Source organism: Diabrotica virgifera, chromosome 4 (genome assembly GCF_917563875.1).
Source record: "Diabrotica virgifera virgifera chromosome 4, PGI_DIABVI_V3a".
Taxonomy (NCBI): domain Eukaryota; kingdom Metazoa; phylum Arthropoda; class Insecta; order Coleoptera; family Chrysomelidae; genus Diabrotica; species Diabrotica virgifera.
In genome coordinates, this window is record NC_065446.1 from 165400334 (window position 1) to 165522229 (window position 121896).

The 121896-nt window shown below is 34.8% G+C and overlaps 1 protein-coding gene across 3 annotated transcripts; it reads right to left on the bottom strand.

Annotated features, from left to right (window-relative positions):
* Positions 1–18424: 18424 nt before the first annotated feature.
* Positions 18425–100127, bottom strand: LOC114332663 (protein amnionless). Of its 3 annotated transcripts, none has more exons than XM_028282490.2 (8): positions 100009–100127; positions 86802–87044; positions 82264–82530; positions 72075–72260; positions 60873–61076; positions 54867–55047; positions 26394–26595; positions 18425–18999 (listed from the first exon to the last, which is right to left on the bottom strand). In XM_028282490.2, exons 1-8 carry the CDS (start codon positions 100055–100057, stop codon positions 18847–18849), a joined length of 1485 nt encoding a protein of 494 aa, XP_028138291.1. In that variant the 5' UTR covers positions 100058–100127; the 3' UTR covers positions 18425–18846. The 3 variants fall into 3 exon arrangements, with proteins under 3 accessions (XP_028138291.1, XP_050505733.1, XP_028138292.1); XM_050649776.1 differs by lacking the exon at positions 100009–100127 and adding an exon at positions 90940–91086; XM_028282491.2 differs by lacking the exon at positions 72075–72260.
* Positions 100128–121896: the final 21769 nt, after the last annotated feature.

Consider the following 121896-nt stretch of genomic DNA (forward strand, 5'->3'; position numbering starts at 1 on the left):
GCCTTCTCAAAGTCAACGTAACAAACATGCACATCCACATTCATGTCCATGCATCTTTGAGCTAACACATTAAAAGCAAATCGAAAAAGTACTAAGAGGCAAAAAAAGTTTTAAAAATAATGTCTTTAACTAATGGTACTACAATATTAATTTAATTGGAACGTACACAAAAGTTTGGGGGGTTTAAGGGAACAAAACCCCCATAAGAATTATTTATGGCCTGCACAAATTTCAGTATAAATTTTTTAAGATATTCTTGCCATAAGAATGCCACATGTCCATTTTCGATAAAAAATCTCTAATAGTTTTCGATATATTGAAAAAAATCGATTTTCATTTTATAGCTTAAAAGGGCTGTAACTTTTTTTATGTGTATATTTGTACTAAGGTGGGTTAGGTCTTAGGTTCAATCGAACTATTTTTGGTCCCAGAATATGTGATTTAATTTATGACCGGCATTTTTGTTACACCCTGTATATTTTTGAAATTATAACAAGAAATGCATAATGATGACAGGGATAACTAAATTTTCTTATAGTTTACCCTAGCTAGATCATGGAGTTCTCTTTTTTTAACTATTTTAGTAATAACTCTAATTTTTCTTACATCTTACATGCCATAAAAAAGTATGTAAATATATTTTACAAAAACAGTTTTATGGTAGTATCAGTGGATAAAAAACCGAATTAAACACCTCTGAAACTCTGGATAATCTTATCAAATGTACAACACGAAGATAGACGTTCCAAACAGATCAGTTAAAGCCGTGTGACATCACAAAATGTAACCAAACATGTACATAACAGAAATTCACAGAAGAAGAGAGACTAGCGTTTCTTGAGTAATACGTTATACTGGGATTTGGGAGACATTTCCAAAAAGCGAAACTAGATAATAGCATTGATGGAACAGGTTACTGTAGCAAAGAGTGGTGGAAGAACCAATAACAATGTAGCCTAAGAGCCGCTATGGGTGAAATTTCTTAATCATTTTAGGCACGATGGGACCCTATAACTTAAATAGTAGAACCTAAAAGAAAACGTTTGAACACTGTGCCGTCACTTTTCAGTGGCACATGCGTCGACAGTGGCGCATCAAACTTTCCACTTATGGACGGGATACATAAATTAAAAGTTACCCTCCCTTACTAACAGAATTAAATTTTTTTTATTTTTTTAAGTGCTATGTGATTGACACATAGGATTCAGCGTAATTTTAACCCACCACCCCCTTCCCCCTGCCCACACCATCAAAAACTTCATTTTTCGTTTTTATTTTTTTTTGGTGGGATACAATCAATTTTAAAATTTCAAAAAATTCACACGCATAGCTGAGGCTTTTATAAAACATGCCTATTTTTTATAGACCCATAAGTAGAGTGTACATAACCTCAAAAAATTAAAAGAATTTTTTTTCAAAAAAGCGTATAACTTTTTTTGACGAATAGCTGCAGGTCTAATTTTTTCTTAATCATGTGTGTTTTATCAAACACTATATTTTTAATTTTTTTCAGATTTTTGCGTAAGGCTTCTCACCTTCAAAAATCCGAAAAACTGTTTTTTGGGGGTTTTGGGGGATTTTTCCTATTTTATAGACTTCATAATATATATCAAATCAATTTTATTTTAATAGGTTATATGTAACTTAAAGTAACTGAGTCCTTTAGAATATTTAAAAATCAGAAAAACACGTTAAAACCCCCCAAAACCTTCTTAAAAAACAGTTTTTTGGATTTTTGAAGGTGACCAGCGTTACAGAAAAATCTGAAAAAAATTAGAAATATAGTGTTTGATAAAATACACAAGACTAAGAAAAAATTAGATCTACAGCTATCCCCAAAAAAAGTTATATACTTTTTTCCAAAATAAAAATTTTAAAAATTTTTTGAGGTTATGTACACTCAACTTACAGGTCTATAAAAAATAGACGTGTTTTATAAAAGCCTTAACTATGCTTGTGAATTTTTTGAAATTTTAAAATTGATTGCATCCCACCAAAAAAAAAAAAATAAAATCGAGAAATAAAGTTTTTGATGGTGGGGGCAGGGAGAAGGGGGTGGTGGGTTAAAATTACGATGAATCTTATGTCTTTATCACATAGAACTTAAAAAAATGAAAAAAATTAAATTCTGTTAATGAGGGAGTGTATTTTTTAATTTATGTATCCCGTCCATAAGTGGAAAGTTTGATGCGCCACTGTAGACGCATGTGCCACTGAAAAGTGGCGGCACAGTGCTCAAACGTTTTCTTTTAGGTTCTACTATTTAAGTTATAGGGTCCCGTCGTGCCTAAAATGATTAAGAAATTTCACCTATAGCGGCTCTTAGTCTAATGCTTTTTATTTTGTTAAACAATGTACAAAAGTAAGAGTATGCAAAGTTTTTTCACTTCAACTTTAGGTATTACTTTAGGTCTTTAGGCAGAACCCTTTAAGTTAAGTGATGTTTCAATACTGAAAGTCGAAAAGGATAATCTATTTTCGTATAAAACTTCCTTTAAAGAATCTTATTATTTTAAAACCGTCAACTTATTCTAAGAAATACGAACCAGAAATCCCAACAAAATATTCTCTTTTAAAGATATTGGAATTAATATCAGCTCCGGATTAACCATTAGGCGGACTAGGCGGCTGCCTAGGGCCCGCGCACTTGATGGGGTCCACGTCCCGTTCAGCTCAAATGCATTAATTAATATTGCATTATTTAAGCAGTGATTAAAAAAAATACAAAATGGTAAATAAATCAAATAGGGCCAAAGAAGACAAAGAAAAAGGAGAACGGTTAATTTATGATTTCCAATCAAACTAGGTTTTTTGTTTTGTCTTCTGTCAAATATGTTGGGAAAAACAACCGACTTCAACGCAAAATTAAGCAGTTATCTCCAACAGAATTTTATATTCCATGTTATAATAATTATTCCCTCAATTTGGTAATCAATATTGCAAGCAAATTTCGCTTAGAAGCTGTTAATTATTTTGGTATGGTCACAGTATAAAGAGGGACAGTAAAACCACTTCCATGTCGGCACTTTGATCTCAAGAAGTAATACCGGCAGTACGCAATTAGTAATTCACCAGTGGTGGATGCGGGTTTTCCCTGTTAAAACCCGTACGTTTCTATGCGACTAGCAATGCGAGAGTGGGGCAAAAGCGACTGAGAACATTGCGCGGTCGCCATGCGCGACTAAAGATTTTACTTCCAATTTTTCGGAGAGTGGTTCTACTGTCCCTGTTTATACTGTGGTATGGTTCAAGAAATATGTTTTGTTTTCAAAATCTACCCAACGATGGCATGGGTGCCCATACTCGTGGGCAGGGGGGGCCTTGGCCCTCCTAGCTTTTCGGGTGCTGTATACTATATATGGTTATGCAAATTATACAAAGTATAATGTGCAACATCTTCACGTCTGCCCCCCCTGAAAATTTTTATATGGGCGCCCATGACCGATGGGCCTTATAGTCCATTCACTCACGGTAAAATATTGCAAAACCTCCGGATTTTAAAGAACTTATGGATTTTAAAGAAGAGCTTGGATTGGGATGAAATTTGGCATACACATAGCTTACATGTCAAAGAAAAAAGTGATGTTGTGCAGATGTGTGCTTTTGTTCTGAGGTTGAGTCCACTCCTTCTCGGGAGTGAAAATATACGGTCAAAATAAGTCCGGAAGTAAATAAACTGACTAATTCTAAGCAACTTTTGTTCAGTAGAGTTTTTTAACTAGATACTTTAATACTTTTCGAATTATTTGTGAGTAAATATATTCATTTTTCAACAAAAAAAAAACACGTTTTAAACGGCTTTACACAAATAACTCAAGAAGTAAGTATTTTATCGAAAAAAATATTGTTAGTAAAATATAGCTTACAAAAAAGTGAATAAATGGTGTACGTGTGAAGTCTGTAGACCCAGTAGAAGCGTAGACTTGTAGCTAATGAAAAGTAGGTTCTTATTCGTCAAATTTTAAATCAAATAATTCAACGTGAAATATCCAAAAACTTTTCAGGGAAAACTCATCATAACTTTTTTAAAGTGTTTAAAATAGCTTTATTTTTGTTTTTTAAGAAGTTTCTAGCATAAAAAGTATAGGGGGTGATTTTTTAGATTTTTTTGCCAAAAAAAGGGACCAACATTGTTTTGAGCTTAACTTACTAATTTTTATGCTAGAAACAAAAAAAAACAAAAACAAAGCTTTTTAACACTTTAAAAAAGTTGTGATGAGTTGTGAAAAGTGCTTTGATTTGGAATTTGTCGAATAAAAATTTACTTTTCATTAGCTCCAACTCAGCTTATACTGTGTCTACATACTTCACACATACGACATACACCATATTTTTTACTTTTGTATACGCTATATTTTTCCTAAGAATATTTTTTTGATAACATACTTAATTTTTGAGTTATTTGCGAAAAACCGTGTAATAACGTGTTTTTTTTTTTAGTTGAAAAATGAACATATTCACTCGCAAATAACTCGAAAAGTATTGACTAGTGAAAAAAACTCTGTAGAACATAAGTTACCTACTTAGAATTTAATCAGTTTATCCATTTCCGCACTTATTTTGAAAGTATGTTTTTTCATCTCAGAAGGGGTGGCACTCATACCTAGAGCAAAATTACACATCGGCACAATATCACTTTTTTTCTTTAGCATGTTAGCTATGGTTATGCCAAATTTATGTTGACTATTGACAAGTTGTTGCGAAATGTCAGTTAGTATACTAGAATACTAGAATTTTCTAGATGGTCAGCTAGATTTGATGCTGGTAAAACAGTTCAAAAGTTACCTATATAGGAAAGTGAATAAATATCAAATAGCTCTTTTAACCATTATGTGGTCCAAAATTTTAGAAAGTTTTAGTGCTGCTAGTAAACATTAAAAAATCCAAGTTTAAATTTATCAGATGCACTTATTTTACTTAAATCTTTAGCAAAGTAACAGAAGTAAAAAAAGAAAAATGATCTTTTTACATTCTCGTAATTTATTTTTGTAGTAACTACTTAGCAAAACAACATAAATAACTGTAAAATTGTTTTAAGTAAATGGTAGCTATAAAGGGGCCTACTTCTTATAGCCGCCTAGGGCCCCATGGTGCCTTAAACCGTCATAGGGTCTATCAGAATAAATTCCAATTGCCAGAAAAAAGTATGAAAATTTAATCTATCTTATTCGATCCAATGCAATTATTAAAAGCCACAGTGAATTTTACATCCACTTACATTCCACGGTTTTATTCTTGTCAGGGCCGTCTTAACCCGGGGGTGCAAGGGGTGCGAGGCACCCGGGCGCCAAGTCCAAGGGGCGCAATCTGAACACTTGCTAGGCTCAAACTTGCGCTTTTTGTCCTTAAAAAAACTACAAATAACAAAAACATACAAATGCACTTAAGTATTTTTTACACAGGCTATTAAGGCTTTTAACTACACCTACGATATAGAAATGAAATATGAAACCCATTTAGATTATTTCGAGAATAATTTCAAAAAGGTGACGATACACTATTTTGATCAATATTGAATGTGAAGTGACAGTGAATCACCATCTTGTAAACATATCAGTGTACTTGAATCGCCGCGATAAATCGCAGCAATTTATTGTGACGATAAATTGCTGCGATTTATTGAATCTTTTAAAGCTGTTTAGACGCTGCGATAAATTGTTGCGATTGATTATAAACTGAAACAACTCGAACGTTACAATAAATTGATGCAATCCGTTTCCAACTCCAATACAATTACAATTCCGAAAAATCGCTGCGATTTGCCGTTTACACACAATGATAAATTGAAGCAACTCGATTGATATTTATAAATTGCTGCGATTTATCGCTGTGTCTAAACGCTGCCTAAACAAAATTTTAAAGTTAACTTCTATTATTATATAGGGTGTCCCAAAAGTAGTGGAACGGTCGAATATTTCGCGAACTAAACATCGTATCGAAAAACTGAAAAATACGTGTTCAATCATTTTCAAAAATCTATCCAATGACACCAAACACCAACCTCCACTACACCCCCTGGAGGTGGGGTGGGGGGTAACTTTAAAATCTTAAATGGAAACCCCTAGTTTTTCTTGCAGATTTGGATTTGTTACGTAAAAGTAAATAACTTTTATTCAAGACATTTTTTCGAACTGTGGATAGATGGCGCTATAATTGGGAAAAACGATTTATCCTGATACCATAGGTAAATTATAGAAACGGTCTAATATCTCGAGAAATACACTTCCAAATGAGAAACCAAAAACAGGTTTTTAATATTTTTCGAAAACCTATCGATAAACACCAAAAATGACCCTCCAACCCACCCCCTGGAGACGGGATGAAGGGTAAATTTAAAATCTTAAATAGCAACCCCCACTTTTTATTGCAGATTCGAATTCGTCATGAAAAATTAAGCAACATTTATTCGAAACATTTTTTAAAATTGCTGATAGATGGCGCTAATAAATCGTATTTTTCCAATTCAAGCGCCATCTATCAACAATTCTAAAAAATGTTTCGAATAAATGTTGCTTAATTTTTCATGACGAATCCGAATCTGTAATAAAAAGTGGGGGTTGCTATTTAAGATTTTAAAGTTACCCCCACCCCACCTCCAGGGGGTGGGTTGGAGGGTCATGTTTAGTGTTATTCGATAGGTTTTCGAAAAGTATTAAAAACCTTTTTTTTTTATTTCTCATTTGGAAGTGTATTTCTCGAGATATTAGACCGTTTCTATAATTTACCTATGGTATCAGGATAAATAGTTTTTCTCAATTATAGCGCCATCTATCCACAGTTCGAAAAAATGTCTTGAATAAAAGTTGCTTCCTTTTACATAACGAATCCAGATCTGCAAGAAAAACTAGGGGTTTCCATTTAAGATTTTAAAGTTACCCTCCACCCCACCTCCAGGGGGTGTAGTGGGGATTGGTGTTTGGTGTCATTGGATAGATTTTTAAAAATGATTGAACACATTTTTCAGTTTTTCGATACGATGTTTAGTTCGCGAAATATTCGACCGTTCCACTACTTTTAGGACACCCTGTATATTGGACATTGCCATTGCAAAATTAAGTGAAAGATTTAAAATGTTGGGGGAACATAATTATAATTTTTCTTTCATGGAAAGTATATTGAGTTGGAGAAACTCCGAACAACACTTAAAAAACAACACAATGTTTAAATTTACAAAAAAAAACTAGCGCTTGCAAATAGATCTGATATAGATTATGAAGATCTACTCCATGAGTTAGAATAATTGTTACCAATATTTTTTAAAAATATAGACACAACTCCACTCGATATTTGAAGCTATATATATTCTAAAATAATTACTCTCCGTTTTCCCAAATATTTCTACATGTCTAAGGATATAATATTTAACATTTCCAGTAACAATAGCTGAAGGGGAAAGGTCTTTTTCTGAACTTAAATTGATCAAAAATAATTGGCTTTAATAAGTAGAGAAAAGCAAGTAAACCTAGATATCACCGCAGCAATACAAACTTTTTCCAACTTAAAAGCTAGAAAAGTTGATTTTGATATATGTACCTACTTTAAAAACTATGGTATAGTTATAGTTTATAAGATCTCTTTTGAACACTGAAACCATTTTTTTTAATATACAAGGTGGGCCAAAGAAAACAGTCCACATCGATATTTGGCAGTAGTTATTAGATTTTAAGATTTTTATTTTTACATTGCATTTTTTTAGCATTATATTTCATACTGGTGACGTCATCCATCTGAGCGTGATAAGGTAATCGATCATTTTTTTAAATGGAAATAGGGGTCGTGCGTAGCTCATTTGAAAGGATGTTCAATTCCCTATTCAGTAATATAAACATTAATATCACTATTTATACAGGGTGGCCAAAAAATAATTTTTGAATTAAATTAATTGACGCAAAAAGAAGAATGTATGTAATATATTTAACTCAAAATACATTGTACTGCTGTCAGAAAATAGAAAAATGTTTATTTCACAAAATAAACATTTCTTTTCGCTTAAATGAAATCACAAACAGCCTCCCACCTACCTCTTAGCAGTTTGAACATTTAATTTAAGCGAAAAGCAATGTTTATTTGCCAAATAAACATATTTTTTATTTTCTGCAGCAATAAAATGTATTTTGAGTTAAATAAATTACATAGACTCTTCTTTTTCTGTCAATTAATTTAATTCAAAAATTAATTTTTGTCCACCCTGTATAAATAATGATATTAATGTTTATATTTCTGAATAGAGAATTGAACATCCTTTCAAATGAGCTACCACACACGACCTCTATTCCCATTTAAAAAAATCATGGATTACGTCATCACGCCCAGATGGATGACGTCACTAGTATGAAATATATATCAAAAAATTGTAATTTAAAAATAAAAATCGACCTGTTTCGGCATTTCCTTAAAATCTAATAACTACTGCCAAATATCGAGGTGGACTGTTTTCTTTGGCCCACCCTGTATAAATAAAGAAAGCCAACATAATTAGTTTTAATTTTAGAGTACCTATAACCTATATAATCTTCTGGCAAAAGGGGGCGCAAAGATGAGTCTTGCACCCCGGCGCCGTGTATGGTTGAGACGGCCCTGATTCTTGTAAAGGTTTTTAAGATTCTTTCTTAGTTATTAGTAAGAAAAATATTGTTGTGCTCATATAGTATATCTTTAATGAGAATAAAAACATGATTAACAAATTAAAAAATTAAAAAATATCATGGTTAAAGAACCTAGAGGGAATGGTTCTCCACAACAACAACTAATCTATTTAAAGCATCAGTTAATAAAATAATTATAGCCAGAATGATCGCCACCTTTGCCAAACATACTATAAAAACTTGAATTCAATACTGGCATATTCATATCAAAGTTCTCGAAATTCATACAATGCAAAAAATGTAATATGTTTGTAATATGTTTGTAAAAATGTAATATTCATTATAAAGTATTTTGTTTCTTTTGTCGAAATCTTATCCATAAATGGTAATTTTCAATGGTATTTTATGATGTCATGAAACTTCATAGTCAATTATCTCATAAGTTCATTTTTGCGGTTATGCCACTGTAGAACTCAGTGAATCTAATTATTATTTTTTTCATTTTGGGCCCTGCGATGCCCCCTTTGGGGCTGAGGCCCCCAGGCAACTGCCTACTTTGCCTATTGGTTAATCCGGCACTGGAGCAAGAATATTATACCTATCGATTAGCTAGGAATTATTATACCCAACCGTCAGCTGGTAGGATATCTACATCTACATCTCAGCTCTAATACAAAATTGAATATTTAAAAATCATTTTTATGCCTCTTTGTTTTGTGAAAACAAACCTATGCCTAGGTTTATGATGTTTATAAATTTTGAATAAAAATCACGGAACACGTTAAAAACGGTAAAATCGGCAACCCCGAGTGTGTCACTTTTCAAACTTTGTTTTAAATACATAAAGATGTAGGTTCTAGGTTCGTTAGGTAGGAGGAGAGAGCGGGCCAGAGTGGTCATTTTTTTGGTTTTTATTTTTTTTATCTGTGAATGTTATCATTAGTATACCTATAGTTTGCAGGATTATAATAAATAGGGTTTTTACTACTTATCAAAAATGTATTTAACCCTCTCATGCACAATTTTAAGGAAATTTTTTTTCTTAGGAAAATTATTTTATTGCGAAATATTAACAATTAACATTGGAAAATAGTATAGTAAGTGTAAAAACATGAAATTTTTTTCTTAAAACCTAAAGAATAGTCCGTACACTCTAGTGGTCACTATGCACTTGCGGAATCGAGGAAACGTTACTGGTATGACAATGTTCAAAGCACGATGGAGCATTTGGGAAAGCAATTAGTTGTGGTCAGTGCCCCCAATAACTTTGTCTAATTTCAGGGTGTGCATGATCATGATGATTCGGTTTCTTCTGCTTCAAAATGGGAGGTGATGTACCAGACGAAGGTCTACCCCGTTTATTTTCTTTCTGCGTTCCCAAATTTATTAATGCTCTAGCAATACTTGCTTTAAATTCAAGCAGATCTTTTTTTGGATTTGCGCTTTTCTTGTACAAAATCCATGTATTTACAACAAGAACATCCACAACAAAAAAATTCATAAAAACTCTTATGTACCAGCGTTTGTTTCTTCTCCTTAGAGGATACAGGACCAACAACTGGTCCATCAGGTCTACTCCTCCCATGTTTTTGTTATAAAACTGAACAGAAAATGGTCTGTTCACTTCTATAGTAGTCTTAGTAGATTTACACCAGCGTTTTGTTTTGTTCTGAGGTTCTATTCCAGCACAATTAGAAACAATATAAATAGTCTTGTTGTCTAGCAATTTAGAAACAATTATATTGCCACCTACACTATTGAAACGGATGAAGTTCCCCTACCCTCTTGTTTCATTTGTTTATCTGTTTTCATACAATCGGAGCGTTCCTGTTGCCAATTTACATGTATAATCTTCGGGCTCAGCTGGTGATCTTTCGCCTTTTAATGAAACACCAAATGCACGTAGATGATATGTTTCGTATGAAAGTTAAATTTATACTACTATGATTATGCTACATGTTGAATGTATGCGGTGACTCGAAGGAATGAAATTTAAAGGCACATCTTGCCTGGTTGAGTTGACTAGTGAAAAAATTCTTAAGGCCGGTTGACCTTACTAGTGAATAACGAACGTGGCTCATGCTTACGTAGTTGGCCCGTGCTACACGACTAATGTAAACAGATGTTCGTGCAGCACGATTGTCTCACGAATGGTCTACGCCACGCCACGATAGAGATTAAACATGTTAAATATTTCACGCTCCAAAGACAGTCGTAGAGAGTTTGAATTTTCTTTGAACCTCAAAAATGAACGTCTCATTAAGAATGAATGAACGGGAGACCATTATATTTGCAGAGTTGTACGAAAGTGAGTCTGTACTCGGGAATGTCAACCCGCCTTAATGCATGCTCTTTCTTAGCTGCAGGATAAATTGGGTCATAGCCCACACGACTTTCTAACAAAGGTTTTTATTTAGTCAGCAAACTTTATGTGGCATTGCCAAAATATTGTTTACGATTTGCAACAATTAAACTAATTAAATAGATAGCCTGCGCATGTTTGCAATATAATAACAAATTGGTTGATGTGATATACGGGGCGATAAATATATACTGTTTAATATCGGATATGAATGATGAATATTTGAGATTGAACATACTGCCCGGCGCAAATAAATCCGAACAAGGCGTCAGTAAAGCAACGATAACAATGATAATAACATATTTATAACTTAATAGTTTAATGTAATGTGTGATGTGAAGACACTAGTCTTTGAACAATTCATCATTCCTCAAACTGCAACACGGTTTGTTTATGTAGTTGGAGCTCTCCTAGTTGCACTTTCTAATTGGCTCCATGGCTCTGTCGTCTGTATGCTGCGTAGCTCTCCTGGTTGTGTATTTCCTAGTTGGATCAGTGGCTCTGTCGTCTGGATGCTGTGTAGCTCTCCTGGTTGTGTAGTTTCTAGTTGGCTCAGTGGCTCTGTCGTCTGGATGCTGTGTAGCTCTCCTGGTTGTGTAGTTTCTAGTTGGCTCAGTGGCTCTGTCGTCTGGATGCTGTATCGCTCTCCTGGTTGTGTAGTTTCTAGTTGGCTCAGTGGCTCTGTTCTAGTTCGTGTCTCCCGGGCCCAGTGTCGTCTAGTTGCTAATGGTGTTGTTAGGTGTGGACTGTAGTTGTAGGTTGATCTGTGATTTGTCTCTTCTTGCTAAAGATGTTTCCACCTTGATGTTCTCTTTTGATCGAATAGGACCATCTATAATTATTATATCTTGAGATTGAATAAGTAGGACATTTCGATAAATATATTTTGACAACTAATAAAATATGAACTGACTTAACTATAAAATATATAACATTACATAACAAATACTATAAATAGAGGAGGATACTATATTCATGCACGCTATTTTGAACTTAAAAAAAATAGAAAAGAATTAAAAACCTAAATCTGAAATCTTGACTTGAAAAGTCGAATCCATTCAGATCTTCTTAACTGTGGAAGATCATTACGTTCTTCAACAGCAGGTTCATTAATGGGTACCGCAGCAGGTTCATTAATGGGTACCAGTTCATTTTCAGGATGATCAGGTTCTATCATTGGATCTACATTTTCGTTGATAGGATTTGGATGTAAATGGACTGGAAGTTGAATAGATGGCAGAAGATGCAGGGGGGGGGGGCTCTTGATACTTTGGCTGATAATTAATTACTTCTGGTTCGTTTACAAAGGTTACATTCTTTTTAGGTACCATGGTTTTACGAATTTGGTCAATGTGACGTTTTAAACAATAGCCATCATCAAGTTGGACTTGGTAATGTAACAATCCATACTTTTTAACAATTGTGTCAAATTTCCAAAGTTCCTGGTTACCTTGGTAATATCGTACTTGTACTCTCTCTTTAATTGACTTGCACCATTGGGTTGACTTTCTGATCTGCTAAGTTTTGGTGGACGTAGTGCATCAAGTTTGATTCTTAAACATCTGTTCAGGTACATTTCAGCTGGTAATTTTCCACAGGAAAGTATTGTCGCTCTATATTTTAAAATAATTTCTTGTACTTTCTTACTCATGGGTAAACGATCAGTAGACATAGCTTTTAGTCTCATTTTTAGGGTTTGAACGTTTCCTTCAGCTAAGCCGTTTGTAGCAGGATGGCCAGGAGCAATAAACTTTTGAAAAATACCATGAGTTTTTGAAATTTTTTTAAATTGATCACTTACATCAATTTACACCATAACTTGAGGATATCCGTGAGTAGAACATATCTCTAACAGAAGATCGATGTTTTTTTCTGATGTTGGCGCATCCCTAAGAACTTTGATTTCAGCCCATCGTGATTTAGCGTCAACCACAACAAAAAAATAAAAACCTTGGAATGGACCCGTATAATCAATATGGGCGCGGTCCCAATTTTCTGTTGGAGTATCTCAGTGGTGTAGTGGAGCTTTTGAAGGTGATTTTCGAATTTCAGCGCAAGGTTGACATGACTTGGCCATAATTTCAATGTCTTTGTCTATGCTTTTCCAATAGCAATACTTTCTTGCAACTTGTTTCATCTTTGTAATGCCTATGTGAGTTCTGTGGAGTTCTGATAGGACCAGTCGTTGGAGTTGAGTTGGAATAACAAGTCTCTGACCTTTAAAAAGGATCTCGTCTTCTAAAGTGAAATCATGTTCATTTTGATTTTGTTATTTTAAATCAGATTTAATTCTTGATAAAATGGGATCTTTGTATGTGGTATCTTTGATATTTTGATAGGTTAGATCGTATGTTGAAATTTCTTTTATCGAGTCATGACAGATACTTAGATTAAATTTCTTCGTTGAGAATTTTTTCTAAAGAAGATGAAGGTTGGTTGATAGAAGCTCTAGAAAAACAGTCGACGTTAACGTGATCAGAAGATTTTCTGTATTCGACTTCGTAATCAAATCCTGATAAAAATGATGCATATCGAAGTAGTCTAGCAGAAGTCATTGAAGGTAATTTTGAATTTTGATGAAAAATTCTCGTTAGAGGGCTGTTATCAGTGATGAGTTTAAACTTACGCCCAAAAAGATACATGAAGAAGTGCTTTACTGAAAACATAATTGCAAGTGTTTCTCTGTCTAACTGACTATAATTTTGTTCACATTTGGTAAGAGATCTTGAAGCAAATGCGATAGGTCTTTAGATTCCATCAATAACATGAGATAGTACCCCTGCAACACCGGTTGGACTTGCGTCACAAGCTAATACTACGGGCAAACTTGGATCATATGTAATTAAAACTTGGTCACTCGCAATTTCCTCTTTTAATTTGTTGAAAGCTGTTTCACATGAATTATTCCAAATAAATTTTGCTCTTTTCTGTAAAAGTTTCCGTAGAGGGTACGTTTTAGTTAAAGCATTAGGAATTAATCGGGTATAATACATTACCATACCAAGGAACCTTCGAACTCCATCCACATCTGTGGGTCGTGGCATGTCGAGAATAGCTTGAATCTTTTTTGGAGACTTTAAAATTTCGTTGTGCTTGATAAGATGACCAAGATATTCTGTACTGGTTTCGAAAAAAACACACTTTTTGCGATTAAGGTGTAGATTGAACATTTTTAGTCGTTGAAGGCATGCGTCAAGATTTTGTCGATATTCTTGTTTACTGGATCCATCAACAATTATGTTATCAAAGTATGAGTGAGTTTTTGATAGACCGGATAGAATTTAATCAATAATTCGATTGAACTCTGAAAGGGCAGTTTTAATTTCAAAAGACAGTCGATGCATTCGATATGTTCCTCGATGTGTTGATATAGTTTGGATAATACTGCTCTCTTCGTCTACTGCTAGATGAAGATATGCTTAGAACAGATCCAATCGGCATAAATATCGTGAATCTTTTAAGCTGTTCAATATATCTTCGATTTTTCTTATTGGATAGTTTGTGGACACAATTCTCTCATTAACACCAATTTTGTAATCTACACAAAGTCTCACACCTCCATCAGCTTTTGGAATAACAAGCAGTGGTGAACCCCAATCACTATGGTTGACTTTCGATATAATTCCTTGAGCTTCTAAGTTGTCAAGTTATTTCTCAACTTTCTCCCCAAGTGCATACGGTACATCTCGTTCTTTAAAATAGACTGGCTTGGCATTTTTACGCAGTTGCAAATTTACTTTAAAATTTGATACAAGTCCAATTGATTCTTCAAATATGTCTGAATATTTTTGAACAAATTCTTCGTCATTAGCCGGTATATTTTTGATTTGTCTGATTCCTGTTGAGCTATTGATGTCTTGAAGGTTAATGTTTAAATGTCTTATCCAAACACGCCCTAATAAGGAGTCTAATTTATCAGGAACTACGTAAAATTCTTCTTTTGAAATTTTATTTTGATATTGTATTGATGTGCTTTCCCCAGGGGATAAAATACGTTTTTTGTATATGATCTAAAGGCAATATGGGATTTTTGAAGTGGTAAATCAAGATCTAGTTCTTTAAATTTTGATACTGAGATGAGTGTAAATCCTGCTCCAGAATCAACTTCAAATACCAAAATCTACAATTTTATTAATGCCAAAAGTATCCTCTGGTTCTGTTTCGCTGGTTGATGGTTGATATTCATTAATTAGATGATGGGTCGAGTTAGTTTTATCTTTGTTTGCTAAAAGCGTTGAAATACAGACTGAAATGACGTGAACATATTTTTTACAACCTTTGCACTGAAGTCGTTAGGCGAATTTACACTTATTCAATTTAGATGTACACTGCGGATGATACATGAATAGTGAAAGTGTAGATTGAAAGGCTAGCAATTTACATTTTCACTGACGGAATTCGTTTCACAGTCCTTTCAAAATGGCGAATACGATTTTAAGTGTCGGTGTGGAGTTAATAAGTAAAGAATTACTAGAAGAATGTCGAAAATTAGAAAAAAATCAGAAACGTCGACGTCGTCGGTGGTGGGTACGGCCGTGGATTAAACGGCGAGAATTACTAGGAGCATCCACTCAGTTGTTAGTTGAACTTACTAACTTGCAGAAGAAGATCAAGAAAGCTATAGAAATCATTTAAAAGCCAATGAACCTCAATTTACTTTTCTTTTGGAAAAAGTTGGTTCTTCTATTCAGAGAAATGACACATTTTTCAGGAGAGCATTGCCGCAAAACTAAAATTGCAAGTTACTCTTCATTATCTTGCTACTGGAACTTGTTTTAAAAGTTTGAGTGCTTTGTATAGAATACCGACTTGTAGTATATCACTTCTTATAATACCAGAAGTTTGCTAAGCAATTTATGAATGTCTAGAAGAATTTATTCTGATAAGTAAATAAAGAACATCTAAAGCAAAAAATATTTATTGTTTTTAATTTATGTTGTTTCCATGTTTAGTCTGGCTATATCACTAAAAGTCTATGCCAAAAACAAAACAAAAAAGAATATGTTGTTTAATTATTAGTAGTCCTCAAATTTATTATTCCACAGACACTCATGATTACGATATACTTCGAGAAATATATGCATTCGTCTTTCCACTGAAAAGCCATTTTACGTATCGTATCAAAATATAAAAATTTATTCGACTGCGTTTTGATGGCATGGAATGTTCAATGATCCGAAAAAAAAAACAAGTTTACACTTTACACTAGGGGTTCACGGTGGATGAATTATCCAGCCAGTTCATCGAAAGTAGGAGACGTTCTATTTTTTTCACTATTTACTTTGGATGTGCATCTTGGATGAAATGTAGATGAAGACTATGTTTGCACCTTTCATTGCGGATGAATCATCTGCAGTGTACATCTAAAGTGAATAAGTGTAAATTCGCCTTAAAGGATTCACTTTAGATGTACACTGCGGATGATTCATCCGCAATGAAAGGTATAAACATACTCTTCATCTACATTTCATCCAAGATGCACATCCAAAGTCAACAGTGAACAAAGTAGAAGGTGTTCCTACTTTCGATGAACCGGTTGTATGATTCATCCACAGTGAACCACTAGTGTAAAATGTAAATTTGTTTTTTTTTATCCTATGAACATTCCATGCCATCAAAATGCAGTTGAAATTTTTTTTTGATACGTAAAATGGCTTTTCAATGGAAAGACGATCATATGCATATATTTCTAGATATATCGTAATCATGAGTATGAGTGCCTGTGGAATAATAAATCTGAGGGCTACCCTAAAATAAACATCCGTGAAAATGCATACCGGTCTGTACTAAAAGAGCTACATTTATCTGGATTAAATATAGGCGACATAAAATCAAAAAATCAAAACTATACAAACTCGCTATTGTTCAGAGTTAGCAAAAATTCGAGAGTGAGAAAAGAGTGAATCAGGAATCGCTGATGTTTATACTCATCGTTTATTTTGATTTAAAGAGGCAGACCCCTTCTGATTTTTTTTTAATTTTCGACATTTATCTAGTAGGTAATGCTTTACTTTTCGCCATTTTGAAAAGACAGTGAAACGAATTCCCTCAGTGAAAATGTAAATTGCTGACCTTTTCAATCTACACTTTCACTATTCATCTATCATCCGCAGTGTATATCTAAAGTGAATAAGTGTAAATTCGCCTTAACATGGTGAATCACAAGATTTTTAGAATGCGGTGAAATGTTTATTCTTATGAAAATAAAAAACCAATTATCAAGGCATTGACTTAATAATATTAAAAATATCATTAAGAAAAAAGTCGATTTTTTCGCGATATCGTGAAAAACGCGATAACGTGCCGCCATATGAACTCAAAAACAAACAGCGAAATAGTTATTTATGAAACAGTTCGTGAAGTATGCTTTTTGCGAACGCACGCGATGTTTAGAGCACGAGCGACAGCGGCACGAGTGCTATACATCGCGTAAGTTCGCAAAAAGTACTTCACGCACAGTTTCATACAATATTTTATCTACGATAAATAAATAAAAAAACTGTAACTCTTCGTCACTGGAATTCATTTCTATTCCACAATTTTTAGAATTTTGACGTTTAAAAATTCTAACTTCTTTCAAACCACAAAACTGTCAAAACATTTGTTGTAATTTATGGCTCATTATGTCATCACCATGACAACGCGAAAGTTAAGGATATTTGATCATATGTACCAAAAACCGTGCGAAAAAGTAAATCCCATTTAAAATACATTGTTACTTCACGCACACTTTAAATCCTTCACGCACTGCTATCTACAATGACAGTTTTCACAAACTAAAAACTTATACATAATATGACATAGAGTAGATTAAAAATATATATAGTTGTGATGCTGATGTATTGTATAAATAGAGCAAATTGCACACATTTCAGCTACATAAAGATTTTCTGAAGGTATTTTGACCGTTTCGACTGCCGCAAAAGGCAGAAATTAATAGCGGCTCTCCATTAATCACGTGAGGCTCGAAAGGGGGAGGATCGATAAAAATCACTCAATTTCACAAGCGGGGTGGGGGTGTAGTACTTTATCACGTTGTATTTATTTTTTGGTGCTTTTCCAATTATTGGTCTTGAAGAAAGTCCTAATCCGTGGTCCGAGGATGAGGATACTGTACCTATATTAAATAACGTTCATGTATTAGTACAAAAAAACAGTTAAAAACAACCTGTAACCTTTCTGTCTCCCTCTATACGTTATTATTGTAGCCTTTAATTTTTTATAATAAAATATATAATACTTATACCTGTATTTTATAAAAATACATATTTAAAAAATTAAGATTAAGTAGACATTAAGATACTAAAAATGCATGTGATATAGGGGAGTAGTCCTAAGCCTCACCATGTTTCACTAAGGGAATGGGGGCTAAAAAATGCAAAAAACATCACGTGATTAATGGACGGCCCCTTAGTAACTACGCAGATACGTCTTGTTGATATCTGAACAGTTACAACGGTAATATTTAAACATAGAAAAATGAAAAGTCTTATATTATTAAAACCTATGAGTGATTGATCAGTTCGCCACATGAAGGTATCATTATAAGCCAAGCCGCACACCAAAGAAACATGAAACGAAAAACATGAAACATGAAACGAAAAACATGTTTCATGAAACTAAAACACTGCTAAACAAATCTCAAAGTCCACCTACCAATGAAACGAGTGTGATTCATGCTCATGACACATTTTTATTTTCGGAGAGTTTCATAAATGGCCGGACGTATATTTATTTAGCACTGTTTTATTTCCATGAAACGTAAATTACGTTTCATGTTTCTTTGATGTGCGGCCTGCCTAAGAGAAAGTATATTTTTATTATTTTATATACTAAATTATAATCACTTAAATTTTAAACATTGTCTTAAGTTACAAAAATGTATGAATTTTAATTAATTTAATTATTTAGTGTACTCAAGTCCACTAATTCCCCCTCCTCAGCTACTGTATTAATTAGTTGGTAATTTTCGAAGTCTTGATTTGCCATTTCTTCTTCTGGATCTACTGGTTCCAGTTTGTCGTTTTGTTCTTCATTCTCCTTAGTCAATTCCTAAAAACACATTTTCATCATACTTACAAAAAAAATGGTTTGTTCTTTATCTTAACAATACTTCATTAATTTCATAGTTTTTGCGATTTGTTCTCTTTGGTTTATCAAAATATTATTATAGATATAATTATTATTATACAGTGAGGACGTTTAGGTTGGAATAAAATCATTTCCCAAAACAGGTCGATTTTCATTTTTAAATTATGATTTTTTGGCATATATGTCATTCTAGTGACGACATCCATCTGAGTGTGATGACGTAATCGATGATTTTTTTAAATGAGAGTATGGATCGTGTGATAGCTCATTTGGAAGTTTATTTAATTCTCTATTCAGTAATAAAAACGTTAACAAAATCATTTATACAGAGTGCCCAAATTTTTTTTAATTAAATTAATTGAGACAAAAAGAAGAATTTATATAATTCAATTAATTCAAAATACATTTTAGTGCTGTCAGAAAACAGAAATATTTATTGAACAAGTAAATATTGTTTTTTGCCTAAATTCAATATTACAGCTGCCATCCACCTGCCTCTTAGCAGTTAAAATATTGAATTAAGCGAAAATCAATGTTTTCTTGAAAAAAAAAAAAACGTTTTTACCTGTTTTTTGACAGCAGTAAAATGCATTTTAAATTAAAAAAATTGCTTACATTCTTCTTTGTGTGTCAATTAATTTAATCAAAAAACATGTTTTTGGACACCGTGTATAAATGTTTATATTACTGAATACTGAATAGAGAATTGAATATCCTTTCAAACGATCTAGCAAACTACTCCTATTCTCATTTAAAAAAGTCATCGATTACGTCATCACGCCCAAATAGATGACGTCACTAGTATGATATATGTACGTGCCAAAAAATCATAATTCAAAAATAAAAATCGATCTGTTTCGGGATTTATCTCGAAATTAAAATCTCGTGATTTAAACGTCCTCACTGTATATAATTCAGTTAAATATTATAATTATTATAGGTAAGCGACTAAGTCACAATTTTGATTGTAATGAAAATCATGCCACAATGTTCGTCATGCTGGAGGCTAAATTAAATACAAAGTAAGTACATTTTCTCACTATTTAGTTGGTGTGTAAATTCAACAATATCTAACTACAAGACAAAAATCAAACCCTGGTAATGCCTGGTATCCATGTGTGACTGGACTATTCATTTATCATTATATCTGTTACCTGCTTTTGTTAGTAATAACATCAAATAGAAACGACTTCATAATAACATGCAAATTCTACAATAATTTGGTGGCAGGTATACGTGGAGGGTTCAAAAGAATGGCCTCCGACGGGGAAGTGTTTTGGCACCAATGTTTTTCAACATATGTATATGTTATAGTCAAAGCTCGAATTTCAGGCACTCCTAGGTTTGACTAGGCAATCCTCAGGTCTGACTGACGGTCTTAGTCAAAGCCCGAAATAAACTACAGTTTCGGCCTTTGACTACTCAAACCTAGGAGAGACTAAGTTGGTCAGGCAAAGGTCGAAATTTAATTTTATGAAATCGGGGTTTGACTAGTCAAATCCAGATCTAGCTTAAAATGTCATAATTTATTAAATTAGGTTTAATAAAACGTAATTTTTTAAGTTTAATGTTTATTATTTTTATATTGTCGTAATTAAAATATAAAAATTTGTGTTTATTCTCACATGTTGAGACATTATGGCATCTAAAGTTGCACAATACGTTACATCTTTACACTTGTATAATTTTGAAGAGCATTTCTTATTGCAGTAGCATTTTATAAAGCCTTGTAATGTAATACAAAGGACAACGCACACATCTTATGGAAAATATATTGTCACTCAAATGAAATAAAATTTACATGAATAGATGCGTCCTGAAATTTCAATAATTTGATACCATTGCGCCAACTCTGTATTTTGATTATCAAGAGCGTAAATTGATAAAAATAAATCTAAAATCAAATAGGAATGTACGTGTGTCAAAGAGAGAAAAAAGATCTTGATATTCGCTTACTCCATAAATCTTTCTCGAGAGATTAAGGCAGAGGCTTACTCTTATATTTTCCTATTATTATTGATAATAAAGTAAGTATAATTTGGTTAGTTGTACCGCCTCTAATCGGCTAAAGCTAGTGGTGAATAGACTGTTTTCAATAGCCGCTAGACTAATATTATTTATGAATGTCAGTTTTATGGACTTCAAAATGCGATTTCGATAAACTTTAATTACAATTAACGCACTAATTAAGCAAAATTCAGAGTTGGAGCAATGGTATCAAATTATTAAAATTTCAGGCCGCATCTATTCATGTAAATTTTATTTCATTTGAGTGACATTATATTTTCCATAAGATGTGTGCGGTGTCCTTTAGAATATTTTGTACTAATTTCTCTTAGAGACAGATTAACGTCTGAAACATCTTCGAAATTAAGAAAATTCTCTTTGCATTCTCTTATTTGATTTCTTGTGGAAAAGTGTGTTTTTTGTTCCGTATTTCGTACCAACTCTATATAAATCGTCAATTGCTTTATCTTGTATGATACCCAAAATATTTTGAGCATCTCCTTTGGCTGTAACAAAGCTAGGAATCGGTATTGTTACAGTTTTTCTGATCGAAATCGGAGGAATTTTTTTTCACTTAATTATTCCATAGCATTAGCCTGGACATAAAGACCTTTAATCGCCTTTCCCTTATTTATTTTAATATTTTCTGTGTGTGCACAACGCAGGTAATGTAACTTTTCTTTCAAAACCTTCATAGTATGCACCAAGTGTGCTCTCAGCGCACACAACATGTACCACCTGATTACAAATTATGCACGTATGTGCGTCAGACCTCTCTTTTTGGCAAATACAAATACAACAAACCACATCTGAAGAAGTAATCTGAATTGTTTGACAATTTTCTTCCTCTCCTAGTGACGACGGTCCAGGGGCTTCGTTAATATTATGGCGATCCTTAGTTTTTTCTCCGATTGCAATATCTTCTTTCACAGTTGACGATAAAACAATTGACGTTTATATAGAGTTGGTACGAAATAAGGAAAAATAAATACACTTTTTTCAAGAAATCTAATAAGAGAATGCAAAGAGAATTTACTTAATTTCGAAGATGTTCCACATGTTAAGCTCTCTCTAAGAGAAATTAGTACCAAAGATTCTAAATTTGGAGGACAAGGCTTTATAAAATGCTACGGCAATAAGAAATGTTCTTCAAAATTATGTAAGGGTAAAAGGTCTAACGTATTGTGCAAATCTAAATGCCATAATGCCTCAACATGTGAGAATAAACACTAATTTTTTATTTAAATTACGACAATATAAAAATAATAAACATTAAAATTAAACAAGCCGAAAATGCGAGCATTATCATAACGAAAACTTTGTTTATTTACGTATTTTAATTCATAATATGGAAAATTGCTATTATGAAAAGTAGTTTAGAATTAATAATTATGTTTTAAAATTATATCATTCTAATTTAAATGTTATGAACTATAAAGGTAGTTTACTCTTGATCGAAATTCATATTTTGTATATACTTCGTATATAATTAATACAATTTTATATATGATGGTTGCATCATAAATCTTAGAACATGAAGAGCTTTTTATGAAGAATAACTTTTCTTCGTCAAATTAAAAATAAAAGAGTTATAAATGAAAATGTTGTTGGTATCCATAATTTGAGAAGTCTTCAAATTTTTTTTCCGTTAGAAGGATGTAATTGCACATATCAGAGCATAATTTTTTATACCAAACAATATTATTTCATATACTGTCGGTTCGCTAAACTCAGACACAACTGGCTAGTGATTTTAGTCAATAATTTTGCCAATTTGGCAAAAAAATGATTACTAATTAGTTAATAATTACTTAGTAATTAGTAATTAGTAATTTTGTCAATTTTGGCAAAATTCGCAAAAAACAAAAAAAATACCTACTAAAATCACTAGCCAGTTGTGTCGAGTTTAGTGAACCGACTATATTTTAATTTCATAGCAAATGGAACAGTCCATTTATCATAAAGGGGAGGCCGTATACTCGTATAAACCTTTTTAAAGCTGTTAATAAATTATTGCTTTTAAAATAATATACTCAAATTGTATTTTTGAACATCTTATTTATTTTATATAATAATTAAATTCACTATCAAATGTCATTGATGTTTTATTACTTAATTTAAAATTTAGTTTGACATTCACGAAGTGTCAAACTCAAATGTAAATAACCTATGCTTTGCTTAACAAATCGAAATTAAAAAACTAGCCTACTTAATAGCAACGATTTCAGCTGGACGTGTAGTGTGTCGGCAGAAAATAAAACGATTGTGACGTCACATTTTAGACTTTGAGATCGATTATCTCGAAAACGGTTAGAAATATCGAAATGCCGTTTTCAGATTTGGATTCAGAAGAAAAAACTACATCGATAAATCTGATCTGTGTATTGCAAAAGCGGCAACGCAATAACACACACACACTTTTGCGAATTTATAAACGAAATGTTTTCGTTGAAAATGACGTTTTATTAAACCTTATAATATATCAAATTACGACGATTTTAATAGCTGATCGGGGTTTGACTTGTCAAATCTCGATTTCATAAAATAAAATTTCGACCTTTGCCTGACCAACTTAGTCTCTCCTAGATTTGACTAGTCAAAGGCCGAAACTGTAATTTATTTCGGGCTTTGACTAAGACCGTCAGTCAGACCTGAGGATTGCCTAGTCAAACCTAGGAGTGCCTGAAATTCGGGCTTTGACTATAACATATACAGTAGAGTCTCGGTTATCCGCCCTTCGGTTATCCGCCATTCCGTTTTATACGCCGTACTATTTATGCAACAAAATATACTTTTGAAAATAGTCCATAAGGTGGAACTGAACTGATTGGAAAGACATGGACATGATATAAGAAATTAATGATGGCCGATACTTAATGCCTACATTGAAAGCGACCAATTTAAAAGATCTCAATTGCATGGGATAAAGTTGGGGCACAAACAGTTGCTAAGTCTTGGGATAAGCTGTAGGGAGGCGAGAATAAAAAAACCGAGGACAAGCACTCCGGGTGAAGTTCAGGAAAATATTTTGTCCTTAGTGAAACTTATCCCTGGATGTGAGGATGCGTCTTTGAGTGATGTTGGAGAGTGGTTTTCAAGGGATGACCAGAAAAAAAAAAGAAGATGTAAAATTTTTTAAAGTTGCGATAAAATACGTCCAGCAACAAGAAGAATCCAGAGTTGTCGATATCATGGTTCTACAGAGATGACGTGACTTGGCAGCAAAAAAACGAGATGCAAAAACTTATGTCTTATTTAACCCTCCCTATTATCCGCCATTTTAGCTTATCCGCCCTTCCGCCGGTCCGTTTATGGCGGATAACCGAGACTCTACTGTATACAAATATCCAACTCACGACTGCAACTAAGAACTTCCTCTATGCCGACGATCTCGCAATATGTGCCCAAAAAACAGTTTGGAAGAGGTGGGAGGAGAAACTGCATTAGAACCAATGACGGCGTACTACGGCAGCGGGAGTTCGTTTCGGACAGATTCCGGCGCCAATTGCATCTTTAACCATGTTTGAACTAGGTTAAAGTACTATCCTAATTACGGTGAACTGCACGTATTATTTTTATTTCACAGAAATGAAAATGTTGTTGGTGCCGAGATTCGAACTCGTGTGCTCTGGATTTTGAAGTCAGTATCTTACCGCTGAGATGCGTCCGTCCACCGTGGAATGGTAATTTATTGGAACACACAGATCAACCTATATATCTTGGACTAACTCTGAACAACGGTACAAGTACGTGGTTTTCAACTGCTGGGTATGCGTGCCAAGTTTGGGGTAGATCTACCCACACCAAACAAGTTGATACTGCGCTAATGAGACATACAGGATAGTAACGGGGTGCATGAAACCGACGCCACTATCAAATATACAGGGTGTTCAGAAATTCTACCGACAAACGAAGACAGGAGATTCCTCAGATAATTTTAAGACATTTTAACCCAATTCATCTAGTCCGAACCAGAACGCTTCTCTTTAGAAAAACAAAAATCGGTACGCATATTTATCTTTCAGTGATAAATCGATTCCATCCATTGCGAATTTCTTGTACCGGTCATAGGCGTCCGTTTGGGGTAGGGCAACGGTTATTCTATGGCATAACTTTTTTGTCTTTAACTTTTAAGCATTTTTGATACTGATTAAATTGTGAGGTATTCTAATACCAAAAGGTACTCTTGATTTAAGTCGGTAAGACACACCGTTTCCTAGAAAAATCGATTTGAAAAGTTTTCGTTTATTTAATTGAAAAAAAAAAAATGAAAAAATTTTCAAAAAATACGGAGAATTTTACAAACTTAAAGCAAGAGTAACTTCTTAAACATTTAAGACAAAAAAGTTATGCGATAAAATAACCATTGACCTACCCAAAACGGACGCATATGACCGGTACTAGAAATTCGTAATTAATGAAATCGATTTAATTCTGGAATATAAATAAACGTACCAGTTTTCGTTTGTCTGAATGGTTTTTTTTTGAATTTTTTTTTTTGGAAATTCGAAAAACGAAAAATTTTCAAATCGATTTTTCTAGAAAACTGTTTGTCCTACTGACTTAAAGAAAGAGTACCTTTTATTGCCAGAATATCTCACAATTTAATAATCCAGTATCAAAAATGCTTCAAAGTTGAAGACATAAAAGTTATGCGATAAAATAACCGTTCCCCTACCCATAACGGACGCCTATGACCGGTACTATAAATTCGCAATAAATGAAATCGATTTATCTCTGGAAGATAAATATGCGTACATTTTTTGTTTTTCTAAATGGAAGCGTTCTTGAGGTATTTAAGAAAAACTAATTACACCACGCTATCGTCAAAAAGCTCTAGCTCCCTTAGGAAGCATTTTCGGACTAGATAAATTGGACTGTCTTAAAATTATCTGAGGAATATCCTGTCTTCGTTTGTTGGTAGAGTTTCTGGATACCCTGTATATAAACAAGCGGTTTCTGCAGAACCCTCAACACACAGAGCACATAGAGAAACTTAAACAGATCGCAGACGAGTGGCAAGCCGCATGCCCTATAAAAAGCTCCATAATCATGAAAGCGAGTAAAATCTAGAAAAATCTTCCTTGGAACAGTGCAGCATGAACCGCCCCAGCATGAACCAGAAAAGTATTTTCCTCTTTCTCAGGTTGAATGGACCGGCCAATCTCTGGACTTGAAAACGTGGAAAACTATGAATAGGATAAGAACGGATCTCGCTCCAATACTCTTCGCCAACTATCTAAGAACTACAATAAATTGCTAGCAAAACAACATTAGATACATTTAAATCTGCTGCACTAACTTCTAGATTTTGCGATTATCCACACTTAGTAAATCATAAAACTTACTTCAGTTGAGCTGGCATTAGAACTGGAAGTTCCAAATGTTCTTTTTATTTCTGAATATACAGGAGTTTCTAAAGAATTTGGTATATTCTGTATTGAGCCTGCCATTGATTGTCCTTCTCCTATTAAACCAGTGCCTTCACTAACACTACTTCTTGAAAAGAATATTGATCTGTAAGTAAGAGGTGCCGAGCTAATACCCAATCTAAAACAAAATAATTATCTTTAGTTTATAGTAATTTAAAAGTGTTGTTGTAAAAGTTACGCCACTCGTACAGTCGGAAAAATGAAAGAATACCCATGGACGAACATATAAAACACGCTGTATTTTCCTGTCACAGTGTCACAAAGAAAATTGCCCAGCGCAATTACATGTAACAATAGTTATTACATGTACTTGCGCTGGCCAATTTTTTGTGTTACACGGTGACAGGAAAATACAGCGTGTTTTATATGTTCGTTCATGGGTATTCTCTCATTTTTCCTACTGTATTAGTCCACGCTGTGGGTGAAAAATAGGTCGATTTCAGGATATATTCAGGAATTTTTGAAACAAATCAGGTATTGTAAAGGACGATGCCAGGAATAACTTATACTAAAATGTAACCAAAAATTTTGTGCGGTTTTTATTTATGACGTTTTTCATTTGTTAAATTTGCAATTTTTAAAGATTTTTATCTTTGCAGCTTAGGATATTTATTTTAGAGAAAAACTTTTAAATAGAAAATTGTAGTAAATTAAAAAAACTACAATTTGAGCTATGCCAAGTTTAATTTCGTTAATACGTTATTGCAAAATAGCCTGCGAAAGGTCAAAAATGATCATTTTTTGCAATTGAATTATTTATTGTAAAAATAATTTTATTTATTTTTTAAGCCTTTAAAAGAAGATCTTCCAATACCAAATATAAAAAAATTGTAGAGCCCAATTGGTGAACTTGTTGCTTAGATATTATAACTTGTTTATCCCAAGGGGGCAAATGTCGAAGGCTATAACTTTTTGAAAAAAAAAATCGTAGAGAGTCAATCCTAGATTCACTCTCCTTCTAAATACTTATATTTTCATATTCTGATGTAAATAAATGCGTAAAACATTTTTCAACCTCTTATTTCGGGTTTGAAAATAAGGAGGCAAATTTCGTTATAAACATTTAGAACTGAAGCCGCCCCTATATATCTTATGAGTTTCTTACTTGCAGATTATTGTTACTGAAACAAAATGAAGATTCAAAACAAAATAAAAATTTTCCACGACCAACTGAAGCCGAGATAATTGTTTTTGTTTTCTTAAATCGTAGTGACTTTATTTATAACAATTAAGAAATTATTTCACAGTCATTGACTTCAGAAAGACTTATATTATTTTGAAATAAAAATTATTTTAAACAAAAATTACATTTTATTAATAAAAAATGATTTTTAAAGTGTAGTGAAGATTTATTTGTCTTTACAAATGCGATTTATTCTGTCGGTTGCCCTTAGCAACGGTTAGCAACTTATAGTACATTGAATCACGGTTTTTGCTCCAAATTTTAACAAAGAATAAAAATGATATTGGGCCTCTGTGTGCTTTTGCCCTGGGGGTGAGTTTCACCCTTATAAGAGGTGGAAAAATATACGTCCAGAATAAGTTCGGAAATGGATAAAATGTCTAATTCTAAGCGCCTTTTGTTCTATAGCATTTTTTCACTAAGTTAATACTTTTCAAGTTATTTGCGAGTAAATACTGTAACAAAAACGAGCGTTCGGGTATTTATTTACGACTTTATTATTTATTTATACAAGTTTACTTTACAAACTTTAGCTTAAGACTAAGCTTTATTTACAAATATGCCCGTATTTATACGCAGTTGTTATTCTGGAACAATCGACGCCCATCTCTAGCTATCAGCTTGTTCCGCCTACGGGACGTACGTTCGAGAAGTCTCTCCTCCTCTCCGCCGAGGCCTAGATCATACGATTACGTTATTCTCGAGGTGTTTACTGTTATACGGCGGTCGACCAAGACTTTTCTTTCGTTACACTGCTGCCCTCTTAAGATCTGAGCGTCCCGATCAGCAACTCTAGATGAAGGCCCAGGATGGCGGAATCTACAGGATTCTCCAGCTCTGCATACACCCCTAGAAAAGAAGTAGCAGTCTACTGTCTTTGAAGGGTATGACATCTTCGGGTTCATGCAACACACAGTAATTCGTACGCCAGTTTCTCTGAAGATCACTTCAAGCATGCTTCTCACAATCTTCCAATCCAGATTTTCTACTGCATGGCCTATTTTTGGTAAAGCCAAATCTTTGATGTCATAATTACACACGATTTTCTTCAAATTAGTTAGAGCACGCCATATGCTCCCTTAGCTTGGCGTGTCCGTATAAGACTTCCGGGTCACCATATACAGCAAAGATCGAGGATCATCTTCCAATCGCAGTACTCTTCCAATTTTAGGGTGCTGATGTCTTAACTCGTCCAGGCGGCCGAACTTTCTATTGAATACGGACGAGATTCCTTTAGTCATCTCGAGGTCTTGGGCAATACAGTGGGCTAGAGAGACGTTTTCTGGAACACCAAACAGATCTTGCTGAACTTCTGTGGTCACGCCGAATCTAGCACTCTTTCTCGCTGCGTAATTTGACATAAATTGATTAAAACTTGGCTGTGCGGCGTCTTTCATCTCCTGTTGGAGGACTCGGGCTTCTTCTGTTTCATTTGAGCCAGCATATGGTGCAAGACGATTTATGTGAATAACTTTTGGTTTTCCGTTTGGCAACTTCTTAATTCTGTATATTACGTCATTTATTTTCTTCTTAACTTCATACGGACCTTCCCATTGTCTTTGCAGTTTAGGAAACAAGCCGCGACGACGTTGTGGATTATAAAGCCAGACAAGATCACCTATTCCGAAGCTTCCATTCTTGCATCGAGAATCATATTGATCTTTCATTCTGTCACTGGCTATCTGGATGTGTTGTCGGGCAAATTCATGAATGTTGTTCATTCGTAACTTCAGGCGGTCGACGTATTCTTCGCCTGAAACATGTTTCTCGGAAGGTCTGCAGCCAAACTCTAGGTCGCAGGGCAAACGAACTTCACGACCCAACATCAGGCAGGTTGGTGTTTGACCTGTAGTTTCATTTACGGCCGAGCGGTAGGCCATCAGGAATAAATGAATGTGTTGGTCCCAATCTCGCTGATTTTCAGATACAACTTTGGACAAGTGTTTACCCATCGTTCGGTTCATCCTCTCGACCATTCCATCTGATTGAGGATGCAGGGGTGTTGTTCTGGTGTTATTGGCACCAATCAATTTACAAACGTTTTGGAAAAGAGCTGACTCAAACTTTCGCCCTTGGTCGGAGTGGATCTCCAAGGGAACACCAAATCGGCTGAAGAATTCTCTAACAAGTACCTCTGCAACGATAGCAGCTTCTTGATTCGGTAATGCATAGGCCTCGGTCCATTTCGTAAAATAATCCATGGCTACCAGGATGTATTTATTTCCAGCATCGGTTTCTGGAAATGGACCTGCAATGTCGATTGCTACTCTTTCCATAGGACTGCCAACATTGTACTGTCTCATGGGTGCTCTCTTTTTACCAACTGGACCATTACCGGATGCACACAGTTCACATTTCCGGCACCATCTTCTTACATCATCTTTACAGTTCACCCAATAGAACCGTTCTCGAACCTTTTGCAGAGTCTTCGTAATACCAAAGTGTCCACCTGATGTACCGTCATGCAACTGACGCAATACTTCTGACACTTTACTTTTAGGTACAATCAACTGAAGCTTCGATTCTGTACCATCATCGTTCTCAAAGGTTCTGTACAGAAGATCATCTTTTAGTACCAGGCAATTCCATTGGCTCCAGTAGGCCTTGACTTCTGGACTACATGCACTAATGTTCTGCCAACTAGGTCCCTCACCTTGCCGCATCCAATCCAATACTCTTTTTATACATGGATCATCCTCCTGGGCGTCTTGTAACTGTTGGGGCTGCCATTGATCATTAATTACGGTGGTTCGTCTCACGGGGCAAAATCGTTCCTCTAATTTGGCACAGTGATTACAATTTGCCCTGCATGGTCGTATCGAGGAAACATCTGTATTTGAACGAACTCTTCCAGCCCTCTTCACGCGTCTCTTCGGCATCGTGTCACGAATCATTTTCCGTACCATTTCCACCAAACGTTCATCTTTTCTCTTATCGCCTTTTTCCACGGCTATTACTCGATTGTTTCGTGAAGCTTGGCTAGCTGCTTCGTGTTCCAAGGCAATAGCAAGTGCTTCATCTAAAACTTTCGGTCTTGCTAGTCGTAAAGCTTTCTGTAGTTCACTATCTTTCAGCCCATTGACAAAGGTATCTACCGCAATTTCTTCTAAAACGCTGTCTGGCACCTCCGGATAAGCCAACCGCACCACACGAGCCACATTTGCTTCAAATTCTTGCAGATTCTCACTTGCTCGTTGACTTCTACTTCGCAGTTGTGCTTTGTATACTTGTTGTAGATGGGCATCTCCATAGCGTTTTTCTAGACGAGTGAACAAGGTCTGGTAACATTTTTCTTGACCCTTAGGAATTGATCTTAATATATCTGCAGCATCACCTCGCAAAGCAGCAGTCAAGGAAACAGCCTTTTCTTGTTCGGTCCAATGATTAGCGGTCGCAATAGCTTCAAATTGTCTAAGATATGTGGACCAAGAGGACTTTCCATCGAATGGTGGTAATTTGAATCTCATATTATGCGACGTTTCGTCTCTCGGTAGTTCATCTTTCACTACAGGATCTAACGCTGCTGCATTAACTGATGGTTGTACTTTTGTATCGGTTATCATGCTCTCTAGTTGTTTGATCTTTTCTTCTACGGTCTCTACACTTTTCTGCATCTTATCGAATGTTCTAGAAACCTCTTCAAATTTCTCGTCGTTCTGTCTACAAACGTCTTTAATTACTTGAGAAACACTTTCAAATTTCTCGTTGCTCTGTCTACAAACTTCTTTAATTACTTGAGAAGTCTCGTCAAATTTTTTAGCAACGTTCTCGAATTTCTCGTCGCTTTTTCTACTAACTTCTTCAAGTTTCTCGTTGTTCTTTCTAGAAGTTTCATCGATCTTTTGAGAAAGACTTAGACTTATCTTAGACGTTTCATCGATCTTTTGAGAAACACTTTCGAATTTCGATAATATCGCTTGTTCTGCTGACTGGAAGTGGAACGTCTTTGGGTCATCTCCATTCTTCTTGAGGACCTCCTCGAGTCGTGCTTTCAGGACTTTCTTGGACCCACTGGCATCTTGCTCGTACTCTTCTAATTGTTCATGGAGCTGTTTTAGCGAAAGTTCTTCTAGCAACATCTTTAGTCGGCACACACGTACTTTTCACAATGTCTTTTAAAAGTCTTTCCGAATACCGAACAATTAACGCACTCCGATTATTCCCGACGAATAAAGTTCAAAAGTCTTTTTTTTTTTTATTTATATCGCACTAAGTTTACCGAACACCGACACCAACTGTAACAAAAACGACCGTTCGATTGATTTACGACTTTATTATTTATTTATACAAGTTTACTTTACAAACTTTAGCTTAAGACTAAACTTTATTTACAAATATGCCCGTATTTATACACAGTTGTTATTCTGGAACAATCGACGCCCATCTCTAGCTATCAGCTCATCAACTCTCTAGACACAGTAGAAAGAAACTTCTGGCTAATGAAAAATAGATTCATATCCGTCAAATTTCAAAATGAATTATTTCAACGTGAAATAACCAAAAAATCATGCACTTTTTGGAGAAAAATAACTTTTTTAAAGTGTTTAAAAAAATATGTGTATCTGTTTTTAAAAAAAGTTTGTAGATTCAAAAGTAAGCAAGTTACGCCCATATAAAGTTGGTCTCTTTTTTTTTTGGTCAAAAAAAACTCGGGAAAGTCACCCTCTAATTAGCATCAAAAATGAAATTAATCCTTTTTACTTCATAAGTTGTTTAACTCGTTTATGTGTCGTTTATGTCTGTAAGATTCATCGGCGGTTCAAAGTACTTATTTTTGAAGGGGCTGTAGTTGAAAAATTGAACTAGTCAATAATCACGAGTGTATGCAAATTTAGAACGGCCATATCTTAACCAATTTTTGCCTTGCAAAAAAAAACAAAAATCCAAAATATTCAGAAAAGCAAAAACTACATTTCTTTACTCTTTATGATGTTTGGTCACACTAATAGTAAATTTTATGTTATTTTGGAAACATTTTTTTTTAAATTAAAAATTAAATCAGATTTACTTTAAAACCATTTTTTTTAATAAGCCGTTTGAACCGATGATACTTACAGATCATATAAATAATACATGAGAAAAGTAACTTGTGAAGCAGTAACGATTAATTTGATTTAAGATGGTAATTTGGGAGTGACTTTCCCGAGTTTTTTTGACAAAAGAAAAAGAGATCAACTTTATTTTGAGCGTAACTTGCTTACTTTTGATACTGGAAACTTTTTTTAAAAAACAAAAAATAATATTTTCTTAAACACTTTAAAAAAGTTGTAATGAGTTTTCTCCAAAAACTGCATCATTTTTTGGTTATTTCTCGTTGAAATTTTCACTTTCAAAATTTGACAGATATGAACCTATTTTTCATTAGCTAGAACTTTGCTTCTGCTGGGTCTAGTGAGTTCATGCATATATATATATTTTTTTAAAATTTTAATGGGCTATATTTTTGCTAAGAATGTTTTTTCAATAAAATACTTACATTTTGAGTTATTTGCCAAAAACCGTGTAAAAACGTCTTTTTTTTTTGTTGAAAAATGAACGTATTTGCTCGCAAATAACTCGAAAAGTATTAACTTAATGAAAAAACGTTATGGAACAAAAGTTGTTTAGAATTAGTCGTTTTATACATTTCCGGACTTATTTCGAACGTATATTTTTCACCTCTTATAAAGGGTGAAACTCACCACCAGGGCAAAAGTACACAGAGGCCCAATATCATTTTTATTTTTTGACATGTTATCTATGTGTTTGCCAAATTTCATGGCAATCCAAGCGGTGCTGTAAAATGGATCAAAAACGGTGATTCGATGTACTATAAGTTGGTGAACGTTTCTAAAGGCAACCGACACAATAAGTCGCATTCGTAAAGGAAAATAAATCTCCACTACACTTTAAAAATTATTTTTAATAATAAAATGTAATTTTCGTTTAAAATAATTTTTATTTTAAAATAATATGTCTTTCTTTAGTCAATGACTGAAATAATTTCTTAATTGTTATAAATAAGTATCTCGGCTTCAGTTGGTCGTAGAAAATTTTTATTTTGTTTTGAATCTTCATTATGTCTTCAGCAACAATAATCTGCGAGTTAGAAACTCATAGGATGTATAGGGGCGGCTTCATTTCTAAATGTTTATAACGAAATTTGCCCCCTCATTTTCAAACCCGAAATAAGAGGTTCAAAAATGTTTTACGCATTTATTTACATCAGAATATGAAAATATAAGTTTTTATATTATTATATTAAACATATCTAGAGTCTCACACATAATCAATGAACGAGTACGAGATATTAAGAATACGAAAACAAACATAGAAGAAATCCTGGAAAAATATCTCTGTTGGTATGACCATGTACAAAAAATGGAGGAACCTCGATTCCCAAAACCGATAATGGAATGGCAACTTCCGGAGAGAAGGAAAAGGGGCAGGCCAAAAACTACCTGGATAAGCGGAATCCAAAAAGTAATGTGGGATAGAGATCTACTACCAAGAGATTGGACAATGGACAAATCGACGCTGTTGGAAAATAGGAACCGGAAAGCTCAGGACGCTACAAGCCAGTGTTATATATAAATATTATTATTTTATGATATTTGATAAAATGTACTCAGTGACGAAATAATAGTTTTTTTTTTAACTAAGTTAATGGCACTGGCGTAGCCAAAAGGCCAGTCATGTACGAAATAATAGGGATGTTTTATTTCAGGCAATAGTGCGCGTACTGTCAGTCCTTTATTTAGCGTAAGATATCCAAATAGACTGCTTAATTCCTCTAAAGTCATTTAACAATACAAGGGATTTTAAAAAAGTTTGAAAATACTGGTATCCTTAATGTTGTTCTGAAGCTATTTTCTTGTGGAATTTTTATAATCAAGTACTTTTAATGGGAAATAAGCCACAATTTTACCAAAAAAATGATTTTATTAACGTTTCGAAGCCCAAATCGGGTTTCGTTGTCAAAATACAAAATACTACTAAAATAAACAAAAATGTTGTTGCTAAGTAAAAAATTATTCTAATAATTTATTTAATCTGACTCATTTATATTGGCAATTCAGACGTATATCATACATTTTAAAGTAGAAGACTTTAAAATGATATCACCAATGTTTATGAGTTGCGTTCCTGGGACGACTTTACTAAAAGATAGTTTATTCGATTACATGAAATCAATCACAACTCAAGAATATCCGTCACAAAAAAAAATCATAGAATGTGATCTGTCTTTAAAAAGACAACCAAATGCAACGATGACAGTAAAATTCTCGCGTTAGAGATTCCATAGTAAATCACGAGGGAAAACCAGAAAAAACCTCGTGATACTATCCCGACATCGTAAGTATTTGGTCTTACATTTAATTTACTTTCAAAAAACTAATACCAAATTCTGACTTTAATATGTTTAAATTATAAATAATATTAATAATACATAGATATACAATAAGTAATACTAAAATATAAAATTTGTACTAACTCGATATGTTATTGACTTACTAATCGTGGTATTTTCTTTTTATTGACTTCCTCTTTCAGTATAGGTAACCACATCTTACTGCATTCTACCGAGGAATTTGCGACAAAATTGGTTTCATTTAGCATAATTAGATCCACTTCTTTGACTTTTCTCTTTTTACTAAATGATTCTTTCAGGACTATATATTATAGGGATCCTATAACATCCACAAGAAATAATACGAGGAAAATATCAATACCATATATAGAAGGACTATCCGAGAAACTTAAAACAATAGGAAATAAATTCAACATTTCAACAACATTCAAAACAACAAACACATTGATATCTATTCTATCTAAAACTAAACCTAACAATGAACAAGAAGAACAAAGAATTGTGTTTATAAAATACCTTGTGAATGCGAACAATTTTATTTAGGTGAAACATCAAGACCATTTAATGTTAGAATAAGTGAACATCAGTCTTATATTAAAAATAGAGAATTTGATAGATCTCAAATATGTCAAAATGCATGGGATAATAAACATAGAGTTCAGTGGAGAGATTCAAGTATAGTCCTGAAAGAATCAGATAGTAAAAAGAGAAAAATCAAAGAAGCGGCTCTAATTATGCTAAATGAAACAAATTGTGTCGCAAATTTCTCGGTAGAATGCAGTACGATGTGGTTACCCATACTGAAAGAGGACGTCAATAGAAAGAAAATACCACGATTAGTAAGTCAATAACATATCGAGTTAGTACAAATTTTATATTTTAGTATTACTTATTGTATATCTATGTATTATTAAACATATTAAAGTCAGAATTTGGTATTAGTTTTTTGAAAGTAAATTAAATGTAAGACCAAATACTTACGATGTCGGGATAGTATCACGAGGTTTTTTCCTGGTTTTCCCTCGTGATTTACTATGGAATCTCTAACGCGAGAATTTTACTGTCATCGTTGCATTTGGTTGTCTTTTTAAAGACAGATCACATGCTATGATTTTTTTTTGTGACGGATAATCTTGAGATGGGATTGATTTCATGTAATCGAATGAACTATCTTTTAGTAAAGTCGTCCCAGGAACGCAACTCATAAATATTGGCGATATCATTTTAAAGTCGTACTTTAAAATGTATAATATACGTCTGAATTGCCAATATAAATGAGTCAGATTAAATAAATTATTAGAAGAATTTTTTTACTTAGCAACAACATTTTTAGTAGTATTTTGTATTTTGACAACGAAACCCGATTTGGGCTTCGAAACGTTAATAAAATAATTTTTTTGGTAAAATTGTGGCTTATTTCCCATTAAAAGTAATTGATTACTGGTATCCTGATTCCCAATATTGTACCTGTACCTACAAACAATATCACTGAGGTAGGTACCAAAATATTTAGAAAATCAAAACGAAAACAATATATTTACAGCAGTAGTTGAAAATCCTACAATGAGTTCTCGAACCATTATTCGTAATTCCACAGCCTTAAGTTTGCTTATTCGTCGTGGACTTCTTCGAGGCGGTCCGTCAATAAAAATACAATATCCCTGAAAAATACCAATCCTGAGAAGAAACAATTCCTTAGAATTGTTTGAACTGTCTTTAGTAAATCGCGTGAAGGATAGCTGTGGATAGGTGTGGTGTGTGGATACCTTTTTTTTTTCATCTTTAAAGAGGGGGGTCTGGAATCTTCAAAAGACATCTCAGTCCAGAACGCCGCCTGACTGACCTTAGTGCAGGGTTCATTCTTCGTAGGTACTTTAAAGTACTCTCTTGTCGTCGAGGCTACGCCGAATGCCTACCTGCTTAACCAGACCCTCCTCTATCATCCAGCGCTCCGAAAGCGGAATGGCCGCTGCAAGGTCGACATGGCTTCCGAAGCACTTTACCTTCATTTATCCACAGATTGTAAGCGAGGATGCCCTTCCTTTTCCCCGTTTCCCCCTTTTGGTCAAAAAATTCGGTTTTTGTTTGTATGTTTTCTTCTTTTTTTTTATCTCAGTCTTTTTTACCACAGTCTGTCACATTCAGTCTAACTCACCTATTCGCCTCTCATCAAAACTTATTCGCTCTACCTTCTACTTACAATATATTTCCCTCTCACCCCTATCGTTGATACAGCTGTTTTTCCTCCTCTTCTTTCTTCTTGATCACTACACGGATATACTTGTGTATACTAGTCCAACCAGATTTATTTTCAGTCATTCTCTCAATCATGTCTCGCACTGTCACAAAATTCACACCTGTCTCTCTTTCCATTCTGTTCCTTTCTATTATCCATCTGTTGTACTCTAGCATCGTATGTGTAACGGTGTCTGGGTGTCCGCAGTATAGACATTCATCAGTGTCAGTCTTTCCAAATCTAGAGAGGTAGGCTCTAAAACACCCGTGTCCTGTGAGCACCTGCGTCAGGAAATAATCCAGTCGTCTGTGACCACAGTCCATCCAATCCTTCAAGTTAGGTAGCAGAATCTTTGTCCACTGTGCCACATGCTCTGTGTTGTTCCATTCTTCCTGCCATCTTTCAATTGACCTTTCCTGTCTTCTCTCGGCCATAGTGAGCTCAACGTCTCTTCTCTCGTATAGTTCTTTTCTTTCTACTACCAACACATGCAGCGGAACACGGGATAAGCCTCCCGACCTCTCAATCATGCCATCGATACGTCCCCGTAGCATTCTTTCATACAGCTTACCGACGCACGGAAGAAGGCAGATGGTCGATACTTTTCCCCAGCTTTGGGAAGCAGTACCAACTTCTATGTCCTCCAAGGCTCAGGAAAGGTCTGTGCTTCCAGCAGTGCATTCATGTGCTCCAGAAGCCACGCGGGCTCCGCCCGTCCCAGACACCTCACCGCCTCAGGTGATATCTGATCCAGACCGGGGGACCTGCGCGTCTTGAGTGAACCCAACGCCTCGATGAGTTAATCCATGGTAAAGGGTACAGCCCGCTCAGCTTCCTCGTCCCTCCGTACTCCATGCCACCTGCCGGCGGGAAAGAGCTCTCGTGTTACCTCGAGCTTCTTATCCATATGTGATGGCGTCCACCCTCCTTTTAATGGCTTCTGGGTTCTCTAGATCCACTTGAACACCCATTGTCGCCGATTTCTTGACTTTCAAGGACTCCATGTTCGTCTGCACACCTCTGGATGTCGTGCAAACAGACTTCCTTGGAACCTCTTCTTTCTCCTTGCTTTCCTCCACTTCCTCGGTATAATCGAACAACCGATTTCTTAGGTTGTCGACCTCCTGCTTTATGACAACCCTTGTATTTGGCACCTCAGCCATGAGTTTCTCAAGGGCCGCTACACTATCCTGGAGGCGTTCCAACTTTGTTCTTGCATTGCAGTTGGGTTTTTGCTCCTCTTCCTCCGATTCATCAGCTGAACTGCTTTCGTTGCCAGAGCTGCTCGATTCCCCTTCTTCATCCTTTACGTATTCTTTCCTTTGACTCTTCGTTTTATTGTTTTCGTCCTTCTGTTTGTTCCCTTCTCCCTTTTTTTCTCTTCCTCCTCTCTTTCTTTCTTCTTTTTTTTTGAAAAATGGCTTTGGCAGAGCCAATTAGCCAGACTTGTTTCTGATTGATTACAGATTCATAGTCATAAATTTCTTATAACATAAGTACATTCTACAATTTTATTTTTATAGATACATTGGTACATTGTGTAGCTTTTTTTTATTTTGTTTTTTTTTTTAAATTATTTTACTGTGTTTTTTTATATATATTTTAATTTGTGCGAAACAATTTTTTTACTTCTTTTTTTATTCTTTTTTATTTTTGTTCCTTTTTTTTTCTTTTTTTTTTGTTTATTATTTTTTTTTGTTATTATTTGATTTTGTGTTTTTTTTAATATTATTTTTTTTTTCAAATTTTTTCAAAAATTTTCTTTCTTCTTCTCTCTTGGTTTGCTGTTTCTCTCTTACTTCCCTTGTTTCCCCCTTATATTCTCTTTCTTTTCCCTTGCTTCTGTTTGCGCTGGTTCTAGATCCGGTATCTTCCGTTTCTTCGACTTCTCTTCTCTATCTTTTCTCCCCTTGAGTTTCGTCCCTTCCTTTTTGCCCGCCTCTTCTGTTTTGTTTTTCGCCACGCTGCTCTCTCTTCCGCCTTTTTTGTTTTTCTTTTTTTGTCCCATCTTTCTTCCCATGAGTTGGGTCGTGCTGATCGGTCCAGTGGGGCAGTGTGCCCTTGCCCCACCAAGGCTGTTTTCCCCTCGGGTTCGCCATCTCCCTTAGGCATTGCCTGTAGCCCACTATGTGACCCCTGGGCCATGCACCCCTTCGGCACGATGGTGTTACACCTTGAGGTTGGGGTGGCGGTATATTAGGATGGTGCATAGCCGCAATCCCTATGCATATCCGTTTGTTTTCAGTGGTTTCCTCCACTGGTTTTTATATTCGTGGAGGTTTTCTCCTCGGGTATAGGTTTGGGTATCAGGACATGTATGTTGGGTAGGGGTGGGTGTCGTATGATAGTTGGGGGGTAATAACTATCACACAGGGACAGGTTAGGAGCTAGGTTGAAGGACAGCGGACAGCTGCTCCAATTTGTCGCCTTTTACGATGAGCAGGAGAAGCTGTGGAGGTATTCTACTTGAGCGGCCCGCCTCCACATGGGGGAGGTGTGTGGATACCTAGACCTAGTAAAGGTATCGTTGTAAAATTAGATGAGCATAAGCACTCGATCATGACCAAGGAACCCCTGACTATCACATCGATAGCGACCAGCGCATTTGGTGGCTGACTTCTCAACATCCTCCCAAAAAACGGGACGTGATCACAAGCGTCACTAGCAATGTGCTTGAAAAAATTTTCTTCAAACATTAACGTTTTTTGACCTTTCACCCTACCTCCTAAATAAAACCCATTTAAGCATTTCACCCTTGGTGCTATCAACTGCCAGGCGCTCTCCAAAAAGGCACCCCTCATCAAACATATCCTGCAAAAGCATAACATCTAGGTTCTCTCATTTACAGATTCCCTCTGTAAGACATATCCTTCAACAACTTGGACGGACGTATTCTTTTTCAAACAATGTTTAAATAATCTTTTGAAAATGGTTTCCGGAGTGGAAATCAAAACGTCAAATTTTTGGTCTTCTTCTTCTTCTTCTTCTTCTTCTTCTTCTTCTTCTTCTTCTTCTTCTTCTTCTTCTTCCTTCTTGTATGTAGGCTTTAAAGCCTGTTTCTTCTTCAATATTAGCCTCCTAAATTTTTGAAGTTATCGCACCATCTTTTTCTTGGTCTGCCAATACTTCTTCGTCCATTTGGTGACTTATCTCGTGCTATTCGTACTATCCTATCGTCTGCCATTCTACTAATGTGTTCATTCCACTCCTGTTTCCGTTTTGTCACCCATCCATTTATGTCTTCTACATTGCATGATCTTATGTTTTCGCTTCTCTCCCTATCCAACAGACTTTTCCCTGATATTCGTCGGAATATTTTCATCTCTGTTGTTTCTAGTAGTCGTCTGCTCGTTTTAGATGTGTCAGGTTTTGTCTCCGCCGTGTATGTCAATATAGGTCTAATTGCTGTTTTATAGATTCTTGCTTTTGTGTCTTGTGTTAGGTGTTTGTTCTTCCAGATTGTTTCATTAAGAGATCCCGCCACTTTGCTTGCTTTTAAGCTTTGTTGTCGTACTTCTTCTTCAACATCTCCTTAACTGGTTATATCTATTCCCAGATATCTAAACCTTGCTTCCTGCTTTATTATTTTCCCATCAATTTTGATTTTACATCGTAGTGGGTATTTAGATGTTGTCATACATTTGGTTTCTTCTGCTGATATTTTCATATTGTATTTCTTGGCTGTTGTATTGAAGATGTGTGTTAGTTAATCTTTGGAGATCGTCTTCTGTCTCGGCGATTAATGCGGCGTCGTCTGCATAACATAATATTTGAATTTCTTTGTTCCCCATTCTGTAACCATGACCTTCAGGTGCTGCTTCTATTATTTTGTCCATTATTATATTAAAGAGCAGTGGGCTTAACGAGTCACCTTGTCTGACGCCGCTTTGTACTGGTATAAACTGCGTTAGATTTCCATTTATCTTTGCCTGTATTTGATTATGAAAGTAGATGTTTTCGATGGTTTGTATACTATTGATTGGTATGTTTCTTCTATACAGTAAATGTAGGCTGACTTTGACTTGGATGCGATCGAAAGCCTTTGTCAGGTCTATAAAACATATATATGCTGGTTTATTGTACTCAATGGCCTTTTCTATGATTTGTCTCAGTACAAATACGGCGTCTACGCAGCATCTTCCGGATCTGAATCTTTGTTCATTCAAAATTTTTGGTAAAAAATGTAATTTTCATTACAGTTAATTGTGGCTGCATCATCGTCAATCAGCCCTGATTTGTCAATTGTTAAACGAAGGCCTCACCAGAAATTTCCATCTTTTCCTGTTCTGCTCCTCTGCTATCCAATTGGACACAATTATTTTGAGGTCGTCGATCCATCAAGTTTGGGAGTCTTTTCCGGCTTCGCCTGTCTGCCCATAAACTCAAACAATTTTTGTCCACTTCTCGTCTTTCATTCTTGCAACACGTTCCGCCCATCTCCATTTTCGCCATGTAATACGTCCATAATGTCGGCCACTCAGGTTCGTCTATGAACGTTTCTTAGTATATTTCTTGAGCTTATTCCAAGCATTGATTTTATCCGTTTTACGTTGTATCCTAAATATTTCTGCTGATATTTTTGTGTAGTGAGAGTTAAGGTTTCTGCTCCGTATGTGAGGACTGGTAGAAGGCACTGGTTAAAGCTTTCCTTTTTAAATGGATTGGGATATTTGTTTTAGTACACTCAAAGAAGAACACGAGAAAGACGTGAAAAATTTGAAGAACAACGAAGAAAGGTAGACAAAATATGCAGAAGAAAGAAGAGAAGATACGAAAACGACCAAATACTAAGAATGGAGGATTTCAATCAGGGTGACACTAGAGGAGCATATAAATTCTTGAAACAACTCAGAGAGGGATATCAACCACGCACTAATATTTTTAGAAATAGCGAAGGACAAATTATCAGTGACGACCAATGAACTATCAACACGGATGGAATGGGCAAGAAGTGAATTTAATGCGGCCAGGATGAGAGAGCAGAGACATGTAAAAAGGATAGACTTGGCTAGGGATATGCCATTCAATGCATCGATGTGTAACGAAGACATAGGATTGAGTGGTCTAGCCATCTTTGTCAGTCACATGCGCGGGATCGCTTGGTTAAAAGAGATAGATAAACCACCGATCGACTGTTTACATGCTGTTACGCTTTTTTGGTGAGTATGCCGAGTCTAGGCTTAATATGTCGATGTGAGAGAGTCTAGTCAGGGAAGGATAGAAGATAATCGCCATCTTTCGTAAACAAAAAAATTGATAGTGGTAGTCAGGGTTGCCAGCTTGGGATATTTTCCCATAATTTTGAAGTAATTTGAAAGCGTCTAGAGGAATTTTTCTAAGCAGAAATGGTTGGGGAGGGACAATTATGGGAGATTTTAAGGGGTCATGGTAAATTAAATTTGCGTATATACATAGAACTGTATATTATACTCTCATATAATCGAAGACGATTATCATCCAGCCCTTTGCGCCCACTGCTGGACATAGGCCTCCCTCATTTTTGTCCATTGTGCTCTATTTTGAGCACTTTGCATCCAATTTCTAGATATTTTTTTGAGATCGTCCGTCCAACGAGTAGGTGGTCTTCCTCTACTTCTTTTGTCTAATCTCGGCCTCCACTCAAGTAATCTCTTCGTCCATCTCCCATCACTAATTCGGGCGACGTGTCCGGCCCAGTTCCATTTCAGGGTGGCAATTCGGGAAATTACATCGGTAACTCCTGTTCTTTGTCTTAAGTCTTCATTTCTAACTCGGTCACGAAGCGATATACTCAGCATTGACCTTTCCATTTTCCTCTGGGCTATTTGCAGCATTTTAGAAGACGATAGGACCTATGAATTATTTCCAGGGCCTTCTGATGATAAGTAGTATAATTTTGGTTTACTGTTCTCTACATTTGACTATTAATTCATTAAAATGCGGCAAAATTTTAAATTTAATGGGTTTGACACCTCGGATTGCTTTATAAACTAAAGAAAAACCTATCTCAACCCATGAAGAAAGGCACTTTCAAATAATCCTTCTCAGGCATTCATCATCCTATAAAAGCTGGTGTGCCCCAAGGAAATATACTTGGTTTACTTTATACTTTGTTTACAGCTGACTTTCCAACCGATGACTATCACCTAACAGCTATTTTTGCAGATGATACTGCAATTATGGTGAAAGACAAAAATCCCGAAATTGCGACTCGCACATTACAAACAAGATTAAACAAAACACATAAGTGGGCTTGTAGATGGAGAATTAAAATAAACGACGAAAAATCAGCCAATGTAACTTTCACAAAATGCCAAGGTGACACACCATCAATATATTACAACAACCACCTAATACCAAAAAAAGATAGTGCCAAGTACTTGGGATTGCATCTAGACAGAAGGCTAACTTGGAAAACACATATCTGGAATAAACGTAAACAACTAGGAATTGTACTTAAAAAACACTACTGGCTACTTGGAAGTAACTCACCACTATCATTAAAAAATAAACTCCTGGTCTACAGTTCCATCATAAAGCTTATTTGGACATACGGCGTACAACTCTGGGGTACAGCATCTGACAGCAACATAGCGATCCTAGAACGATTCCAGTCAAAGACATTAAGAACTATAGCGACTGTCCCTTAGTTCATCTCAAACCAGGTCATTTACAGTGATTTAAAAATCCCTACAGTGAAACAAGTGATCGCGCAGTGTAGTGATAAATATCTAAAGCGTCTTGAAGTGCACTCCAACAATCTTGTAATCGGTCTCCTTGATAACAGTGTACAAAACAACAGACTAAATATTCGTAGTCCACTGGATTTACCCTATAGACAATAGACAACAAGTAAAAGTTTAGAATAAGTTTAGATTAAGTAGTGAAGTAAATAGATATAAGTCATACCAATGTATATCAAGTTAGAAAAATACTCAACCAATAGAGTTATAGCCACTGGGCGATCACTCTTACTGGAAAAATACTGTTCAACAAAAATGCTTAGTGTTTACGGTTTGAAATAAACAGATGGCGTTTGTAACAAAAAAAAAGGGGGTTTGAGCTTCAATTTGAGGGAATTTCAGTTTCTAAGTGGGGGATTTATAAAATCACACCTGGCAACTCTGGTGGTATGTTGTAGCAAATTTTCCCTGGCAAGCTCTGTCTCTCTAGGACCTCTCACTTGTATGTTGGCCGCAATATCGCTTCATTGTTTAAATGGGACGGGGCCATTCCATCCGTGTTGACAGTTCATTGATGACGACACAGCAATAATAGAAGGTTGGAAAAACTATTTCGAGGGTCTGCTAACAGAGCAAGTACAAACAAACACAGCCCATGCAGTACCTAATATCGAGATAGCAGATCAGAACCAAAAATGAACTAACAAATCCACCCACAAGACAAGGGATATTGGATGCAGGCAGTGAAAAATAATAAAGCCCAGGGATTGATTATATATATATATATATATATATATATATATATATATATATATATATATATATATATATATATATATATATATATATATATATATATAAACAAACAAATGAAATAGAGAATGCGGAAAAATCCCCTTACGAACAATTCACACATCCACTACTTTGGATGTGTGAATTGTTCGTAAGGGGATTTTTCCGCATTCTCTATTTCATTTGTTTGTTTTCGTACGAGTGGTCGTCCAAACCAGTACCTGTGGATCTTTTGATCACTGAGTGTGTTTCAAAGATCTACATCTTTTGTTTTTATATATATATATATATACCGGAATTCAGACGTCAACGCCCTTCCGGTAGGGATCTATGGGGAGTGTCACCGAGCCGCAAGCCCTTATTCATTGCCATAATGCTCCCTCATAGGCCGATCAGACGCCCGCATATTCCAGTCTAAGCGTCAGATTCATATTAGAATTTTATACTGACGCGTTAGCCTTTTCTGTTTTCCGTTGGCCTGGCTGGGGCTTGAACTCGCATTCATCACGGCGGCGGCGTAGTGAAGTACGTTCACTCGTTAGTCCCACTGAGCTGTCCGATTGACAACATTCCAGCTGAAGTTCTCAAAATTGGAGGACACACACTGATAGATAAATTCCATAAACTGATAAGCGACGTATGGAACACAGAAGAAATTCCAGGAGACTGGAAAAGAGCAATAAATGCTCAGTCCACAAGAAGGGAGACAAATCCAGCTACAAAAATTATAGAGGCATATCCTTCCTCTGTGTAAGTTATAAGGTGTTTACGTGGATCATAAACCAAAGATTAAGCCACTTCACAGAACAAATCATAGGAGAATACCAGGCCGGATTCAGACCAGGATGGTCTACTATTAACCAGCTGTTCAATGTGAAACAAATATTAGCTAAAGCCTGAGAGTACGATATAGATGTCTACCAAATCTTTGTAGATTTTCGACAAGTCTATGATAATATACATATGTAGAGATAAAATATACAATGTGGGCCAAAGAAAATAGTCCACCTCGATATTTGGCAGTATTTATTAGATTTTAAGAAATTGAAGAAACAGGTCGATTTTTGATCTAAGAGGGGCACATTTTTACTGTACATACATCTGCCATTTGTCAATCCCCTCCTTTCCACTTCCCCACCCCTTATTTTTAATTAGGGAAAAGGGATCGTTTGCTAGCTTATTTGAAAGGATACTCAACTCTCTATTCAGCAATATTAACATTGACATAATTATTTATACAATGTGTCCAAGAAAAATTATTTTGATTTAAATTAATTGACACAAAAAAAGAATGTATGTAATTTATTAAACTCAATATAGTCTACTGCTGACAGAAAACAAAAAAAAATATTTATTTGATAAATAAAAATTGTTAGTTGGTTAAATTCAATAATCAACTTATCAAGAGGCAGATGGGTGGCAGCTTGAACATTGAAATTAATCGAGAAGCAATGTTTATTTATCAAAAAACGTTTTTTCTGTTTTGTGACAGTAGTAGAATGTATTTTAAATTAAATAAATTACATACATTCTTCTTTTTGGGTAAATTAATTTAACCCAAAATAATTTTTCTTGGACACCCTGTATAAATAATTATGTCAATGTTAATATTGCTGAGTAGAGAATTGAATAACCTTTCAAATTAGCTAGCACACGACCCCTGTTCCCTATTTAAAAATAAGGGGTGGGGAAGTGGAAGGGAGGGGGTTGACAAATGGCAGATGTATGTACCGTAAAAATGTGTCCCCCTTAGATCAAAAATCGACCTGTGTCTTCAATTTCTTAAAATCCAATAAATACTGCCAAATATCGAGGTGGAGTGTTTTCTTTGGCACACACTGTATATGTAATTATTCACGAATTTGCTATACCAAGGATATGGTAAAGTTAGTTCAAGCCACCATGACTTACACAGAAGCGCAAGTACGAGTTCAAAATGAAGTGACAAATCTCTTCCAGATAACTAAAGGGCTAAAACAGGGAGATGGGCTGGCATCGACTCTCGACTCTGTTTAATATGTATGGAATATGTCACCAGAAAAATGTCCGCAAACCCAAAAAAATTACTGTTTAATAAGTCTAAGCAGATTGCAATGTACGCAGATCATGTAAACTTGATGGAAAGAACCGCAAGAGACGTCACAAAACTATATGTGGAGCTTGAAGAAAATGCGAAAGAAATAGGGCTGGCCGTCAACGTAGATAAAACTAAAGCCCTAATACAAGTAAGGAACCAACGAAACTTGCAGAATTTAACAATATAGATGATGATAATATAGAAGTAGTAGAACAGCTCACATACTTGGGTGTACAGATAACTGAGAATGGCAGCGAGGAGGAAGAAATACGGAAACGGATAATGCTTGTCAACAAAGCATACTTCTCTCTGTCACAGGTCTTTGGATCCAAAAACATCCACAGTGGTAGGGGAGCAAAGTATGCTAAATGTGCAGTCACTCGAGCGTTATGGGGACCTATTGGGTTGTGAAGAGTAGGTCCTAAAACCAAAAAAATTCAATTTTAGTGGGGACTTTCCATTTTTAATTTAATTTTCCATTTCCAACAATCGTTTTTTTGAGATTATAGCGCCATCTATCCATAATTCGAAAAAATGTCTCGAATAAAAGTTACTTATTTTTACGTAAAGAATCCAAATCTGCAGTAAAAAATGGGGGCTCCCATTTAAGATTTTAAAGTAACCCCCACCCCACCTCCGTCGGGGGTTGTGTTTGATGTCATTCTAAAGATTTTTCAAAAATATTGAATAAGTGTATTTTTCAGTTTTTCGATCTGATGTTCATTTCGCGAAATATCGCGGGATTCGTATTTATAATATTAAATTTACCCCCCACTCCTCTCCGTGATAAGTCGTGTTTGGTGTCATTCGATAGATTTTTGAAAAATATTGAGGACGTATTTTTCGCGAAATATTCCCCATTTTCTTGTGAAACTTTGGGACTCACCCATTTCCTTACGCCCCGCTCAAATCGTCAAATTTTTGAAATATACACTGTTTTGTATGTACTTAACTTACCTTATCTTAATTTGACGATTTCGAGTTTTTCTAAGGATAGATTTTTTTTTCGGCCCCCCCTTAACGAACTCCCCTGCATTAAGAGCCAATATATATGGTAGAGGTACATTTTCAGGGTACAAGGTTTATCCCTATGTAATAATCTGACGCGCTCGAGTAACTGCAGAAATCCCCGCTTGGGCTCCCCTACCATAGGGAAGTAAAGTTAAAAATATATAAAACCATCACACGGCCAACGTATGGTGTAGAAACGTGGATCATGACTGAAAAGACCATCTTATTAATACTTTTGAAAGAAAATATTAAGGAGGATATTGGGACCCATTTGCGACAATGGTATATGGAGAATAATAAGGTTCAACCACGAGTTACACCATTATTACAGAGAACCCTCTATAGAAAATTATGTAAATAATTTAGTGCAGTCACTGAAGGTTTTCATCTCCGATTTCGTTGAACCCCATCGATTTTCATGAAAATTAGTGAGTAGTTAGAGGATACCTCAAGGAACAAAGGTGACATGATGCCAACTTGCGCTTTTACCCTAGGGGTGGATGCCACCCCTTCTCGGGGGTGAAAATTATTTTATTAAAAATAATACCATAAATCGATAGAGGGATAAATTCTAAGCAAAATTTGTTATATAAAGTTTTTAGTATAAATCAATACTTTTTGAGTTATTAAAGATCAAAGATTTTATTTTTTCGTAAAAAATCATGCATGTTTTAAAGCTGTTTTTTACGTATAACTCAAAAACTATGCTTTTACAAAAAAGTTATTATAACCAAAATTGAAGATAATAAAAAACTGAATACACTCCTGACTTAAAGAACTGAACTAATGTTAAGTCAAAATGAGTTATGGGTATTCAAGCTTAAATAACGGGAAAACGATGCATTTTATAAAATATACCTGCTAAACACTTGTCAAAGTACTTCGTTATACCAATCAAATGAGCTCCAGTAGAAGTTAATAGCGTCAAATTAAGCAAGTTATGATGAAAATAAAGAACCCTTTCGATTTTTTTAGGAAAAGTGAAAAATAAAACATACGCCATTTCCACAAAAATTAAAATTTATAGTAATCCTTACAAGAATTGCTTTATATTACTATATTTAATGATTTTAACAATTTTGACCGGTTTAGAATGCATATTTTTGAAAAAAAGATGTAGTAATTTAAAAAATCGGAATTTTTAAAATTATCGTAATTTTCATTTTCTAATGATAGTAACTCCAAAAATACTCAATATACGTAAAAACTAATATATAACCAAATTTTAGTTTTTTCCGTATCAAACATTCTACTTTTTTTTTACTATTACTCTATGGTAAAAAATAACCGAGATAGAGCGGGACCATTTAAGCTTTTATTTAAAAAACAACTACGGGGTTTAAAAGATTAAATTTGACTTGATTTAGTAGCCCTTGGAATTATCTTTCAAATGGTTTTTAGGTGAACTTAATATCGTAAAAATAGTTATTAATTAAAAAAAAAAACGATATCATTTTTTGGAAAAGATTTTAAAAGATAAATTTTGAAAAATATTTGGAGCCTAAATAATTTTAATGCCATTAACTTGTTCTAGGGTTCATTTGATAGATATTTCTAAGTTCTTTGACAAATGTTTAATAAGTTTATGTTATAAAATTCATTATTTTCCCGTTATTTAAGCTTGAATACTTACATTTGGGCACTTGCCGAAAACAATATATATTCAATTACCTACAGGTAACTTATTTTCAGTTAACCCTAAAAGGTTTTTCTAGTAAATAGTTTATTTCGTTTTTTATTAGTTTCAATTTTGATAATTATTACTTTTTTGTAAAAGCTTATAGTTTTTGAGTCATTTATGAAAAATCGGTTAAAAACATGCATTTTTCTCACAAAATTTAAATCTTTGATCTTTAATAACTCCAAAAGTTTTGATTTATTTTAATTTAATAACATTATATAACAAATTTTGCTTAGAATTTGTCCCTCTATCGAATTATGGGGTTATCTTTAATAAAATAATTTTCACCTTCGAGAAGGGGTGGCATCCACCCCCAGGGTAAAAGCGCAAGTTGTCACCATGTCACCTTTGTTCCTTGAGATATCCTCTAACCACTCACCAATTTTCATGCAAATCGATGGAAGTTCAACAAAATCGGAGGTAATAGCTAGTATCCACCTTTAGTGACTGCACTAATTACACTTTTATAAAAAAGGACTTTTTTATAATAAAACGTTTTTATTATTTATAGGAAAGAATATAAAATAATTTGACTATATAAAATGCTTAAAATTCCAAAAATTACACTAGAATTAACACTAGAATGGTTATAACTTTGTAAATACCCTGTAATAACATACCAAACTTTTATATTTTTGCAATGAAGAAGTAAAGAAGATTTTTTACAGTGTTCCATTTAAAAAAAACATAACTTTGATCTGCCACTATGTTATTGAACACCCTGTAGCATTCTAACTAATTTTGTAATATGAAGCTCAAAGTTGGCTATAATTTTTGTTATAACTTTTATCGTTATTCATTACTATTGGGACCGTGCAAGTTCGGCAAAGCGACCTCTATTTCTACGCTCTGTACTTTTATTCGCACTTTTAATTATATTGGCCAATTATATTAGTCCTGGTTGCTGGATAATTGTCAAGACCATAGTCCAAAAAAATAATAAGAAGAAAAAATAAGATGCAGGTTATGTTTAGCAAACGTAAACAATTGTATGTAGTAAATAAAATCAGTTATTAAAATGCAGTACTGCAAGCAAAATACAATTAATTAAATTTACCTTTATATAATAATTGCATATTATATCAATATTGTGGAGCAATATATAATTTTTCTGAGTCAATGACAGAAGGTATCAAATATACGTAAATTTGACAATTTCAATTGACAATATGAATTATTTAAGATAGTTGCAATATTTCTCCGCGACTAGCGCACGGTCGTTTCTCGTTTCCCTTTCCAAGTACTTGCACACCGCGAATAACGGATCTATGAAGCTTTACCCCACTAATCCATTACCTGTATAACAGCAGTTAAATATTGCATTGTTAGCTAGCTCTAAGCTATTCTGAAAATTTCAGGTACCTAGGTAGCCTAGAACTATTTTTAAAATGGATTACAACATTTGCGGAGACCGTGACACAGACCAAGCCAAGTATATAAAAACGTTTTAAAATACAAAGACTGCGCTGGGCGCCGCTGGGCAAACCTTATAAAAATGGATAACGACAGAACACATAGCAGAACGCTTAGCGGAAGTATGATGGGACGTCGGCCAGTAGGAAGACCAAGGAAGAGGTGGATAGACGAAGTGAGAACCGATGGTAAAGAGATATTGATAATTGGAGGACAGTAGCGAGGGACAGCGATACTTGGAGGCGGATGCTGGGTGAAGCCAGGACCCGACTGCATATTTACAGATGCTAGCGTGTGTATACACCAGGGTGTTGAAATCAGTTAGGGTTTGGAAAAACAGTACATTTACAGATGCTAGCGCGTGTTGACCCCACGGTGTGCCGCGGTGTTGAAATCAGTTAGGGTTTGGAAAAACAGTACGTTTACAGATGCTAGCGTGTGTTGACACTAGGGTGTTGAAATCAGTTAGGGTTTGGAAAAACAGTACATTTACAAATACTAACAGATTTGGACACCAGAGTGTTGAAAGCAGTACAAGAATTTTTTACTAAGCAACAACATTTTTGTTTAATTTAGTAGTATTTTGTATTTTGACAACGACACCCGATTTGGGCATCGAAACGTTAATAAAATTATTTTTTTCAATTTAATTGTGGCTTATTTCCTAGGTTTTCCTATCTAAATAGTTAATTATAAAAATGCCACAAGGAAATAGCCTAAGAACAACATTATTTTGTATTTTGTTTTTTTGTGTTAATATATTATTGTTTATATCCCAACAACGTTTAATTATTTATTAATACCTAAATCACTTAAATATTTTTCCACAGCAGTAGGTATATAAAATCAATGTCAATAGCCGTTAGCATCTATGCATGTATAACCACTAAAAAAGCTAGCTGGTTTCAACACTCTGGTGTCCAAATCTGTTAGTATTTGTAAATGTACTGTTTATCCAAACCCTAATTCAGTTCAACACCCTGGTGCCCTAGTGTGAACACACGCTAGCATCTGTAAACGTACTATTTTTCCAAAACCGAGGCAACAAAAGGAAAAAAAGAAGCAGAAACCTGATGAGAAACATCACAGAGAACCAACCTAACGTTAAAGGGCAATTATCTGCTCATTAATCTAATATTATTTTTTATAATTAACTATTTGGATGGGAAATAAGCCACAATTATATTAAAAAAAATAATTTTATTAACGTTTCGACGCAGAAATGGGGTGTCGTTGTCAAAATACAAAATACTACTAAATTAAAAGAAAATTGAAGTTGCTTAGTAAAAAATACTTTAAAATGTATAATATATGTCTGAATTGCCGATATAAATGAGTCAGATTAAGATAAAAAAGGGTTCAAGGCAGGTTTTGTTTATATTCGATTCAGAGCTGGACTACCATCTCCATATAGTAACTATTTCAGCATCCTTATGCATCATCAGTGAAGATTATGCAGTCACAACTCTGAAGGGAATACAAACATTCTGCCTCTTTTAAAGCAAACCATCGCGATGCGATGAACCCGCCTTTTGAGACGCAATACAGCGACATCTCTCGTATTACGAGGAAAACGAAAAGCCCTAGATACAAAGTTTACTACTTTTTAAACAATTAGAATAATTGAAATAAAAATATAATAAACAATATTTTAAATCCAAGACTTTTCGTTAATAAACTGCTTTCTGGCTGCATCCCATATCTCCGGATTTTACAATATATAATCACATAGAGACGACGAAATAGGAGAAAGCAAATAGAGGACACTTAGGCCACGCATTTACCTTCTCTTCGTCTAGGAAAAGGACCGAAAGACAGTTTCTAAATACTCACAAATTGAGTAAAAATGAAAAAGATAAAAAAGGGTTCAAGGCAGGTTTTGTTTATATTCGATTCAGAGTTGGACTACCATCTCCATATAGTAACTATTTCAGCATCCTTATGCATCATCAGTGAAGATTATGCAGTCACAACTCTGAAGGGAATACAAACAATCTGCCTCTTTTAAAGCAAACCATCGCGATGCGATGAACCCGCCTTTTGAGACGCAATACAGTGACATCTCTCGTATTACGAGGAAAACGAAAAGCCCTAGATACAAAGTTTACTACTTTTTAAACAATTAGAATAATTGAAATAAAAATATAATAAACAATATTTTAAATCCAAGACTTTTCGTTAATAAACTGCTTTCTGGCTGCATCCCATATCTCCGGATTTTACAATATATAATCACATAGAGACGACGAAATAGGAGAAAGCAAGTAGAGGACACTTAGGCCACGCATTTACCTTCTCTTCGTCTAGGAAAAGGACCGAAAGACAGTTTCTAAATACTCACAAATTGAGTAAAAATGAAAAAGATAAATTTTTATTTTTTTTTACCTTTTTCATTTTTACTCAATTTGTGAGTATTTAGAAACTGTCTTTCGGTCCTTTTCCTAGACGAAGAGAAGGTAAATGCGTGGCCTAAGTGTCCTCTATTTGCTTTCTCCTATTTCGTCGTCTCTATGTGATTATATATTGTAAAATCCGGAGATATGGGATGCAGCCAGAAAGCAGTTTATTAACGAAAAGTCTTGGATTTAAAATATTGTTTATTATATTTTTATTTCAATTATTCTAATTGTTTAAAAAGTAGTAAACTTTGTATCTAGGGCTTTTCGTTTTCCTCGTAATACGAGAGATGTCGCTGTATTGCGTCTCAAAAGGCGGGTTCATCGCATCGCGATGGTTTGCTTTAAAAGAGGCAGAATGTTTGTATTCCCTTCAGAGTTGTGACTGCATAATCTTCACTGATGATGCATAAGGATGCTGAAATAGTTACTATATGGAGATGGTAGTCCAACTCTGAATCGAATATAAACAAAACCTGACTTGAACTCTTTTTTATCTTTTTCATTTTTACTCAATTTGTGAGTATTTAGAAACTGTCTTTCGGTCCTCTTCCTAGACGAAGAGAAGGTAAATGCGTGGCCTAAGTGTCCTCTATTTGCTTTCTCCTATTTCGTCGTCTCTATGTGATTATATATTGTAAAATCCGGAGATATGGGATGCAGCCAGAAAGCAGTTTATTAACGAAAAGTCTTGGATTTAAAATATTGTTTATTATATTTTTATTTCAATTATTCTAATTGTTTAAAAAGTAGTAAACTTTGTATCTAGGGCTTTTCGTTTTCCTCGTGAGTCAGATTAAATAAATTATTAGAAGAAATTTTTATTAAGCAACAAAATTTTTGTTTAATTTAGTAGTATTTTGTATTTTGACAACGACACCCGATAAGGGCGTCGAAACGTTAACAAAAATTATTTTTTTCAATTTAATTGTGGGTTATTTCCCATCTAAATAGTTAATTATAAAAATGCCACAAGGAAATAGCTTCAGAACAACATTATTTTTTATGATGTTCTTTTGTGTTAATTTATTATTGCTTATATTATCCCAACAACGTTTAATTATTTATTAATACCTAAATCACTTAAATATTTTTCCACACCAGTAGGTATATAAATTCAATGTCAATAGCCGTTAGCGTCTATGCATATATAATGTCTAACCACTAAAAAAGCTAGCTGATTTCAACACTCTGGTTTCCAAATCTGTTAGTATTTGTAAATGTACTGTTTTTCCAAACCCTAACTGATTTCAGCACCATAGTGTCAACACACGCTAGCATCTGTAAACGTACAGTTTCTCCAAACCCTAACTGATTTCAACACCGCGGCACACCGTGGTGTCAACACGCGCTAGCATCTGTAAATGTACTCTTTTTCCAAACCCTAACTGATTTCAACACCCTGGTGTCTACACACGCTAGCATGTGTAAATATGCGACCCGACTTGGGCTGTAGCGCCATAATTGAGAGGGATATTTGTTTTAAACATAATATTTAACATGTTTTTAAAGACATCGTAGAAATAATAAATAACATTATTGTTAGTATAAAATATTAACTCATAACATCTCAGATTTATGACTTACCTGTCTCTTAAACGTGCAGAAGTTGGATGTTCTCCAAAAAGTAAAATTATAAATCCGAAGACTAAACATACTGAAAACAATGAACCAAAAATGACAGCAAAAGCACTTCGGACATTTTTTCCTTGATTGTAATAAATAGAGGAACTCAAAAATTGAGAAGCGTTTACTGTCAGTATGTTTTCTACAAAGAGAAAAGAAAATTTTATTCTGATCAACGGTCAAGTCGCAGTCTGATACGGTACAGTGAAGATCGCTTTTGTGGTTTTCAAATGAAGTAATTCCCACGGACAGGCACGGTACAGTCACAGTCGCGGTACAGTCATAAGGGTGCGTCCAAGGTGCAAATGGTTTTCGGAGTCAGCACCGAGTCTGTGTGAGAATCATCATGCAACATCTTCCGTCCACTTCTGGACATAGGTCTCTCCCATTTTTCGCCACTCTCCACGGTTCTGTACGTCTTGTTGCCATTTCTTTGACATTCGTTTAATGTCATCCATCCAGCGTGTTGGTGGTCGTCCTCTGCTGCGTTTGTCTTCTCTTGGGAGCCAGTCAATTAGTTTTCTGGTCCATCTTGATTCTTTTAGTCTCACTACGTGACCTGCCCAATTCCACTTCAGCTTGGCTATATGTTCGACGACATCATTGATACCTGTTCTTTTCCTTAGGTCTTGGTTCCTTATTTTGTCTTTTTTTGTCACGCTGCAGCGCGCTGATGATCGATCTTTCCATGCGCCTTTGTGCCAATCGCATTTTTAGTGCTGTTATTTTTGTGAGCGTGAGAGTTTCTGCTCCGTATGTCATAATAGGAAGAACGCATTGGTGAAATGTCTTCCGTTTCATAGCTATCGGGATGTTGTTCTTAAAGATGTCTGTTAGTGAACCATACGCCTCCCAATCTGATTATCCGATTATCTGCAGGTCTGATTATCCTTGCTTATTCTGATTTCATGACCGAGATATATGTACTTTTCTGTCGATTCCACTGCTTGATTTTGGATGGTGAGGTGTTCGCTGGGAACTAAATTTGTCATAAATTTGGTCTTAGTGAGGTTCGTTTTTAGACCTCTTGTTGAACATACGTTTTCTAATTCTTGTAGCATGTGTTGTGCTTCACCCAGATCTTCGGCGATAAGTACTATATCGTCTGCAAAACGCAGATGATGGAGCATTTCCCCATCAGGGCCGTAACTACGATGTTGGGGGCCCCGGGGCAAACGTGATCTGGGGGCGCCTACCGTGGGGTCTGGGGTTTATCCCCCAGCGGAATGGGGGGGGGGGGGGGGACGTTCGGAAAAATGCTTGATATTTAACCGCCTGAAAAAGCGGTTAAGCAACACAAAAATTTGAAATCACCTTATTTTAAGGTAAATAATTTTTCAAGTATCATCTTATCTGTTTTATACAAGTACATTGTTCGGCTACAATGTGGTTCTTTTTACGTACCAATATGTGGCCTAGGGTAAATTGGTTAATAGACAAGGCGAAAACGGCGGGTTCTTTGGAGAAAATACTCCCATGAGAGTTTTTTACATAATCACTTTCGTGTGGCATTCCAGAATAAGATCCAAGAAGTCGCCCACACGAAAAGTGGTCCAAATTTTTTTAACAATTTTTTTTAATCAAATTGCAAAAATCAATATTTTTGGCCCGGACAAATTTTTTTAGGTTTTTTGGACTATTCTGGATAAAAAAGGTCTCTTATAATTTTTCTCGAAAGTTGATAGTTTTCGAGGTAAAAGCATTTTAAAATTGAAAAAACCGAAAAATGGCGATTTTCAAGACTTAATAACTCGGTTAAAAGTTGTTACTATGAAAGTCAGAAAGTGACTAAATCAAAGTTTAAAGCCCCCCGTTACAAGATCCTGAAGAAATTTTTGTCATTATTTGATTACTAAGCTGTTATTTTTAAGTAAAAATAATGAGCGCCATGCACGTATTAGGCGGCCGTCCATGATGAGTGCGAAAGAGATGCCATTCAGGCAGTCCAATGGCGCATTTCACTCGCACTCACATTTATTACAGCCGCGTCAATACGATCTTACCGCTCATTATTAATAAATAAAAATAACAGCTTCGTAATAAATTAATGACACAAATTTCTTCAGGATCATGAAGGGGGTCATTAAATTTGATTTAGTCACTTTCTGACTTTCATAATAATAATCTTTAACCGAGTTCTTAAGTCTTAAAAGTGACCATTTTCGCGTTTTTCAAATTTTAAATTGCTTATAACTCAAACACGATCAACTTTAGAGAAACATTAAAAGAGACCTTTTCTGTCCAGAACGGTCCGAACAATCTAAAAAAAATTGTCCGGGTCAAAAATATTAAATTTTGAAATTTGATTAAAAGAAATTGTTAAAAAAAATTGGACCACTTTTCGCGTGGGCGACTTCTTGAACCTTATTCTGGGGTGTCTCATGAAAATGATTATGCATAAAAATCTCATGGGAATATTTCTTCCAACGAACCTGCCGTTTTCGCCTTGTCTATTAAGACAATATAGCTGGGACGGGAGCCCGTATTCCAGTTGCATTTTAGTTTTTATTTCTCCAAAATGACTAATTTTCTCAGTAACAATTTATATCTTTAAGAAAGGTCTCGGGGCCCCAGCTTAGCCCGGGCCTCCTCTTCCAATGGCATTTTAGGTTTTATTACGCCAAAATAACTAATTTCCTAGGTAATAATTTAAATTTTTATGTTATGGTCTCGGAGGCCCCAGCTTAGCCCCCTCAACTTTATGTTGAAGCGTAGGGTGCATCTCTAAGGTCTTTTTAAAATTTTGTCATTTGAAACTATTTCGCTGGGATCGGCTTTTAAAATACATATTTTTATTTTCCTCGTTAAAATATATACACGACCAAACAAACGCAGGCCCCTGCGGGGCCCCTCTTGGCCGGGGGCTCCGGGGCACTGCCCCGGTTGCCCCAATGGTAGTTACCGCCCTGTTCCCTGTCTATTTTTATTCCTCGATCTTCCCACTTTAGCATTTTAAAGGCGTATTCGAGGACCGTTATAAATAATTTAGGTGAGAGAGTGTCGCCTTATCTCACACCTCGCTTGATATGTATTTCTCTAGTGGTATCATGTAGGTAGTTTTATACGCATTGTGGGGTTTTGGTACAATGTTTGTACTAACTTTGTAAACTGGTAGTCTATTCTACTATTGTTCAGGGCGGTTATGATGCTGTCTCATACCACGGTGTCGAAGGCTTTGTGAAAGTCTACGGAGATAAGTACCAGCGATCTGTTATATTCTATTGATTTTTCTATTAAGGTTTTTACTGTTTGTAGGTGATCGTTTGTTCCAAATTTTGAGCCGAATCCATTTTGTTCTCGGGGTTGGTAGAAATCTAACTTATTTTCTAGTCTTGTCGTAACTATTCGGATAAACATTTTATAAATGTGGTTCAATAAACTGATTGGTCTATGGTTTTCTAAGTGTGCCTTGTCTCATTTTGTGTAGTAAAATTGTTACTGCATTATTCCATGTTTCCGGTATGCAACAATCTGTTAGAAAAAGGTTAAACAAAATTCTTGTTTGTGCTTTGTACAGTATAACAGATTTAACTGCAACCCTCAAAGTCACTTGCACCGCATAAACGAACGTCTCTTCTCCTCGCGGTTTTAGATGAATCGGTTTTACTATACGTCACTGGTGTCATGGTGCCGGAACGCCGTTCCGGCACTGGTTAAGAAAAAAGCAACAATTAAAATAAAATAAAAAGCAACAATTCCAGAATTTAAATATTTTTGAATGAAGCAAATGCATATATATATACATTTTAAAATATGCAGACCTCACTTGTATTACAAAACATCAAGTAATATTTTACTTGTCAAAAAGTTAGTAAAAGTGCGTTCCGGCACTACTAATTTTGCCACGACACCACTGCTATACACCATCTTATCCTGGTTCTTTTTTGTTTTTCATCTTCTTCATCGCGTTCTGGTTGATAATTTTGCGTGACGCGGCTGCTTCCAAATTTGAAAGACTACCAAACGACCAAACGAACTTGTCCACGAATAACCATTTATATTCAGTTGTCGGCGCGCAGGTGTACTTTGGACAGGCCCGTTTAAATACGAAGGATTATTTGCATACAGACTCTGCGCTGACTCCGAAAACCAGCGTGTACCTTGGACGCGCCCATAGTCACTGCCCGTCTGATCAATCTGCCAGCGATCAAGTTTGACTTGATCGTAACTGGACTGGACTTCTGGGCTGGTGTGAATATGACACGCTTTATATGACGCGCTCCGCCAAGTGCATCTTTTAATGGACCGAACATGGGGTAATCACAAGGTGAAAGATCAGGACTGTATGCAGGATGTTCAACGAGAGTCCAATGCATTTCCGCTATTTTTTCTTGTGTTAGGGCAGCTGTATGTGGTCGGGCATGCAAGAGCAATCGCAATCTCGTACAGGGCATTGCCGTCTTTTGGACTTACAGGCAGCTCTAACACGGTCCAAAAGACTACAGTAATAAGTGGCATTAATGGTTCGTCTCTCATGAAGAAAATCCAGTAACAAAATGCCACGATAATCTCAAAACAGTCGCCAAAACTTTGCATGTAGACAAACAAGTGTTCTCCTTTATCGGACAATGTTTGGACGTCGTTGATGACTTTTGTTCTGCACGGTATCTCGTCCTTCATGAACTTCTCTATGCCAAAATTTCACTTGTGTACTGGACAGTGTTGATTCCCCATATTGATATTTTAATCTTCGCCAAATTTCAGCGGGAGCAATATTTTATTTTACAAGGAATTTGATAACAATACGTTGTGCAACCGAACATGGCACTACTATATCGCTCATCGTAACAGTAACTGACTGCACGTCGTTAGAGGCAAGCGGTAGCGTGCAGTCATACATTAGATTAGACCAGTGGTTCCCAACCTTTTATGTCTGGCGACCCACCTTCTGATATTTTTTCATATTCGCGACCCATCCCTCGCCCATGATGATACGCTATTCTGTACTCTGTACGTCACTCAGCTACTGTAAGAGCCACGCCGCGACCCACCTGAAATCTGCCCGCGACCCACTAGTGGGTCGCGACCCACCGGTTGAGAAACGCTGGATTAGACTATAACCTTCCACCACAGGACTAATTTAGACATATTCACCAGTTTCTGCTAAGCGTAGACGGAAAGGTCGGTTCATATTTGATGCACCACGTATCTTTATAATAGTGAAAATATTTACAATACCGGTGCTTTTCGAGTTTTTTGATTGGCAAAGATGTCTATAAATTTCGAAAAATCGCATGCTTTTACCAAATCATTCTCAGTGCACAAGGTTGCTAGGTCAGTTAACTGATCCTGTTTCATTTTAGATCTTAGCATTTTTTATGCGACAAAAAAAACTAAAGGATCTTTTGTCTTTTTGCGACTTCCACCGGTAATGTGCAAAATATTCTTGAGGCTATAATGACGTTAGGAAATAATGACTCCAATTAGGGATGTTTAATTTTATTAAGTAAATCTATTGAAGAAAGTTGAGATTCACAAATATTCTCCGTGTATAGCGCTCTATCGTCTTCTTTATGAAACTCGCGCAATATATAAATTTTTTTCTTTATATTGTTGTTATCTTTATCTCAAAATGTCTTTAAAATGTTAAATAGCGAATGAACTTCAATTGCTGCATTAAATCACTCTCTCTCTCTCTCTCTCTCTCTCTCTCTCTCTCTCTCTCTCTCTCTCTCTCTCTCTCTCTCTCTCTCTCTCTCTCTCTATTTCAGGAGCAAAAAAAGTAAGAAAAATTACGTCATGGTCAGGGCGACGCCGGACACCTTACATCGCCGGGCCCCGGTAAAATGTACCGGCTGTACTCCCCTCTCGGCGGGCCTGATGCTGACGTAGAGTGACGGTGATCTGCCCGGACTTGACTTGTGACGGTTGCCCCTTGACTTGTCGACGATTTGACTGTGATCTGACCGTACCGTGAGTGCTGGTCTGAATCAACCTTTACTAACAAAATTCAGAATAACTACTTACCGTTCTGTAATATTTGATACAAATGTTTTGCTTCTTCCAAACTATTTCCAGTAAACTCTTTTTCTGTGAAAATTATTTGAATAGCAGGCTCTCCATTTTTATCTCTTACCTTGCTAACATAAGTATCTGCAGTGTAATCCTTAATCTTTTGGTCTATAGAACTTATTTTAAAATTTGGTTTTGCATTAAATATAATACTCGCACCTATAAATTAAACAACTAATTGACAAGCTAATAATATCTGCATAAAAAATATTGGAAATTACAGATTTGTTTCTTTTAGTTAAGAGCCAACAGTAGCGCGTCATCAATATAAGGTCGGGAGATAGTATCATACCCTTTTTCGAAAGTTCTGCGAAACTTGGCAATAGTGCGTCGGGATTGTTTGACATAACTTGAATATTGTGACATTATACTCATAGTTGCGCTAAGTGGAAGTAATAGAAAACAATTTTATTATAATTAAATAAATATTTATAAAAATAAACCAAAATACAAAGGCTATTACACTTAGAAATCTGACGCAGATTTGTCAAAATGACAGTGACTATTTCTGTATGTTTCCTAATTAGTTATTAGTTATAATATGTTCGATTTCTTGTTAGAGATAAAAAATGTTAATAGTTCCAATGTGACACAAAATCTAGGCATGGGACGAAAAAGTGTATGTGAAGAAAGTGTATTTTTTTGTTCTTCTTAATGGCGGTACAGGCTCGTTTTTTTAATACATATTGTATTTAATTATAGAGTAATTTCCACATTCTAACACATTTTTCAAATTGGGCTCTGTACCGTCATTCTTTTCTATATTACGAATATGCGTGCCAAATATCTCGACACAATATTCAAAATTAAAGCCGATTTCTTGGACCGCGTTTTCCGTTTTTGATGACGCTCTACTTTAGCCTCTTAAGATTTTAAAAACTTTATAGACTAAGGACCGGGGATAGGTAAAATTTGCTAATCATTTTAGTCACTGTAAGAATCTATAGCTTAAAAAGTAGAATCTAAAAGAAAACTTATGTGCACCTAGCCGTCACTTTTCACTGACACATGCGTCGACAATGGCGCATCAAACTTCCCAAGGGCAACCCCCCTCACTTCTTTTTTTCCTGTTAATTTTTCTTGCTTGATTCCAAATAAGACTAGATGGAGTTTGTTTGTTTCATTTTGAACACCATTCAACCCAACTTTGTTTGGCCTTTAATTTCAGAAAATTTTTGACACGAGCATTTACCTCTTTGCATTTACAAAAATTTTCGGGTATAACATCACAAGAGAGTGAGAATAAATTGAAAATACTGCGACAGTTTTTCGAAAATTTGTTGTCTGCCAATAGACATGAGAGCCCGCAGGGCTCGAGTCCGTTTACATGATTGTTTAGAAGCTTTATTAATACAGTCAATAAATAAGACAATTATATTTTTCTTGGGTAAAGGGTATGTGAGGTTTTTGGGTTAATAAATATATATATACATATATATATATATATATATATATATATATATATATATATATATATATATATATATATATATATATATATATATATATATATATAAATATATAACAGCCCTACAGGCCTTAGAGGCCCTTGGCTTCGATAGTCTTGACTAATTTCTTCCACTTTTTGCGGTCCTGTACTTGTCCTCTCCAGTCTCTTGTACCCATTTCTTCTAGGTCAGCCCGGACGGCATCAAACCACTTCCATCTTCTTTTCTTCCCTTGTTCTCCTGCTGATAAAACTCTTAGGACGTTTCTTTCTTGTGGCATTCGTAAAACATGGCCCAACCATCTAACTCTCTGTGCCTTGATTTTCTGAGTTATTTTAGGTTTCTTATACATCTCCATTAGCTCCTGGTTTGTTCTTCTGCGCCATTCCCCGTTATCCTCCTTTATACCACCAAAAACTTTTCTCAATATTTTTCTCTCCCAAATCTCTAGCTTGTTTTCTACTTTCTGGTTCATTGTCCAAGTTTCACATGCATACAGCACCGTTGGTCTCACTATTGCTTCATACGCTCGGATCTTGGCTGCCCTGGACACGTTTTTTGCCTTCAACAGTGCGTTTAATGAACCTACTGCTTTGCTACCTTTTAACAACCGTTTATCTATCTCTCTCTCTTCGTCTCCTCTATTTGTAACTGTGACTCCAAGGTACTCAAATTCAGTTACCTTCTCAAATTTATAATCTTTGTCATTTGTCCTTAGAGTAATCCACTTATTTTTTCAGCATTTTCTCCTCTCATTTCCATATACTTGGTTTTTCCTTGGTTTATAGTCAGGCCATATTTTTTTGCTTCTTCTTCAAATTGCTTGAACATTTTTTGAAGTTCTATGCTTGAACGCGTCAGAAACACCAAGTCATCTGCAAAACCTATACACTGTTGTCTTCTGTTAAGAATCGTGCCGCTTGTCTGGATATTGGCTCCTCTAATTATATTTTCTAGTACTAGATTGAATAAGTCTGTTGACAGGGGGTCCCCTTGTTTTAATCCTCTGTTGACGTTAAACTGATTTGAAAAACTGCCTTCTATCATGACTTTATTGACTGTGTTGGTTAACGTCATTTTAACTAATCGTATCGGTTTTTCTGATATTCCTAGTGCTCTCATTGCTTCGTATAGCCCGTTTCGTGAGACTGAGTCGTAAGCCTGTTTAAAATCGATAAAGAGCATATGTAATCCTAGATTTTGTTCATAACTATTGCTTTGCAATAACTTTAGCAAAAAAATTTGATCGGTTGTTCCTCTTCCCTGTCTGAAACCAGCCTGGTATTCTCCTATTATCTCTGATTCATAAGCTTTCAATCTAGTTCTTATAATTTTTGCTAATACCTTATACACCACTTCTAACAGTGCGATTCCTCTGTAATTTTCACATATGGTCTTATCACACCTTTCTTGTGAATTGGGCAGATGAGTGCTGTGTTCCATTGCTCCGGCATTTTTTCGTTGTCCCATATTTTCTTTATAAGTCCAGCTATTTTTTGCTGCAGTATATTTCCTCCTACCTTTAATATCTCTGCTGGAACTCCGCTTTCTCCGGCACTTTTATTATTTTTTAGGTCCTTTATTACTGTTATTATCTCCCTTTCTGTCGGTGCTTGTGTTTGTTGCGGTTCCGCTTCTTGTATTTGTTGTTGTTCGATTTCTTGCCCTCGCTGTTGCAATTCTGTTTCTGTTTGGGCTTTATCGTTTAATAATTCTCCGAAGTATTCTGCCCATCTATTCAATTTTTCTGTCTTGTCTCCCAACAACATACCATCTTTATTTCTGCAAAACATTATGCATTTATTTTGAGTCCCTCGTGTTTTTTTACTCCTTGATAAAAATTTTTAACTTCTTTTTGGACATAGTTTTCTTCTATTATTTCTAGTTGCTTTTCCAGTGCTTTTCTCTTCTTTTGCCTACATAATCGCTTAGCTTCTCTTCTCTTTTCTTTATAATACTCGTTACTTTTTTCTGTGTTGTTTCTAATATTTTCCATTTTTGCGTTGTTTCTCTGCTCTAGAATTCTTTTGCAGTCCTCATCAAACCATTGTTCTCTATTTTCTTTTTCTGCTTTCCCAATGCTAAGGTCTGCCGCTTCTATCACAGCTGCTTGTATTTGTTCCCATTCCTCTTCTAGGTTCCCGGTCGTGATTCTTTCCAATCTCTTGTTTATCTCTTCCTCTGTTCTTTTTGCTACCTCTTTATCTTGGAGTAGCTCTAATTGGTATTTTTTCCGTTGTGTTCCTTTTCTTGTTAGCTTGGGAATTTCTTGCTTAAGTTTGACTATTGTCAATATATGATCGCTATCCGCGTCTGCTCCTCTGTAACTTCTACAATCAGTCACAGATTTGTTGTGTTTTCTTTCAATGAGGACATGGTCTATTTGGTTTCTCGTTTTTCCATCAGGAGAGATCCAGGTTATTTTGTGTATATCTTTATGATCAAATTGTGTACTTACTATTTTAAGGTTATGTTCCATTGAAAGTTCTATTAGTTTTTTGCCATTGTCATTACTTTCTTTATGTAGGCTTTTACCTCCTGTTATATTCATATAAATTTCTTCTCTTCCTACTTTCGCATTCATATCTCCCACAATTATTTTTATATCATATTTTGGTATTTTCCCAATTAGCTCACCGAGTTGTTCATAGAACTCATTTTTTGTTTCCATGTCTTTCTCTTCTGTAGGAGCATGTGCATTAATTATGCTAATTTTTCTATACTTCCCGCGAAATCTTAAATAGCACAGTCTTTCTGATATTGCTTGGAAGTCAGTTACTACTCGTCTTATTCTGTCTGATACTATAAAACCAGTCCCCAGGTATCTATTTGGCCCGCCGCTTTTACAAAGGGTAATTTTCCCAACTTTTACTATCTCACTTCCTAGTTTCTTGGTCTCTTGCAAGGCCATTATTTCGATTCTTTATTTCTCTCGTATTTTATCTAAATTTCTTAATGCTCCTTCATCGTAGGTCCCTCTTACATTCCATGTGCCCACTTTCAGTACATTTTTAATTTGTTTATTTCCTTTCTTATCTTCTTTTCCTTTTTCCGAATTCATCGTCCTTATTGTAGCCATGTCGTTACCATTTTTCTCATGTTGATTATTATTTTTTACTTTTTTGACCCCCCTGGTGCAGCTTCTCCTTTTTTTATTTCGTATAGCTGCTCCTTCTCTTCATCCCATCTCCATTCTCTACCGTCTACTATTAACTTTTTGTATCCAATTCTTGCCATTTTTCCTTTTTCTCTTTCTTCTTTCGCCACCTTGCTTAATTGTTTCTGTATTTCTTTTTCTTTCATCGTTAGGTCACTGTTTATGTAAATGCGTTCGTTGTGGTTTTTTAACTTTCTCTTGTTTTTCAATATCTCCATTTTTTCAGTCATTGTTTCCGTTTCTATAACACAGAGATTCTCTCCAATTTTTGTGGCGTTCCTTAATTTCACTTGAACTTGCAGTTTTCTGACTAGGAAATTTTCCATTTCTTCTCTAATTTTTCTATCGTCGTTTGTGTCCATTTTTAATCCTGATATTATCAGGTTTTTCTTCTTACTGTATTTTTCTATGTACTCGATTCTTTCCTGTAGTTGCTTTACTTCTCTTTTCAAGTTCTGATTCTCTTGCCTCATTTCCATTAATTGCTTATTGTTTTCGGCTTGTTCCTTCCTGACCTGTTTTATTTCATTCATCATTTCTTCATTTTTCTCCATAAGTTCTTTTATCATTCTAATCATGACTGCATTTGTATCTTTGTCTGCTTCATTTTTCTGTTGTGTTCTCTTTGCTTTTTTACTTCTTTCAAAACTGTCATCGTTTCCTTCCGTTCTCTTCCGTTTAGTTTCTTCGTCTGTTTCTACCTCGCTTCCAATTTCGCTTCTATGCTCACTCATTGTGTTTTTATTTAGAGACCTAATTCTGTATTTACTTATTACTATGTATTAATATTATTGTTATTTTATTTATTAATTATTTAATTTTTAAATTTTTATTTTACTTTTAAAATTATTTAAAAATTGTTTAATTATCGGTTATTTATTTATATCAACAATAATATTTCGACTCTGTATTTTTCGATAGGTGCAAAAAACTTGAATTTATCTATTAGTCATTAACACTGCGAAAAGAAGCAACGGCTAGTCGCCCCAGCGGACCGTGACTTCTTATCAGTGCCAAAAAATTTAATGATAATTATTGTTTTACTGTTAGTAATTTAAAACATATTTTTATTAAAGCTAGGTTAGGTTAATAATGGTTGGATCTTACTTTTAAAATTCTTGTTTAGTTTACACTCTAAATTACTTAATTCACTTATTTACACTTTGTAAGACTTTGGTGATTTATCTGTTCGCAATACCTCAGTAATTTTGAAGCTAAATTGCGGAGCAGATTCAAATCGACCTCACTGTCTCTTTACCAGGACCGTCCTTTTGGGTTAATAAGGTATCAACAAACTGAGAGTATAATGACCAATTTGCTTTTTTAATGTTCCACTTACTACTGGAATAAATGGTATTAGCATTAGTTCCCAAGACATCGATAACAACCCTTATAACGGAATGATTTGATCTCAAGGCATTAAGATCTACAGACCACGAAGTTTTATCAAAAAAGGATTGTGAGCAAAATGTGACATCAATCATGGAATCTGAGTTTCTTTGATTCGTTTGGCAAGTTGGTTGTCCATTATTCATTACCACATAATCTAAATTCTGAATTGTCTCCACAATTTGATGGCCTATACTATCAGCCCCATTATATGAGCCCCATAGAGAATTATGTGCATTCATATCTCTTCCAGTGACACAAGGGTGTTTTATTGAGAGAATAACTTATCCCAATCCTCGGTTTTGGTTTTAGTTTTCAGCCACCTATATAGAGAGAGTAAACTTAAATGACTTCTAGTTGATTTTAATACCACAAGCAAGCAATTTTTTAATATAATTTTTTTTTAATTGTTATGCATTTAAAGGGAATACCAGTCTTAATTAATATAGCAACTCCAGAATAGCCGTCATCCCGATCTTCGCGTATCACATTATAACCTCTATAACTATATACAACATCTCTTTTAAACCAAGTTTCACTTATCAAAGCTATGTCAATATCTTCGGTTATTAAAAAGTTAATAAGGCTGTTTTTGTTAGCAACAGCTGATCGAGCATTCCATTGTATTATTTGGAGGTTAGATTTGTTTGTCATTAGATTAGTTATTTTTTTAAATATTATCTAGAACATTATTAATACCTTTGGCTAACATATTGATGTCAAGTGATTTTGCCTCTTCTAAACAATTAATATTTTGAATAAAACTTGAGAAAACAATTACTAAGGAATCTACTAACTTATTTTTATCATTGTCTATATTAGAAAAACTTTCCTTGTTTAAGGAAGGTAAAGGTTGAGATGGTCCAAATATGAAAGGGATGAGAGATGGTGTAGGATTTTCGGAAGTTGGAGATGATACTTTTCTTTTTTATTTGCAATATAATCAGTGCTTGATGTATTACAGCTTGGTTGACTAATATTTTTGGGTTTCTGTAGATAAGGCCTCAATGGCTTGAAATAAGGAGATGTACTAACTTCAGAGGTGTTAGATAATTTTGGAAATTCTTTGTCTGAATTTGACAATATTTCAAATCTGTTATTAGAAATAAGGCCAGAAAATAATGAGTCGCTCAAATTTTTAACCTCCAAATATGAAATTTTATGTTCAATCATGGTACTTTTCATTTTTTTATGTTCGAACAAGGGACAGTTTGTAGAGATCGATATATGCTTATCAGTTTTACAGTGTATGCAATATACAGTGTGGGCCAAAGAAATCAGTCCACCTCGATATTTGGCAGTAGTTATTAGATTTTAAGGAAATGAAGAAACAGGTCTTTTTTTATCTAAGGGGACACATTTTTACGGTGCATACATCTGTCATTTGTCAACCCCCTCCCTTCCACTTTCCCCACCACTTATTTTTAAATGGGGAATAGCGGTCATGTACTAGCTCATTTGAAATGTTATTCATTTCTCTATTCAGTAATATTAACATTGACATAATTATTTATACAGGGTGTCCAAGAAAAATTATTTTGAATTAAATTAATAGACACAAAAAGAAGAATGTATGTAATTTATTTAACTCAAAATACATTCTACTGCTGACAGAAAACATAAAAAATGTTTATTTGATAAATAAACATTGTTGCTTAAATTCAATATTCAACCTATCAAGAGGAAGATAGGTGTCAGCTTGAACATTGAAATTATGCGAAAAGCAATGTTTATTTATCAAAAAACATTTTTTTCTGTTTTGTGACAGCAGTAGAATGTATTTTGAATTAAGTAAATTACATACATTCATTCTTTTTGTGTCAATTAATTTAATTAAAAATATTTTTTCTTGGACACCCTGTATAAATAATTATGTCACTGTTAATATTACTGAATAGAGAATTGAATAACCTTTCAAATTAGCTAGCACACGACCCCTATTCCCTATTTAAAAATAAGGGGTGGGGAAGTGGAAGGGAGGAGGTTGATAAATGACAGATATATGCACCGTAAAAATGTGTCCCCCTTAGATCAAAAATCGACCTGTTTCTTCATTTTCTTAAAATCTAATAAATACTGCCAAATATCGAGGTGGACTGTTTTCTTTGGCCCACACTGTATTTTTGTTTCATCACATGTATGTGATTAATCATCCTATTAACCTATCAATTAACCTATCATTTTTAATTTGTCCACATTGTATACAGTATTCCTGTGTACCTTTACATTGTCTAGAAATATATCCATATTTAGGCATTTATAACATTGCGCCCCTTTACCCAACAATTTTTCCACTTGAAAATATACATAATTTATCACAACATAATTTGGCAAACAATTGCCTTCAAATGTAATTATAACATTACGTCTAGGGACCTACTCTGTATTTCCATCCTTTTCTACTTTCCTGTGCATTCTTTTAATATCAATAATCAATGAACTAGAGCTCATATTTTTTTCAAATAGTCATGTTATATTTGGTATCAACATCACGTATCAGCCCTTTGATTTCCGAGAGGTGATTTGGAATGTACGCCTTTAAATTATCGTGCTTTAAGTGACTATTAAACTAAATCCGTGCGACTAAATATTCTTTATACGCAAAAAATTTAAATGAATTTGTAATTAATTAGTTTTCAAATAAGTAAATTTACCAGCAATAGTCGTAACGTAATTGTGGTAACCGTAGATTTACTTAGGTTGTTATTTATCAACTTGACAGTATTTAACTAGATATTTAAATTCAATACCCTAGGGTGTTATTTTGAAAAATAACGCCCTGGGGAAATACATCATATTTAACTGACTTTGAAATCATGTTATTGTTTGTCAAATAAAATACCAGTCGGACATTAAATGTTTTAATTGTCACAAAAACTGGGAGTTTAATGTCAATATATGGGTACGTTTAACCGATATTATGGTCAAATTTTAAACTGTTCACACAAAAGTTAAACACTGCGAAAAGATGCCGCCATAAGACCTAGGTATCTCTTTTCAGTGATAATTAAAAACCACTATAAAATTAATTTAATCCTGGAACACCCACTGGGGTCTGAAAAACCCAGGCACATGAATTGTTCAATGTTACTTGCACATTTCTGCGTCTTTTGGTGATCCCTTGCACGTAAGTTTAGTTAACAGCTGACTACGTTGAGAGACAATCGCTGCGCCGCGTAAGTTTGTTGCATAGTTTGCTGTGACGCTTTTAGTGGAGCTGTGGGTACTTCGGACCCCAGTGTGCAGTTAAAGTGTGTTAAAAGTTTGAGGTGATTTTTTGATATTTGCTAGTATGGCAGATTCTAAGAGAAAATATTAGCGTCCACTGACAACAAAAGAATTAGAGTGGGATGCTGAAAGCCTGTGGGCGAATGAAGATGAACCTGAGACCATCGAAGATGATTTTGGAGACTCATCAGATGACGACTATGATTATGTTCCTGAACATCAGTCTGACACTGATAACGAACAAAGTGACGACGATAATGAAGAACAAACAAAACCCAATACCTCGCAAAGAAATATCACCAGTATACTGGGAAAAATTGTTTAGAACATCGTACTGTTTAGAACATCGAGCTCAATTATGTTATATGTTTCAGAACCAAAGTTGAAGTGCCTGGCTAAGCTTAAGAAATAGTTATCTTGTAACAACATTTATGTTTTATTTTAGTTTAAAGGGTTTTTAAGAGACAAGTTTTATTTCACTAGAATTTTGTTTAATTTTTTTGGTCATATCTCCATATTTAAAAAAAAAAGTGTAATAAAAGCACTAGATTATGTTTTTTTACGTTTATCAGATCTAATGAGAAATGTTTCTTTTGAAATAAACATTTTTTGAAAATAAGATATTGTCGTTTATTGTTTTGTAAAACATACCGCAGAAAAAATAAATAAATAACATTTATTACTAAAAAAGACAATTAGGGTTTTCGAGACTCCACTGTGCAGTCTAAGATAGATGAACGAACTGTGCTGTTCTAGGGTTAAGTTAAACTACTAAAAAATTATTTTCTCTGGAGCTATTTTAGATGCGACCCTATTTGACGTTTATTAATGTCAAACTGGTCTTATTTTGTAATCACATAGAACTTAAAAAAATGAAAAATTAAATTCTGGTAGTGAGGGGGTACCCTTTAATTTATTTATCCCGTCCATAAGTGGAAAGTGTGATGCGCCACTGTCAATAAATCTTCAGTTCAAGTTATATTCCAGAGTTGCAGAGACGTTAATTGCGTCGTATACGCATGTCTGGTTGATTACGAGAAAGCATTTGATAGAGTACAGCACGCCAAGATGGCACAAATACTAAAATATCTGAGAATAATTAGAAACTTTTACTAGAAACAGACTACAAATCTCATAATCGAAGGTAAACTTCGTGAAAATCATGCGTTGAGTGAAGCAAGGCTGCATTTTGTCTCCTAGTAATCTTCAGTCTCTACTCTCTACTCTGAAAGAATCGTTACTGAAGCTTTAAATGAAATTAAAAAGGGTATTGTATTAAACGGGTGCCAGTAAATGACATCAGATGTGCAGATGTCAGCATAGCATTTACGGATAACCTAGAAGACTTACAAGTCCTTATGAACAAAATTACGTATTAGTCAACAATATGAACTTATTATAAATGTAAAGTTACTCCTCCTGGTTTAAAAACAAATCATAGATCTTTAATATGGCACCAGAATAAGTCGTTAATTTTGGTGATCTAGCTGACCAATGAATTGATCCTTCTCTTCCTATTCACCTGTTAGGAAATTGCTCAATCAATTCACCTTGGATTAATGTGTTTTAATAAGAAGGATTTCCGTCAGGTAAATACCTTTTTCTTCTTGTACCACTCCTATTGGAGATTGGAAATCATCAAGGCTATCCTGACATTGTTTACCAGCTGACCTAAAGAGTTCATTAATGGTGCAGCCAAACCACTTACTCAAATTCCGCAATTATGACATTTTTCTACTGCCTGGATTCCGTTTTCCTTCTATTTTTCCTTGCATTATATTTTGAAGTAATGCGTATTTATGTCCTGTCATCAAAATTTCTGGGCCTTTTCCTATCCTTCGTATTACTTCAAATTTGTGACTTATGATGTTTATACAATTGACTCTGCAAATATTCAAATGTACTCATTAATTTGTTAGATACACATACACTTACCACATATTGCATGGCAAAATCCTTCAGGTGTGATTGGAGATTCACAGTTCGAAGTTTTGTGGCTTCTAAAGTAATGACATGTATACGTGTTTACTGCCTCGTTGCCACAAAAACAACCACTGGGATCGTTACAAGCTTTATTGTGAATATTAAAGTCGATATCATAAGCCATAAAGATTAAAAATACTGAAAAATTTAATTATGTTAATGCTAAACCTACATTATTATATACAGTGTGTCTACATAAGTTAGAATCATACGCGAACTTATTTATTATCTATTAATTTTAGCAAAAAAAGTTATTCTTTATAAAAAACCTCTGCATGGCCTAAAACTTAAGATGCAACCATCATATATCAAATTCTATCAATCTTATATGAGGTATGTCAAAAAATAATAATTTCGCTCAAGAGTAAAGTACCTCTGTATTTCACAATATCGGAAATTGTTATTAGTCCAGAAAGCCACTGCGCATCCGCTAGAAAAATATTCTAATTCGGATTTTTTGCGCAATCTTACTCAAAAAGGACCCCTTTTAACAAATTTGCATGTTACCAAAAGTTGGTCAAAAATTTTTTAAACGTTTTTTTTTTTTGTTTTTTTCCTTAAATTATTTTTTTGCATGGAACAAAATTTTTTTAGGTTTTTTGGATCATTCCAAACAGAAAAGGTATTTAGTGACTTTTCTCTAAAGTTTATTGGTTTGGACATATAAGCGATTAAACATTGAAAAATTGCGAAATCGGCCATTTTCAACCCTCAAAAACTATGTGAAAAACTGAAAATTTGAATGTTGCCAAGGTAGGTAGATATTCTTTAAACATCGATTGATGAAATCCCGAAGAGTTTTTTGCAATACAATATTCAAAACTCCTTTGTTTTTTAATTGCTAATCAAGCGTGCGCGACACTATTTTCCACCGTTGCATGTGTATGCAGTATGGTGCAAATGAAAGGAATAAATTCGTTATTTCGTAAACCAGCGACTTTAAGGAAAAATTCCGAAACAGGACGATTTTTATTTTTAAGTTATGATATTGTGACGTATATGGTATACTAGTGACGTCATCCATCTGGGCGTCATGACGTAATCTATGATTTTTTTAAATAAGAATAGGGGTCGTGTGCTAGCTCATTTGGAAGGTTCTTCAATTCTCTATTCAGTAATATAAACATTTACATAAATATTTGTACAGGGTGTCCAATAATTTAATTTTTTTGTCAATTTGCCAAATGATTTAATTTAATAAAAAATTTTTGGACACCCTGTATAAATAATTATGTACATCTTTATATTACTGAATAGAGAATTGAATAACCTTTCAAATGAGCCAGCACACGACCCGTATTCTCATTTAAAAAAATCATCGATTACGTCATCACGCCCAGGTCGATGACGTCACTAGTATACTATATATGCCACAATATCATAACTTAAAAATAAAAACCGACTTGTTTTGGGATTTTTCCTTAAAGTCGCCGGTTTACGAAATAACGAATTTATTCCTTTCATTTGCACCATACTGTCGGTGGAAAATAGTGTCGCGCACGCTTGATTAGCAATTAAGAAACGAAGGAGTTTTGAATATTGTATTGCAAAAAACACTTCGGGATTTCATCAATCGATGTTTAAAGAATATTTACCTACCTTGGCAACATTTAAATTTTCAGTTTTTCACATTGTTTTTGAGGGTTAAAAATGGCCAATTTCGCAATTTTTCAATTTTTAATCGCTTATATGTCAAAAACTATCAACTTTAGAGAAAAGTTACTAAAGACCTTTTCTGTTTAGAATGATCCAAAAAACCTAAAAAAATTTTGTTCCATGCAAAAAAAAATAATTTTAGGAAAAAAACAAAAAAAAAACGTTTAAAAAATTTTTGACCAACTTTTGGTCCTGGCAACATGCAAATTTGTTAAAAGGGGTCCTTTTTGAGTAAGATTGTGCAAAAAATTCGAATTAGAATATTTTTCCTAGCGGATGCGCAGTGGCTTTCTGGACTATATTATTAAAAGTTGTTTGGAGTTTATATTTTTTCTCAAATTACCGATCTTTTTCTAAAGGTGCCTATCTTCTAGAGACAAGATTCTCTTGCCCTCAATCTTGCCTTGTAGAATCAACTGTAGAAGTCGGTATTTATCATTTAGTACGCTTAATGTGGCCGATGTAAGCCAATTTTCTGCTCTTTGCGGTATTAATAATTTCTTCGTGTTTTCTTAGCCTTTGGAGAATAATTATGTTAGTTGTGAGGTGTATATATGAGACCCTCAACATAAGTCGGTAGCACCATATTTCAAACCCCTCTAATCGTTTTATGGCATCTTCTGTAAGACTCCTTTCTACTCCGTAAGCTTTCTACTCCGTAGAGGAGGAAACTATAGACGTAACATCTAAGAATTCTTATGAGTATATTGATACTTAAAGATAAGTTGCAGAGAATCTTCCTAAGACTGTTAAAAGAGCTTCTGGCTTTTTAATACGAGCTTTTATTTCCTAGCTATGATCCCAAGTATCATTAATATTGCAGCCCAAACAGCATATTTTCTATACTCTCTCAAACGGTTCATTGTTTATTGTAATTTGGGTGTTTATGTTGGTGTTCTTACTAACGATCCTTATTTTTGTTTTCTTACAATTTAGTTTTAGGCCGTATTTGTTATATGTTTCTACAACATTATCCATTACCCTTTGGAGCCCCTGCGCAGTATCTGTCAGCAATACTGCACCGTCTGCATATCTAATATTGTTTATAAGTTGGCCATTTACTGGAATACCATCTTCTGATTCGTCCAAGGCCTCTCTAAAGATGTTTTCAGAGTAGGTATATGTTAAATAATTCTGGTGACAGTATGCAATGTGGAGATTTCGGATAGTTCATTTCAGAATCGCACTGTTGCTTTTTGTTGAAGATTAAGGTTTGAGATCAGTCTTACATCCTTACCATCGAATCCTGATATCTTTAGGATATCGATTAATTTCCCTTGTGGGACTTTATCAAATGTCTTCTCGAATCAATGAAACATAGATACACATCACAGTTGACATCCCTGGCTCTCTGTATTAGAACTTGCAAACTGAAAACTGCTTCCCTCTTCCACCAGACCAGAGTCCTTGTCTGAATCCAAATTAAACTTCATCCAGGTGTTCTTCTAATTTGGTGTATATGCGCGAGTGAATGATAGTAAGGAGTACTTTAAGTACATGGCTCATCAAATTAATTAATCTATGTTTTTCACATTTTCTAGCGTTGGTTTTTTTGGGAAGTGAAATGAATATTGATAGCAGCCAGTCTTTTGGTAAATAACCAGTCTCATATATGTTGTTGAATAACTTCGTAAGAGCTGTGATTTGTTGTGCCTCCAATAGCTCTAACATTTCACCATACACCTCATCAGGTTCTGGTGATTTCCCATCTTTAATCCGCTTAATGGCCAGTTACTTCTTCGTTTGTTATTTCTGTTCTATAAGGGTTGTCTATTTCAGTCAGACTTCGTGCTGCATCTTCGAACAATTCTGCATATATATTCTTTTTTATCTTCAATTGTAGTCAAAATCTGGTCTTAGATGTCTACAGCTATGTCTGTATAGTGTATTGCATTGTTTTCTGATGTTATGTACCTCTTTAATCTTTTTATGTTATGCATATGGAAATTGTCAAATTATTTGCATTGTAGTGTTTCAATTTCCGTACATTTGCCCATCAGCAATGCTTCTTTTGCCCTTTTTATTTTGCTTAGTATAATCTTATGCAACTTTTTTATTCATCGTCATTTCTAGGTTTGAACTTGCCCTGATTAAAAAAGATATTTAAAATGTAAAACGTTTCTTTTCTTTGTAACGTACAGATAATTTTCCAATTTGTAACCACTAAATCTAATTTATCTATTTTTGATTGATGCGTATGTCAATCTAAATTCCGTTCCTTTCTGGGCAGATAAAAGACAGTTAAATGGTAGGTGAAATTGTATTTAAAATATGTGGTGATTATTTATATTTAGTTAATTTTTATTAAAGCTATTTATTTAAAAACATATTCTTTCTTTCCTTTAAAAGACAAATTGGCGTCCTTTTTTAATTTGTTTTATTATATTTCTCTGTCCATTAATTCCTAAATTAGCTTTGTAGCTACTTCTCTTTATTTTCTGTTTTATTATCTATCGCTTATTTCAGCGCCAATAAAAAGATATCACGAACCCACCCCATCTCTTTCGATTCTGAGCTTTTGGTCGTTACCAAAATAGGTTGGCATTTTCATCCCGCTTTTGACACATTAACATCTTAATATCTTCTGTCATTTGATTGTTACATAAAATAGCGCGTAGGGCTTTTGGGTCTCACATATCTTCTTCTTTAAGTGTCATCTCCGCGTCGGTGGTCGGCAATCTACATAGCTATTCGGATTTTAGAGACGGCAGCTCTGAAAACTTCATTTGATGTACATCCATACCATTCTCTCAGGTTCCGCAGCCACGATATTCTGCGTCTCCCTATGCTTCTTTTCCTTGAATCTTTCCCTGCATAATCAATTGGAGCAAGTTTTATCTCTCTCCACGTGTGATATGTCCGAGATATTCTCATTTTCTTGTTTTGATGGTATTTAAGATTTCCATTTCTTTATTCATCTTTCTCAGAACATCTTTGTTTGTGACGTGTTCCGTTCACGATATTTTCAGAATTCCTCTATACACCCATAGCTCGAATGATTCTAGTTTTTTCATTGATGCAGCATTCAAGGTTCAAGCTTCCATTCCAAAAAACCAAATTCGAGAAAACGTAGCACCTAGCCAACTTAACTCTTAGCTTCAACTTCAAATAACTTGTGCAGAGCACTTTTCTCATTTTGTTAAAATTTGCTCTAGCCTTTTCTATTCTGATTTTGATTTCCTGTAAGTAACCTCCTGTGGAGTTGATCATTGTTCCAAGGTATGTAAGGTATAAGTCTCACATATAAATTTTGAAAATTGAATGCAACACTATTTCCTTACATCATTTATTGAGGCAAAGTTCTTGCTTAAATTTTCATTGTGTTTTCCCGTACTCCTGTAAGGTGTGAAATGCTGGGCGCTAAATAAAGAACTCCTTAAAAAAAATAGAGGCCTTTGGAATGTGGACCTAGAGCTAGAGACGCATTCTTAGTGTGTCCTGGACGGATAGAGTCACAAATCAGGCAGTATTGGAAATACTATAATAATATTATAGTATTTCCAATACTGCCAATATTGAACCTGAAAACTGGAGTTCTTTGACCACGCCTCTAGATGTACCAGATATAAATTTCTACACCTTAGGTCGATGCCACATTATGCGTTTTGACCGGATGCGGTGAAAACGCATCCGTTTCCAACGCAACCGGACCGACCTGTCACACTATGAGTTTAGTCTGGTGCAGTTTGTAAGCGCGTACCGATGACTCAAAACGCATCCGTTTCCAACGCAACCGGACCGATCTGTCACACTATGCGTTTTCACCGGATGCGGCGGAAACGCATCCGGTCAAAACGCATAATGTGGCATCGGCCTTACACTGCAACGAAAGGTATTTGGACAAAGAGGCTTGGACGTACAAGAACTTCTTGGCGGCTAAACCTTCTTGAATGTTTCGGAATGACATAGGTCGAATTATGCTGTACAGCAGTCTCCAAAATTCAAATAGCGATGTTGTTCATCAACCTCAGGAGACGCTGAATGCAAGATGAAGAAAAAGGTGATGAATTAGTTCCACAATTTACTAGATCAGCGATTCTCAAACTGTCGTACATGTACCACTGGTGGTACATATCATTATTTGAGGTGGTACACAGAACTCAAAATCAGCCTAAGTCAGCACCACTATTATAGTTAATTAGATCACCTAGCTCTAGCTAGATAGGTATTTCAGTTTGGTGGTACCAAAAATAATAAAAAGTTTTTGGTGGTACATGACCCACAAAGATTGAGAATCGCTGTACTAGATGATATTTTAAGTGTTTTCATAAATTCTCTGCTACCTCCTAAAATAGATTTAAAAATTCTGCTGATGCACCAGTACCAAACTCGGTACGCTACCAGTAGATAAAGTCGATTCGCTAATCTGAGACACAACTGTCTATCAGTGACGTTGGTAATTTCTTTTTTGGGAAGTTAGGTTGCTACACGTGACTGGAAAGTACAACACAACCAAACATACCTGCTCAGAGTCAATATTAGTAATAGTAAACAGACATAAATAACATAAACCTTACGCCAATCAATAATTATTTATCATACAGAAGTAAAAACTTCGTTTGTACAATGGTATAAAAAGTTTATTGGAAACTATTAAAAAGTCATCCAAAAGGATTCGCAAAACGTTTTCGATCTAGATCAGATCATCTTCAGTGCGTTCTGCTTAGCAGATGAAACTAGCAACCTTATAAAATAGGTGACATCGAGAAATATGATTTACATGTTAATAGTCTGATGTTAGTAGCGACTCTAAGTCGATGTTAAAAGATAAATTTGTTAAAAGTGCTCAAAGGGAAACATGATTCACTGCTCGAAAAGAACGTGTGGTTCTTGGCAGTTCAATGGACACAGACCAACTTCTGTTACCAACCAAATTTAATTTATTTACACCATTATAATGTATTGATAACAAATGAGAAAATTATTTATTGCACGCAATAAAAATATTTTGTAAAAATAAATTCTACAAAATTTTATGAGTTTAGTATATACTCCCACTATTTTTAATAATTATTCTTTTTTTAATGAAAGATTAAGTTGATTTGAGCAATTAATAGTGTGAGGTAGAAATTTTTGTGTTGTTATTTCCTATTCCAAATGTGGTAAAAAGTGGCAAGAGACAAGATCCGACACAGATCTTCAAAACTATATGGTGGCGAAAAAGGAAGCGAAAGTAGCAGTAGCAAAAGCCAAAGCAGAAGCGTATTCAAACCTATACGATCAACTTGATACCAGGGAAGGCGAAACGAAGATATATAAAATAGCCAAACAGAGAGCAAAGAAAGCAAAAGATTTTAATCAGATTAGATGTATCCAAGATAAAAATAATAAAATACTAGTTCACGAGAAGGATGTCAAAAAGAGATGGAGAAAGTACTTTAACAGCTTATTAAATGAAGAATTTGACAGACAGCCTGTAGAGTCAACGGAGACAGTAGCAGTAATGGTCACCAAAATAACAAACGAGGAAGTGGCTCAAGCGCTTCAAAAAATAAAGAAAGGAAAAGCGGTAGGACCAGATGATATTCCTGGGGAAGTATGGAAAGCATTGGGAGAGACAGGAACAAGGTGGCTAGCAGGTTTATTTAATAGAATTATGGAAGTTGGACAAATGCCAGACGAATGGAGAAGCAGTATACTAGTACCTGTCTACAAAAACAAGGGAGATATACAACAATGTACAAACTACAGGGTAATAAAACTACTTACCCACACATGAAAATATGGGGAAAAGTAATTTATAGACGGATACGTGAAGAGACGAAATATCCGAGAACCAATTTGGCTTTATGCAGGCAGATCAAAAACAGATGCAATTTTCATTATAAGGCAGTTGATGGAAAAATACAGGAGTAAAGAAACAAACGCTCATATGGTATTCATTTTTCTTGAGAAAGCATATGATAGAGTTCCTCGAGAGATACTGTGGTGGGCACTCAATAAGAAAGGAGTCCCTGGTGCATATGTAAAGATTGTGAAGGATATGCATGAGGGAGTAACGACTAGTGTTAGGACAGGTGTGGGAGAGACTGATCAATTTCATGTAAAAGTAGGATTGCACCAAGGCTTGGTGCTTAGTCCGTATTTATTCTCATTAATTTTGGACCAGATAACAGAGAAATTACAGGGTAACACTCCATGGTGCTTAATGTATGCTGATGATGTCGTGTTAGTAGGAAAGAGTGAAAGAGATTTAGAACAAAAACTGGAACAGTGGAGACAAGCTCTGGAGGAAAAAGGTTTAAAACTTAGTAGGACAAAAACAGAGTATTTGCAATGCTCATTTAAAGATGGAGTTACTACAAATAAAATGATATCTTTGGGTGGTGATCTAATTGTAAAAAGCAATAGTTTTAAGTACCTGGGATCAGTATTACAGAGTAATGGAGAAATAGATGGAGATGCATGCAGTAGAATTAGGGTTGGGTGCAGTGGCGTAGCTGAAGATTGGGGGGCCCCCCGCGACAATTTTTGTGGGCCCCCGTATTATAAACATAGCGACAACTAATAACAGTATAATTACTAAAATATGTGTAAATGACAATATTTGGCCTTTTTTTAATAAGTTTTCATCAGTTAATGTTAATAGATGGGAATGGCGCCATTTTGTTTATAAAAAAAGTAGCACACTATCTGCGGACTTTGCATACATATATTATTAATATATAGAATCATAAGATTCTATTCCAGCAACAAAGTTGCTGGTAAATAACTTTTCCTTGTATTTTGCTAAGTAGCCCAGAGTAATTGCAAAAGTTTTGATGGTAGATGAATAAAGTTATGTAGGTACTTTAGATTGAATAGTAATGTTAACGGCAAATGCAAAATTATTCATATGCTCTAATAATGCATTAGCTTCTAAGTTTTCATAGTTTTTGATAGCAATGAAATTTTCATTAAAGATTTCATTACTCGACGCAAAGCCATAACAGCATCATGTCTGGATGACCACCGGGTTTCACATAACCTTTTTAAGTGTTGGCAAACGCGATGAATCCAAAGCCATAAGAGTACGTACTTAGTGCACCCCATCTTTTAATACTTGCACTAAAAAAAAACATATTATAATCTCTTAATTATGTCGTAAAAAAACCAACTCCTGTACACCAGCAACGGCATCTTTCAACACTAGGTTCAGATTATGGGATGCGCATGAACATAGGAAACTGTTTTATCAACGTCAGTTATGAGACTTTGTACGCCTGAATATGATCTTCTGCACTTTGGTCTAATATGCGAATAAATTCCCAAAATCTTTCAACAACTTCTGCTTTGGAATGTACATGATTTTCATCGCAAGGAATTTTTACATACCGGAAAATAAAACTAAGCTGATCGTGTTTTGAAATATCTTGACTAGTATCAAGAATTATTGAATAAAAACAACTTTTTTAATTAAATTAATCAATTTGTTTTCAGTTTCTTGAGCCAGCAAATTTATAACTTCGTTTTGTATTTGGGGGCTCAAGTAATTGTTTTTATCCAATAATTTAGCTAAAACGGGATCATATTTAGCTAGTAAAAGAACCACCGACAAAAACTACCTTTTTGGGATTCACTTTCATCTAAACTACCGACATGTCCACGAAACGCTAAATTGAATCCAGAAAGAGTAAGAGTTACATCAATTACCCACTTCATTACTTCCGTCCAGATTCCCTATTTTGATGTTTATTAGGAAAATATAGTGTTTTGGTCCCTAATTTTAAGAAGAAATTTAAAGAAGCTTGAAGGCTTTAAGGGGCCCCTCCTAACGTCGGGGCCCCCTGCCTTGCGGGCCCTGCGGGCCTGTCAGCTACGCCACTGGTTGGGTGGATGAAGTGTAAGGAAGGGAGTGGTGTGCTGTGTGACAGGAAAATTCCAATGAAGTTGAAGGGCAAATTCTATAAAACAGCCATAAGACCGGCTATGATGTACGGAACTGAACGTTGGGCAGTGAAAAAGAAAGAGGAAAAACAAATGCATGTGGCGTAAATGAGAATGCTTAGATGGATGAGTGGAGTGACAAAAAAGGATAAAATTAAAAATGAGTATATTAGGGGAAGTCTAGGTGTGGCACCAATTGATACCAAGATGAGAGAGCATAGGTTGAGATGGTTTGGTCATGTTCAAAGTCGAGACGCTAGTCACCCAATACGAAGAATTGCCGAAGTGCAGATTCCTGGAAGGAGTAGGAGAGGAAGGCCAAAGAAGACGTGGGGGGAGACGATTAGGCAGGACATGCTGGTAAAGGGGATTAATATTGATATGACCCAAGATAGAATTGTATGGAGAAATGCAATTAGGGAAGCCGACCCCGCATAGGGATAAAGGCAAAGAGAATGATGAGGATTTTCTATTCCGAATGTGACAAAGTGAATCTCGGCTGAGCGAATTCAGTATACATGTGTAAGCTATAGATATATCGACTGTAAAACGAAATATAATTAGTTGCGTATTTAATATGCTACATTAGCCTTTTTTACTATAACGAATTGTTACTTACATCCTAGTATTTCATCGTTTTTGGCTACGGCTATGTCACTATTTGTCCAGTAATCGTGACCATACTTGAAACTTTTTACTGTTATTGATCCATATATTTTAACACCTCCCGATAATGTTCCCTTTGGAAAAACCACATCGTCGTACTCGCAAGGCAATCTTTCCATGTGAGGAATAGCTTCGTTGCCGTTAAGTCTACCTTGTAATAACCAATTGTCTGGATTATGCCATTTGTGCAAATTCATCTCCGTGCCGTTTGTGGCAACACCTGAAAATAATAACCAAATCATAGTAGTCGGGTTTTTTTATTAAATGTATACAAATAATAATAAAATAATTTGAAAATTTTAAATTCAAAACGTATTGAAAGTAGCGAAGCAAATGCCATGTCTAACCTATGGGCTGGGGGGGGGGGGCGTTACCCATAGCTTCTCGGGTGCTTTAAACTATATATGGCAATATGGTTATCCAAAGTATACATAATGTAATGTGCAACATCTTCACGTCTGCCCCACCCCTAAAATTTTTTATATGGGCGCCCGTGAACCTGACCTAACCCAATTTTATCTACGTATGGCCCAGTCGAGTCAGCATTTGACCTTGCATGTCGAGCTGCCACAAAATTCATTTTTCTAATCTTCAGGGGGAGTCGATAGTAGTGTAAATTTAAAATCTCCACTGAATTCTGCCGTTGCGTTAGCCGCCATCTTGATTTTAAACGAGAACCCTTCTTGCTCAATATCTCCGCCATTTTTAACTTTTAGACAAAAAGTGTAAAAACTGAAATTGTTGAAAATGCGATTTTCTATAATTTCGCTTTCTATAATTTTTATATAGAGCATAATTATTGAATTATCTCGTATATTTTTACAACAAAAGTGTACTCATGCCAAAATGAAGAGAATTAAATTTTAAACAATTTTCATCTCTTTCATTTTTTTGTGATAAAATCAATATTTAAGGTAGTACGTATGCGGTAAAAGCGCGAGCATAAGACCTGATTGGTTTTATAGCAATTGTTTTTGTTTAATATCTCCGCCATTTTCAACATTTTTACAAAAAGTGTAAGAACTGAAATATTGTGATTTACTACAATTTTTCGAGAGAACCAGTGGCGGATCTACTAGGGGGAATGGGGAAATTCCCCCTAAAAGGGTCCAAAATTAAAAAAAAAATGTTAAACCGTAAAATATATTAGGTGAAATGAAAATTAAAATATCGACAGACAAATTCAACCAATAAACCAGCTAGTTAATAAAATTAAGTGAACTTAATGCATATGTTATTATCTTTTATGTAGTTTGGTTGGTGTTTCATTGGAAGTTTCAACAATTGTATAAAATATATTTCTTTTTATTTCTGTTTATGTACAATTATGTCGTAAAGTTAATAATAAACGAGACAATTCAATAATTATGCCTCCCCTCCGCTTCCACTATTTTCCCCCTTAACTCGGAAAATATTGATCGCATAAAAAATTGTGCACAATAAGTTGTAGGAAATTGCATTTAAAAATTTTATTTCCTACCATTTTTGTTGAAAAGTTGTAAATGGCGGAGATATTAAGCAACAACGGTTATTCTTTATAACCAATATGGCGGCTAAGGCAACGGCGCAATTCAGTCGCGATTTTAAATTTACACTATTATTGACCTCATTATAATAATTATAAAAAATTAAAAAAAGAATTATAAAATTTGGGCAGCTCGGAAACAAAATTTAACTCAATAATTTTGCTCCCCCACCCCTATTTACTATTTTCCTGCTTAACTCGGAAAATATCAACCGCACGAAAAAATTGTTAAAAAAATTGTAGGAAATCATATTTGGAACAATTTTAGTTTGAGATCATTTTTGTCGAAAAGTTGAAAATGGCGAAGACATTGAACAAAAACAATTGCTATAAAATCAATCAGGTCTTACGCTCGGGTCTTTACTGCATACGTACTACCTTAAATATTGATTTTAGCAAAAAAAGGAAAGATATCAAAATTGTGTAAAATTAAATTCTTTCTATTTTTATATAGAAGTATTTTTGTCGTAAAATTATTAATAAACGAGATAATTCAATAAATTATGCTATAACTGTCACTATTTTCCCCATCTCGGAAAATATCAATCTCACGAAAAAATTGTAATGAAAAAATTATAGCAAATTACATTTTCAACAATTTTAGTTTTTATACTTTTTGTCGAAAAGTTGAAAATGATGGAGATATTAAGCAAAAACGGTTCTCGTTTAAAATCAAGATGGCGGCTAACGCAATGGCGGAATGCAGTCGAGATTTTAAATTTACAGTACTATTGACTCCCCTAAAGATTAGAAAAATTAAATTTGGGGCAGCTCGGCATGCAAGGGTAGGCCTGTTATTCGTCTTTAACCCGACTGGACTAATAAGCTATCCTAACGTAATGGTAGGGAGGGGAGCAAAGTATGCTAAATGTGCAGCCACTCGAGCGTTATGGAGACCTATTGGGTTGTGAAGAGTAGGTCCTAAAACCAAAAAAAGTTAAGTAAAGTTTTCCATTTTAGTGGGGACTTTCCATTTTTAATTTCATTTTCCATTTCCAACTATAATTTTTTTAGATTAGGTATAGCGCCATATATCCATAATTCGAAAAAATGTCTCGAATAAAAGTTACTTATTTTCACGTAAGGAATCCAAATGTGCAATAAAAAATGGGGGCTCCCATTTAAGATTTTAATGTAACCCACCAACCCACCTTCTCGGGGGGTCGTTCTGGTGCCATTCGATAGATTTTTCAAAAATATTGAATAAGTGTATTTTTCAGTTTTTCGATCTGATGTTCATTTCGCGAAATATCGCGGGATTCGTATTTAAAATTTTAAATTTACCCCCCACCTCTCTCTGTAGGAAGTCGTGTTTGGTATCATTCGACAGATTTTTAAAAAATATTGACCACGTATTTTTTAGTTTTTCGATCTGTCATTCATTTCGCGAAATATTCGCTTTTCTCTTGTGAAACTTTGGGACTCACCCATTTCCTTACGCCTCGCTCAAATCGTCAGATTTTTTTAAATATACACTGTTTTGCATGTACTTTACTTACCTTATCCTAATCTGACGATTTCGATTTTTTTTAATGATAGATTTTTTTTGGTCCCCCCCTTAACGAACTCCCCTGTTTTAAGAGCCAATATATGGTAGAAGTACAGGTAGGTTTCAGGGTACAAGGTTTCTCCCCATATAATAATCTGACGCGCTCGGGTAACTGCAAAAATCCCCGCTTGGGCTTTCCTGCCATAACTAATTCGTACTTCTCCCATTTTCCAAGTACCGTCAGCTTCATTAAGTAGGAAGAGAGCAGGTTCTTTTATTTTTCTCTTTTTCTTGCTTATTTCTGTCAAGATTATTCATGCATCTTTCCACTGTACTCTCTGTTCAATATCTGTTCAAATTGTAGGTAATTATAAAAATAGTTGCATGTAACGTCAGAAGTATCAACGAAACAGGAGAAGACATTATTGATATTGATGACATTTAAACACAGTATAAATTACTTAGGAGTAATAGAAATAAAGGAGGAAGGCAGAATGAATAAGAACTGAGAGGTATTGACTACCATCAAATCTTGGGACACATTATGCGAAATAAACCCAGATTTGCCCTCCTACAAGCCATCCTGCACTGCAAGGAAAAATATTTAGAAAACTAGGTCCAGGAAGAAAAACATCCTGGTTAAAGCACCTCAGAACCTGGTTCAACACAACATCTGTGCAGATAAAATAAATATTGCCATGATGTTCGCCAACATTCGTCACGGATAGGCACATCAAAAAGAAGGAAGGCAGATTGTATGATGGAAGTTAAGGGCATAGGCGCAAAATGTCGCCTGTCAAAATGTTCAATATGTTTTAAATGTATTCATTTTTTACAAATCCTGAGAAAAGTAATAAATATTTTTTAAAAATTTAAATGCAGAATGAAATATTACATTATTGCTGAGGGCCGAAGGCCGGTGAAAATAAAAGACACAATTTAGTGTGATTTTTAATTACAAATATTTCATTCAAAAGTAACTTTTTATTTATTATAAGGGACTTTCGGCCCTCGTTAATAACGTCATCTTTTATTCTGCGTTTAAATTTTTCAAAAATACTTCTTAGTTTTCTCAGGATTCGAAAAAAATTAATACATTTAAAACACATTGAACATTTTGACAAGCGACATTTTGCGCCTTTCCCCAAGAGATGGATACTGGTTATACTAAATAGTCATGCAAACTATGCAATACATACTATAAGAGAGTTAATAAAAAATATAGGTTTAAGAAAAAAAATATTCATGTGGTGTTCATTATCTTTAAAACGCATGTATAGAATCCCTCGAGATGTTCTATTGCGGGTAGTGTATAAGAAGGTTCTTAGTGCGTTATACAACAAAACTAGTGGTCAGAATATTTTTAAACCATTAGGTTGTGAATATCAGATCATTTTAAACTATATCTTCATGAACAGTAAAATAAGTTTAAGAATATTAAATTAATAAATATGAAAAATAAATCTAACTTACTTACAATTAATTTTGTTTTCAGAATCAGGATCCAGAATTATCTCAGTGTCATCTTCAAATAAAATTTGAGCGTATTCTTTAAGAACTAGTTGTTTTACTTCCAGTTTTCCAAAAGTTGTGAAACCCAGAAAGTTATTTATTACTAAACCGTTACATTCTTTAGAAACTTGATGATTAATCCAGTTTCTCTTGTCGAATATGTCATAGTTTCGTTGATATGTCACTAGACGTCCTGTGCAACTGTTGACTAAAACATAAAAGAATAAAATCAAAGAGAGCTAATACGATTATAGGAGTTAAAAAGTAAGAAACATAAGACAAATGAATAAATGAAATTATACATTTTGTTTTTAACTCTTTTTCTAAAAGTGTATATTTTTGTCCCTTTATGTCCTTTAACTTTTTCTTTTGCATGCTGTTTTAGTATTAACCGTTACTATACAGGGTGTTTGGTAAAGAATGGGTCATAGCTTAACCTCAAGTTCCTGAGGTTGCAATAGGTCGATTTAAGTTAACTTACCTTAGTACGAAAGTTGATAATAACCGAAATACAGGGTGTCAAAGTGAAACTTTTATTTTCTTTATTCTTGAATATTTACTAACAGACAAGCCTGGGTTTTTTGGGACGAGAAATCTAAATTCACCACCAAAAACGATGTATATCCCAGAGGGCGCCACATACGCCTTTCAGTGCTATTTTAATAGGTTCAATTTTTTTTTATTACCCACTTTACATACTTTTTGAATCAAAACTTTTATTATCTTAATATTTTTACTTAAAAAAGGTATACTACGTTTATCTCGCCAAACTAAACCTTTTTCGAGATAAACGCATTTTAAGTCTGCGAGGCAACATAATTTTTTGCATAATATCATTGTAGTTACACCCGAAAAATAACTTAAACCCATAAAAGTTTCCAAAAATGTATCGCAAATTTCTTCAAATGGAATTAAAGAATGATGCGATGCGATGCGATGCAATGACATAAATATGAGAACTGGTACAATTATTATGGTTTCAAGTTTATTTTTCGGGTCTAACGCAATGTATCGCAGACTTAAAATGCGTTTATCTCCACAGTTGAGTTTAGCGAAATAAATGTAGTATACATTTTTTAAGTATAAATATTAAGAGAATAAAAATTTTGATTCAAAAAGTACGTGAAATGGGGGATAAAAAAAATTGAACGTATTAAATACGTGCTGAAAGACGTATGTAGCGCCCTCTAGGTAATACATCATTTTTGGTGGCGAATTTAGATTTCTCGTCCCAAAAAACCTCCGCTTACCAAATTTTGTGATATTATCCCATGTCTATTAGGAAATATTCAAGAATAAAGAAAATAAAAGTTTAACTTGACACCCTGTATTTCGATTATTATCAACTTTCGTTTAAAGGTAAGTTAGCCTAAATTCTAAATCGACCTATTTTAAGCTCAGAAATCTAAGGTTAAGCTATGGCCCATTCTTTACCAAACACCCTGTCTATATACTCGTATGAACTTTACACATTGCAGTTTTTATATTAAAAAATAATGACAATAATAATAATAAATAAATAAGAAAACAGAAACATAGAGCATATAAAATTAATAGTTATTAAGATACCAAGGGTATTATAGGGATAATAACACTTGAGGTCAATGGTGTATAGACCGAGGGCCTTCGGCCCGAGGTATATACGTTGACCGAAAGCGTTATTATTATAATACCCGTGGTGCCTTCAACGTTTAATGTCCGACTAAATTATTCTTTATATGCAAAAAGTACTCCGCACAAACCTTATGGAAATTAGGTCCCAGTGGATTTATTTCATACTTTGGGAAAATACTCTTTGAAGCATCCTGATAAAAAGTTCTTATGGGCACATCTCAATCGTATGGTGGATTTTCAAGATATAGAGGCACAAACTCGGAAAATTATAAGATTTACCGGGTATTCCAATTCCCTGAGTTACTGGTTATCTGGCAACATGTAGAAGGTTGGATTAAATAAAAGGACTAGTAGTCTAGGATTTTTTCCTGGCTATCAAATGGCGACCTTTACTTTTACCTTTACCTTCAACGGACGCCATCTTCTAGAGTTTCGAGGATTTTCAGCATTAAATTGATATAAACAGATTACTCATGGGTTTTTGGGATCGCTAAACACAATAAATATGCCATCAGAATTGACCTCCGGAGGACGTGGTGGCCAGGGCCACTGCAAGTGACGTTATCTTCTAGAGTGTCGATGGTTTTCGGCATTTAATTAATGCAAATGAATTACTGGAGGGTTTTTTGAGGTAGCTAAACCCATATCCGACTTCCTGTGCACCTGGTTTCCAAGGCCAATGAAAGGGGCTCCTGGAGTTTCGAGGGTCTTCGGTTTTACATTGATGCAAACGGATTACTCATAGGTTTTTGGAGTTGCTGAACACGAATACCCCATCAGAACAGACATCAGAATACCTGGTGCCTAAGGCACGTCATGCTTTGGAGATTCGAGAGCTTTAGGTACTAAATTAATGTAAACTGATTACTCACAGGTTCTTGGAACTGATGAACGTGAATACGCCATCAGATCCGACCCAAATTGATGCAGACGGGTATTACTCATGAGTTCTTGGGACTGCTGAACACAAATACGCCATCAGAACAGAAACCAGGATACCTGGTGCCTAAGGCAAGTCAACCTAAAATAATGAAAGCGGATTACTCTTGTGTTTTTGGGGTTGCTGAACACCAATATGACTTAGATAAAAACTCTGGAGTATCTAGTATCTATAGTAAATCGATCTTAAAATAAATGAAGGAAAAACATTGTCAGATATAGATTGAGTTTATATTTATAAATAATTAAATCAAACGAATAGCACAACATAGTTATTTTAATAAAAATCTACAAATAGCAAAAAAACTTTTCACCAAGTTGTACGCTTTCTTTGAAGAGCAACTCAGAAACCCTCCGATTACTCGGTGTATACCAATCTGTTTGCATCAATTTAGTACCGAAAACTCTCAAAACTCCAGAAGATGACGTGCCTTAGGCGATAGGTGCTCCGGTGTCTGATAGTGCTGATGGCGTATTCGTGTTCAGAAACTCCAAAAAGGCATGAGTAATCCATTCGTATCAATTTAGTACCTAAAACTCTCGAAACACAAGAAGATGAATAATCTTAGGCACCAGGTGCTCCGTGGGTCGGATCGGATGGCGTATTACCGTTCAGCGACCCCAAAAGCCATAAGTAATCCGTTTTTATTAATTTAATACCGAAAACCCCGAAACTCCAGAAGATGACGTGCCGTAGGCACAATGTGATTCGTCCATGTCTATGCTGATCGCGTATTCGTGTTCAGCAACCCCAAAAGTCTATAACTAATTCGATTTAATGTAGTAATTGTAATTAATGTAGTGCCGAAGACCCTCGAAACTCCAGACGCCCCTTTCATTGACCTTGGAAACCAGATGCTCCGGGAGTCGATTCTGGTGGCATATTCGTGTTTAGCGAACCCAAAAACCCATGAGTAATCTGTTTATATCAATCTAATGCCGAAAACCCTCGAAACTCTAGAAGATGACGTCCGTCCGTCCGGGATGACGTCCGAGGTCGCCATTGGATAGCTAGGAACAAATCCTAGACTACTAGACTTTTCTTTGATCCAAACTTCTACATGTTGCCAGATAACCAGTAACTCAGGGAATTGGAATCAGAGATATGTCAAGAATAGATCTGGCTAGGGATATGCTGCTCAATGCATCGGGGTGTAACGTCGATATCAAGTACGGTGGTCTAGTTATCTTTGTCTGTCGTGCGAGTGTGAGCGTATCTACCAAGAGGTGGGAGTAATGGAACGACATAAACACAGAGGCGGCGGCCATCATATGCTAGAGAGAGAAAGCTAAGCACCGGTAGAGGGAGATAGATAGACCACCGACCCGAACTGCTCCGCGTTACGCTATTTTTCGGAGTTGGCCAAATCTATGTGTATAAGATCTTTGATTGGAATAGCCAGTAAATCTTATAATTTTCCGAATTTGTGCTTCAAAGAGTATTTTCCCAAAGTATGAACTAAATCCACTGGGACCTAATTTCCATAAGGTTTGTGCGGGGTACTTTGAATAAATTTTTAATTAATTAGTTTTCAAATAAGTACACTTACCAGCAATAGTCGTAACTGTAATTGTGGCAACCATAGTTTTACTTAGAGTTGTATTTATCAACTTGACAGTATTTAACTCGTTATTTAAATTTAATAGGCCCTAGGGCGTTATTTTTCAATAACATGTCCTTGGGCGTTATGTCGTACTTAATAGACTTCGAAATAATGTCATTATTTGTCAAATAATAGACCAGTCGGACATTAAAATTATTAAATTAAAGACGAAGATTACATCCTCGAAAATAATATCTTGCCTTGGGAGTGAGTTGGTGGATTTCTTGATGACTGCCAAAGAACTTGGTGGCTGGAGACTCGAAGACGATGTGGTTAATTGTTTGTTTAAGCGCTGCATAGGGCTTTATATTCAGTTATTTGTTTCGAGCATCTGTCATAGGTCGTATAATCCGTGTATTTTAATATTATACACAGATTATACAACATATGACAGAAGCTCGAAACAAATGACAATCGATGAAATGCCCTATTTGTCACATCCCGGACTGGCATTTATACACCATTGATTCAGCGATTTGTTACAAATTCCATAACCAACTCGTATTCTATTTAGGTTGCACCATTCACGACGAGGAAGAGAAAAGCCGTCTTGTTTAATTGTGGGGTTTCCTATCAGATTAGAATTTCTGATGTCTGGATTCCATTCGCCCATCCAGTGCCCTTCAGTAGTGAAATCAGCCAATCTTGTAGCAGTTCTAGTAGGTGGATGTCTGGATTTCAGTCTTAATTGTCTTTGGTCTAGTTCAGCGATGTCTGTAGGTATTTATCGGTAGTGCTGGGTTTTGTTGGCATTTTTAAACTAGGGTGTTGAGTGCGGCTAGTCGTCTTGTTGCTGGTGGAGCGATTAAATTGCAATTCCTTTTGTATAGTGCAATCACTGAAGGTAAAAATTAACTATTACCTTCAATTTCGGTGAACCTTCATCGATTTTCACGAAAATTGGTGAGTGGTTATAGGATACCTCAAGAAACAAAGGTGACATGGTGCTCTATCTTGCGCCTTTACCCTGAGGGTGGATACCGCCCCTTCTCGGGGGTGAAAATTATTTTATTAAAAATAACTCCACAAATCGATAGAAGGACAAATTATAAGCATATTTTTTTTATATAGAGTTATCAAAATAAGTCAATACTTTTTGAGTTATTAAAGTTCAAAGATTTTAATTATTCATGAAAAAAAAATGCATGTTTTAAAGCGGTTTTTTGTAAATCACTGAAAAACTGTAAGTTTTTCCAAAAAAGTTAATAGTAGTTTAATTCGTATAGTTTATATTCTAAGAATGAACTTTTAAATCACGCGCATTTCGATTATTAAGCTGCAACCCTTCGCAAGAAAATCACCCCATCTTCTCGGCTTAATAGAGAATTGTACTTAAAATGAATTAAATTAATTATTTGGCGACTACATATCGTTTAATAATTTATGAGCTCGCAAAATACATGCATTTCAATTATTGAATTGCAATTTTCTTTCTATAGTGCAGTCACTGAAGGTAAAAATCAACTGCGACCTTCGATTTCGGTGAACCTCCATTAATTTTCGCGAAAATTTGTGAGTAGATAGAGGATACCCCAAGGAACAAAAATAACATGGTATCAACTTACAGTTTTTGCCTAGGGTATATGTCACCCCTTCTCGGGGGTGAAAATTACGTTATTAAAAATAACTACACAAATCGATAGAGGTACAAATTCTAAACAAAATTTGTTATAAAATGTTATTAAAATAAATCAATACTTTTTGAGTTATCTAATAATAAAACACTGAAAACGTTTGTACTTCCACAGAATTTATTATAACTAAGTGACTACAGCTGTTTCGGCAGAGTGCCTTTCTCCAATAAGACCTGTAGTTTCTTTTTATACAGCTCCGTCATATAAACTTTCAAAAAAACTGTCAGATATTATTACAGAATACACTAAATTTTCACCTAAATTCACCGTAAAAAATACACTAGAACTAGTTAATAAAATACAACATTTTCAATTGCCCAACAACTCCAGACTAATTTCATTTGACGTAAAAAATCTTTTTCCTAGTGTTCCTCCTACAGAAACTTTTGTTTTAGTTAAGAATCTTTTAGACCATAATAGTACAAATCCGATCATTGCATCTGAAATTTTACACCTACTTGAAATTTGCATAAATCAAGACTATTTTGAATTCAATAATCAAATATACACAAACAACAGTGCAGGACTTATTATGGGTAATCCTCTAAGCCCATTGCTATCAGATATATTTATGAACCAACTCGAAACAACAATTTCTAAACATCCCGTATTTAAACAGTTCTTATATTGGTGGAGATACGTGGATGATATACTAGTATGCTTTACAGGAACTAACAGACAACTTGACCAATTTCTATCATATATTAATTCACTTCATAATAATATTGAGTTTACAATAGAAACAGAACAGAATAACTCCATAAACTTTCTAGATGTAACGATTTCCAGACTACACAACAAACATGAGTTCTCCGTATATCATAAACCTACCCATACTGACACAACTATACACAATTCATCATCCCATCCTACCCAACACAAATTAACAGCCTACCATAGCATGATACATAGACTGACAGAAATTCCCATGACAAAAAATAACTTCGAGATAGAACTAAACGTCATTAAACAAATAGCAGTAAACAACGGCTATAAAGAACAAACAGTTAACAAAATTTTAAACCAAAAACTCCATAAGAAAGCCCTGAAATTAGTGTATCCACCACCACAGAAAGAACCCAGTACCTTCTGCTCTCTCACATATACTGGCAAGATAACAACAAAAATAGCCAGATACATAAAAAAGAAAGGAATAACACCAGCTTTCAGAACTAACAACAACTTAAGCAAATATATTAAGAACAATAAAAGCCGAAAGAGAAAGCAACTACAGAGTGGTGTGTACAACCGTGTACTAACGTGTGGTGACTGTCCGAAAACGTACATCGGTCAAACTGGCAGAACTTTTGACAAACGGATAGCAGAACACAAAAGGGCATTCAACAATAGAAAAACAGACACTTCTACATACGCACTTCACCTTCTAGATCATAATCATTCTTTCAATGAAGAGTTTCAAATTCTGCATATTCAAAATAAAGGCCTTAAGCTATCTTTTTTAGAATCTATGGAAATTAATAAACTGAAAAATACAGATATAATTCTGAATGACCAACTCGAGACAAACAGCTCCCCACTCCTCAACCTCTTCAGTTGAAGACTTAAAAAGGCAAACACATTGTAAACTATATCACTTGAGAAAGGCACTCTGCCGAAACAGCTGTAGTCACTTAGTTATAATAAATTCTGTGGAAGTACAAACGTTTTCAGTGTTTTATTATTAGATAAAATGAACTTCCATCAAGTAACGGTCGAATCCATCAATTATTTACTTTTTGAGTTATTAAAGATCAAATATTTTAATTTTTGTTAAAAAATGCATGCTTTAAAGCGAGTTTTCATAATTAACTCAAAAACTGTAATCATTCGTGTAAGTTTTTACAAAAAAGTTTTCGTCCTTAAAGTCGAAGCTAATAAAAACTATAATAATTCCTTACTTGTAAAACCATTTAATGTTAATTTAAAGTAAGTTATATAGGTACTTGAATATATATTTTTTTCTTTGAGTATTTAAATCTAAGGATCCAAGCTTAAATAACGGGAACACGATGAATTTCATAACACTTACTAAATACTTGTCAAAGTACTTAGAAATACTTATCAAATGAGCTCCAGAAAAAGTTGATAGCATCAAAATTTATACTACAAAAGTTTTTCCAAAAAAATAATATTTTTTTTCGAATAACTCTGTTAATATTTATGGTATCCGGCACATCCAACTATTTGAAAGGTATATAAAAAAATAGTAAAACTGGGTTTCACTTGAATGTACTGATCATTTACATGAAAATGTGTTCTCATGTTCATTATTTGTTCTAGTGCGGCCGATATGTGAAACAATTGCACATTTAATAATACAACCATATAATTTGGACCACATATGTTACAGTTCAAGTTGATTATCCAGTTGGAGTTGACTCCAACTAGTTGGAGTCGACTCTAACGGCTGGTTTCAGTAAAAGTTGATTATAAATATAAAATGAAGATTTATATTCAACATTTACTAGTAAAAGTAGACTCCAACTAGGAAAAGTATACTCTTCCCAATGCCATTTAGTAAAAGTTGATTCTGATTCACACAAACAGCCGATTCTAGAAATTAAATGTTACTGAATATGTTCAAATTAGTCTAGCCTGTATCGTCGCCCCCGTTAGGTAAATTACTCCGATTCGAATTTTTTGCACAAACTTACTCAAAAAGAGGTCCTTATAACAAATCTACTGGGTGCCAGGCAGTACCTTGATCGATAAATTGTTTAAACAATTTTTTTAGACAAATTCACAAAAATAATTTTTTCACTTCGAACAATTTTTTTTAGAAATCAAAAATGAATAACCATTTTCAATTTCGTTGCAAAACGAAAATACAGCCGAACCATATTCCAGTCCAATCAGAGAGTGCTGCAAGCACCTCTACCGGTTTCGAAACTTATTAGTCTCTCATCAGGAGGCACATATGCTGCTCTCCCTGATCCAACCAAAACAAACCCCAGCGTGCAGTCCCGAATTGCAACGAACGAAATGGCATAGATGCCCTAGCGGCAACTGCTAGCAAAAGACTAAGTTTTCACTCTAATGGCATATAACATATCCCACCAGAATGAAAACAATGGGAACCTTCTCTGGTTACACCTCCGAGGCTTCTACAATTTGCAAGCCATACGGATGCTGAGACTAAGGAAGATGAGGGAATTTTTTTTAGATCATTTGGGTTAGTCTGAGCAACAAAAGGTATTTTGTGATTTTTCTCTAAAATTGATTGTTGTCGAGTTATACGCGATTTAAAATTTGAAAAATACGAAAATAGCCATTTTCAAGGCTTAATAACTCGGTTAAAATGCATTATTATGAAAGTCAGAAAGTGACCAAATCAAAGTTTATAGCCCCCACTATAAGATCCAGCAGAAATTTTTGTCACTACAGTAGTCTCTCTTTATAACGATTCCCTATATAACGATAATTCCTCTATAACGATCAAAATACTAAACATTGTTTGGTTCGTCATAAGGACAATGTATTAATTCTTTCTCTATACCGATATCGTTCTCTCTTTATAACGATAACTTTTCAATATTCGATGACCTCACTTTTCAAGAAACAACTGATAACCATTTGCGTTTGGCAATAACTAAGATACCTAAACCGTGAGAATTTTACCAATTAAAGATAACACTTAATTGAAATACAGGGAATAACTGAAAAAGCTCTTGCGTAGGTGTAACTTCATAAAAAGTGATTAGTGAGTGATTCATTTTGTGGCTCTAATTTAGCAAAAATTTGGTGGTTCAAATTTCAATCCGATATGCAGAAAGTTGAGTAATACACGCTTTTATCGTTCGGGCGGTGTGCCTTAACTGTTTTCACACAGATGTCCTCTATTGACTATTGACGACTTCTAAGTTTCAATTTCGGTTGTATCTCGGTCTGTGAACAAAGATGTTTTCGAAAAAGCGTAGAGTACTCTCGGTTAAAGAAAAGTTATCGATAACTCGGGCAATAGAGAAAATTAACACAAGTTATTTAGTACAGTATGATTACTATTACAATAACGATTTTTTTCTCTCTCTCTGTATAACGATCTCTCCTTATAACGATGAAAATTCCCGGTCCCTTGCATATCGTTATAGAGAGAGAGGACTGTATTTTATTACTAAGCTTTATCTTTAATTATTAACAATGAGCGCTAAGTGCGTATTAGGCGGCCGTCAATGGTGAGTGCTAAAGAGATGCACCATTCCGGCCGTCCAGTGGTGAATCTCACTCGCACTCACATTGACGGCCGCCTCAATACACGCTTAGCGCTCATTGTTGATAATTAAAAATAATATCTTATTAATGAAATAATGACAAAAATTTCTTCAGGATCTTATAGAGGTAGCTTTAATTTTTGATTTTTTTTAGTTTCTGACTTTCATAATATATAATATCGTATGGCATTTTTGCCTTTCGGACAGTTCCGGCGCCAATTACATCTTTAACCCTGTTTCAAGTAACTAGTGTCGATGTACACTAGCCCAGGGGGACCGACGGCTTAACGTGCTCTCCGAGGCACGGTGAGACGACTCGTGTCATTATTGGAAATGAAAATGGTTTGTCTTTGGCAGGACCGCAAATAATGATATGTACCACCAGTGGTACATGTACCACAGATTGAGAACCGCTGCTTTACATAATATGAGATAGAGTAGATAAAAATTATTTTGTGAATTTGGTTAACAAAAATTGGTTAAACAATTTTTTGACCGCGGTACCGCGTGACAACCTGTGTATTTGTTATAGGGATTGTTATACGGATGTATTTCTTTGAGTAAGTTTGTGCAAAATATCGAATCAGAATAATTTACCTAACGGGGGCGACGTTACAGGCTATACTAATAAGTAGTTGAAACGGTCAAAACAAAGAAACGCGCACTCGTATAATCAACATTTACTGAATCGATCCAGGAAGAGTCAACTCCAACTAGTAAAAGTTGATTTAAATTCTTAAACTCAACTTTTACTGCTCGTTTCAGTTGGAGTTGACTCCAACTAGTTGGAGTCAACTCTAACTGAGAATCAACTTGAACTGTAACACATGTTCTACACATATAAAGGTTCAAATTTAGATATGAGGCCATCTCAGATTTTGCCTTTTACAAAAATGGCGGGCATTCAAAATGGAGGCTATGCATATGTGTTTAATAGTACCATAACTCTTGAACGAAAAGTCCGATTTTAACTTTTGGTATATAGGTTCTTTTTTTGATTTACAAGATGGATGTGGTGAACCAGAAGAATCGGTTTACGAGAAGTTGTGTTCTTGCTGGTTGTTTATGTAAAAATATGTTTTTTTTTTGTAAATTTTTTCTCTCTGTATATATTAATTTTTCAAAAAGGTAATACCGCAATTGAAAAGAGCGTAAAAATATTTTGTAGAAAATATTTTAAACTTTTTAGTTATGTTAATTACCATTTAAAAAATGCATAACGTATCTTCACATGTACCTATGTGTGGCAGATTCGTGCAAATATTATAAGACTTATTGTGAATTTAATGGTAGAAGCATATAATTTGGACCACATATACTACACACATCAAGGTTTAAATTTAGATATAAGGCCATCTCATGTTTTACCTTTTACAAAAATGGCGGGCATTCAAAATGGCGACTATACATATGTGACTAATAGCACGATAACTTTTGAACAAAAAGTCTGATTTCAACCAAATTCGGTATATAGGTTCTTTTTTGGATGTATAAGACCAAGGTCTTGAACTGGAAGAATCGATTTACCAGAAGTTGTGCTTTTCCTAATTTTTATGTAAAAAAATGTTTTTTTTTTACCAATTCTTTCACCCTGTATATATTAATTTTTCAAAAAAGTAATACCGGCGTTGAAAAGAGCGTAAAAATATTTTTTTTGGAAATATTTTCAACTCTTTAGTTATGTTAATTACCAATTAATAAATGCATAACGTATCTTCACATGTACCTATGAACCAATGTGCGGCAGATTCGTGCAAATAATATAAGAATTATTGTGCACTTAATGGTAAAAGCATATAATTTGGACCACACACACTACACAAACAAATATTCAAATTTAGATATGAGGCCATCTCAGATTTTTTCTTTTACAAAAATGGCGGGCATTCAAAATGAATCTACCGCACATAGGTACATGTGAAGATACGTTATGCATTTATTAAATGGTAATTAGCATAACTAAAAAGTTCGAAATACTTCCTAAAACATATTCTTATATACAGGGTGGAAGAATTGAAAAGGAAAACAACATATTTTTACATAAAAAACAGTAAAAACACAACTTTTGGTAAACCGATTCTTCCGGTTCAAGAACTCGATCTTATGCATCCAAAAAAGGACCTTGATGACAAATTTGGCTGAAATCGGACTCTCCGTTCAAAAGTTATCGTGCTATTAGTCACATATGTACCTATAGCCGCCATTTTGAATGCTCGCCATTTTTGTAAAGGGCAAAATCTGAGATGGCCTCATATCTATATTTGAACTTTTGTATGTGTAGTATATGTGGTCAAAATTATATACTTCTACCATTAAATGCACAATAATTCTTATAATATTTGCCCGGATCTGCCACACATAGGTACATGTGAAGATACGTTACGCATTTATTAAATGCTAATTAACATAACTAAAAAGTTCAAAATACTTCCTAAAACATATTCTTACGCTCTTTTTAATGGTGATATTACCATTTTGAAAAATTAATATATACAGGGTGAAAAAATTGAAAATAAATTATTTACATAATATAGAATAGTTTTACAAAAAAACCAGGAAAAACACAACTTCTGGTAAACCTATTCTTCCTTTTCACGACATCGATCTTGTAAATCACAAAAAGAACCTATATACCAAATTTGGTTGAAATCGTACTTTTATTAGTCTAAAGTGCTAGTGACTAAATCTATTAGTCACATATGTATAGTCGCCCATTTTGAATGGCCGCCATTTTTGTAAAAAGCAAAATCTGAGATGGCCTCATATCTAAATTTGAACCTTTATATGTGCAGTATATGTGGACCAAATTATATGATTGTATCATTAAATGTGCAATTCTTATAATATTTGCACGAATCTGCCGCACTATTCAGTATAACTGACAAGTGAGAACCCGCTTTTAGTAAAACCACAGTTGCCACAGTGTAAAACTATGGTTACCACTGGTTATTGCTGCTAAATGTACTTATTTGAAAACTAATTAATTCAAAATTGATTCAAATCTTTTGTAATATAAAGAATAATTCAGTAGGACACTAAACGTTGAAGGTACCACAGGTATTATGGATACACCACCATTGACTTCAAGCGTTATTAATATTCTTGGTACCTTAATAACTATTTTGTTTTCAGTTTCAAATAATTACCTCTATAAAAACTAGGTCTAAACTTACCTAAGTATGACGCACAAATTACAAAATAAATTATCATTTTTACCCACATGTTCCAACACAAATTCTGTTCTACCACAACTAGAAGATTACGTCTTTTAGATATTTTTATTACACTGCATTAATCTCATTACAATATTATCGAGTAACATTATCCTTTGTTAAATGGGTGTGAACTTATTTTTTGTTAAATCTATGTGATTCGTGATATTTACAGAGTGATTCATTAAGAAGGTCCAACCTCTGAGTTGTAGATTCTAGACCTTAAAATATTAACGGGCGATTTCATAATAAAGTTAAAGTGGACTTTAAATTTAAGTTGGAACCTTTACAATGCAATTCCTATGGGTACATGTCAACTTTAAAGTGAACTTTAGTTAATGTTCACTTTAAGTGGATTATGAAACCGGGCGTAAGATTTAACCCAAATCACTTAAATAAAATGTGGCTCGTTACTGAGTTAATCTGAGTTTTATCTAAAAATTTAATAATTATTCTTACCCAGTAATTTATAACTACAGTGGAACCTCGATAAGTCGGATTAATCAGGACCGCGGCCAATCCGGGTTATCGAAAATACGGGTTAGACGGAGACAGGGCCGCCGCCAGAAAAAGATTTAGGGAGGGTCAAAATCTTTAAGTCGCTTTTCTATTCTAGAAATGAATGAAATAACAAGAAAAATTTATATTTTAATAATCATATACAGGGTGTCCCGAAAAGATTGGTCATAAATTATACCACAGATTCTGGGATCAAAAATAGGTTGATTGAACCTCACTTACCTATATACAATAGGGCACACAAAAAAAGTTACAACCCTTTGAAGTTACAAAATGAAAATCGATTTTTTTTTGGAATATCAAAAACTCTTAGAGATTTTTTATTGAAAATGGACATGTGGCATTCTTATGGCAGCATCATCTTGAAAAAAAAAATTAAAGTGAAATTTGTGCACCCCATAAAAACTTTATGGGGGTTTTGTTCTTTTAAACCCCCAAGCTTTTGTGTACGTTTCAATTAAATTATTTTTGTGACAGCAATAGTTAAACACAATATTTTTAAAACTTTTTTGCCTCTTAGTACCTTTTCGATAAGCCAGTGTTTATCGACATATTTTGAATATTTGTCGAATCCAGCACATATTTGTATATCGTTAAGTACGATTATAGAGACCTGTTAATAATCTGAAAATTTATTTATAATTTACATTTTTAAGTGTATTTTGAAAAGAAGCCACATCTCGATAAAATGTTGACTTGTCAAAAAAAGACTAAGAGGCAAAAAGTTTTAAAAACACCGTGTTAACATTTATAACCATATATACGAGACTGGCATGATGCCACAGATATGGTTAGAGTCTACATTTATTCCACTCCCAAAAAAGCCTAATACATCATCATGTAAAGACTTTAGACTAATTAGTCTCATGAGCCACTCTCTCAAGCTACTTCTTAAGATAATTCTTAATAGAATCAAGCAGAAATGTGAAGAGACAATGGGAAACAAACAATTCGGTTTCAGAGAAGGATTGGGAACAAGGGAAGCTCTGTTCTCAATGTTAACATTACTTCAACGATCATGGGAAGTACAGAAACCAATTTACGTCTGCTTTATAGATTTTGAGAAGGCGTTTGATAGAGTTCAACATAATAGGTTGTTTGAATATCTAGAAATGATTGGAATAGACGATAAAGATCTGAGACTTTTACAACATCTATATTGGTATCAAGAAGCTTCTATTCTGGTAGACGGCAAAGAAACAGACAAAATTTGCATTCAAAGAGGTGTCAGACAGGGTTGTGTGTTATCCCCAACTTTGTTTAACGTATACTCAGAAATAATTTTTAATGAAGCCTTGGAAGGACAATGTGGAGTTCGAATTGGGGGAGAAACTATTAACAACATCAGATATGCAGACGACACCGCGATCATGGCTGAAAATATCGAAGATCTTCAATTCCTTATAGATCGAGTCACTAGGGAATGCTCCAATAACGGACTTAACATAAATGCAACAAAGACAAAGTTACTTGTGGTTAGTAAACAAGACGTCGGCCCTATGCAACTAATTGTCAATGATGAATCAATAACAAAAGTTAACCATTTTAAATACCTAGGATGTTGGATAAACGAGACACTAAATCCGGATGAAGAAATTAAAACTCGTATAGAAATTGCAAGAGGAGCATTTATGAAACTTAGATCTATTCTGAGCAACTCTCAGCTGAACTTACAACTAAGAATCAAGTTCCTAAAATGTTATGTGTATCCTGTATTACTATATGGATGTGAAACCTGGATCATGAAGGTTAACATGATGAACAGATTAGAAGCCTTTGAGATGTGGTCGTATCGTAGAATGCTCAGAATATCTTGGGTTCAACGCATTTCAAACAGAGAAGTCTTAAACAGAGTAGGTCAAGGCGAAGGTGACTTAATGAAGATGATAAAAAAGAGAAAACTTGAATATCTGGGGCATATAATGAGAGGTAGCAGATACACGATGCTGCAGTTAATACTCAATGGAAAGATCGACGGAAAAAGAGGAATTGGTCGAAAGAAATATTCATGGCTCCGAAACCTTCGTCAATGGACTGGCTTATCAGCAGACCAATTGTTACATGCCGCACAAGATCGAGAACGATATCGGCAAATTGTTATGAAAGCTACCCACGCCTAAAAATTTGGGCACGGTACTTAAAGAAGAAGAAGTGTTAAACTAATGGCACCACAATACTAGTTTAATTGGAACGTACACAAACATTTTGGGGGTTTAAAGGAACAAAACCCCCATAATTTGTATGTAAATATATTAAAAAAGAAGCCACATCTCGATAAAAACTGGCTTATCAAAAAAATACTTGGAGGCAAAAAGTTTTAAAAACGTTGTGTTTAACTGATGGTACCACAATAATGAACTAATTGGAACGTACACAAAAGTTTCGGGGGGTTTAAGGGAACAAAACCCCCATAAAATTTTTATGGGGTAAACAAACTTCATTATAATTTTGTTTTAAGATGTTCCTTCTATAGGAATGGTACATGTCCATTTTGAATAAAAAATCTCTAATAGTTTTCGATATATTGAAATAAATCGATTTTCATTTTGTAACTTCAAAGGGCTGTAACTTTTTTATGAGCACATTTATGTACTAAGGTAAGTTAGGTTCAGTCGAACTATTTTTGACCCCAGAATGTGTGGTATTATTTATGACCAATCTTTTCGGGACACCCTGTATAATACAAACAAAGGTTAATCGGTAAATAATAAATTGGACTCTCCTCCGATCTTGACCTTCAATCTTGACCAAATTTATCAATAATATCTTAAGCTGTAATTATCCAGGGGGGGGGGGGTTGGCGGACCCTCCCTGACCCTCCTTGCCGGCGGGCCTGGCCGGAGAATATGGTAAAAATTAATAAAATACATATAAATAATAAACAAATACACATTATAATAATTGCAAAAACATTAAAATCATAAATGCAAAATATATTAGTCCAGAAAGCCACTGCGCATCCACTAGGAAAAATATTCTAATTCGGATTTTTTGCACAATCTTACTCAAAAAGGACTCCTTTTAACAAATTTGCATGTTGCCAGGACCAAAAGATGCTCAAAAATTTTTTAAACGTTTTTTTTTTGTTTTTTTCCTAAAATTATTTTTTTGCACGGAAAAAAGTTTTTTTTAGGTTTTTTGGATCATTCTAAACAGAAAAGGTATTTAGTGACTTTTCTCTAAAAATGATAGTTTTTGACACATAAGCGATTAAAAATTGAAAAATTGCAAAATCGGCCATTTTTAACCCTCAAAAACTATGTGAAAAACTGAAAATTTAAATGTTGCCAAAGTAGATAGATACTCTTTAAACATCGATTGATGAAATACCGAAGAGTTTTTTGCAATACAATATTCAAAACTCCTTTGTTTTTTAATTGCTAATCGAGCGTGCGCGACACTATTTTCAGTATTTTCCACTGACAGTATGGTGCAAATGAAAGGAACAAATTCGTTACTTCGTAAACCGGCGACTTTAAGAAAAAATCCCGAAACAGGTCGATTTTTATTTTTAAGTTATGATATCGTGGCATATATGGTATACTAGTGACGTCATCCCTCTGGGCGTGATGACGTAATCGGTGATTTTTTTAAATGAGAATAGGGGTCGTTTGCCAGCTCATTTGAAAGGGTATTCAATTTTCTATTCAGTAATATAAACATTTATATAATTATTTATACAGGGTGTCCTTCTACTTCTTTTTTGTCAAATAATTTAATTTAATAAAAATTTTTTGGACACCCTGTATAAATAATTATGTAAATGTTTACATTACTGAATAGAGAATTGAAGAACCTTTCAAATGAGCTACCACACGACCCCTATTCTCATTTAAAAAATTTATCGATTACGTCATCACGCCCAGACGGATGATGTCACTAGTATAGCATATATGCCACAATATCATAACTTAAAAATAAAAATCGACCTGTTTCGGGTTTTTTCGTTAAAGTCGCCGGTTTACGAAATAACGAATTTATTCCTTTCATTTGCACCATACTGTATACACATGCAACGGTGTCGCGCACGCGTGATATTTTCGTTAAAGTCGCCGGTTTACGAAATAACGAATTTATTCCTTTCATTTGCACCATACTGTATACACATGCAACGGTGTCGCGCACGCGTGATTAGAAATTAAAAAACAAAGGATTTTTGAATACGGTGTTGCAAAAAACTTTTCCGAGATTTTATCAATCGATGTTTAAAGAATATCTACCTACCTTGGTAACATTCAAATTTTAAGTTTTTCGCATAGTTTTTGAAGGTTAAAAATGGCCGATTTCGCAATTTTTCAATTTTTAATCGCTTATATGTCAAAAACTTTCAACTTTAGAGAAAAGTCACTAAATACCTTTTCTGTTTGTAATGATCCAAAAAACCTAAAAAACCTTTGATAGATGCAAAAAAGATAATTTTAGGAAAAAAATTAAAAAATTTTTGACCACCTTTTGGTTCTGGCAACATGCAAATTTGTTAAAAGGAGTCCTTTTTGAGTAAGACTGTGCAAAAAATCCGAATCAGAATATTTTTCCCAGCGGATGCGCAGTGGCTTTCTGGACTATATCTAAATTACGTAGAGTTGTTGTATACAGTAAATATTGTTTATTTCTTGGTAAAAAACTCAAAGTGAAAAAATGTTTGTTTTATCTCATGAAAATCGGTCCGGTTAGCCGGACTTCCGGGTTATCGGAGGTCGGAGGCCGACTTATCGGGGTTTTACTGTATTTGACATATCCTTTCCATACTGAACAGGGCTTGTAAATACCGCAACCCTACTAAATAATGAAAAGCAAACGTTTCTGGCTACTACCAAAGGCATACGACAGGGAAGAGTGATTACTTTTTATGTAAACTATATTTGAAGTAGAAAATAAAACGACACAGCTATTTTGATTAATGTATTGTGCCTTTTCAATTTTAACTTCAAATATCTCGAAAACGTTACGTATTTTATCGTTACGAATGAAGAGTATATTATTTACATTGAAAGTATTGGATAATCGAAAAATTATACTAAAATAGTAATTCCGCCAGTGGTGTAGAATGTGGGAAGGGTCGACCATTTACTTTCCCCTATCGTACGCCTCTGGTAGTAGCCAAAAACGATTATTTAACACAATTTTGTAGGGTATACATTACCTACACTTTCTCACAAGTATGATCAGAATATGTCAAATACTTCTTAAGTACTGGATAGAAATAGTTAATATTTAACAAATATTAAATCCCAAATCACTTAAATAAAATGTGGCTCCTTACTGACTTTATTATACCTACACAATGTTTGATTTAAAATTTTAAAAATTATTTGTGCCTGGTACTTTAAAAGAACATACTGATATATCCTTATCATACTTACCTGCAAAAAGTGTCGGTACTGTACACCTTACTAAATTATGTTATATAAACGTTTCTGACTATTACCAGACGACAGGGGAAAGTGAATGGTTGACCCTTCCCAAATTCTACGCCACTTACGGAATTGCTATTTTAGCATAATTTTTAGATTCTCCTTTACTGTCCATGTAAATAATGTTCATTCGTAACGATAAAATCATTAGTTTTCGAGATATTTGAAGTTAAAAATGAAGGGACACAATACATTAATCAAAATAGCTGTGCCGTTTCATTTTTAACTTCAAATATCTCAAAAACTAATGACTTTATTGTTACAAATAAAGAGTACGTTACTTACATAGAAAGTATTGGAGAATCGAAAAATTGCACTAAAACAGTAATTACGTCAGTGGCGTAGAATTTGGGAAGGCTCAATCATTCACTTTCCCCTGTCGTACGCCTCCGGTAGTAGTCAGAAACGTTTAATTAAAATAATTTAGAATAGAATAGAATAGAATAGAATAGAATAGAATAGAATAGAATAGAATAGAAGTATGCTTTATTGTCACTGAAAATACAAATTTTATGGACAAAGCTTAATTAAAGTCAGAAAAAAATAAATAAATAATATCTAACAATAACAATAACAAATACAATTTTCTGAAATTTGATAAATCGTCAATATAAAAAAAAATATACATAAATACAAAATATAAGTTAATAAAGTAAAGAAAAGAAAACAAAATCGATATATTTGCAACAATTTATAGAAATTGCAAAGTGAATATACAACAAAGTAAACTATTTATAGACATAGGAACTAATAAGTTTAAGCTGCTGCATGTGACACCCAAATATAGATAAGTTTGGTTACTTATACATTACTGTAATTTCTTAGTTAGTCATTCAGAAACTCTTCTACTGAATAATATGGTCTTTTAGATAGATGAGCTTTTGTCATTTTACGGAACTTGGGGAAAGATGTTGCAGATTTGAGTTGTAAAGGAAGATGGTTGTATAGTTTTTTTGCGGAATATAATATAGATTTCTTTACTAACTCAGAGGACGGGATCGGTAAATAGACATCAAAATTTGAATTTCTGGTGGAGTAGTCATGACGAGGCCTTGCTGGAAAGACATGCATGTGTTTACGAATTAAGCAAACAGTTTCTAAAATATATAAAGATGTAAGGGTTAAAATGCCGTGATCTTTGAAGTAACTTCTGCAATGTGTTGTTCTTCTGAGGCCAAACAGATACCTTATTGCTCTTTTTTGTAATTTGAAAATAACATCTAACTGGGCAGCTGTACTACAACCCCAAAAAGGAAGACCATATCGAAGATGAGACTCGAACAAAGAAAAATATGTTAGTTTAGAAGATGCTAAATTGAGTTCTTTCGAAACAGATCTTATAGCATAGCAGGCTGAGGCGAGTTTCTTACTTAACACATCGATATGAAGGGACCATTTGAGGTTGCTGTCTAAAAAAATACCAAGAAATTTTACAGAATCAACGGTAGAGATCTGGCTGTTATTAACAAGCAGGGGTTGAAGAGCACTTTTATAGGATAATGCTACTGTCTTATCCACGTTAAAAGAGAGTAAATTAGAGTCAGACCAGGTTTTTATCGTAAGCAAATCAGAAGTTATAGTTGCATGAAGAGATGCAATAGTTGAGTTGCTCCAAGTGATACTGGTATCATCAGCAAAAAGAAAAATTTTTCCATCGATTTTTAAGTTAGTGGTGTCATTTATAAAGATAAGGAACAGTAGAGGACCCAATACTGAACCTTGTGGTACTCCACATACAATGTTTTTGAGACTAGAGTCAGTATCATTTGCTCTAACTATTTGTTTCCTATTATTCAAGTAAGATTGGAATCAATTCAAAGAAATACCTCGAATCCCATAGAAATTTAGTTTTTTAATCAAAATGTCGTGATTTACACAATCAAAAGCTTTGGCATAGTCACAGAAAACAGTGGCAGTATAAAGATTATTGTTTAGTGCTTGGTAAACCTCATGAAACACAGAAAACAAGGCATCAGTGGTACATTTATTAGTTAAAAAGCCGAACTGATTTTGGGATAAGATGTTGTTATCAATGAGAAAGGACATGAGACGGGTTTTTATGAGTCTCTCAATAATTTTTGAAAGTACCGGTAGTAAGGCAATAGGTCTATAGTTGCAAGCATTAGATTTTTCACCACCCTTATGAAGGGGAATAATAATGGCTATCTTTAGGCACTCTGGGAATTTGCCTCTTTCAAAGGAATCATTAATTAGTGAGACGAGGTTTTCTAACACATTTTCTGTGAGATTTGAGAAGATTTTTATGGATAGTCCATCAGTACTACAGGATGATTTGCTTTTGATACTATTGATAGTTTGGATCAGTTCAGTTATATCGATTGGTCTTAAAAAGAATGAATTCGAGAACACTCCTGAATTGGGGAGATAGGAAATGGGATCTTTTTGTGGCAAAATAGTAGAAGTTATATTTTTACTCACATTAACGAAATATTCGTTTAGATTTTCCGGGTCTGGAAGGGCAAATGTTTGAACTGCGTGAGTTCTATTTCGAAGATCGTTTATTATGGACCAAGTTTCTTTTGCAACACTTTTAGAGCTTTCCATACGATTTTGATAGTAGGCTTTTTTAGCTGATTTGATGAGTTTTAGATAGGTTACCCTGTACTTGGTGATATATTGAGTGACAGAGACGTTGGTAGCAAATTTCTTGATATACAATAGTGAGCGCATATTTTTGGCTGATATGCGAATACCTTTTGTAGCCCAGGGTTTGTGATGTTTTGGCTTAATTGAAATTAAAGGAAATGCCTTATTGAAGATAGAGACAAGCTTTTCTATAAAATCGTTGAAATTATAGTCCACGTCCGCAGAAGGAAAATGCCACTCAGAAGTTAAGCATAAATTTTGAAATTTATGAAAATTCCCAGCGGAAAACATCCTACCTAAACGTCGGGTTTTCGAGGAGGGTTTGCTGAAGATGTTAAACTTCGTAAATACTGCTTCATGATCTGATAATCCCGCATTAATAATTGTAGAGCAGACATCAAGGGGTGAGAAATCTGAGACAATATAGTCAATTATGGTAGATGAAGTTTTTGTAATCCTTGTAGGAGAATTAACGTGCATTGAGAGACCATATGATTCAAATATGTTGACCAAGGACATTTGGGTAGCACAAGCAGCATCATAATTAATGTTGAAGTCCCCGCATAGAATTTTTCTGCTTCTATGAGGCAAGTCATCTAACAAATTTAGCAGGTTCTGAAAAAATAGTTCCACAGGGGAGTCAGGTGATCTATAGATGCAAATAATGTAAAGATTAAGATTTTTATTATAAACTAAGGAAAACTCAAAGAAGGCTTCATTTAACAGAAAGTCATATTTTGTAATCAGAGAAAAATCATTATTTCTAGAAAGAATTAGGGTGCCTCCATGAGCTGAACTTGGACGATCATACCTAGCAATTGTGGTATATTTTTCTACAAAAAAAGGCTCGTTGACTTCAAGCCAGTGCTCTGTAACCGCAACTATCGGGGGAAATCCTAATTCTTCCAGAAACAAAAATAATTCGTCAGTTTTATTTCTTATAGAACGAATATTAATCAGAACCATACTAAAGTTGTCATCACTAAAATTATTTAATAAGGTGTATAGAATATAAATATATCGAAAACGAATGACTTTATCATTACTAATGAAGAGTAATGTGACGAATTACCTACCGCAAGTAACAGGTTCCGTCTCGACAGTCTGACATGTACGGAAACATCGGGAAGAATGACACAGTGAACAAGCGAGGAAAGGTTTTCTCGAGAATGTTCGGCAGTCAAGGCTACGGATTATTAGGGATAGGCGGTTCCGTTTTTCTGGAACGTTCAAGAACATGTCTGCTATTTTTGTATTCAATATATCAGGACGCGAATTTTTAGGAGTAGTTAGTTATTAAGATAAATTCGATCTGTAAACTTGTATAAATAAATTTCGTATGAACGAATTGTTCGTTTTATTGTTACAATTGGTGTTACGGTGAGGACTTTAATATAAATTAAAAATGACTTTAAAAATACTTTTGAACTTTATTCGTTGGGAATAAGCGGAGTGTGTTAATTGTTAGGTATTCGAAAAGACTTTTAAAACAACTTTTGAAAAGTACGTGTATGCCGACCAAAAATGTTGCTACTAGAACTTTCCGTAAAACAGCTGCGTGAGCAAATATAAGAACGAAAGTTAGATGTCAGTGGGTCCAAGAAAGTCCTGCAAGCGCGACTCGAGGAGGTCCTCGGGAAGAATGGAGATGACATAGAGACGTTCCACTTCAAGTCAGCGGAACAAGCAATCTTTTCGAAATTTTTCTAAAAAATGGTCCATGAAACTGCTAGAAAATTCGAAAGTGTTTCTCAAAAGATCAATGAAACTTCTACAAAAAGCGACGAGAAATTCGAGAATGTTACTCAAAAATTTGACGAGACTTCTCAAGTAATTAAAGAAGTTTGTAGACAGAACAACGAGAAATTTGAAGAAGCTCCTAGAACATTCGATAAGATACAGAAAAGTGTTAACGACAATAGACAAATGCTAGAAGATAAGATCAAACAATTAGAGATTATGGTAACCAATATGAAAGTTCTACCATCGGTTAATGCAGTAGCTTTAGATCCTGTAGTGAAAGAAGAACCACCAAGAGACGAAACGTTGCATCATATGAGATTTAAATTACCACCATTTGATGGAAAGTCTTCTTGGTCCATATACCTTTGACAATTTAAAGCTATTGCGGCAGCCAATCATTGTACCGAACAAGAAAAGGCTGTTTCCTTGATTGCTGCGTTACGAGGTGATGCTGCAGATATATTAAGATCAATTCCTAAGGGTCAAGGAAAATGTTACCAGACCTTGTTCACTCGTCTAGAAGAACGCTATTGAGATATCCATCTACAACAAGTATACAAAGCACAACTGCGAAGTAGAAGTCAACGAGCAAGTGAAAATCTGCAAGAATTTGAAGCAGATGTTGCTCGTGTGGTTCCGTTGGCTTATCTGGAGCTGCCAGACAGCATTTTAGAAGAAATTGAGGTAGATGTATTCGTCAATGGGTTGAAAGAGAGTGAACTACAGAAAGCTTTACGACTAGCATGACCGAAAGTTTTAGACGAAGCACTTGATATTGCTTTGGAACACGAAACGGCTAGCCAAACTTCACGAAGCCATAGAGTAAGAACCATTGAAGACAGAAACGAGCACAACGATGAACCTCTGGAGGAAATGATACGGAGAGTAGTTCAGTTCGTAACGAGATGCCAAAGAGACGCGAGCCTAGGTGTTGGAATTGCGGCGACGCCGCGACGTAGGCCATATTCGTCGTAACTGTAAGAAGATCGTACAACAGTCGGAAAACTAGAGCGGGTCGACACCAAGGGGCAACTGCCGACCTCGAGAATTAAAGCCCTCATAGTAACTGTCAACCTTACGTTCTCCGGTGGAACTCTCTACTTATGCATCGAAGGTCGTAGCAATAAGAGATTTAAATCGTTTTTGGTGGATACAGGTGTAACAAGAACTATCGCACGTCCAGAAGTAGTACGAGGTCATCTTAAATTATCACCTCAACAGTAAGGCTTAGAACAGCGACTGGTGAGCTAATTAATACATATGGCGGGACTAATATGTCACTATCCATTGGCCAGACCACAGTTAAACACCAAGTATTAATTTCCGAGATCTCCGACAAGTTCATATTGGGGATGGACGTACTAAAAAAAGTTGGGGCAATATTGGATGTTCAAAATGGAGTTCTCAGGATCAATGGTGAAGAGTTGCCCTTTCACGACGACAAAGAAGATGTCATCCGCTTACTAACTACATGCATCGTAACCATACCAGGATAGTGAGAAAATTCTGATGACCATGCTTGATGGACACTGCCGAGATGGAAGTTTAAGGATGGTCGAACATGTGGACAATGTCGAGTTCCTAACGGCAAAAGCTTTGGTGAGAGTTCGAGTTCTTGTCCCGGTAAGAGTTATGAATTTAAAGGAAACTGCTATCAAGTTAAGTAGAAAAATTTTGATCGGACAGTGTGTTCCCTGTTCCCGTGGCTTCAAGTTGCTCTATGAATACCAATGAGAAATCATCGAAGTCGAAGAATCCAAAGGAGTTTATTGAGATGGTCATTGAAAGATGCCAAGATTTTGGTCATGAACGAACGGAAAAAGTGAGGTCTATGCTGATAGAATTTCAAGATGTTTCTGTGTCCTTTTCAATTCTGATGGACAAACTCAACGGTTTCTTATGGATTTTTGGCTGCTGATTACGAATTTCGAGGGAGGTCAAAAAATTGTTATAAACAAATTAATTGTTTATAAATTGTTTATAAGGCACTGGCTCATAAACTAAAAGAGATAAAAAAGAATGTTTCAAATAAAATTTGTTCGCTGATAAAAAACGAAGAAAAAAACGTTTACTAAACGTAAATCCAACAATTAGAACTCAAGATATTGTAAAATTAGTGCACAATGCAAATTGCAAATTGCAAAATAAATATTTTTCGAAGCTTTGTCGATACTATCCCAGCTTCTACGCAAGCAAATAAGCCTTAGAAGGTCTCATTTTTTGTTTTATTAATATGCTTCCAAACAGAGTTTGCTAAATTACTTGATCTTCATTTGTTTTAAAGTTATACCCGTTTGAAGTTATAATTTTCCTTAAAAAATTGTACATTAATTTGTTTATAAGGGTTTCAAGCAAATTTAAGCTATAAACATTTATACTTTAATTAACAATAATGATAGAAGAACTCAAAAGGAATATTTTGAGCTTACAAAAATGTTTGCAAGTTTATTTTTGGCCAAGATATCGATATTTTAATAGTGCGCTCTGAGGCGCAACATCGGCTCACCGCGTAAAGGTTCACGCGCTAACTTCTCGATGCAAATTATAATTTCTATGTATCTATATATACGTTATCTTCGTTTTTCATTTTTGAAGATCCTAATAAAATTCTGTAATATAATTCTTATAATTAAATCATCATACTGTACCTCTTATTACCTTTCATTATATTTATTTTGTCTTCTGTTTTTTGTACTAATGAGAAAAAAAAATAATAAAAACTAATATTTCAGAAAGAGAACTAAAAAGTAAGTTGATATTAAAAATAAAATAAAATTTTTATTTTTAATTCAGCTGCAATGCGAAGGCAAAACAATCCTACTTTTCAATTAGAATACGGAGCGCAGTCCAGTCCCTTGAATCGCGATTTTCGGCTCTTATTGGAGCCTCATGAGGCCTCAAAGAGGAGATGAGACCTAAATTTTATTTTATTTTTATATTGGTCTTTACTCCTTCGAGTAACTAGGTCCATTTTCTGTTGGAATTTACCAGCTGAACAGACGGCGTCGTGAATTGTAAGTTTTTTGAATTCCCTCTTGTCTTCTTCGCTTCAGCATCCATTTGGCTTGCAAATTTTAGAAGCCTTGGAGGTGTTACCAAGGAAATGGACCAAAAAGTTTTCGATTTAAAAATCTTTTAGTAATATTTTAATATTTTCTAAATATTATTAACGGAATGGGACGTTTCGATGCCGCCGGTTCATCGCCGGCCGTTTCGATGCCGCCGGTTCATCGCCAGTCCATTTCATCGCCGTCATATCTCGCATTTCCTAGAATTAATAATTAATACTAAAAATAACTAATAATTGTAACTGTCGAAAATTCGGAAATATATCAGATAGCGATTAATTGACTGGCGATGAATCGGCCGGTATCGGCATCGAACTGGCGGCATCGAAACGGCGGCGATGAAACGTCCTAGACCCTATTATTAATGCTATTAGGATCGACAACTTCATCTTTTAAGTTGATATTATTTATTACTACTATTTTTACAAACTTTTTGTTTCATGCATCTGAATCGAGATATACAGGGAATCTCAGCTTTTTGACATCTGCATAAGTTCTTGGAGCAATTTTTACAGTTACATGGTGCTACTGAGTATGTTCTTGTAGGCAGTAAAACTAAAACTTTCTGGGGTTTCAGAGTCTAATTATCTATATGATATAGATATAATCTATATCATATAGATATCCAGTGCATAGTGGATAGTATCCATATAAAGTGGATCTAGTTCTTTTGCAGCATCATCAAGGCACGTCAATAGTGTGTATGCCGCCACAACATAAATGCTCATTTTATATGCAGTGATGATACTGCAAAATAACTCGATCCATTTTTATGTGGATATCACATATTGGCTCATTTACATGCGTAGAAGCCAAGTTACGATCGATAAAGCGTCGAAAAATACTTGACTGCTTGACATAGCGCGCCTTTAAAATATCGATATCTTGACTAAAAATAAACTTACGAACATTTTCTTAGGCTCAAATTTTTCCTTTTGAGTTCTTCTATGATTATTATTAATTAAAGTATAAATGTTTGTAGCTCAAATTTGCTTGAAACCCTTTTAAATAAATTAATGTACAATTTTTTTAAGAAAATTATAACTTCAAACGGGTATAACTTTAAAATAAATGAAGATAAAGTAATTTAACAAACTTTGTTTCGAAGCCTATTAATAAAGCTTTAAAATGAGACCTGCTCAGGCTCATTTACATGTGTAGAAGCCGAGTTACGATCGATAAAGCTTCGAAAAATACTTATTTTGGAATTTGCAATTTGCATTGTGCACTAATTTTACAATATCTTGAGTTATAATTGTTGGATTTAAGTTTAGTAAACGTTTTTTTCTTCGTTTTTTATTAGCAAATAAATTTTATTTAAAACATTCTTTTTATCTCTTTTAGTTTATGAGACAGAGCCTTATAAACAATTTATAAACAATTAAATTGTTTATAACAATTTTTTGACCACTTGGATCGATATCCCCTCTCGAAATTCGTAATCAGCAGCCAAAAATCCATAATAAACCGTTGAGTTTGTCCATCAGAATTGAAAAGGACACGGTGACCCCTCTGGCGCCTAGAATATAAGGGCAAATAGTAACGCATAAAATAAATACCGGAGACGCTCAGCCAATCAGACAACGGCCTAGACGACTTCCATTCTCGAAAAGAGATGAAACCGAAGAGATTATCAATTATATGGACAACAAGGGGTAATTGAACCATGAAATAGCCCATGGACATCACCAGCAGTTCTGGTAAAGAAGAAAGATGGTTCAACGAGTTTTTGTATTGACTACCGCCAGCTCAATTCGGTAACAAAAAACGCTGGACGGAAAGGCCGCCCGAGAACTTTATCGTGCCGATCTATTATCGTTATGGTACTAGATATTGGCATTCTATAAAAATAACAAAGTTACTCGTTATTTTGATATTTTAGAAACACCTACTGTACTTAAAAGTATTTTATGGTTCTACGCATCATTAATTCCTGCATTTGAGAAAATGTTCGATGCCATATTTCGGGGACACACTATAGATGTGTAGATTATTGCATAAATCAATAGAATATTATAGTCATACTTTCATTTCAAATTAGTTCATTTTTCTGAGAAATTAATAGTTTACAATATTTGCATTTCATTCTATTTCGATTACGCCAGTCAATGCGCGAGATTAAGAACAAGATATTATCTCCAAATTCTATCCTACTGCATGGATTTTAATGAAATTTTGGGAGTAGCCCAATCTCCTAATTCAAAGTCTATCCTATATACTATGGCGCTTTTATCATGGGGAAGTTCCCACTACTTCTCAGGGGTGAAATATTTTTATTTTCGAATTACATGGAGAAAAAGGAAGATTTTTAAGAAAATTTAAAAATTCATTCTATAATTTGATCACATTTTAAAAAAAAACCATTCATTTTAAACCCGTTTAACTTTTTGAAAGTAGAAATAACACTATATTAAAAGGTATTGAGAAGAAAAACAATGCATTTAAATTATGGTGGATGGGGAGTTAAATGTATATACTTTTCATTTTTCCTTAAAGTACATTAGTCATAATATTTTTTGCACCATATCTCGCTTAGTTTGTAAGTAACCGACATTTAACGGTGCTCGTTTTAAAGGCCTTTTCAAACACTACAAAAGGTGTTGGTAGCATTATACACCTAAAACCTACCGTTCCTCTGTTATTTCAAGTTGAATACACCAATTTGAGCATGCACCAAAAAACAAACTATTTTCACCTACCATATCTCTTTTTGTATTATAAATAGAACATTTACGAAGGAACGAATCTCTTTATTATTTATAATCTAAAAAATGTTTTATATAGAGTTTTTAGTTCGATGCATAGTTTTTAAGGTATTCACAAAAAATCCGTCCGAAAAGGTGTCATTTTTCAATGAAAATGGCCAATTTTCAACTACGCATAACTCAAAAAGTATTGAGTTCTCAAAAAAAAGTATAGACCAGTTTTTGCTTAGAAATAGGTTCTTCAGCCACTTCCGTGCTTATTTTGACCAACAAATTTTCCACCCCCTTGAAGAAGTGGGAACCGCCCCAAGATAAAAGCGCCATAGTATATAGGGTAGATTTTGTTTCTTGAGCTATTCCCTACTTACTGTGAAAATATCAAGTACATCAATGTAGTAGGATGGAATTCGGAGCCAAATACCCTCATTGACTGCTCTACAATAATGCTCTGCTATGAACGCGTGAGAGAGGACACACATAAGATTATAGCAAAATTTCTATTTACCGTAACTTTTCGAGTTTTTGAGCTACAGCAATAAATTTTATGTCATTGGAAAGGTAATTTTGCATTATTTCAAAATGTGTTAAAATATACAGGGCGTATCAAAAAAATTAAGATTTTTTATTCATTTCCGGTTCAACCGGAAGCCATGTTTTTGGTAAAATTTATTGTGATAATAGATAATAAAATACCATATATGTCTGCAAAATTTCAAATTTTAGTTTCTATTAAGAAGGAAGTTACGGGCACTCGAATATTTTTTTATAAAAAATTCATAACTCCCCTCCTATGGGAAGTTAAGATATATGACTAATGTCATTCAATTTACTGATAGGATATCAAAAATATATCAAAAAATAAAAAAATTCCTTGGAGCCATTTTTGAGAAAATCTAGTTCAAATTTATGTCAAAATTTGACCCCTTAAATATAGGCAACCCGTAACTTTTTCTGAAAAACGATAACATCTTTCTTATAGCCCCATCTTTAGGCTATATAACGACTTTTTCAAATTAAACTTATCTTCAAAAACTTTTTAGATAGATAGGGAAATGTGTCGGGGGGGGGGGGGCGGTCGGCCATGTTGGCCGCCATTTTGAATTTGGAAATGTCAAATTCCGTACTTTTATTTACCTATCGATGAGCTTACTTTGAGTTGAATTTCATTTATTTCTGTCAAAATTTGCAAAAATGGGCCCTAAATAACCCCCCTATTTCGGCCCCCCTTTGAGAGATTTTTTTTAAAAGCTTAGTTTCTCGACAAAATTCTCTTAAACTTACTCATACCGAATTTCATCAAAATCGGTCCAGTAGTTTTTGCTGGGCGGTGGCGACATACGTACGTACATACGTACGTACGTACGTACGTACGTACGTACATACTTCCGACATGTTTTTTTTATTTGCTTTTTAGACTCAGGGGGACTCAAAACGTCGAAAAAAAGTGAAATCTGAAAAAATTTTTTTTGCACGATCCTATAACTTTATCTATTATACTATACTACGTATATAGTACGATAAAGTAATATTATACTATACTACGTATATAGTACGATAAAGTAAAAAGATAGTCATCCTTTGCCCAGAATAGACAATACATTGGATACTCTCTCCGGTTCTCGTTGGTTCTCCACGCTCGATTTAAAAAGTGGATATTGACAAGTAGACATGGAGCCAGCCGATCGAGAGAAAACCGCATTTTCCATAGGATCAGGGCTTTGGCAGTTTACGGCTATGCCTTTTGGTTTATGTAATGCCCCTGCTACATTTGAAAGACTAATGGAGGCAGTTTTAAGAGGTCTAACATGGAAAACATGCCTGGTTTACTTGGATGAAGTAATTGTGGTTGGAAGGTCCTTTGATGAAAATGCCAAAAATCTAATAGAAAAATTTCAACGATTGAGGGTAGCAACTTGAAGTTAAGTCCGAAGAAATATCACATGCTTCGAAGAGAAGTTAAGTATTTGGGACATAGTGTATCTAGTAATGGTATAACAGATGATCCTGAAAAGATTGAAGCAATTGAAGATTGGTCAGTACCAAAAGATAAACATGAAATTAGAAGTTTTTTAGCCTATGTACATATTACCGACGATTTGTCAACGGATTTGCCAATATCTCCAAGCCTCTAACAAAGTTGACGAAGGAGGGCAAAGAATATACATGGAGTGAAGAGTTCCAACAAGCTTTCGAACAACTACAAATGGCTCTGATCAGTGCACTAATATTAAACTACCCGGAACAGGCAGGAAAATTTTTTTGGTAACGATGCTAGAAACAGTGCCATAGGAGCTATTCTCTCACAAATCCAGGATGGACAGGAAAAAGTCATCGCTTATTTCATCAAAGTCCTGTCGAAACCAGAAAGAAACTATTGCGTTACCAGAAGAGAACTGCTGGGCGTAGTGAAGGCTTGCAAACATTTCCATAAATGCTTGTATGGCAGAAAGTTCCTTCTTCGAACAGATCACGCTGCTCTAAAATGGCTCATACAATTCGGTAATCCAGAGGGCAGACGGCAAGATGGTTAGAACGATTACAAGAATATGATTACGAGATAGAACACAGGTCCGGAAAAGTTCATGCAAATGCTGATGCCCGTTCGAGACGACCATGCAGTGGAAATTGTAATCACTGTGCCAAATTAGAGGAAAGATTTTGCTCCGTGAGACGTACCACCGTCGTTAATGAGCAATGGCAGCACCAACAGTTACAAGACGCCCAAGAAGATGATCCATGTATAAATAAAGTATTGGATTTAATATGTCGAGGTAAGAGGATTATAGTTGGTAAAACATTAGTGCATATAGTCCAGATGTCAAGGTCTACTGGAGCCAATGGAATGGTACTAAAAGATGATCTTTTGTACAGAACCTTTCAGAACGATGATGGTACAGAGTCTAAGCTTCAGTACCTAAAAGTAAAGTATCAGGAGTATTGCGTCAGTTGCATGATGGTGTATCAGGTGAACACTTTGGTATTACGAAGTCTACAAATGGTTCGAGAACGGTTCTATTGGTTAAACTGTAAAGATGACGTAAGAAGATGGTGCCGGAAATGTGAACTGTGTGAATCCAGTAATGGTCCAGTACAACGTTGGTAAAACTATGGAAAGAGTAGCTGTCGACATTTCAGGTCCATTTCCAGAAACTGATGGTGGAAATAAATATAGCCTGGTAGACATAAACTATTTCACGAAATGGACCGAGGCCTATACACTACCATATTAAGAAGCTGCTACCGTTGCAGAGGCACTTGTTAAAGAATTATTCAGCAGGAGATCTACTCCGAGTGTTCCCTTGGAGAGCCACTCCGACCAAGGGCGAAACTTTGAGTCAGCCCTTTCCCAAAACGTTTGTAAATTGATTGGTGTCAATAAGACCAGATCGACACCCCTGCATCCTCAATCAGATGGAATTTTCGAGAGGATAAACCGAACAATGGGTAAACACTTGTCCAAAGTTGTGTCTGAGAGTCTGAGCATCAGAGAAATTGTGACCAGCGCATTCATTTATTCCTAATGGCCTACCGCTCGGCCGTGATAAAAACTACAGGTCAGACCACAGCGTGCCTGATGTTGGGTCGTGAAGTTCGTTGGGTCGTAAAGTTTGGCTGCATACCTTCCGAGGAACATGTTGCAGGCGAAGAATATGTCGACCGCCTGAAGTTACGAATGAACAACTTTCATGAACTTGTCCGACAACACATCCAGATAGCTAGTGACAAAATGAAAGATCAATATGATTCTCGATGCAAGAATGAAAGCTTCGAAGCAGGTGATCTTGTCTGGCTTTATAATCCACAACGTCGCGTCGTTGTGGCTTGTCTCCTAAACTACATAGACAATGGGAAGGCTCTTATGAAGTTAAGAATAAAATAAATGACATAATATACAGAATTAAGAAGTAGCCAAACGGTAAACCAAAAGTTGTTCACATAAATCGTCTTGCACCATATGCTGATTCGAATGAAACGGAAGAAACAAGAGCCCTCCAACATGAATGAAAAGATGCCGAACAGTCAAGTTTTAAGGAATTTATGTCAAATTACGCAGAAAGAAAACGTCCCTCTAGCTTATTGTGTTGCCCAAGACCTCGAGATGACTAAAGGAATCTCTTCCGTATTCAATAGAAAATTTGGCCGCCTGGACGAGTTAAGAAATCAGCAGCCTAAAGTTTGAATAGTACTGCGATTAGAAGATGGTCCTCGATCTTTGTTGTATATGGTGACCAGGAAGTCTTATACAGACACGCCAAGCTACGAGAACATAATATGGCGTGCTCTAACTAATTTGAAGACAACCGTGTGTAATTATGACATCAAAAATTTGACATTACCAAAGATAGGCCATGAAGTAGAAGATCTAGAGTGGAAGATTTTCAAAAGCATGCTAGAAGTAATCTTCCGAGGAGCCGGCGTATGAATTACGGCGTGTTGCTTTAACCCAAAGATACCGTTAAATACCCTTCAAAGACAGTAAACTGTTATTTCTTTTGTAGGGGTGTATGTAGAGCTGGAGAATCCTGTAGATTCCGCCATCCTGGTCCTCCAGATAGAGTTGCTGATCGGGACGCTCAGATCTTAAGAAGGGAGCAGTGTTTCGAATTACCGACCGCAAGTAACGCGTTCCATCTCGATAGAGAATGTTTGTAGAAGCATTTGGATGAATGACACAGCGAGTGGCGCGCGATGGGAATGAATTCGTCACGAGAGTTCGATAGCGAAGACAATGCGGTGACTGGAGATAGGCAGAACATTCCAGAAAATAAGGTTTCCTTTATATTATAATTTACTTTATATTAGAATTAAGGCAGTTATAGATAGAATTCTGGTAATGTCAACTTGTATAAATAAATAGTCGTACATAAATTCGAACCGCTCGTTTTATTCAAGACACTACAATATGAACAAAAGTTATAAAACCCCGCCCAAATTTTAGGCCTGGCTAGCTTCCATGACAATTTGCCGATATTGTTCTCAATCTTGCGCGACATGTAACAATTTATCTGCTGATAGGTTAATCTATTGACGAAGGCTTCGGAGCCATGAATATTTATTCCTACCAGTTCCACTTTTACCTCCATGTTTCCGTTGAATATTAACTGCGGTGTCCACTATCTGCTACCTCTCATTATATGCTCCAGATATTCAAGTTTTCTCTTTTTCGTCGTCCTATCAAACGCCTTTTCAAAATCTATAAAGCAGACTTAAATTGGTTTCTCTGCTTTCCATGATTTTTGAAGTAATGTTAGCATTGATAACAAGGCCTTGTTCCCCATCCTTATCTAAAACCGAATTGTTTCCGTTGATTATTAACTGCAGTGTCCAGTATCTGCTACCTCTCATTATATTGTTACAAAACTGACTTTTCTATAATCTTTTAGGCACTAATGTTTAGTTTTAATTGACTTTATTTATTTTTAATAACTTCTAAGCAAATGCAAAACACTAAATTTATATCCTTTATTTTACAAATTACGATATCTAATTTTTTTATTACACCAAATCTAATCATTTATCTAATTACAAATTCAAAAATATACCGCGCCCGTTACATATCAAAGTGCACCGACGTTTTCAAATTCACAACTGAACTCCTAATTACAAAAACCTACTATTTATACAACATTCACTGTTCTAGAAATAAATAACATCTCGAATAGTATTTTACACGAAACAAGAAAGAATTTACTCCAAAAGTCAAGAAGGAATAGAATGTCATTAATCATAAAAAGGTTACTCGGTAAACAACTTAGGTCGGGAGCTCAAAACAGTCTGTGACATAATTGTGTC

Coding starts and splice junctions, on each gene's coding strand:
- LOC114332663 (XM_028282490.2), bottom strand. CDS start 100,057: ATGTGGGTAAAAATGATAATTTATTTTGTAATTTGTGCGTCATACTTA. Junction 82,531..86,801: donor TTCTGAAAACAAAATTAATT/GTAAGTAAGTTA, acceptor TATTATTTTCAG/GTGTTGCCACAAACGGCACG. Junction 55,048..60,872: donor GTATCAAATATTACAGAACG/GTAAGTAGTTAT, acceptor TTCTCTTTGTAG/AAAACATACTGACAGTAAAC.